General features: G+C 39.2%; 1 long non-coding RNA gene across 3 annotated transcripts; it reads left to right on the forward strand.

Moving 5' to 3' along the window:
* The first annotated feature begins 22,212 nt into the window (after window positions 1-22,212).
* Window positions 22,213-110,060, forward strand: LOC123859026 (uncharacterized). Of its 3 annotated transcripts, none has more exons than XR_010410681.1 (5): window positions 22,213-22,418; window positions 80,541-80,709; window positions 91,533-91,659; window positions 105,932-106,029; window positions 108,577-110,060. It is a non-coding gene; the product is annotated as an uncharacterized LOC123859026 (long non-coding RNA). The 3 variants fall into 3 exon arrangements; XR_010410683.1 differs by lacking the exon at window positions 22,213-22,418 and adding an exon at window positions 76,826-77,014; XR_010410682.1 differs by lacking the exon at window positions 22,213-22,418 and adding an exon at window positions 78,644-78,760.
* The last annotated feature ends 34,119 nt before the right edge of the window (window positions 110,061-144,179 follow it).

Consider the following 144,179-nt stretch of genomic DNA (forward strand, 5'->3'; position numbering starts at 1 on the left):
TGGAAGAGTAGAGTGGGGAGAGATCGTTAATGAGATAAGCCTGACAAGATGGGGAGACCTTGGACATGGAAGGAAGCTAAGGAATTTAGGTAATTCGTAGTGTCTTGATGAAGAGCACAGCGAAGACTTTGACGGCACCCAAAGGCCTGTGAGATGGCATTATGGCTCAGAGAGTGAAGTTGCCCCAACTAAAGCAAAGCACACAGAAAATACCTGTGGTATTTTCAGTGGTAATATGGATAATGTAAAGGCAAAGAGGCAAAGAGTGGAGAAAATATAATAAACTCAACAAACCTATAGTGATTGAGGAATAGAAGGGAAGGGATGGTTATGAAAATTTTGGTACAGAAGACATTGGCAAAATTTGGCAATTTAGTGGTGAGAGTGTGGGATAGAAGATTAATTCAGTGCTTCTCCAAGGTTCCTAGTTGGTAGGTTTTTTTTTTTTTTTTTTTTAAGATTTTATTTATTTATTTGAGAGAGAGAGACAGAGAGTGAGAGCCAGCAGGAAGGGGGGCAGAGGGAGAGGGAGAAGCAGACTCCCCGCTGAGTAGGGAGCCTGATGTGGGACTCCATCCCAGGACTTTGGACTTTGGGATCATAACCTGAGCTGAAGGCATATGCTTAACCACCTGAGCCACCCAGGCATCCCCTTAGTTTGTAGTTTTGAAAAGATGTTAGCAGTCTTTCCAATACTTGGAGATTAAAGCCAGGGAAGGGTCATTAGAGAAGAGTAAATAACATGTCTTTTGAGAAACATTGAACATAACAGATCTTGTAGAAAGAGCAGTAGGCAAAGTACATAAACTCAGAAGATGAAAATACAGGATCAAAGTAGATTGGGGGATTTACCAAGGTTAGGTGAAATAACAGGCAAAGAGCAAATTATCTTCTCTTATTGTAAGTAGAAAAAGGGAAGGATCACCAAGATGCCCTTAGATGATAAAAATCTCCAGGAGAGGAGAGAGAGAAAAGGCAAAGCTCTCCTGAAAGCCAGTTCAAACAGGACTCTGAGAAGTCAGTGGTGCCCTGTGATATCACAAGTTATATAGAGGTTTTAGGTGGGCTCTCTGAACCGTGGGAGATAAAAACCCAGCTGGCAAGGATGCCAACATATCTTCAAGGATGCCAGCATAACGGGAGATGGTGTTTTTCAGTCCGCCTAGGAACAAGTTTTGGACAGAACAGGAGAAGGGAAAGGTGCAAGCATAAATTAGGATGAGGGAAGGGACATCCATGAAGTTCATACTCACTTTTAAAAAATTATTATACAGAACCAGCTGATGAATAAAGCCCACCAGATGTTTAGTGTAACAGGGCATGCAATGGACATCACTGCTCTGTGGAAAATCATTTTACCTCCACAGAGAAAGGAACACCCCTCCTTCAATAACTGCTTGCCTAAAATTTATTTATTCATTCATTCAGCAGAAAGTACATAGGGCCCACTGGGTGTCTGTCGCTGAACTAGATTCTGAGGATACAAAGTTGAGCAAGGTATGAACCTTATCCTTAAGATATTTGGAGTTTAACTGGGGAGAAAGACATCAAATAATCAATAATCAGAATAAAAAAATCACTTGGAAGTCAGACAGACAACATGTAAACCCCTGCTTTACCACTTCCTTTCTTGTGTATGCTTGGGAAATTAATCTCTGATTCTCAACGTCCTTAGCTACAAAGCCGATATGATAATTTCTGCCTTGCATTTCAGGTGCAGGGGATCAACACACGCCAAGGCAGATGAGATGGTCACAATAGAACATGATCAATAAGACTTTTTCTTTTTTTATCAGTAAAAAGTTTGAGAAAATCAGATAAGGGCTTTTCTGAAAGAGACATTTGACCCTTTAAATCTGTGAAATATCAGTGAAAACACTGATATCTGCTAATTACATCATTGCCTATCATTCCTGGCCCTGGCTTTATAAGACCATTTTCATGTAATCTTTTTTTTTTTTTTTTTTAAGATTTTATTTATTTGACAGAGAAAGAGAGAGAGAGCGCACGCGTGAGCACGAGCCGGGGCGGGGTGGGGGTGGGGGGCGGGCAGGGGGAGAAGCAGGCTCCTGGTTGAGCAGGGAGCCCAACTTGGGGCTCGATCCCAGGACCCTGGGATCACGACCTGAGCCGAAGGCAGACACTTACCCGACTGAGCCTCCCAGGCGCCCTACATGTAATCTTCATTTCAGCCACACTGTTAATTACTGTTCCTTTACATACTCTGCTCACTCCAGCTTCTGAGCTTTTCACTGGGGTGTTCCCACCTTAGCATCTCCTTACAAATATCCCCTCTATCTTTGAAGCTCCTTTCAAATGCCACCTGATCCAGGGGACCTGTCCTCATCCCCAGCAGCCCGAGACCTCGTACCTCTGACCCCTCTCCCCCAGCACTCCTGCTTCGTGGACTTTGTCATCACTTGCACGCTTAGCCCCGGATGAGAAGTTTCTTGGGGTCAGGAATTAGGTATTATGCATATTTGTATCCTCTTGGGACTTAGCTCCATGTCTTACACATAGTGGATGACATCTAAATGTTTGTGAAGTTGAGTTTGGTGAGGCAAGCCATTTCTTGTCTTATAGAACAAGAGCTAATCTGTAGTTGTAAAGGGTTCTTGATCATTGAATGAAAGCTGCTCTTTCAGCAGATCATAATTGTGCAAAGCTGTTAAGTGTATACTTTTGAAGAACAGGTTTTGCTCTGTTACCGAGTTCATGTTGCCATGACAACCTTAACTTTTGGCACTTTCTGAATTTAGTGTCCTACTTAATTTCTTGTGTTTGGCTCTCAGAGACCATATTGTTCTGTCCCTTTTGCTTGCTTATACAAATCTTTGAACTGAAAATCATTTATAAATTTATTTTATTTGCCTTATTAGATCCTTAATAGGATCCTTAAGATTTGGGACTTGGTCTATTATCCTTAGGATCCCTGATAGCACTCAAGAGTGCCCTGTACTTTTTAAACAATGTGTGTGTCAATATATGTTTTAGATGAATTGAGAAATCATCGGTGCAATAGGCTGAACAATGTTTCTCCCCAAGGTGTTCAAATCCCAATCCTTGGAACCTGTGAATATGTCACCTTACAAAATAAAAAGGGCTTTGGAGAGGTGATTAAAGATTTTGAGACAGGGAGGTTATCCTGGATCATCCAGGTGTGCCAGTGTAATCACAAGGGCCTTTTTTATTTTTTTAAAGATTGATTTATTTATTAGAGAGAGAGGGTGTGCGTGTGCGCACACACACACACACAAGTTGTGGGGAGGGGCAGAGGGAGAAACGGACTCCTCACTGAGCAGGGAGCCTGACGCACAGGGCTTCATTTCAGGACCCTGGGATCAAGGCCTGAGCCAAATGCAGATGCTTAACTGCCTGAGCCACCCAGGTGCCCACATAAGGGCCTTTGTAAGAGGGAAGCAGGAGAATCAGGGACAGTGGCAGGAAACAGATGATGGAAGAAAGGGGGTCGGGTGATGTGAAGGAGCCACAAGCCAAGGGATGTGGCAGTTTCTAGAAGCTGAAAAAGCCAAGAAAGTAAGTTTTCTCCTGAAGTATCCAGAAGGAATGTAGCCCGGTGTACACCCTGATTTTAGACTCCTGACCTCCAGAACTGTAGGAGAATAAATATGTTGTTGTAAGCCACTTAGTTTGTGGGACTTTGCTCTAATAGCGATAGGAAACCAATACATTTGGGTTACTGCTTTTAACAAGTTTTCAAGACCACTTAGCAGAGTGAAGTGCAAGTCCAGTTGGAGATATTATTTGGCTAGATTCCAGACGATACTATTTCTAGTAGTACATAAGGGTGAAGTGGGAAGGAAGCATTGAGATTACCTTGTTAATGATAATGTAGTTATTGCCAGAACTCCAATACTATAGAAGATGGACATGGAGTTATCTATAACTAATCCACTAAGTTTAAAACTGCCATTCACTGGAAGAACTTGCATGGGGTGTCAGAGAGTTCTAGGCGTTGTGCTACGCGCTGGGCTCCAGGTCAGACCTCATAGGGTCTCAATAACAACCCTGGTAATTAGCAAGGCTTGGACTAGTGTATGTAGGGCCTCAGGGGGAACTGAATATGACTCAATTGATTGTAAAGTGGGAATTTATATGTCAAACTATATGTCAAAGTCCAGAAGGATGGTGTCTTCAGGATCCATGTAAACCTTCCACAATAGTTGTTCTCAGCATCGACTTGGCATCAGATCTTTTGGTGGAGCTTTTTACACATCCAGATGCCAGTGCTTCATCCTAGGAGATTTGGACTCAGTAGGTCTGGGGTAGGACCTGGGAATCTATGTTTTATTTTATTTTATTTTTTTTTTAAAGATTTTATGTTTTAAAGAGTCTTAAGTCTGTGGTGCCCCAAAATGTCGGACATGGCTTATGTGTTGGTTCTCAGTTGACAACACGGCCTGCTAGTGATCATACTGCGAGCAGCATTTCTAATGTGTCTTCCTAAGAACACATGTCCTCTTCCATGACATGCCCACACCAGTTTGATGAACTTTGCAAAACAAAGTACATTACTTTTCTGGGGGGGGCGGTCATGATGGACATTTGCACATTAAAAGCTCTAAATTATCCTAGATTAAAAGAATCTGTTTAACTCTTCCTCACTCGTATTCTCCAAACTTACTTGACCATTGAACTGCTCATTATGTAATTTTAATGAAATATGCGGTACCATGAATGCTCTCCAGGGCACACTTAAGATAACACCCATCTAGAAAAACGGAGGTAATGATGGCATTTGCCTTACTTAGAAAGTACCAGTTGGTGGGTGGGAATCATGTAATTATCATAAACACACATATGATGCATCAATGCACAGGAAAAACAATGGTCACAGGATTTTCCAACCTAGAGAGTCCATCAAAAGTGTATATTTTAAGTCACAGAATCATAAAACTTCCATCCAGATGGTCTTTCTCGTATCGATCATGGGTGGGAGGTTGACGTTCGCAGAGTGCTCGCGGCTTCCCACATACTCTGCATGCTTTGCGTTACTTCCATTTTATTGCTAGTCTGCATATTATCACTTCCATTGTCAAGATGAAAAAGCTGTGACAAAGCAGTTAAATGGCTTGACTGAAGTCAGATACTTGTTAAGTCCACACCTATTGTTTGCACAGTACTGTGTGTTTGACAGGCTGTGTCTCATTTAATCCTCCCACAGAACCTACAGGGTAGGCATTAATGTGAGTGAACTTGTCCAAAGTCCCGCAGTTCATATGGGACAAAGTAGGACTGTCTCTACAGACCATGTCCTCCCCACTGCAACAGGTTATCTTCCTAACTCCCAGGGCACCCCATTTTTGTCTCCTCAGGGTGTAGCTAAAGATGTAGACATTGACAAAGTATGAAATCAATGGATTGGTATAGAAGCAAAATGGCTGATTAAGGAAAAGAAGTTTAAGGAGTGAATGCCACCAGTAAGGAGAAGAATAGAGATATTAGAAATTGAGTCTTACTCAGGAACAAAGAGAAAAGTCATATCCCACTTAAAAAAGACATTATGCCAGGGGATTCAGTTATCTCTGTTTTAATTAAAGTCTTTCTATGTGTTAAAAACACTGCCTTTTTTGAAGGGTTCTCTCTCTGAGTCATAGTTTCTCAAATTCAGTTGTTAGAGTCAACGTATGAACAACTCATAAAACACAAGTGCTTGGTGACCACAGGGACAGCTGTCTGGAATCTTCCTGTGACAGTAGTATTGATTCAGAGCCATGGGAGCTGCCAGCAGATGAAGCAGATCGATAGGAAGGCTAGATTCCAAAGTGAAAGGAGATCTACATGAAGTCCCACAAATCCTCAAGTATTCTTTTAAGGAATCAGTGTATTTGTCATATAACTTTCCCCCACCACCGGTCATTCACAAGTGAAGTAATCACAAAAATCAGTAGCAGCGTTCAGTTAAGAAGGGGAATATTTAAGTTGGGACTGCTGGAGATTAGCAGAAGCGTCTTCTTTCTGTTTCTGAAATTATTCTGATGTGTTCTGGTCCTCACAACTTCCCAAATTCCTCCAATTGTTTTTGTTATAACTTTGGTAAAGAATCACTTGCAGATAAATGAACATAACATTTTCAGGGAGGCCTCTAAAGCTTCCCTTCACCTGTAACTCAGGCTCACAATTGGGAATGTTTGTTTTCTTTCTTTTTCTTCTTCTTTTTTTTTTTGGTCAGCGTTACTGCCAAAGAGAGGAAAGGGAACAAGGTTAGTATTTTTTGCTTTTGTAGTAAAATCACTGAAACTGTGAGATGGCTCCTTTCCTGATAAGAAGGGGTTTTCGTACTCCTTGAGATTGGTTCACTCGGGGTTTCTTCTCACATTTCACTTCTGAAAAATGCTGTCCTTAGGTGTTTCCTTAATGCAAGACTAAGAGAATCCAGCGTGCAGCCTCTTCATTGTTTTATGAATGACACAGTACAAAGGCGTGACCCTCATGCATCAGGCACTCTGGCGAGCAGACGACAGAGACAGCAAATGTGAATTCTCACTCTGCTGTGGGCTTTGTAGGGTGAGCAAGGCAGCTTTCCTGCTCTATCTCTACGTCAGCCTTTCTGTCTGTAAAATGAGGTCACACCATTAATCCAGTTCACAGAACAGTTGTGAGAGAAATGAATAAAAGCGATACTACTGTTGAGTCTTTATATGAAATGCCTGCGTCCTAGGTGTTTAGCAAGACTTATTAATATTGTTAGAAACAAATGTACATTAACAGACTACCAAGGCACCTCTCACTAAAAGTTGGTAGGGAAATGAAAAAATCTGTGTTTCTTTTTTTTTTTAGGATTTTATTTATTTATTTGAGAGATAGAATGAGAGAGAGAGTGCACATGAGAAGGGGGAGGGTCCGAGGGAGAAGCAGACTCCCTGCTGAGCAGGGAGCCCGATGCGGAACTCGATCCTGGGACTCCAGGATCATGACCTGAGCCAAAGGCAGTCGCTCAACCAACTGAGCCACCCAGGCGCCCCAAAAAAATCTGTGTTTCTATCAGTGGTGCTAAAACAACTGGGTATCCACATATAAAAAAATGAAATCTAGATACAGACCTTATATCTATCATAAAAATTAACTCAAAATGGATCACGGACCTAAATGTGAAATGCAAAACTGTAAAACTCCTAGAAGATAATACAGGAGGAAAATCTAGGTGACCTTGAGTGGTGACTTTAGAGATAAAGCACTGAAGGCGTGATCTATGAATGGAAGAAATGATAAGCTGGACTTCATTAAAACTAAAAATTTCTGCTCTGCAAAGACATTGTCAAGAAAGGAAAAAAAAAGCCACAGACTGAAAGAAAATATTTGCAATAGACATCTGATGAAAGACTGTTGTCCAAAATATACCAAGAACCCTTAAAACTCAACAATAAGAAAACAAATAACGCAATTAAAAAATTGGCCAAAGACCTTAATAAACACCTCACCAAAGAAGATATACAGATGGCAGTTAAGCATATGAAAAGATGCTCCAGATCATATGTCATCAGAGAAATGCATATTAATTCAACAACAATGAGATACCACTACACTATTAGAATATACCACTATTAGAATGGCCCGAATCCAGAACACTGACAACACCAAATGGTGGTGAGGACGTGGAGCGGTAGGAAGTCTCATTTATCACTGGTGGGAATGCAAAATGGTACAGACACTGTGGAAGACAGTTTGGTGGTTTCTTACAAAACTAAACGTACTCTTGGGGTGCCTGGGTGTCTCAGTCGTTAAGCGTCTGCCTTCGGCTCAGGTCATGATCCCAGGGTCCTGGGATTGAGCCCCGCATCGGGCTCCCTGCTCCGCGGGAAGCCTGCTTCTCCCTCTCCCACTCCCCTGCTTGTGTTCCCTCTCTCGCTGTGTCTCTCTCTGTCAAATAAATAAATAACATCTTTAAAAAAAAAAACCAAAAAACAAAAAACAAAAAACTAAACGTACTCTTATCATATGATCCACTTATTGTTCTTTTTGGTATTTACCCAGAGGAGTTGAAAACTCACATCTACACAAAAACCTGAACATGGATGTTTATAGCACTTGTATTCATAATTGTCAAAATTTGGACACAACCAAGCTGTCCTTCAGTAGGTGAATGAATAAATATACTGTGGTACAACCAGAGAGTGGATCTTGTTCAGCATTAAAAAGAAAGGAGCTATCAAACTACAAAAAGACGTGGAGGAAACTTGAACAAGCATATTACTAAGTGGAAGCAGTCAGTCTAAAGAAAGCTACGTATTGTATGGCGCCAACTCTGTGACATTCTGTAAAAGGCAAAACTTTTTTTGGGGGACAGTAAAAAGATCAGAGGTTGCCAGGGGTTCGGGGAGGAGGAATGATGAGCAGAACACAGGATTTTTAGGGCAGTGAAACTACATTTGTCCAAACCCGTAAAACATGTAATACCAAGAGTGGATAAACACTAATATAAACTATAGTCTTTGGGTGATAATGATGTGTCAATGTAGATTGATCAGTTATCACACATGTACCATGTTATAACCATCAGTTATAACACATGGTGGGCGATATTGGATAGTGGGAGAGGCTGTGCATGTGCAGGGGCAGGGGGTGTGTGGGAATTCTGTACCTTCTGCTTAGTTTTGCTGTGAATCCAAAACTGCTTTAAAAAATAAAGTCTGCTAAAAAAACCCACCATTTGTTAGTGATAGCTTCTCTTTCTTTCTTTCTTCTTTCTTCTTTCTCTCATTCTTTCTTTCTTTTCTTTAGTAAGCTCTAGGTCCAACGTGGGGCTTGAACTCATGACTCTGAGATCAAGAATCACATGCTCTACCAACTGAGCCAGCCAGGAGCCCCCATCCCTTTTTAAAAATCACATTATTCTTTAAAATAAGGACTCCAATATTCACATGTATTAAGTTGTACATAATCAGATAAAACTCTTGGTAAACGACAAAGCTACCTGTCTGTCATTTAATCTGTCAGTTCCCTAGTTGGTAGGAACAGTTCAAAATCACTCAATGAAAATTAAAAATAAATTAAATGATTGGTATAGGGGTTAGTGTGTAAACCAGGGAACATAAAACTTAGCTTATCCGACAATCTCAGATTTCTTAACCCACGTGTGTTGGACCATTTGCTGAGCTAGGAATCTGTTAGGCTCTGGCACTAAATCATTTTGTCCCATGTTAAATACATATCATAATCATCTATGTTGCCTATAAATTCATACTCAATTAGCTGAGTTATAAATGTAATTATTCATTACAGTTATCCATTCCCACATGTTGCTATCAGTTTTCCAGAAGGACTGGGTTTTAGTGGTTATAACAACTGTGTCCATTTCTATGTGACTTTCTTGTATCTTCTGTGTCTGATAATCTGCCTTATCCAAAACTCAGTTACTGTTCACCACTTGCTCTTAATATGTGAATAGTCTTTTCTTCAGTAGGATTCCTCCATTCAGCTTCACCTCCTTATAATCTTTCTTCACTGTTCCTGCCAGAATACTTTTCTCTGTTGATCACTTTGATTTGACAAATATATTTGTTATCTATTGCTGTGTAACAAACTATCACAAATGTAGAGGCTTCAAACAGCGCCGATTTATTAGCCTGCAGTTTTGTAGGTCAGAAGTCCAGCACCGTGGGGCTGGGTTCTCTGTTTGGGATGAACTCAAGGCCAGAATCAAAGTGTCAGCTGGATCAAGTTCTTGTCTGGAGACTGGGAAAAAATCAACTTCTGAGCTCATGCTTGTTGTTGGCAGAAGTCAGATATTTGCAGTTGTAGGACTATGATTTCTGCCTACTTGCTGGGTGTCAGCTCGCAAGTGCTTTTAGCATCTAGATCCCACCCATATGCCTTGCTATGTGGCCCCTCCATCTTCAGGCCAGCAATGATGAGTTGAATCCTTCTCATGCTCCAAATCTCCGAATTTCTCTTCTGCTGCCAGCCAGAGAAAACTCCAAGCTTTTAAAGTTTCTGGCTGTTAAGTTATGTACATCTTGATAATATTCCTTTCTTCAAGTCACCTGTGTCATATAATCTAATCATGGGAGTAAAAGCCATCCGATTCACAGTACTGTGGATTATACAGGGTGAGTGTGGGGCTGAGGGGAGGAGGCAGGACATCTTGGGGGCCAATTAGAGTCCTACCTACATAGCACTCCTCTCCTCCCTAAAACTATGATGAATCAAATCTGTGAGCTTTAAAAGCCTTCCGCGGGGTACCATGGACAGCCTACATTCCTTTTTTGTCCCAGGCTGACTCTGTCACATGTCATTGTTCTCCTATTTTCAACCCTCCCTCAAGACAGCATCTCATGGCGCAATTCCCAAGTGTTCCCAAATGCTCACTGAGCTCCATTACACCAGTCCTCCAAAGCTCCAGCTACTCAAAGCTCCATCCTTGGGGATCCTTGGCCTGTAAACAATCCATGTTGTCAGACACAGTGGGCACCCTGCTGGTTTCCTCTGAGGATGGGCTATGAATATTAAGATATGTTACAGTTATTAAGAACAAAACAAAACAACAACAAAACTGAAGACAGCACAATTCCCAAACAGTGTCTATAGCCGCTGACTGAATTACTTAAAATCTTAAGAGTTGACGGTCCTAAAATTTCTACCAAGAGACTGGAAATTAAGTTTTTACAGTCTGCCATCTGGGCCTTGAATGAAAGAGAAAATTGTATCTAATCCTCAGTTCCAGTTTTGTTCAGAGACAAAAAAAAAAGTAAGAAAATAAAAAATAAAAGAGGTCTTGGGTAGGCAGGGCCTGGGAAATTGTATGGTGTCTTGTTCTAATTTATCACACTTGCTCATTTGTCACAGCACCTGGGGGGCCCGGTGATGAGTATTGTATAAAATTATAGACCAAAATGTTTTAATTAGTTTTTGGCAAGGTACTTCTTGATTTAGATTTTTAATAGATGTAATTCAATTTTTTCAGTACTTTTTTATTTTTGCAAATAACTGAAAACCTGTCTAAATCCACCTTAAGATTAAAAAAGTTGATTTTTTTATCACTGAAAAACATAGAGTACGCCAGGCTTTGGGGCTTCATTTAGAGCCTAATAATGACATTAAGGACCAGTTTTCACCTTCTCTCCACTTTACCTTCTAAAGCGTGATCTTTATCCCAGGTCTGATGCCCCCTAGTGGTTGTAAGGTGACTTGCACTAACTCACCATGCAGTGTGCGGTTTCCGTTCACATCTAGCAGGAGAAAGCAGAGGTCTGGACTGATAATGCTGAATTTCATGTTTACTGGATGTGGTTAAGGCCCATGGCCACTCCTGAACAGTGACAGAGCCAGGGAAACAGAATGTGTTGGTGTGTTGTCGTCAACATGGGATACCTGGAGAAGAGTAAGATGCTTGGAAACAAATCCTGATCTTATATACAAGATACCAAATACTATGTGATACAATTGCTGTCTTTTTTTTTTTTTTTTAAGATTAATTTATTTAGCAGGCAGAGTGAGAAGGAGAAGCAGGCTCCCCGTTGAGCAGGGAGCCTGATGCAGGGCTCGATCCCAGAACCACAGGATCATGACCTGGGCCAAAGACAGATGCTTAATGACTGAGCCACCCAGGCGCCCCGTCCTTTCATACTTTTGAGTATTTTGGCAGATACATGGTCACTCCAGCTGTATTTGGATGAACCATTTATTGGCATTTGTATACTTTTTATGGTTTTTATCTAGTTTATAGCTAGTCTAATTCCCAAGGGTTGAGAGATACCAAAAGGTTGCTGGAATAATTTCACACTCCCTTAATAAATAACAGGTAGATGCTGCCTTCGGATAGTGCAGGAACATGTTCCTAAAGGCTTGAACTCCTTAAAGACATGGCAGGTGGAGAGTAGGGGCTTTAAGTCATTGGGAAGCAACAGGAGAAGACTGGAGAGGGAGCCATTTTTGTCTAAATTAAGGGTTGGGTTTTTCAAACTAATACAAATAGCAGTATTCTCAAAATGTCTCACTAAGTTAATGCTAGTTGCAGGGAATAACTTTTAATAGGCAGAAGAACTGTAATGTGTTATTGAATAAGCCAGTTCTCCAAATGGCAAAATTATCCCTTTCTTGATATAGAAATGGAAGATGAGATCCGTCTCTACTCTCAGGATTCTCATAGCTTGGAGATTTAAATACGGACATTGCTTGGAATGGATAATTCAACAAAAAAAGGTCAATACCTGAAATAGAGCGGGAATAACACATATGAAAAGGACCTTTCATGACAGCAGGTTTCTCTCTCTCTTTCTGATTTAGCGCAGATCCAGAAATCTTCATACTACTATTTGGTGACACCTGACAGTGAACAAGACCTTTCCTTCCTCTAAAACTTATCTGTCAATCCAAATGTTAAGAAAAAGGTCAAACTAGTCTAACCTATGCGCCTTACAAAGCCCCAATAATCAGGGACATTTCTCACCAAATACCTGAGCTTTGGTGTGGTTATAGTTTCCCCCGAAATGACATTAACCCCTTCATTCCTCTTCAGTGGCTCCAGTGGTTCCATCATGCTGCATGATGCCTGGGAAGCTTTGGCAGCTTCTGCAGAAAATTCCTGGCCAGCGAGGGCCACGGCCTCACACCCCGGGTTGATAAAACCGCACAGTCAAAGGTATGTATTCAATGTGGGAAGATGAGTTCTCAACATTTTGCCCTCAGCTCCTAGGACTTCCTCTTCAATACTTCTTGGAGGTCTTATAAAAGACTCCATCTCCCCTATTTCCTCCAGTGGGATATTTTACCTGGATTATTATCACAACTATTTTGCTACGTGCAATGAAATTAGTGGTGATTCCATTTGTTGAAATCATATGTAGATGGCAGTGCTCTCTGCCTTATTACCAAATGAGTACAGCGTGCCCTTCAATAATTCTTTAAACTCTCAAATGCCATGGAAATAATATGCTGGAATATTACTGAGCTGTGACTGAAGAACCATTTGTGCTAAATATGACAGCGCACAAATGATATTCCTCTATAAAAGTTCAAACTACATTAATCTTTTAGGGAGGTTCATTGACTGAGAAGATGGCTTAGATATAAAATAAAGACACTGAGGGCTCACTAAGGAGAGCTTTTCTGGTCAGGATTTCTAGGAACAAGTGTAAGGTAAGGCCCGTAAGTTAACCCTTTATGATTAGAATGTGAGCAAGAAAACGCAGTTCTGAAGGGGAGAGTTTCAAATGATAATGCACATATTTCAATACGAGGAAAAAACGGGCTTCCAGATCTGAGCAATACAAATTAAAGAACAGGGATTAAACAACCCAGACAAATACACAATATTATTGTTGCAGGAATCTGGAGGAGACAAATGTGCTAAGAATTCCCAGGTCGATGCTTATAGTCCCAGCCCTTATCCATTTGCTGTTTAAAAGAATGGGAGGCTCTTCCTATGCAGTCTCTCCAATGCCATTTCGTCTGTCATTTTCCCTTATCTTAGGGCTACACAAAGAGAAACAATCGCATGAACATCTTCTTCTTTTCCTGGTTTTCTAGAAATGGCAGTAAGTCAGTGGGGTAGGAGCACATATGAAGAGGTAAAAATGGGTTAGAGATTTAATTAGCTTTAAAAAAAGTAGTTTCAATGTAAATATGAGATACTATTAAATTTCTTGGTACTAGTTTTTCTAAAATGTATGGAACCTCTAAAGAACAATACTGCTATTTAAAAAAAAATTATAAATGTAATATATATTTATTCAACGTATAAAACATGTAACAGTATAGAAACACGCAAAGGGAAAGTCACCTATCACCACAGTGTCCAGAGAAAACCATCACTAACATGCTGGCATGTATCTTGTAGTCTCTATTCTGTACAGATAGAGACACAGTATCTTTTTATTTTTTTAAAGTTTTTATTTAAATTCCAGTTAGTTAACATACAGTGTAATATTGGTTTCAGGTGTACAATATAGTGATTCAACACTTCTATACCACACCTGGTGCTCATCACAAATGCCTCCTTAATCCCCATCACCTATTTCACCCATCCCCCTACCCACCTCCCCTCTGGTAACCATCAGTTTGTTCGCTATAGTTAAGAGTCTGGGGGCGCCTGGGTGGCTCAGTCATTAAGCGTCTGCCTTCGGCTCAGGTCATGGTCCCAGGGTCCTGGGATCGAGTCCCACATCGGGCTCCCTGCTCGGCGGGAAGCCTGCTTCTCCCTCTCCCACTCCCCCTGCTTGTGTTCCCTCTCTTGCTGTGTCCCTCTTTGTCAAGTAAATAAATAAAATCTTTAAAAAAAAAAAAAGAGTCTGTTTCTTGGTTTGCCTCTCTCTCTCTCTTTTTGTTACAGTATCATTTTATAAATTGACTTTTACTCAACAATGTATTCCCCTATGTCAGTAAATAAGTAGGGTAAGTCTCCTCACCTGCACCAAATGAAGGAGCTTACTATTAATATTTTTATTATAAAATTATCATATTATTTATTATAAATGTAATACATACTTTTCCAAAGAAAAAGTAAGCACTACAAAAATTTCTAAAAAGAAGTAAAGATCATTTGAAATCCCATCACCCAGTGATAACCCCAGTTAACATTTTGGAAAACATTCTTTGATATATCTTTATCATCCGAGTGATAAATGGGTCCTCCTCAATTTCCTAAGGTGACCAATCAGAGTCACTTCTGAGGCATTCCTGAAATTCACAGGAATGTAGTTGGAAAACCAGTAGATTGGAAGATAAGACCTACTTCAGTAATCTCTATAAGGAATGATGACAGGGCAAAATAAGTCAGAAGAGACATCAGAGGGATATTGCTGAGGGAAAAGCCCCAGGACACAATGATGGAGTGGATGGCCATGGGAGGAGGAGAGAAGTCTGTGGTAACTCTTACATTTCTGACTTGAGTCCTGCTGAGGAAAAGGGAAAAGCACCCATTCTCACTTCTACCACTCACTCACCCATTTTAGGCAACTAAGCCTTCTTACATTTCTGGCCATGAGCTCTTTTTTAAAAATTTTATTTATTTATTTGACAGAGAGAGACACAGCAAGAGAGAGAATACAAGCAGGGGGAGTGGGAGAGAGAGAAGCACGCTTCCTGCGGAGCAGGGAGCCCAATACGGGACTCGATCCCAGGACCCTCAGATCATGACCTGAGCTGAAGGCAGATGCTTAATGACTGAGCCAGGGAGGTGCCCCTGGTGATGAGCTCTTGATCTGGCTGTTTCCTCTGCCTGGAATGCTTTCCCCACAGATCCTGCTTCACCAGCTCCTCCTCCTCCACCAGCCACATCTTTGCTCAGACTTTACCTTCTCCACCAGGACTCCCCGACTGGATATCCTCTCTTACCTGCCATATTGATTCCGCCTTACCTTACTTAGTCTTGTCTTTTTTTTTTTTTTATAGCACTTAACGCCTGCTACCATTACTATATAACTTATTTACATATCGTGTTTCATGTTTTTGTGTTTACCTCAGTAGAATGTAAACTCCTTAAGGACAAGGAGTTTTGTCTGCTTGGTTCCCAAGTACCCAGAATAGTGCTTGCTCAATTACTGTATGTTGACTACATTAATTAAATAGCATTGGAGGGTGAAATCATGAGAGTGGGTAAGAAGAGAGGAGAGGAAAGATTGGAGAGCTCTTATATGGGTGGAATCCTTAAGACTTAGAGAAAAAAAATGAACCAGAGAGATCTATAAGATCCCATATGAAAGTGATTCCCTGCCTTTTCACTATTGAATTATCCTGTCAATTAGTTTTAAGTCTTTTCCCAATAACTTATAGCTTACTAATAGAGATTCATAGAACTGGGTCAAAAGAGTCTATTATTTTTAGGTTAAATATATATTGAATACTTGAAGCCAGAACCAATTGACCTATTGATTTGAGAGCCACGACAGAAAGTCCATTTACCTGCCAAGTTCTGATTTTCCCTGTCAGAAAGAAGCTCTGTGCTATTGATTAGCTGCTTCTGGGTGCCCTCAATATATTTTGCGACTGGATGTTTCTAAATAAGGATTAAGGTAGGGACAGTGATTTTTAGATACCCATTAATGAAATAACAGAGACCAGTATTGTAAATAAAGGTATTCTATTACATGAGGCACGGGACAGGATGTTGACTTTGCCGTTCAGCCTCACTTACTACAGGGAAGTCATTTAATTTTTCCCCCAAAACATTTCTGTTTGCCTCTGAGTCTTGCCTGTGGCACTAAGATGATAAAAAATATCCCTGCCTAGACTCTTCACTGTCAGTGATTTGTGGTGTAACAGTGCTAATAAGCTACTTGATGATGGGTAAATATTTTGTAATCTTTTTCCTGGCTTGCATATCAAAGAATCTACTCAGCTTCAGTCTGCAAGCTTTGCTCTCTCCCTGCCCACTGAAACCCCTAATACTTGCACTTGGATGCTAAAAAAGCCAATAGATCAAAGCCTGAAATATTCATGTCCATCTCAGAGTGGTGAGTTCCATAAATCTAAACACTAGTACAGCTCTAATAGTTGACACTCGACCTACCTTTTCTTACTTACATTTCCAGTAAAAAATACCCTAATAAGAAAGTTTTCCTAAAGAGCCTTGCTTTTCCCTTAAACTTCTATTCCCCCCACCAACTTTCCATGTCACAGTTAAGGGCATCACATATTCCCGATTACTTAAACCAGGAACATAGCAGTATCCATGATGCCATCATTATCCTCACCACCATATCCAGTCCAATCAGGAGCCCTATCTTCAGATGTTAACGTTAACCCCTTTACACATTCACCTTCCTGCCTTTGAAGGAATCTTTCCTCTTTAGCCTCTGGTCCCCTTTGACTCATTTGCTGTAGGACAGCAAAGTGACCTTCTTAAAACATAAACTAGATCAGCTCAATCTCAGTTTAAGCCCTTCCATGACTTTTTTGCATGTATCCCCTTTAGAATATGGGCCCAATCCGATAAGGAGCTGTCTTGTTCACCACTGTGTTTTCAGGGCTTTGGACCATGCCTGGTATGTAGCTTGTGCCCAGGAGGTACTTTCAGAATGAAGAAAGTTTGATGACCTAGACACGTTTCTAAAAAAATGCCAGCTTCTCATCCATCTTTTTTTTTGGAATCATAACAGTAAGAGTTGGAATGGACCTTAGAGATTATCTGGTTCAACCTCCTTTTGTATCTAATTTCACAGTGTGTGCTTGGCTTAGCGTTTTGGAGCTATTTTGTTGCTAGCTTCTGCTTCAGGTTCCTGTCTGATCAGTCTCTGGTCCTATGTACTCACTATCCACAGTGCCTCTTGGATTGGGTTCTTTTTCATTGCTTCTACAGCTAGACCACATGCTGTCTCTTATCACTTTGTGTTCAGATTATTGAGACATATGGTAGCTCAGTTTCTTTCTGATGTGTTTTCTTCCAGTTTTTAAGAGGATGCATTTCCTCAGAAAATTATCAGTCTGCTATTCTTCTACTTAAGAGCGTACCTGCCTGACCAAATCTAAATTCCTTTGCTTGAAACGAAGGGGCAGGAACCATCTTGTCTTCACTCTACCTATTCATGCCACTTCACAGACACAGCCTCTCTTTTCCTGGCAAGGCTTATGATAAACAGGTGCTGGTTCCTACTTTTGTTCAAGGTATTACAACACTTTCCTCATGATCAAGGTCACGACTTTGTCTCAAAGACCTAATTCCTAACTAATCCATTTCCCGTAAGTACTTAAAAAATAGGTCATAATACTTAACATGACTTATTATTTACTTGCATTTTTTAGAGATTTCTCATGCAACAAAGTAGCATGAGTGGGACCTAACTGGCAAGTGTACCTTAAAAAATCTGAGATAACTGTGTAAATACTAGAAAACTTATTTCCATAAGGAGCCTAAGTCTCCTGGAGGATGTGGTGGAGAGAGCTTTTGGATTTATTATTGGGCTTCTGAGATACTGGGATAAACATGTCTCTATAAAGAGGAGAAGCAAAGGTTATTTGAGTTTAAAAATTTTTATTGATTTATTTATTTGAGGGAGAGAAGTGGGGGCGATGCAGAGGGAGAGAGAATTGGAAGCATGGAGCCTGACTTGGGGCTCAATCTCATGACTGTGAGATCACAACCTAAGCTGAAACTAAGAGCCTGATGCTCAGCTGACTGAGTCAGCCGGGTGCCCCAAGACTTATTTGGTTTAAAAAAAAAATAGGGCACCTGGGTGGCTCAGTCAGTTAAGCGTCTGCCTTCAGCCCAGGTCATGATTCCAAGGTCCTGGAATGGAGCCCCTCATGGGGCTCCCTGCTCAGCAGGGAGTCTGCTTCCCCTCTCCTGCTGCCCCTCCCCCTCACTCATGCTCTTGCTCTCTCTCATGCTCTCTCTCTCTCAAATAAGTAAATAACAAATCTTTAAAAAAAATTTTAAAAAGCAGCTGTCCTGGTAAAAAAGGGAATTAAGGTAAGATGTGCTGTCAGAGGTTTGGTCTTGATTGACCTCAGGGTAATGTATTTGTTATATTTTCCCAAATAAGGAATAATTCAGGCAAATTTAGAGTATGTCATCATCTCTTTAAAAATTAAAAAAAATATATTTTATTTATTTAGTTGTCAGAGAAAGAGAGAGAGAGCATAAGCAGGGGGGAGTGGCAGGCAGAGGGAGAAGCAGGCTTCCCGCTGAGCAAGAAGCCTGATGTGGGACCTGATCCCAGGATGTGGGGACCATGATCAGAGCCGAAGGCAGATGCTTAACCCACTGAGCTGCCCAGGTGTCCCTCTCTTTTTTTTAAGATTTCATTTACTGGGGTGCCTGGGTGGCTCAGTCGGTTAAGCGGCTGCCTTCGGCTCAGGTCATGATCCCAGGGTCCTGGGATAAATAAATAAATTTACTTGACAGAGAGAGAGAGACATAGCGAGAGAGGAAACACAAGCAGGGGGAGTGGGAGAGGGAGAAGCAGGCTTTCCCCTGAGCAGGGAGCCCGATGTGGGGCTTGATCCCAGGACTCTGGGATTATGACCTGAGCTGAAGGCAGACGCCTAACGACTGAGCCACCTAGGTGCCCCACCAGGTGTCTCTCTTTAAAAAATTTTTATATAAATGTGTGTAATTAATAAACTATAATATTTGCATTAGCAGATTTAACTTTTTTTTTTCAAAAAAAAAAAAAAAGGCGGGACCAGAGCCCAACTTGGGGACTGGACCCACTACCCCAAGATCAAGACTTGAGCTGAGATCAAGAGTCAGAAGCTCAACTATGTGCAAGTAATTCCTCAACCTGTAGATTTGTTGATGTGTGAATGGGAGTCAAGGACATTGTGAAACTAATTTGGAGGTATCTGAGCTCTGAAAGAAAGACCTCAGTAAATATTTGCTATGTGAATGAATTGGCCTCACCCAAGGAGAAAATCTCTTGGAGTTATGAGTGTTGTTACTTTGTGAAAATATCCTTCAAACACTGTCCATTGCTAGTTCTGTGTTACTGTTCCTGAATGTTCTTAAGATTTGGAAGGTCACGGGACACATCCCTTAGGGACATCAGGCTCTACAGTTGATGGGTTTGGTGATTAGAGCTCACCATGCCTGCCAATCAGCCAGTGGAGACATTTTGGCTTAAAGAAAATTTGATACTTGGACTTTGTAAATATTTTGTCCTCATGGCCTTGGGACTTCCTGATCATACAGTCATTTTGAGGAACATACCTGTTAAAAGTCATGACAGTCCTCCAAAAAATGGAAATATGTTCTCCCTTCACCTTTCTTTTTAAAAGACCAATATTATGAGAATAAAAGAAGCAGCATATCCAAGAAGAGGCATATCCAGGAAGAATCTGAATCATTCTTTGTAATCAAACCCTTTTCTGATTTGATAACTCTATAATTCAGCTCTCACCATATAAATAGCAATATAAAATTCCTGGTTCATATATTGCAATTCTGGGTTGCCTCTTGAAATACTTCAAAATGGTCTTCTGCTGTTGTAAGACTGGCTTAAATTTTTCTAAACAGCATGAACTTATCCACCATATTTCACGGAAATGTATCTTAAAATGCCAGCATCTCAGCACATTTAGGTGAATCGGTCCACTGGCAGGGCAAAATAATCACTTTCTTTAATCTTTAAAACCAGCTGTTCACAGACATTAATTGCCATGTCACTTACACTCCTCGAAACAGTGTCATTTGACAAAGACACACATTTTAATTTGTTTGCTGCGTCTGGTCCTATTACACTTGATACCTAGCCATTGTCAGTGGCAAAAGATTCTCAGCAACTTTAGGTGGTTGGCATTGTTGTGCAAGATGTAATGATTCCAAATAGGACATTTGGAGAATAATTGCATTCATATAGCATTAGTTTGGAATATAAACCTTTTTTAGTTGAAAACATCAGAGTTTCAATTAGAGCACAAAATAACCCAGTGCTGACTTTTTTTTTGAGGATAGATGCATTCATTTTTGAAGTCAGGCAGTGATGTAGAAGGCTTTGTATCTTCATCTAACTAGCCCTCCTAATGCATTGACATTTTTCATAAGAAAATAAATAGTTGCATACTTAATGTCTGGGTCAGCATATTTTTCCACTTCTTTTTTTTCTTTCACTACAATTTTGAGAATCATCCAATAAAGCAAAGAAGCTATTTCTCATCAATTATTATCTTTAGGCACTTATACATAAAAATGAGTAATGTAGGTAAACCCATATCTCCTTAAGTTACAACAGAATTCTGCAGAACCTAATGACTGATTGACTTTTTTTTATGTATTTATTTAATATACATTTATAGAGGAGTTACTCTTTTCCAGGCAGTGTGCTAGATTCTAGTAATATAAATAAAAATGTAAGATTTCCGTGTACTCACAAGCTAGAAGGAGAGAAAAATTGTAAAGACGGAATTATAATACAGCAGTAGTGAGGCAGTGAAGTGTGGTTAAAGTAGGCGAACCCAGAATATCTAATGATTAGTTCCACCTGGAAAGCTCAAGGATTGACACAGTGATAACCTTAGCAGTCAGAGCTCAGTTTGCAACTTTTTCTGTCCTGTCTTGACCCTGAAGACAGAAAACAACTTAACACCAACAGTCTAATGACCTAGGTTGAAGGGTAGAGATTTTACGATCCTCTTGGCATGCCACAGCCAGGGAAGCTGGGCTACTGCAGAACACAGGTAACCTCACTGCCCCTGCTTATAGAGGAGCATTGATTTCCACTTCAAATCCCATCCCCCTCTGCATTCAGTGTCTGTTGGCATTCTCATCTCCTGTCATTTTACTGGCCTATTCCTATTCATTTGGGGTTTAAATATCTTCTTCAACAATACTTTCCCTGGCCCCTTAATCTAGTTACTCTCCTCTCAAAATGTTCATCAAACTCTTTTAACTTTCCTCCATAACCTTTCTAGCAGTTTATAATCACAGCTTTATTTGTGTGTCTATTGATTCATATGGCAAGGACTGCATCTACCTGTTACTGTGACATTTTCAGTACCTAGCATACATAATAAATCTTTGGAGAATGATTGAAGTGTTTGTGATTTACACTGCAACACAATCCTGGATGTAATGTACCTCAGAAAAGGAGACCACACCCTTCTGAAGAAGCCAGCATTGCTTCTTAATTCTTTAGCCTTTCTTATTTCTTGCCAGTGGGTTACTTGCCTTCGTAGTTGCTGTGAGCTGAATTAATATGGATCTAATCAATCATGAGGGCTCATACTGCAGGGACACCTGCCGAGCAGCCTTCCCTGTTCTTTACCGAACAGCTCCAGTCTTGGCTTGTGTGACTCATGACATCAGGACTGTTCGTCATCAGTCACTTTATTCTCTTGCAGGGTCGTATACGCTTCTGATCCTCTGAATGTTTGCCAAAGGTATTTTGGGCTATAAAGGTTCAAGGGGTGCGCTAGTTGGGCTGATGATACGAGGATTCTGGCATTTTATTTTCATTAGCAGTAGTGATTGTAACTAACATTTGGTAGCAACTGGTTATTTATAGGATATTGTCTGTCATAAATACCGGTTGCCCCAGGGAAAAGCTTTGGGGTGGGAGAGTCAGATGGGGGGAGTTGAAAGGATTAATGAGAGCATCAACACAGTAGTACCCCCTCTTCTGTGGTGTTGCTTTCCACGGTTTCAGCTCCCCATGGTCTGAAAATATTACATGGAAAATTCCGGAACTAAACGACTCGTAAGTTTTAAACTCCTCGAGCCGCTCTGAATAGCGCGATGAAATCTCGCGAGGTCCGCTCTGTCCTGCCCCGGAAGCGAATCAGCCCTTTCCCCGCGCATGCGCACTGCGTAGGCCGCTGCCCGCCGCGGTTGTCAGGGCTCCTGCCCCGGAATTGCAGGGCTGGTATTATTTTACTTAATAATGGTCCCAAAGCGCAAGGATAGTGAGGGTGGCAATTAGCATAAGCCAGAGAAAAGCCCCAAAATGCTTCCGTTAAGTGAAAAGGTGAAAGTTTTCAACCTGATAAGGAAAGAACATAGTACGCTGCGGCTGCAAAGATCTACGGTAAGAACAAATCTTCCCTGAAATTGTGAAGTCCGAAAGGGAAATTTGCGTTAGTTTTATTGTTAATCTCTTACGGTGCCTGATTTATAAATTAAACTTTCTCATAGGTATATATAAGGTTTGGTACTAGCTCCTGTTTCAGACATCCGATGTGGGGTCTTGGAATGTATCCCCTGCAGGAAAGGGGCAACTACTGTATCAGGAAGGAGCAAGGGTCCCCAGGGGGGAAAAAAAAGTCCTCGATAAAGATCAGATTAAAATGAAAGGATCAGGATTTGAAAATGAGAATCTGAGAGGAAAGTCAATGGTACAATAAGCTGATTCTTGTTTTTTTAAGGATTTATTTATTTGAGAGAGAGCGAGTGGCGAGGGAGAGAGCGCCAGCGCAGGGGAGGGGAGTGGGAGGGGCAGAGGGAGAGGGAGAGAGAAACCCAAGCCGACTCCACACTGCGGGCAGGGGCTCCATCTCACGACCTTGAGATCACCCCTGGAGCTGAAACCAAGAGTTGGCCACTCAACCGACTGCACCACCCAGGCACCCCACAGTAAGCCGATTCTTTTCTTTAACTCTTTTTGCCATCTCTTTGCAACCATGCGAAAGCGGCTTAAGGCAGCAATACTTTGTACTATGGTCAGAAGTAGGAAGTTCTTCTCCAGGCAGAATGGGCCCCTCCCTCCTTGTTGGGAATGGTACCTCCCTTGTTACATCAGGCAGGCGGTGCCTCTCACCAGCCCGCACTTTCCCAACTACATTTGTTACACGTTATTAAGAGCACAGGATGCAATGTCTGTTTTCCCTGCTAGACCCTGCGTTCTGTGAGAAGAAGGTTCATCTCTATATTCCCAAAGCCTAGACAGATTCAGACGAAAGGGTGATACACAACCTATGTGGCTAATGACTAAATATGGACAGAGTCCTTTCCAAGCCCTAAAACATGGACACTGATTATGGCACTTTGCAGGGAGATTCCCCCTCCAGTAAGTGGGGACAGAAAATGGTGAGTTACTTCTACACTCAGCATTTGGTGGGCCCCAGGGAGAACAAACTCTTCGCATAGGCCATGGCTCAGCTACTTAACTCTGGCAACGCGTCATCCAATCTGAACAGCCTTCTGCCCTCCGTCTGGTTCCCTGTCTCCACTCGAGTTCCTCATGGAAGACTAGCTTTCAGTCTCATCTCTGTAAGCTCAGAGCTTTGCATAATGGTCTAGTGTACTTCCAATTCACCTACAAGTCATGTGACCACCTCACGCTCCCCTGCCCTCCTGACTGCCGGGTAGCTGTCTGAGCTTGGGAAAGTTGCTTTACTCCTCTGAATTAAGTTCTTATCTCTAAAATGGGAACGATAGGATCCACTTCGTATCTTTTCTGTGAGGGTTAAATGAGTTAGTGTATGTAAATTATTTAGCACAAGGCTTGAGACTTAAAAAGATTCCAGGGACGCCTGGGGGGCGCAGTTAAGCATCTGCCTTCGCCTCAGATCTTGATCCCAGGGTTCTGGGATTGAGCCCCACATCCGGCGCCCTGCTTAGCAGGGAGTCTGCTTCTCCCATTCTCTCTGCCCTCCCAACCCCCCGACTGGTGCTCTCTCTCGCTCTCCCCCTCTCTTAAATAAATAAATAAATAAATAAATAAATAAATAAATAAACAAACAAAATCTTAAAAAAAAAAAAAGATTCCTGCAGACAGTATTAGCACTGTACCAGTAGCAGAGGCTTCTCAAGGATCTGGTAGGAGAAATGTTACAGTCCTTGTGCCCAGACTGGGTGAACCTGGCATTCTCTAAGCCTAAATCTGAACTGGATGTGGCACAGACTACTGATAATTGACCCCCATCCCATATCCATTCTTTCCTTCAGTTCTTCCTTCAGTTGAAGAATCCCCAAATTTCAGTGGGCACATGGCTATGCAACTAGGGACTACATTCCCCAACCTCTGGCGAAGGGGATAGGAGCAGAAGTCACATGTACTAGTCTACTTTCTCCTTCTTGCAGACTGGTGTGGTTAGTCAGCTCTAAAAATGGGGATGAAGGCAACACCCTTGGACATAGAGGGACAAGAATAGAGAAGGAATGTGGGTACCTGGATGATTTCATGGAGCAGAGTTATCAACCCCCAGAATTGTCTATCTCTTCAGGTTGTTATGAGAGCGAAAAAAATGTCTTCTATATTGTTGTATTTGGGAGTCTCTGTGGTAAACAGCTTACTACAATATTACTAATACACCAGCCTGGTGAGAAAATCTGAGAATGTGATTTGGTTGGACTCCAGGAGAAAGGAGAGGAAGCAGTGGGAAAGAACATGGGAAAGCAATTGATATATTGAGCATCTGTATTTTATTCTCTTTTTTCCTCTCGTAATTGTGTTGGTGGAAGTAGACAGCAAATACTAACACATTCATGTTATTTCTACGTAAATCAATGAGAAGTCCTGTAGTCTCTTGTGTGTAGAAAAGAACCATGATATACCTTGAGAGCCTTATGAGTTTTTATGATATATGTGAGAAACGTGCGAAAGAAAAGCAAAGTATGTGACGGGTTCTTTGAGGAGATAGCTTGGAATGCTCCCCCACCTGAGCAGCCCAGGCAGTCCGCTGGCTGAGATATTTTCTGAGAAGTGGGTATTCTGAGAGAGGTGGCAGTTCTTACTGCCTGAGAGGGAAATATGTCAGGATAGATAGAGGGGGGATAATTGACCTGAATGTGCCAGTTATAATTTTTAGCAGAAACACACCTCTAAAGTAATTCACCTCCAAAGTTAATGGAGTGTCAACCGAGGAAAACATCTTCGTGTTCTTGAGCATGGCTCCCACAAACCGAGTCACTGACTAAGGCAACTGGGAGGGAGTGAGAGGGAGAGCCCTTGAAAAGGACCCTGCAGGAAAACTCAGAGTGAGGACAGGTCTGGCCTCAAGGTTGATCTTAACAGAAAGAGAATGTCTCTAGCCTGGTTAAATTAATATAATCTTATGTAGGTTGAAGAGAAATAAGTGTTAGTGACAGAACTGATGTTCTGGAAGCTGTCAAAATCCTGTCCAGAGATGACAGGGAGCTTTTGTGACTGAGCCAGCAAGTGAGTGTAACTGACGGATAGGACAGTGTTTGGATATGAAAGACAGCTTTAAAGAAGCTGGCTAACTAGAGTCCAGAAGAATATACTTCACATAAAGTGCTTGCAATTTCCGTCTGCAATTGCCATGTTGACTATTTCTTGTTCCAGTAATGAATTTAATACTAAATTCCTTGTCAGTTTTAAAATAATGATTTAACTTTTGATGGTTGGTAGAATTCTGTTTCTTCTTTACAGTACCTCAGTACATCAACTTTATACAAACCTCAGTTGTTCACTTACAGCTAGCAAATTGATTGGCACCTGGAACAACCTAGTAGAACTTAGGTCTTGGTTAAGGTGCTGAGAGCTTAAAGAGGTTTCTGGGGAGAATAATTTTAAAAAAATTTTTTTATTGTTATGTTAATCACCATACATTACATCATAAGTTTTTGATGTAGTGTTCCATGATTCGTTGTTTGTGCATAACACCCAGTGCTCCATGCAGAACGTGCCCTCTTTAATACCCATTGCCAGGCTAACCCATCCCCCCACCCCCCTCCCCTCTAGAACCTTCAGTTTGTTTTTTAGAGTCCATCGTCTCTCATGGTTCGTCTCCCCCTCCGATTTCCCTCTGGGGAGAATAATTATAAAAGAGGTGAGGTGGAGGTTGGGAAAAGAAAGGGGAGGAAAAGGAGTGTCGCATAGGTCAGTGCAAACCTTGGGAAGAGAAAGGTCGCTGAGGCAAAGTGCATGTGTCCAGGCATTTGAATTGTCTTGCCTCCCCCTTGGGAGAGAGGACAGCCTCTGTGAGGCCCTCGGGCCAATGGGACTCCAGGGAGAGAGTTTGAAACCTCTCAGGAGCCCTGTAGGGCCAAGTCTACATGTTGTAAATATGCAGGGAATTTGAAACTAACTCGTAGATGTACTTTGGGAGTTATCCTCAACTATGGGAGTAATTTAAATGAAGTTTACCACCAATTTTTCATATTTTAAACATCTGCAGTACTCCATAGTCGCAATAACATTTTAAAGTGTGCTGTTCTTATGTTTGCATCTATTTGCTTCTACAGGCAGATAGATTTGTAAATAAGACAATGTTTTTGCTTGCATGTTTGGGGCTGATCCCAAAATCATCACAAGAGAAATAGCAATTGAAAGCACAATATATAGATAGGCATAACATTTATTAAAAAAAATTCAAGCTGGAGAGAATTTAATACCATGACATGGGTTATTTAGGCATCTTTCTGTGACTACTAATACAAAATCATGTTCTTTTTTAAATTATTTTTTAAAGACTTTATTTATTTGAGAGAGAGAGCGTGCAGGGGGGTGGGAAAGGGCAGAGGGAGAAGCAGACTCCCCGCTGAGCAGGATGCCCGATGCGGGACTCTATCCCAGGATGCTGGGATCATGACATGAGCCAAACGCAGATGCTTAACCGACTGAGCCACCCAGGCACCCCCCAAAATCATGTTCTATTACCGTATTTTTATATAGAACTTTTGTAGAATGATCTCCTCTGATTATCATGGGAACCTAGCAGTTGGTATTATTATTATTGCCAAAATCCCCACTATTTCTTGGAGGCTGGGTTGTGGCCTTCATGGCTGTGGGCATGAGAAGGAGCACGGACAGGGTGGGTGGCTGGAGCAGAAAGTCTACATCCAAGACAAGGGTGAAAGAGCTGTTGAAAATGAATGAATGAGCCAAGCCCAAACTCTGGAGGAATGCTAATGTCCAGAAATTGAACAGGGGGTCTTGAAGGGTCCTCAAAACCCAAGGAGGCTGGAGGAGCAGACAGCATCGGGAATGGAGGGTGCCCACATTGTCTCTGACTTTCTTGCTGTTAACTCACACTAGCTCTTCAGTTCCATGCTCCTCTCACCGGCCTCCTCTCCTCGGGCTCCTGCCCCTTTCCCAGCCCACAGCACTCTACCTGTGACCCAGCCCCTGCTTCTTCATTGCCCATATCACCACTGACAAAGTCCTGGGCACGACAGACTGTTAGGAAAATAGGGTAATCGCAGCTCAGAATAAGGAACAACTTCAACATCAGCAATGATTTTTTCACAAACCGTTTATTAACCACTTTCCATCCTGGATCACTTTTTACTGCCATAGCCTGCTTGTGGGTCTTAAACTGTTTAAATATTGTCTGCTTCTCTTCATAGCTGGAGAGCTCATCACTGCTCTTTTCCAAGTTTCCAGAGCTCCTGAAACCTTGGGGCTACCCAGGGACAACTCCCCAAATTCCTGCTCTTTTATTACATAATTTAGATTCATTTCAGTCTCCCCATGTGGTTGAGCTCCTGGCCTCACCTTTCATTGGGTTATTCTGTACAAAAGGAGAAATCCCTGGCCCTTAGGATATGTGATACAAAGAGCTGGTAAAAGCTTTGAATTCTTAGGCAGAGTTCCCCTCACCCCCACCAAAGTTCGTTAGTGAAGGAAAAACTTATCTTCAATTTAAAATTTATTTTCACCACTTCAGGAGTGATGATTCATCTTTGTTTTTGCTGCCATTGTTTTTCTTTCTGTTACGTGAAAATAATAGTAATAAGTGTTGCTTATCGTTACTCATTTAACGTTGTGGGAGGCACAGAACTTAGTGTCTTTTATTCATTTATTGCATTGAATCTTCACGAATGGCATGTGAAGCCAGGCCTGCTATTGCTCTGCATCTTACAGTGGCTGGAGCTGAAGCTCAGAGGTTCAGTGTCTCACCCAAGTTGTGCAGTTCCTGCGTGCAGAAACCCGCATGGGAACTAAGCCTGCGTGACTGCAAGTCTTCACTCTGAGGTGCTCTATTATCTGACATTCTGAGTAGAGGTGGACTGCACCATACATTTGTATCGTGCAGACGGTACTCTCTCCCAGGCGTCTTTTCCTGAACTTCTGTGTATGTATTTAAGAGATGATTTACAAATTAAAAAACTATTACAGGGAGAGGAAAAGGAATATGATTCAAGTGATAATACTCCTTGCCGGCAGACCAATGGAGATATAAAGAGTTTGGTTACAATGCCTCAGCTGCCTGGTTCCATTTATCTGGCATGCAGATACTAGGAACATAGAATCTTGTAGAGGACAACTTAAGTGGACAAGGATGAGAGGGGGAAACATCTATTGTGCAAAATTATTTGTTGTGAAGTACTCGTAACATACAGAGTTATAAAGTAAACTTGGGGTAATGAAAACAAACTTCATTGCACTGAAACTTTCTTGGTAATGATTTAAAATTACCGGAAGTTATCTTTAGATTTATTTGGAATAGGTTTTTTTTTTTTTTTTTCATTTGGAATAGTTTTAAAAATCGTTTGCCAAATTTGCTCTGACTATTTTTTGATGTTTGTCTGTGTTTTCTATTTCTCTCTAGTTTTCAGTAATATTTACATTGACCTTTTTGGTAATTATGCCCATTAAAATCTTGGGGTAACTTGAAAAAAACTAAGGGCAGCTTTGGCTCCCAGGAATTTGGGCGGGTTGCTATTGATGTAATTTTGTTACATAATGCAGAATATGAAAATCTTTCACCTACTCCTGAGACAGTTATTTGAAAAGGCTTATATAAGAAAGATGGTGATGATGGGGCACCTGGGTGGCTCAGTCCTTAAGTGTCTGCCTTTGGCTCAGGTCATGATTTCAGGGTCCTGAGATCGAGCCCTGCATCGGGCTCCCTGCTCCGCAGGAAGCCTGTTCTCCCTCTCCTACTCCCCCTGCTTGTGTTCCCTCTCTTGCTGTCTCTCTGTCAAATAAATAAAATCTTATAAAAAAAGAAAAAAAGAAAGATGGTGATGATTTTTCATGACAGTGTGGATACACTTAATGCCACTGACCTGTACACTTAAAAACGGTTAAAATGGGGCGCCTGGGTGGCTCAGATGGTTAAGCGTCTGCCTTCGGCTCAGGTCATGGTCCCAGGGTCCTGGGATCGAGTCCCGCATCGGGCTCCCCGCTCCTTGGGAGCCTGCTTCTCCCTCTGCCTCTCTCTCTCTGTCTCTCATGAATAAATAAATAAAATCTTTAAAAAAAAAAAAAAAAAAAAAAAAACGGTTAAAATGGTTAATTTTGTTATATGTGTGCTTCTACAATTAAAAAAAAATGGGGGGGGGTAGGGAAGAAAGAGAAGAAATGCATCCCTAATCTTGTAATTGTCATCTTCCCCTGTTATTCAGAGATACTTCTTCTGGGAGACCTCTAGTTGTGCCCAGGGCTCTGAGCATTGGTGAATCTTGACATTTTAAAACATCTTGATGTTCTGGTCTCCCCCATACCCAGCTAAAACAAACCAACCACACACAAAACTACATGAATTCTCGGTGGGGGGTGTTGGGTTATACAGAGAAGTAAAGGATGAGGGTCATGTTCTCAAAGAGATGACAGAGGGTTGGAGAAATAGTTGCAAGGTTAGCCACAAGCCCACATATGTAGCTAACGTACCATATAAGGCCTTTAAGTCGTAACTGATTACTGTTGAGTATGAGGGTTTAGGAGATGGGCAAGGAAGAGAATCCCAGAGTACTAGGACCATCAGAGAAGAATTCACGGAAAAGGTGAAACATGAATTGGTGCTTAAAAGATGAGGAAGAATTAGATTGCTGCAGAATTCATCACAGTGAGAGACAAATTATAATTGTATCTAAGAACAAATGGTCATTTTCTTCCTTATGTGAACTCCATTCTCTTTCTTCTTTGTTTTAATAATATCATCCGCCTACCTTCATTTATAACTCATTCAAGAATTCGTTTGTTAACACTGTGTGTCTTGCACATAGCCTGACTCTTATCCATGCATTGGGTTACACTGTGAACAAAATAGAATCTCTGCTCCCATGGAGCTTACATTCCAGGGAGGGAGACAGATGATGAAAAAGATACATGAATGAAATATAGTGATAACTGTAGGAAAAAAGTAAATTAGAGGAAAAGATATAAATTGTTAGGGGATATTGAAGTACGATGTATGGCCGAAGAAAGCCTCACTGAATATCTGAATTTTGAATAAAGATCTGAACACAGTGAGGGAGTTACGTAGGGGAAGAGCATGCTGGGCCGAGGGTCCAGCAAGCACAGAGATCATGATGTAGAAGTGTTCCTGATGTGTTCAAGGAACTGCAGGAAGGCCAGAGTGGCAGGAGTAAAGAGCAGGTGAGAATGTCAGAAGATGCAATATGTGAGGCAAATAGGGTCTTTCATGTCATAGTAAAGATGAGTTAGGTCATCTTTGCAGGCTTTGAGTACAGAAGTAACATAATCTGACTGGGTTTAGAGTAGACTCTTCTGAAAAGAACTGAAGGTGAGAAACTGCTTAGGAGGTCACTGAAGTAAGCTACAAGAGAGGTGCTCTTTGGTGAGATCAGTCAAGATGGTGAGAAGTGTTCAAATTCTTGATGTATTTTGAAAGTAATGCTGATAGGGTTTGTTGATAGACCAGATATAGGAGGTGAAGGAAAAGAGGAGTTAAAGTCCTCCTGCGTTGAGTGACTATAAGGATATAGTTACTTTGAATGAGACGTGGAAGATTTTAGGAGGAGTTGTTTTGGGGAAAATATAAGGAGCTTGTTTTGGACATGTTGACTTTGAGATACTTAATAGGCATTCATTGGCAGTATCAAACAGACAGTTGGATATATGGGTTTGGAGTTCAGGGGAAAGGTTCAGGTTATAGATATAAACTTGGGTGTAAGGATGTATTTAAGGTCATGTGATGAAATAGAGAATGGATGTGGATAGAGAGAAGGGGACCAATGACTGAGTTCTAGGGTTTTCCAACATTTTGAGATTGGGGAGAAAAGATATGAGCAAAAGAAACTTGGAATATGTAGAAAGTAGTGATATAACCTGGAGTGTGTGGTGTTGGGTCACTGGTGACTTTGAAAAGAGGAGTTTCAGTGACATGGTTGGTGAACTGATGTGTTCAAGAGAAAATGGGAGAGGAGAAATTGGAAGTCACTGAGTACCATTTCAAGGAGTTTTGCTGTAAAAAGAAGGAAAGAAAAACAGTAGTAGCTGGAGGAGAGAAGTGAGGTCAAGAGAAACTTAAAAAAAAAAGATCTGAGAGTAATACATGCATGTTTGTATGCTAATGGGAATAATTTAGTAGAGAGGGAAAAATTGAAAATGCAGGAAAGAATATAATTGCTGGGGAAATATCTTTGTAAAGCATGGAATTGGATTTAAGGAGTAATTATAAGAATTTGAAGTAACCTGAGAGAAGGTAGAGTATATGTACAAACTTGAAGGTAGGTGGGAAGATGAGAAAGTGGCAGTTTGCACATTTACTTCAACATGTTTTATGTTTATTTCTTTGAGTCCTTTATAAACCTCCTTGAAGACAAAGACTGCTATTGTATTTTTATGTGTGGTCCCGTCACTCAACAAATGTTTCTTGAATGAATGAATGAAAATGAAAAACTCAACATTTATGGCTTTGAATAACACATAAATGAAAAAGTAGTTTTAAGCATTGTAAGAAACAAAGTGGAACCTAATATTTTTAGTCTTCCTCCATGAAGGTTAGGAAGTTAGTGTTGGAAAGATATAATGAAATTTTTTTTTTTTAAAAGCATTTTAGGGCGCCTGGGTGGCTCAGTTGGTTAAGCGACTGCCTTCAGCTCAGGTCATGATCCTGGAGTCCCTGGATCGAGTCCCGCATCAGGTTCCCTGCTCAGCGGGGAATCTGCTTCTCCCTCTGACCCTCCCCCCTCTCATGTGCTCTCTCTCATTCTCTCTCAAATAAAAAGCATTTTATTTATTTTTATTTATTTGACAGAGAGAGACACAGTGAGAGAGGGAACACAAGCAGGGGGAGTGGGAGAGGGAGAAGCAGACTCCCCGCTGAGCAGGGAGCCCAATGCGGGACTCGATCCCGGGACTCCAGGATCATGACCTGAGCCGAAGGCAGTCGCTTAACCAACTGAGCCACCCAGGCGGCCAAATATGATCAATTTAAATCATACAAATTAGGTATGGGTGAAGTTCTTGTCATAATCCATCCCAGGGCAAATTTTGTCTTCATCTGTGGATCTATGAAACTAGAAAGCATATTATCTGCACACAAATACAGTGGTGGGACAGGCATAGCCCAAGAGTTACAGACATTCCTGTACAAAAGGGGAGGAAATGGAGTGAAAAAAGGAGGCACTGGTCCCAAGCAATTTTTCTAGCTGGAAAACTCCATTGGATTTCAAGTTCTGGGAATAATTCTCTGTAAATCTTGGCCGTACCCTCTGGGCACTCAGTTCCACCCTCAGAATTATCCTTTCTTTTTTTTTTTGTGAAAGGTAACGCATCTTTGTAACTGGGTTGACTCTTGCCTGGAGAATTTTGGGTGTCTAACAGCCTTCTTTCATTCTGTAGTCTCTTTGTCCTTTTGGGTCGAAGCTGGTCGTGTTTCTGCTAGTATTTAAAATTCTCAAGAACCTTTTGGGTCTCCTGTTTATGTCATGGGATTCGCTCCATATTGGTGAGGATCCTCCAAGATATTTCTTAGATAATCCCATCTTTATTTTGGGCCTCTGCTGAGACAGCTGAAGGGATTTATGCGTCACAAACTTAATCTTTTCAAAGGGCCTTTTATGTAATATGTGACTGAATATTCTGACCTTTTGATTGATCTGAGGTATTAGCAAAAGTTTATGGAGCCACACACTCTGCTTTTTCTCTCCTGACGGTACATCCCTAAAATTTTAGCGTCTTTGGGATAAAACTGAGAATTCCCCAGATCATCAAGTCCTGTTTCCTTTTTCGCTTAACTCTTTCTCCCCTCATTCTTCCAATAGTCTGTCAGCATGATTTAGGTACTCTGTAAGCTGATGCATGTTTTCCTTACCACGCTTCCTCACTGCCTTCTGAGGCAAATTTATTAGAAGTCTGACACAGATCTCACTGGGCTAAAATCAAGGTGCCAGCAGGGCTGACAGGGTTTATGGGAGAATACAATTGCTGGCTTTCTCCAGCTTCTAGAGGCTGCCTTAACTCTTTGGTCTTTGGCCTCTTCCTTCATCTTCAAAGCCAGAAACAGGGGTTTCAATCCTCCTCACATTGCATCCTCTGACATCCTTTTACTTTTATTTTCCATTTTAAGGACTCTTGTGATTAAATTGGGTCTACCAAGATAATCCAGGATAATCTCCCTATTTTAAGGTCATTTTATTAGAAACCTTAGTTCTTTGTGCAACCTTAAATCTCCTTTACCATGTAATCTAACATATTCACAGGTTTAGGGGATTAGGACATGGACATTCTTGGGTGCCATTATTGTGACTACCACACTCATATAATCTCTTTATTTGTTGTAGGTCTATTCAGATTTTCTATTTTTTTTGGAGTCAGTTTTGGTAGTTTGGGTCTCGCTAGAATTTGTCCATTGCATCTAGGTTGTCTAATTTATTGGCACCCATTTGTTCATACTATTCCCTTATATTCGTTTTTATTTCTGTGAGGTTGATAGTGATCTAATTTACTTTCATTCCTGGCCTTAGCAGTTTGAATCTTTTTTTTTGGCTTTGTCAGTGTATCTAAGTTTTGCCAATTAAAAAAAATTTTTTCAAAGAAATAACTTTTGATTTTGTTGCTTTTCTCTATTGTTTTTCCATTCTTTATTCCATCTATTTCCACTCCAGTCTTTATTATTTCCTATCTCTTGTTTGCTTCAAATTTAATTTTCTTTTCTTTTCCTAAAACTAGAGAAAGAAAAACAAAATAGCTTTTTTTTTTTTTTTTTAAAGATTTTATTTATTTGGGGCACCTGGGTGGCTCAGTTGTTAAGTGTCTGCCTCGGGTCCTGAGATCAAGCCCCGCATCGGGCTCCCTGCTCCATGGGAAGCCTGCTTCTCCCTCTCCCACTCCCCCTGCTTGTGTTCCCTCTCTGACTGTCTCTCTCTGTCAAAATAAATAAATAAAATCTTAAAAAAAAAGGTTTTATTTATTTGAGAGAGAGAGAGAGAGAGAGCACATGAGAGAGCGCAAGTGGAGGGAGGCAGATGGAGAGGGAGAAGCATACTCCCTGCTGAGCAGAACACCCAGTGTGGAGCTTGATCCAGGCAGATGCTTGATCCCAGGCAGACACTTAACCATCTGAGCCATCCAGGTGCCCCAAAACAAAATAGTTTCTTAAAGTGAAAGATTAGATTACTAATTTGAGATCATTTTTCTTTTAAAATATAGATGTTTATAGCTGTAAATTTCCCTCTAAGCATTGCCTTAGCCATATTCATACGTTTTGGAATATTGTATTTTGTCTTTAGTATTTAAAATATTTCCCAATTTCCTTTGTAACTTCTTCTTTGACCTGTTGGTTATTTAGGAGTATGTTGTTTAATTTCCACATATTTGTGAATGACCTAAGTTTCTTTCTGTTATTGATTTTGAATTTTATTCCGTTGTGATCAGAGAATATGCTTTGTATGATTTCAGTCTATTTCCATTTTTTTTTTTTAAAGATTTTATTTATTTATTTGACAGAGAGAGATAGCGAGAACAGGAACACAAGCAGGGGGAGGGGGAGAGGGAGAAGCAGGCTTCCTGACGAGCAGGGAGCCTGATGTGGGGCTCAATCCCAGGAGCCTGGGATCATGACCTGAGCTGAAGGCAGACGCTTAACAACTGAGCCACCCAGGCGCCCCTCTATTTCCATTTTTTGAGACTTGTCTTAATGACCTAACACATGGACTATCCTTGGGGTTTCGTGTACACTTGAGAAGAATGTGTATTCTGTTATTATTAAGTGGTGTGTTCTATAGATATATATTCTAGTTGGTTTATAGTATTCAAGTCTTCAGTTTCCTTGCTGATCTTCTGTTGGTTGTTCTATTCATTATTGAAAGTAGAATATTGTATTCTCCAGCTATTATTGTTTAACTTTCTATTTCTTTTTTTAGTTCTGCCCATGTTTGCTTTGTGGATTTTGGGGCTTTGTTGTTAGGTATATATGTTTACAATTGTTTTGTCTTCCTGACAGATTGATCTTTTTATAATTATAAAATGTCCTTCTTTCTCTCTTGTAACAATTTTTATCTTAAAGCCTATTTTGTCAGATACACATGTCGTTAACTTTCTTTTGGTTACTATTTGCATGGTATATCTTTTTCCATCCTTTACTTTTTAGTTATTTGTATCATATTTCTTACTCATTTGTATCTAAAATGAGTCTCTTGTAGATAGCATCTAATCAGATCATTTTAAAATTCACTCTGCCAATCTCTGTGTTTTGGTTATTGTGGATAGTCCATTACATTTAATGTAATTACTAGTAAGGTAGGATTTATGTCTGCCATTTTGCTGTTTGTTTTCTGTATATTCTGTTGTGTTAAGTAGATATTTCCTAGCATACCATTTTAATTCTGTTCTTGTTTTTTATTATGTGCTTTTGAGTTATTTTAGTAGTCGTTGTCCTGGGGATTACAATTAACACCTTAATTTAAAACAATCTAGTTAGATTAATACCAACTTAATTTTTATAGCATACAAAAATTTCGCTCCTGTGTAGCCCTATTCCCACTTCCATTTTTTGTACAATTCTTGTTATACAAATTACATCTTGATTTATTATAATACACCAACACAGTTTTATAATTAGGAGAAAAAAGGAATTACAAGCTAAAATACATTTATACTACTTTTTATATTTTCCTGTTTATCTTTAATGGTGCTCTGAATTTTTTCATGTGGATTTGAATTACTATCTAGTGTCCTTTTATTTCAGCCTGAAGAACTCCTTTTAGTATTTCTTGTGGGGTTTGTCTTCTTGTGACAAATTGTCTGGTTTTGAACATTTGGTGTTAAAGAGAAAAATTGTCCTGACAACTTGTTTAAATAGTAAGGAAAACTTTACTCAAGACTATTGCAATAGGGGAAGATTATTGCAATAGAAGAGAGATTGGGCTTAACTCTGAATACAACGAGGACAAATGGGGATATATGTAGCCAACAAGCAGAGAGAAGGTGCCAGTAGATGTAAAATTACTAAGAGTAGACATTAAGAGTAGAGAGATTCCTTGCTAAATTGACTTAGGATTCTTGCAAAAACCAGATCAAGGTTTAGGCCTAATTGAGAAGAGGGCTCAGAAGTTTGGTCAAGGAGAGAGTCTTTGTCACTGGGACTCTTGTAATTTAGCTTTCATTTTTGAAGGATAGTTTTGCTGGATATGGAATTCTTGGTTGACAGTCTTTCTTTTAGGACCTTGAAACATTCCCTTGCCTTCTGGCCTCCATGGTTTCTGATGAGAAGTCAAGTTTTTTATTTTTTTTATTTTTTTAAGATTTTTATTTATTTATTTGACAGAGAGAGACATAGCGACAGAGGGAACACAAGCAGGGGGAGTAGGAGAGGGAGAAGCAGGCTTCCCCACGGTGCAGGGAGCCTGATGTGGGGCTCGATCCCAGGACCCTGGGATCACGACCTGAGCCGAAGGCAGATGCTTAACGACTGAGCCACCCAGGCGCCCCGAGAAGTCAAGTTTTAATCTTTTTTTTTTTTTTTTTTTTTAAAGATTTTATTTATTTATTTTAGAGAGAGAGAGAATGAGAGACAGAGAGCATGAGAGGGAGGAGGGTCAGAGGGAGAAGCAGACTCCCCGCCGAGCAGGGAGCCCGATGCGGGACTCGATCCCGGGACTCCAGGATCATGACCTGAGCCGAAGGCAGTCTCTTAACCAACTGAGCCACCCTGGCGCCCTCAAGTTTTAATCTTATTAAGGATCCCATGTACATGATGAGTCATTTTTCTCTTGCTGTTTTCAAGATTCTTTCTTTGTCTTTGTCTTTTGCCAGTTTGATTATGATATGTTTAGGTGTGTATCTCTTTAAGTTGATCTTATTTGGAGTTCTTGAGCTTCTTAGACATGCAGATTAATATTTTTCATCAAATTTAGGAAGATTTTAGCCCTTATTTCTTAAAATATTCTTTCTGCACCTTTCTCTCCCTCCCTTTCTTCAGAGACTCATTATTTGGTATGTTGGTATGCTTGAAGGCATCCCATAGGTCTCTGAGTCTTTGTTCATTTTTCTTCATTCTTTTTTCTTACTGTTCCTCAGCCTGTATAACCTCAATCAATCTCTCTTCAAGTTTGTGATTCTTCTGCCAGATAAAATCTGTTGTTGAGTCTTTCTAGTGAACTTTTCATTTCCATTATTGTACTTTAAAACTCCAGAATATTTATTTGGTTCTTTTTTTCCCTCCTCTTCTTCTTCCTTCATCTTCTTTTTCCTCCTCTCCCTCCTTCTTTGTTCCCTTCCTTCCCTCCTCCTCTTCCTTATTCCTTATAATTTCTATGTATTACTGATGATCTCTATTTGGTGAGATATTATTCTTATAGTTTCCTTTAATTTATTACACATGGTTTCTTTTAGTTCTTTGAATGTATTTTTGATAGCTGCTTTAAAGTCTTTTCCTAGTAAGTTCAGCATTTGGGCTTCTTAAGGAAAGTGTCTATTACTGATGTTTTTCCTGTGTATGGGTCATACTTTACCTTTCTTTGCATATCTTGTTTTTTTTCTTTTCTTTCTTTTTTTGTTGTCATTATCTGGACACTTAATATAATATTATGTGGCAACTCTGGAAATCACATTCCTCTGTACTCCCCCATCCTGAGTTTTTTTTGGTTGCCTTTGTTTATTTAGTGACATTTGACCTATTCTGTAAAGTCTGTGTAAAGTCTGTAAAATTGTGTATAGCCTCTGATGTGTCTGCTTGGTTACCTTAGTGATCAGCTAATGAATGGACAGAGATTTCTTAAATGCCTTGAATCAGTAAGGCTTCCAGCCTTTACTAAACGGTGTGTGTGTGTGTGTGTGTGTGTGTGTGTGTGTGTGTTGGGCATACTTTCAATGCTATGGCAAGTCATTTACAACTCTGCCTTAGCCTTTACTTTTTGCCTGAGCAGGGTCTCAAGGTAAGCCATGGGTATGAGATTTTGGCCTTCTTAGGAATTTTCTGAGCATATGCACAGCCCTGGGTGTGCACACAGCCATGTTTATACACATGATCTTCTTGCTTGCCAGGAATATTTAAGAACTTTTCAAAGCCTGTATGGACATGTTATTCCCTGGTTTTTCATTTTAAGTATTTTTTTTTTTTTTAAGATTTTATTTATTTATTTGACAGAGAGAGACACGGCGAGAGAGGGAACACAAGCAGGGGGAGTGGGAGAGGGAGAACAGGCTTCCTGCTGAGCAGGGATCCCAATGCGGGGCTCGATCCCAGAATCCTGAGATCATGACCTGAGCTGAAGACAGACGCTTAATGACTGAGCCACCCATTTTAAGTATTTTAATCAGCCTTTTGTTAGCCCCAATTGGTAAAGCTGTCTCAGGCAGCAGCAATGTTAAACCAATTGCCATTGATTGTCTTTGACAAATGCCCTGTAGATAGGTCTGTTTGCACAGAGTGAGTTCTGAGTCATGTCAAATAAAGACAAGCCCTGAACAGAGCTTTTTGTAAGCAGCAAGACGGATCAAATGGTGACAGTTTTGTGGGGACAGATCTTTTGGGGAAGTTCCAAACCCATTCTGTTTCTTCCAGTGACTGCTAGACTGCCATTTTTTCACAGCTACCATAGAGCTTTTATTCTCATGGTTTCTATCTTGCAGCTTTCTTTAAGAACTAGACAGGAAATAAAAAGTGCAGTTGTCATTTATTATATTAAGGAAGAAAAAATAAAAGGAGGTATTATGTCTTTTTAAAAATGATGACTCTTATTTATTTATTTATTTATTTATTTATTTAATAGAGAGAGACAGTGAGAGAGGGAACACAAGCAGGGGGAGTGGGAGAGGGAGAAGCAGGCTTCCTGCCTAACAGGGAGCCCGATGCGGGGCTCGATCCCAGGACCCTGGGACCAGGACCTGAGCCGAAGGCAGACGCCTAACGACTGAGCCACCCAGGCGCCCCTTAAAAATGATGACTCTTAAGCATAGGAAACAAACTGAGGGTTGCTGGAGGGGAAAGGGATGGGGGGTCGGGGTAACTGGGTGATGGACATTAAGGAGGGCACATGATGTAATGAGCACTGGATATTATATAAGACTAATGAGTCACTGACCTCTACTTCTGAAACCAATAATACATTATATGTTAATTGAATTTAAATAAAAATAAATAAATTTTAAAAAATGATGATTAACCTGTTCACAAAGGATTTTATTAAAGAGAAGTTAAATGTCATCTGTCACTTCCATCCACCACCAAAAATGATATTGATTTCTCCCCAGTGCTGGGTAAAGGACTCTTCATGAATTGCAGAGAATCCTTGTTCAGAGAGATCCAACTCCCTCCATGTTGATTCAGGCATAGAAGAATCTAGAATCATACCATTTCATAGAAACACTTGAGTTTGTTCTATAATAGGTAAGTTAAATGCTTTCACCTGACACTAATTCCTGAATTCTGAGTATATAAAAGTATTCTGAGTATGTAAGAGGATCACAACAATTGAACTTCTGGCTTTATTGCCAAGTAAATTTGATTAGGCTAACATCTAAGTTCTAGACTATAAGGCAAAATTTCCAGTCAGCATCATCCTTGAATTTGCTCAACTCCATAGACAATGACAGCAACAACAAAACCTGCAAAAGACAAGCAAATATATAAACAAACAGCCACAAGCTTAAACATCTGAACTTTACTGGGATGAAGCCAGAATAACCAACAATTCATTTTATCCTGGTACTAATTTTATGGGGCTTGGAATTTAATTAAAAATTGTATGATTTGGGGAGCACCTGGCTGGCTCAGTTGATAGAGCATGGGACTCTTGATCAGTTGTGAGTTCGAGCCCCATGTTGGACATAGAGATTACTTGAAAATAAAATCTTAAAAAAATTATATGATTTGGCCTTCTATTTTTTTATTTAAGTGTGACTAGTCCACTCGAATAGAAGATGGTGTCATTGAGTGCCTAATATCTTGGGTTAACCTTTAATCAGTGACTAAATTTTTTAGTCAGTCAAATGAAGTTATTCATAATTTCAATATTCTTTTTGCCTCTTTTTTTTAAAGATTTTATTTATCTGACAGAGAAACACAGTGAGAGAGGGAACACAAGCAGGGGGAGTGGGACAGGGAGAAGCAGGCTTCCCGCTGAGCAGGGAGTCCGATGTGGGGCTCGATCCCAGGACCCTGGGACCATGACCTGAGCCGAAGGCAGACGCTTGACGACTGAGCCACCCAGGTGCCCTTTTTTTGCCTCTTTTAAACATGAGAAAAATAAGCTAGTTTTTTTCCTTCTTTTTTCCCTGCCTATTCCTTTGGTAGTATTTTAGATCTTTATAAGTCAAAGTCAGTATTAATAATAATTTTCCTTGATGGGAAAAGGAATAATTAAATGATGAATAATTAAATGGCAAAAAGTTTTTTTTTTTTTTTTTTTTGTAGGAAGGAGTTCACCACAAGCATTCTTATTCAATTTTCTAATCAGATCTGGGTCCTGGGTTCTAATCAAATCTGGATCCAGATATACTTTTTTGTCCTAGGGATCTTAGCAGACCAGAAGGTCAAGGTAGGTTTTCTCAAATTTGTTATTACACAGGGATTAGTCCCAGTGCAACTTGAGTTTCTTTCTCGTACTTGGTACGGCTTTGTACTTACTTATTACCAGATCTGGTAAATATTTATGTAAGTATTAAAGTGACCAACACTTTAAAAATATATAGACCCACTTGATTTACCTGTGAGAGTGTATTATCATCAGTGTTATTGGTGAATGATAGTTTTGGTTATACAGAAGACCTTTAATACCAGTTTCCCTCCCCAGCCTCTCCACAGAAACACATGAATGTGGCTGCTGGTTTATGGAGTGGAGAATATCCATTAGTCTCTGGTGGCTTGAGCCAACATAAATGATTCCTTAGAGCAGTGAGATGGAAAACTAGAAATCTAACTAGCTGTATGGCAGACAAGGACTAGACTTCCTCCTATAATTAACGTGTGAGATGGGAGCATTGCTCCTTGTGAGGCTTGATGGCCTCTCTGCGTCATGTAGCTCACTGGGTGTGAATGATGTCTGCTTGTTTATCTGGAAATCTGAAAGTTTGCCTTTGTCTTATCTTTACAGCTCATTGCTCCTCCATCTCCTTTTCAAATCTCATTTAAAAGGTATTTAGATATTTTTTCCTTGCCCATCTTTCTTAATTTTACTCTGCCTCTCTTGATGGCCTTGTGATTCCAATGCCTAACATTTTTTCCAGGGTGTTTGCCAATCTTCTTCTTCAACTCAAACCATGATATAAAATATCTGTAAATTTGGCCTATGAAACTCAACTAGTGCGTGGAAATATAGTTGTCTAAATTTTAGTTCAGGACAGTAAACTGTTTCTAAAATGTAAGTTGGTCACTTAGGACCTTGCATTAACTCAGCCACTAATAGTTTCATAAGTTAAATTATTAGTATGGTGTGCCAAGACATTTGTTATTCAGAAACTATTTATAGATTAGAATATGCAAATGTTCCGAGATGAAATTATCCTTTTAAGAGTGTGGCCCCTCTTTTTATAGTAAGGGATTATTCTAGCCAAAAGAGGTGGTGGGCACTAATGAGTTTGTGAGGTTATTAGGCAAGATGGTGCTATGGACAAGTGTGGAAAGGAGTTTGTAAAGTTCCTAGGATTTCCTGCCATTGAATTGAAGTAAAGTGCCTAGGATTTCCTGCCATTGAATTGAAGGGAATATACTTTAACAGTGCCTTCTAAAATTTAAATCTCTTGTAGCTTGTGTATACTTGTTTTTTCCCTGTTAAAAAGGCTAAGGGATAGAGGTCTGGGAAGGGGGACATGATAATCACCTGTGGTCACATCCCTACTCTCTTTAGTCTCAGGGCATTTGAAAGTCAGTGAGACAAACTTTGAGTTAGCTTTATCAAACGTGTGCATTCTACTGGATATAGATTGAGGTCAGTTAATTAGTTTTAGTGGACCTATTGGGAGCCCTTGTCCTTGGTGTGTAACTTCAGACACAAAATAGAATAGAGACAATGGCTGGATCTGATCCAGTATCATTGGGAGGTATTATTCTAAATAGAACCAGATTTTACCCAAATATCCAACTCTTGAGCACGAGCTGCTTTTTTTCCCAATGACTTATTATTTCTTTTTTTTAAAAAGATTTTATTTATTTATTTGAGAGAGAGAGAATGAGAGACAGAGAGCACGAGAGGGAAGAGGGCAGAGGGAGAAGCAGACCCCCTGCTGAGCAGGGAGCCCGATGCGGGACTCGATCCCAGGACTCCAGGATCATGACCTGAGCCGAAGGCAGTCGCTTAACCAACTGAGCCACCCAGGCGCCCTGACTTATTATTTCTTGAGCTAGTCTTTGTTTACTAGTAGTGGGCTAGCTAAATCTCTTAGGTATATGGTAGGTAATCCAGAAAAAGAAGTGAGGGTGCATGTCTTTTTCTGCTGTGAGTGGGCTGAACATCTCAGTTTCTGGGCTACTTTCAAAGTTTGTGAATGCCAACATGTTTGTCTGTATTATTCTTGGCAGTATTGGTTCTGGAGAGACTATTTCTTGGATGGATGCTGCACTGCAGGAAATAAGGGTTTCTGGCCAATGTGGTACCATTCCAAAGGAGCTCTGCCTTTCAGGGAGAGGCTTTCTGTGAAATGTACTGTGCCACTGCTTTGAGAGATGTCTGTCAGCATCTCAAGGAGGCCAATTGTGATCAGGTGGCGGGAAGCAGAGATTTAAGGGCAGGTGAGAAACCCCAATGGATTTTCCTCCACACCCATACCATTTGCAAAACAATTCAGAACTTAGGATCTGGGAGCTTGAGTATCAGTTTTTCCCAGAAAAGAAGCACAGCCTTAACTTACCCTTGCTCCAAAGTGTTATTTCTTTGATGCATAGGTCTTCTTTTTAATATCTCTGTGGGAGAAGTACGACATAGGATTTAATTTGCTTACTTGTATTGGGGTTGAGGAGAAACTTGGAAAAGTAAAGAATCTCCAATTGTTGCTTCTTTGTAGAAGAGCCTAAAGAAAGGCCAACCCATTGAAATGGAAGAGACAGATATATACCATGGTATGTTGACATGGTTTTCTAAATTCAATCAGTTGAGTTCTAGGATCCTATGAGGCCTCCCTGAAGGTTTCTTGAAGGAAGGTTGGCCGTGGCTGATATTTAATCTCTGCCTGTTATCTCCAGATTTTATCCTCATCAGTGTTTTCAGAGAAGAGATTTTACATCCTAACTCCCTATCTTTAGAATAATGAATTGAACTGCATGTATTTATCCCCTTATTCCATTTAAAAAAAATTATCTTCATTTTTATGAATCTTTCTTTTTTTTATTGCCTTATTCTTTTTGTCAACATCTATTGATGCCTATTGTGTGAAAATAGAAGTACGTGAATTTTCCTCTGCCTCAGTGATAGAGTGTTTTGTGCTTTTAGTAAGTCAGTCACCCACTGGTACCTGGTGCCTCTTCAGAAAGTGGAAGGTCACTTTCCTCAGAACAACAGCATGAGGGCTAATTTTTAAAAGAACAGGTTGCTAGGCCATAGGTTCTTTCTCATGCTGCTTCATCTGGGTGTTTTTTCTTGTTCAGGATAAGCTTTCATGAGTTAAAATGATTTCCCAATGGTCTGTCTTGTCTCCTCAGAATATCTTTCAGTTCAGTGCCCTCAGATGATGATGAGTATGCTGGATATGAAAGCTTTTGGCTGAGGCTGAATAAGCTCACTCTAAGACAGATGTTCAGTCTGTAGAAATATAATAGAAAATCCATTCAGTGTCTCATCAGCCCCAGGTTGATGATGTGATTCAACTTCAGGTGCTTTGTCTTCAGTGTAAACTTTTTCATCTATTGCCTTGAAGATGGAATGATGGTTTCAAATTGGATTTAGGATGCTGATGGAAACCAGTGCCTACCTCATTACTCCTGGTGGCCCACACAGTTGTCATTCTTGTCAGCCAGAGAAAAGGCCACTTTTTACCTCCTTAATCCCCCTTTTTTTTAAACATCTCCCTTCTAGTCAATATTGCTTCCCTTTCCTTAATGTCCACAGTGCTAACCCCTTTAGTTGCTGTGATAGGTTATAGTTATCCCTGGACTCATCCCCCTTCTTATTTTCCTTCCTTTCCCTCCCACCTGCTCCATTGTGTTCTGGTGGGAAGACCTCAGGTGCATTTGTTCAGCATCTACATTTTCAATGTAAGTCACCAGTCTCTTTTTGAAATGCTTCTTCTTTAGGTCTAGCCGAGTATGATAGATGTTCCTTATAGGTAGGAACAAGGCTCCTGTGAGTCAGTGCACACAGATAGACCTACACTAGTTGTTAAAATATTGAGATATGTCTGAGCCGGTCAGGAACTGGCCCCTTTCTTGAGACCCTGGATATTCCTCACATGCTTTGGCTTCCTTGGTCCCTCCTCTGGAATCATTCCTTGGAACTCTCCATTAAGGGGTATTTCGACCCTACTTCAGTGCAGTGGCATCCAGGAATTCATTCTGATTGGTTGGTGCCCATGCCAACCAGTTATAAATATTTTGAGCATTGCCCCTCATTATGAGTAAAATAGAATTTATTGGCAGAGCTTTCCAAACTTTAACGTATATACCTCTTCCGAGGAGTAAACTTTTTGTTAAGCTTGACTTCCAGGATTAGATACCAGTATCCTCCTGGGAATGGAGGTGAATGTCATATTAGAAAACAAACTATATTCATGTCAATCCAGTAGTACTTTTTTTTTTTTTTAAAGATTTTATTTATTTATTTGACAGAGAGAGAGACAGCGAGAGAGGGAACACAAGCAGGGGGAGTGGGAGAGGGAGAAGCAGGCTTCCCACCGAGCAGGGAGCCCAATGTAGGGCTCGATCCCAGGACCCTGGGATCATAACCTGAGCCGAAGGCAGACGCTTGACAACTGAGCCACCCAGATGCCCCAATCCAGTAGTAGTTTTAAAACAGTTTCTCAGACCTAGGCTAATGCCTTCATGGTTTTCTTGATAACATTCCAATGTCCCACCCCTCCCAAGACAGTATTTGGAACTAACTTGACTTTTGAAGTTTTGGGGCAATGGGAGATTACATATTTAAGAATAGTCAACTCCACATCATTGAGAAAATGTTCTGATCTTCCTGAGTGATTTTTGGAAAGCTGTTTAGTTATCACCTTTTTGTTTAGTGGTTTGGCAGGACTTAACCAGCTTCCAGGAATTAAGATTGTCTTTTCCAGTAAAAAACATTCACCCTTTGTTTGGCACTTAAAAAATGTGATTCAATTTGCACTGTACACATAAGCTCTAGAGTTACATTTCAGAAACCTGCAAACAAATGGAATGAACTTGCTTTTGTGTGTCAATATGTGGTTTTATGGATGGGAAGAGATGGGCACATGCCCATTGCAGGCCCATTCATTCCTCTCATGTTTGAAAGCTTCACTCTGAAATGCCTTTAATGGAAAATGTTTGTGTAATAGAGAGGTGGTTGTTCACTGTACCATCACTGATGTGCTGCATTTTGACCAAATGACTAACTTTGTAAATAGACTGTTTATGTCGAGTAGGAGAAAAGCTTCTCCACCAAAGTGCATTTTTAATGATCTACTTTAAGAGTAAGTGGGTTTAGAAGTAGCTGCCCAGGAATCCGATTGGCTGGCACCAATGCCACTTCCCATAATTACCCAATAAACCATAAGGGCTTTGTTGGCACATTTATTCATGCCTGTCATGTCAGACCAGCTGCCACCCAGCATCCTAAGTCCACTTCTAATATCCTCTTTAAAATCTTTGTGGAGAAATTTGGTGCCTACAAACCTTTGAAAAATCTTTGTGGAGAAATTTGGTATTGAAGTGCTACAAATTTCATGATGAAATGTTGTGTTGTTTTAAAAACAAGTTAATGTTTTTTTCTAAATAGCTAAAATTATGAAAATTATGATCTAGGCTAAGCTGTTATATTGGTTTTAAAAATGTTTCATTTTAGTACATTTAGGGTATGTACTAAAAAATGTAGATGTAATTTAACCTAAAAAATGCAAATTGTAAATTCCTTTTGGAAACCAATTCTTGAAACTTGTGGAAACAATATATTAAAAAATTAAAGGAATAGAAAGACGTTTAAATTGTATCCTGGAGATAGGAAGTAAAAAAAAAAAACCCCAAAGAAACTGTAATGTAAGAAATCAGAAGAGCATCCTGAACACTAAATTAAAGTATTTTCTGATTTCTATATGAAGTATTTCAGTTGCATGGTAGACCAAGGATATTATAAATGATTTTTTGAGGACTAACTGGAAAATATTGAAACTATAGTAAATACGGTACATTTGGGGGAAAAACATTTCATTTTCTGGGAGTAGAGTGATTTTGGATCTTTCACTTATGCCTTCAGATCTTTCTACTAAGGTCTCAGTTGCGTTTTTATTGACTGGCGGGTAAGTAAATGGCAGTCTGTGGGCTTTGCCATTCGTTGTTGACATCTAGAGTAATTCAACCTATTTTCTCAGACTACTGTGGCACTCTCTACATTATCACATTATTAAGTGGGACATGGGAACAGTGACATACTGAATAAAGAACATGGACAGACACTGAAAGAGTAAAAGAAACCAGCTCTTACAATGGCCGTGTAGGCCTTCCAGAAAAGAACAGTTTCATTTTCTTTCTTTTTTTTTTTTTTTAAGATTTTATTTGACAGAGACATAGTGAGAGAGGGAACACAGGCAGGGGGAATGGGAGAGGGAGAAGCAGGCTTCCCGCTGAGCAGGGAGCCTGATGCGGGGCTCGATCCCAGGACCCTGGGATCATGACCTGAGCCGAAGGCAGATGCCTAATGACTGAGCCACCCAGGCGCCCCGAACAGTTTCATTTTCAAGAAACTATCACAGAGTGACTCTGTATCAATGCATAGTGAAAATCCAGTATTTCCCCGGCAGAATATCGGGTCTATGGGGATGAGGATATTGGCAATGCACTAACATGAAATAGAAGAAATTAAGTGCACTTGACAATAATTGGCTGAAGAAAATTCAGGAGATGTGCAGTAGCAGCAGAGCACAACAAAATAACACAATTAGGGACACATTAGCCATATGTCTCTATTCCATTGAGAACACAGCACTATAAATGACCAGGTGATGACCTTCACCCCAAACTGGAAGGTGGATGAGAAAGTCCATGTTGGTTTGGAAACCTAAAGGTGGAAGAAAAAGATGAAAAATTAAAAGACACAGGAATGGCAGTGGTCTGCAGCTTGGAGCTGTTGAGGATTATGAATAAAGTTCGGTAAAGGTTCAATACTGGAAAAAATTATCTTGGTAGGTGCTATGGATTAAATGAAATTAAAAATAGTTTTTGTTAGATCTCACCATGACCTCTTGTAATTCGTACTTTGTCAGCAAATATTTATATGTAGCACATGTTAATACATCAGAATAAGTCTGCCCTTAGTATTCAAGGATGAATAACCTTCTGTAGCCACTGCATCCTATGCATGCTACAGTTAAAACCCTGATCAAATGGTCCTATAATTGTTTGTTTACACATTTCTCTTCTGACCAGCCTCTGGTCTTCCATTAGGTTGGCACAGTGTCCTCAGAATCTAGCCTAGTCCTGAGCACACTGTGGTCACTGAGTAAAGTCACTGAATGAATGGTTTTAAGGTGACTTTAGTTACCTTAGTTATGAGACTTGGTGTATCTGCAAAGACAGTTGACTGGCTCTTTTGGAACCTGTCTCTATCTCACATGCATTTTGTTTCTTTTTATGGGTTTATTTTAAGGGAGGGCTTGGTCATAATACTATGTGGTTTTCTCATATTCATTCTATGGTTGTTGCCAAACTGTCCACACAGCTAAAGTAAATATATGATAAAGAGGTAAAGGAAGGAGGAAAGGATAAATTAATGAAACAGTTTAAAGATATGAAATCCCAAAAATGTTTTATGAGTAGTGGCAGGGTGAAGAATTTAATTATAAATATATTTATAAATATGTTTATAGAGTTATAGGTTAGATAAGTTCTGCAGAAAAATTTAAGAATATATACATGTATGTACAATACCTAGTATTTACAGATATAAACAAATACCTAATTTAACATGATTGGAAATAGAATCATAGATCTGTCCTTGTTCCCACATACTCTGTCTCAATTTTAATATGAACACTGGTTGTACAAGTATCCCAGAGGTGGGTACAATTTCGTGTTTTATCTTACTGTCCATTTCTATAATTTCTGTTTTGTTTGCAAAAGGAATAAAGGTTTTTGTTTTTGTTTTTTTTTTTAGATTTTATTTATTTATTTGACAGAGAGAGACACAGCGAGAGAGGGAGCACAAGCGGGGGGAGTGGGAGAGGGAGAAGCAGGCTTCCCGCGGAGCAGGGAGCCCGATGCGGGGCTCGATCCCAGGACCCTGGGATCATGACCTGAGCTGAAGGTAGACGCTTAACGACTGAGCCACCCAGGCGCCCCAGGAATAAAGGTTTTTATTGAACTTTTAATAGGTGCCTGGTGTAGCTTCAAAATATTTGGTTTCTGAGTATATATTGGGTTCTAGGTAAAAATTTTTTCATGCTTGTGTTTTGTGTTTGTTTTCTTTATAGAAAAGGGTATTCAAGTTTGCATCGATATAGTTTACTGGAATACCAGTTTCAGATTTTGTAACTTGGCTCAGTAACTGCTGGGGCAACCATAAGCCAGAGGGGAGGAAACAGTTTTTTGAGGCAGATGAGTCTTTATGTAGGTTTGAGCTCTTCCCCTTACTACTTGAGTAATCACAAGCAAGCTTCTTAGCACTTCAAAGCCTCAGTTTTCTCCTTTGTAAAGACAAGATGATATATTCCTCGTTGGGTTGTTGTGATGAATAAATAAAATAATATAAAATACCATGGAAGTAGTCAGTTGATAATCGATCTTAGTGGAGAACACTTTTCTTCCTTTTAGTATTTGTCTTCCTAGTTATTGATGGGAGTGCTATCTTTTTACCTCTTGTTACCTTATTTTCTCTGTGACAATGTTAATACTATAATATTACTAGATCATACTGTTTATTACATTGATTCATTATATGCTAGGACTTCCTTAGGCCCAAGTGCAATGGAATGCATTTAAAGTTAATGAATTCTGATTCTGTCAGAGTGAGGCTCCTGTTTTTGTTGATTTTTAAAATCTGATTTGTAAGCAGAATGGGAGCACTAACAAAGAAAGTGATTTGAACTCTTTGAACATCAGAGTTATATTAAAATATATTATCATTATCACAAAAGTGTCAACCGATTGAATATTATTATGTGCCCAGGGGAGTACTATATACTTTATTCAAGTTTAACTTTGGAATAACCCAAGAACATAAGTAGGTATCATCATCCCCATTTTACAGATAACAAAACTGTGGAACAGGTAGTCTAAACTTTTCCAGGGTTAGAGCTAGATACAAACTGAGGTCAGTGTCACTCCAATACCTATCTTCTAAACCATCGAATGGCTGCTGTTGTTGTTGTTATTATTATTTTTAAATTTATATCATTTTTATGTCTCCTAAGAGTATTTAAACCATTATCATAGAGCCTTAGACTTCTAGAACTCCAAGAAATTTCCTGGGATGAGCTTACTCTCTTTTCCTATATATCACAAGCTATTTCATGGTGTGTGTGTGTGTTTTAAATTTTTTTTTAAAAAAAGGTTTTACTAAAGGAATTTGCAAACAGGAAACCAGTCCTACAAGAAATATTGAAAGGGGTCCTCTAAGCAAAGAGAGAGCCTAAAAGTAACATAGACCAGAAAGGAACACAGGCAATATACAGTAACAGTCGCCTTACAGGCAATACAATGGCACTAAATTCATATCTTTCAGTAGTTACCCTGAATGTAAATGGGCTAAATGCCCCAATCAAAAGACACAGGGTATCAGATTGGATAAAAAAACAAGACCCATCGATATGCTGTCTGCAAGAGACTCATTTTAGACCCAAAGACACCCCCAGATTGAAAGTGAGGGGGTGGAAAACCATTTACCATGCTAATGGACACCAAAAGAAAGCTGGGGTGGCAATCCTTATATCAGACAAATTAGATTATAAACCACAGACTATAATAAGAGATGAGGAAGGACACTATATCCTACTTAAAGGGTCTGTCCAACAAGAAGATCTAACAATTGTAAATATTTATGCCCCTAACATGGGAGCAGCCAATTATATAAGCCACTTAATAACAAAAGCAAAGAAACACATCAACAATGATACAATAATAGTGGGGGACTTTAACACCCCTCTTACTGAAATGGACAGATCATCTAAGCAAAAGATCAACAAGGAAATAAAGGCTTTAAATGACACACTGGACCAAATGGACTTCACAGATATATTCAGAACATTCCATCCCAAAGCAACAGAATACACATTCTTCTCTAGTGCCCATGGAACATTCTCCAGAATAGATCACATCCTAGGTCACAAATCAGGTCTCAACCGGTACCAAAAGACTGGGATCACTCCCTGCCTATTTTCAGACCACAATGCTTTGAAACTAGAACTCAATCACAAGAGGAAAGTCGGAAAGAACTCAAATACATGGAGGCTAAAGAGCATCCTATTAAAGAATGAATGGTTCAACCAGGAAATAAAAGAAGAATTAAAAAAATTCATGGAAACAAATGAAAAGGAAAATACAACTGTTCAAAATCTTTGGGATGCAGCAAAGGCAGTCCTAAGAGGAAAGTATATAGCAATACAGGCCTTTCTCAAGAAACAAGAAAGGTCTCAAATACACAACCTAACCCTACATGTAAAGGAGCTGGAGAAAGAACAGCAAATCAAGCCTAAACCCAGCAGGAGAAGAGAAATAATAAAGATCAGAGCAGAAATCAATGAAATAGAAACCAAAAGAATAGTAGAACAGATCAACGAAACTAGGAGCTGGTTCTTTGAGAGAATTAACAAGATTGATAAAGCCCTGGCCAGACTTATCAAAAAGAAAAGAGAAATGACCCAAATAAATAAAATCATGAATGAAAGAGGAGAGATCACAACCAACACCAAAGAAATGCAAACAATTATAAGAACATATTATGAACAACTATATGCCAGTAAATTAGATAATCTGGAAGAAATGGATGCATTCCTAGAGATGTGTCAACTACCAAAACTGAACCAGGAAGAAATAGAAAACCTGAACAGACCTATAAACACTAAGGAAATTGAAGCAGTCATCAAAAATCTCCCAACAAACAAAAGCCCAGGGCCAGATGGCTTCCCAGGGGAATTCTACTAAACATTTAAAGAATTAATACCTATTCTTCTGAAACTGTTCCAAAAAATAGAAATGGAAGGAAAACTTCCAAACTCGTTTTATGAGGCCACCATTACCTTGATCCCCAAACCTGACAAAGACCCCATCAAAAAGAATTACAGGTCAATATCCTTGATGAACATGAATGCAAAAATTCTCACCAAAATGCTAACCGATAGGATCCAACAGTACATTAAAAGGATTATTCACCATGACCAAGTGGGATTTATCCCTGGGCTGCAGGGTTGGTTCAACATCCGCAAATCAATCAATGTGATACAATACATTAATAAAAGAAAGAACAAGAACCATATGATCCTCTCAATAGATGCAGAAAAAGCATTTGACAAAGTACAGCATCCTTTCTTGATCAAAACTCTTCAGAGTATAGGCATAGAGGGTACATACCTCAATATCATAAAAGCCATCTATGAAAAACCCACAGGGAATATCATTCTCAATGGGGAAAAACTGAGAGCTTTCCCGCTAAGGTCAGGAACACGGCAGGGATGTCCACTATCACCACTGCTATTCAACATAGTATTAGAAGTCCTAGCCACAGCAATCAGACAACAAAAAGAAATAAAAGGCATCCAAATCGGCAAAGAAGAAGTCAAACTCTCACTGTTTGCAGAAGATATGATACTTTATGTGGAAAAACCAAAAGACTCCACCCCCAAACTGCTAGAACTCATACAGGAATTCAGTAAAGTGGCAGGTTATAAAATCAGTGCACAGAAATCAGTGGCTTTCCTATATACCAACAACAAGACAGGAGAAAGAGAAATTAAGGAGTCAATCCCATTTATGATTGCACCCAAAACCATAAGATACCTAGGCATAAATCTAACCAAAGAGACAAAGAATCTGTACTCAGAAAACTATAAAATACTCATGAAAGAAATTGAGGAAGACACAAAGAGATGGAAAAATGTTCCATACTCATGGATTGAAGTACAAATATTGTGAAGATGTCAATGCTACCTAGAGCAATCTACACATTTAATGCAATCCCTATCAAAATACCATCCACTTTTTTCAAAGAAATGGAGCAAATAATCCTGAAATTTGTATGGAACCAGAAAAGACCCCGCATAGCCAGAGGAATGTTGAAAAAGAAAAGCAAAGCCGGTGGTATCAATACTCTGGACTTCAAGCTCTACTACAAAGCTGTCATCATCAAGACAGTATGGTACTGGCACAAAAATAGACACATAGATCAGTGGAACAGAATAGAGAGCCCAGAAATGGACCCTCAACTCTATGGTCAACTCATCTTTGACAAAGCAGGGAAGAATGTCCAATGGAAAAAAGATGGTCTCTTCAGCAAATGATGTTGGGAAAATTGGACAGCCACATGCAGAAGAATGAAACTGGACTATTTCCTACACCACACATAAAAATAGACTAAAAAATGGTTGAAAGACCTAAATGTGAGACAGGAGTCCATCAAAATCCTAAAGGAGAACAAAGGCACCAACCTCTTTGACCTCAGCTGCAGCAACTTCTTCCTAGAAACATCACCAAAGGCAAGGGAAGCAAGGGCAAAAATGAACTATTGGGACTTCATCAAGATAAAAAGCTTTTGCACAGCCAAAGAAACAGTCAACAAAACCAAAAGACAACCGACAGAATGGGGAGAAGGTATTTGCAAATGACATATCAGATAAAGGGCTGGTATCCAAAATCTATAAAGAACTTATTAAATTCAAAACCCAAAGAAGAAATGATCCAATCAAGAAATGGGCAGAAGACATGAACAGACATTTTCCCGAAGAAGACATCCAAATGGCCAACAGACACATGAAAAAGTGCTCAACATCGCTCAGCATCAGGGAGATCCAAATCAAAACCTCAATGAGATACCACCTCACACCAGTCAGAATGGCTAAAATTAACAAGTCAGGAAATGACAGATGTTGGCGGGGATGTGGCGAAAGGGGAACCCTCCTACACTGTTGGTGGGAATGTAAGTTGGTGCAGCCACTCTGGAAAAGAATATGGAGGTTCCTCAAAAAGTTGAAAATAGAGCTACCCTACGACCCAGCAATTGCACTACTGGGTATTTATCCCAAAGGTGCAAATGTAGTGATCCGAAGGGGTACGTGCACCCCAATGTTTATAGCAGCAGTGTCCACAATAGCCAAACTATGGAAAGAGCCCAGATGTCCATCGACAGATGAATGGATAAAGAAGAAGTGGTATATATATACAATGGAATATTATGCAGCCATCAAAAGGAATGAAATCTTGCCATTTGCAATGACGTGGATGGGACTGGAGGGTATTATGCTGAGCGAAATAAATCAGAGAAAGACATGTATCATATGACCTCACTGATATGAGGAATTCTTAATCTCAGGAAACAAACTGAGGGTTGTTGGAGTGGTGGGGGGTGGGAGGTATGGGGTGGCTGGGTGATAGACATTGGGGAGGGTATGTGCTCTGGTAAGCGCTGTGAATTGTGTAAGACTGTTGAATCACAGACCTGTACCTCTGAAACAAATAATGCATTATATGTTAAAAAAAAAAAAAAGAAGAAGATAGCAGGAAGGGAAAAATGAAAGGGGGGGAAATCGGAGGGGGAGACGAACCATGAGAGACGATGGACTCTGAGAAACAAACAGGGTTCTGGAGGGGAGGGGGGTGGGGGGATGGGTTAGCCTGGTAATGGGTATTAAAGAGGGCACGTACTGCATGGAGCACTGGGTATTATACGCAAAAAATGAATCATGGAACACTAAATCAAAAACTAATGATGTAATGTATGGTGATTAACATAACAATAAAAGATTTTATTCATTTATTTGAGAGAGAGAGTGTGCTTGCACTTGCGTGCATGAGTTTGGAGGGGGAGTGGCAGAGGGAGAGGGAGAGGGAGAAGCAGACTTCCTGCTGAGCCAGGAGCCTGATGCAGGGCTGAATCCCAGGACCCTGAGATCATGACCTGAGCCAAAGGCAGATGCTTAACCGGTTGAGCCACCCAGGCGCCCCGGGTATGTGTTTTACCTTAATTGATGCTGCTTATAGTCTATCAATTTAGACTCTTTTGCTTTAGCTCATCCATCCCTTGAATGTTGTCCTGGATGACAGAAGGGAAGTTTCTAGGTCATCCATTTGAAATGGGATTCTGGTTTAGGATTCTACTCTGGATGTAACTACCTTATGAGGACTGTGTCTCAGATGTTCCTCATCCTAATGGCTTTCCTGACTTCAGCCAAGCTCAGCCCTTGGTACTTGGCAATATTTAGCCTGGCAGTTCATGTTTGTCATATTCCCTAATCCAGTCTTCCAGGTCCCCAGCCCCAGCCTGATCCTCCTCTTCACTTCTTATCTTCCGGTCATGATTTTGGCATCTTTCTCATGAATTACTGTATTGGCTTCTGATTTCTTAGCATGGTAAGTTCTTACTCCTCTGCTCATATCAGAATAATCACCAGCTAAACTTGGCCTCTGCTGCCAGGTCCTGGTCCTGGTGCTGTCACCATCATCATCGTCGTCATTGTCAATGTCATTATTTTTATTCCTCCTTTTCTCCTTCTTGTTTTCCTCTTTTCTTTTAAAGACAAAAGCACTCCCTAAGTCCTATTAAGGAAAAAATACAGAAGCTTCCTCCCAGTTTCTTCACCCAGGTAAATATACAAGAGGAAGGGCTAGAGAAGGGAATGGAACCACTTGGAACTTCTCTATTTCAAGAGAAAGAAGTGCCTTTGAATGATTTTATTGTCCATCGGGCTGTTTAGGATCTTTCCACTGTCTAGCTGTACTATTAATATTTACTTCCAGTAGCATATATCAGTTTCTGTTTCATGTATAGGTCTAGAGCACTTCTGGGTGGGCTCATTGTTTTGGACTTTAGTCTCTAAATTCAGGTTAAAATGAATATTGGAGGGTGCCTGGGTGGCTCAGTCAGGTAAGCATCTGCCTTCGGCTCAGGTCATGATCTCAGGGTCCTGGGGTAGAGCCCCTCATCGGGCTCCCTGCTCAGCAGAGAGTCCGCGTTTCCCTCTCTCTCTGACCCTCCTCCCCACTTGTGCTCTCTCTCTTTCTTTCTCAAATAAAAAAATGAATATTGGAGATAGTTTTGGGAGACAAAAAGGCAATTTTCCTTGCCCATTCCTTTCAGACAACTTTAAGTGCTTAGAGGCTAGGGAGTAAGGGTGAGTTAAAAAAAAAACCCTACAGTTCTCCTCATGTGTCTTTCTCCTTTACTTTCACTTGGAATACTTCACTTCTGATGAGTCTGGTTACTAAATGTGTGAATTGTTTTTCCCACACCAAGCAATTCTGTAACACCAGGTAGAATTAAAAAATTTTTTTAAGGAAGGGCTCAAACTCATGACCCTGAGATTGAGACCTGAGCTGAGATCAAGAGTTGGACACTTAACCGACTGAGCCACCCAGGTGCCCCTAGAATTTAACAATTTAGTTCAATTTATTCTCAATTCTGGAGATCATGTCAGATCCCACAGGTTAAGGGCTCAGTCCCATGAGACTGCTACCCACTTCAGATGCCATTCACAAGTAGGAAGTTCCCAGGTTACCCACAACTTTCTGACATGGCTATAAATTGTAAGTTCCCATGACCTCCTCCCCCTTGGATTCAATTATTTGCTAGAATATATTAGGTCACAGAACTCAGGGAAACACTTACTTACATTTACCAGTTTATTAAAGTGTTCAGCTGAATAGCCAGATGATGAGATACATAGGGTGAGGTCTGGGAGGGTCCTGTCCATGCAGAGTTGAAGTGTGTCACCCTCCCAGAATGTCGATGTGTTCACCAGCCTGGATGTTCTCTGAACTCCATACTTTCAGGATTTTACAAAGGCTTCATCATGTCAGCATGATCAATTATTAACTCCATTTCCAGCCCCTCTCTCCTCTCCGGAGAAATAGGGGTAGGGTGGGGCTGAAAATTCTAAGCTTCTAATCATGGCTTGATATTTCTGGTGACCAGCCGCCATGTGGGAACTCATGCAGAATTGCGTCCTTAGAACAAAAGATATTCCTTATGCTCTTATCAGTTAGGAAATTACAAGGGTTTTAGGAGCCCTGGAACAGGAACTGGGGATAAGGACCCTGATAAAGGAACTGGGGAAAAATGCTTTTTCTTATCTCACAGTGGGTTATGGGAAAAAGCAATAGTAAATCTACATGATTTGTTCTAGTTGGAGTGTGGCTGAGGGTTTTGGGCTGTGGTGTACTGTTCAGCCGAGTGGGCGGAAAAGCTGATCACTTGCTTCACATTGAAGACCAGAGTGAGGTGATTACATCTGAGTGTCTGTAATCTTGGGACACGATCTGTCAGTCATATGAAGCTGGAAAGGGATCTGGTGTGCATTTGTCTCAGCTCTTACCCATTTACACAAAATATTTTTTCTAACTGAATTAAGTCTGAGTTAATGAATGGAAATTGAGTCTAGTTTCAGGGTTAAGGTAAGAAATTGGAAGTAGAATTTCATATATGGCAGAGGAGTTTAATTTTCCTACTAAGTTACACTTCATATGAATGTATATTTTCTTGCCTCTGAAAGATTTCAAGCCATACTGGGACACTCTGATGCTCAGAATTTATCCATTAGATTAGGTGGAAGGGTCATAAAACATTCTGTAGAAGCGGGCACTGATATATCACTCTTGAAAGGTGTTAATTTGGTTCTCCAGCTCTGATTTGTTTAGTAGAACATATTAATTGCTTGGTGGACAGAACTAAACCTTTTTAGGCTTCAAAAAATTGGAAGCTTTCAAAAATAAATAGCTTGATCATTGTAGAACATTCATTCTGATTACAGCAGCTTATTATAATGATCAAAGACAGTATAAGTTTATTCTCAGAATTTTTAACAATTGCTTTTAAAATGGGATTTGATACTGATACAGTCCAAATGAAATACATCTTCCTTCAACAGCTAAATCAAAATGGTAAGAATAAAATATTGTCACTCTCCCCTTGAGGGCATTATCACTTGAATGTGAGCAGTCAGGAAGAAGGAAGATGTTTTGGCCCAGGCTGAACATCAAATGAATATTACAATGATGAATTCTTAATATTGATACTGCCATTTATTGAGTTTTTACCTATTATAGGCCTGTCCAGCACCTTGTGAGTCCTTACATGCCTTAACTCATTTAATCTCCCAAAGACTCACCTATAAATAGAATTCTCATAACACAAGTGAAGGGACTGTAGGCTAGGGAGGTAGGCCTTGCCAAATGTCAGATATAGCAAGTGGCAGGTATTTCTGATTCCCAAACCTGTGCTTTCAACCCCATGACTTCACCATCTTTAAATTATTCCACCTCCCTTGTAGAATCTCCAACTCACTGTTGAACATAAGAATACCATTTCTGCCATCTAACAAATTTAGACAAAATTTTAAAATAACTAAGAATGTTGGGATGTGGGAAATGCTCTGTATCTTTTTTTTAGCTTTACTGAGGTATAATTGACAAAATTGTTGTATATTTCAAGTGTACAATGTGATACTTTGATATACATATACATTGTGAAAGGACTCCCACCATCAAGTTAATTAGTACATCCATCAGCTCACATATTAATTTTTGTTTTTTGGTGAGAACACTTAAGTTCTACTCTCTTAGAAAATTTCAATTAAATAATACAATATTATCAACTATAGTCACTATGTCATACATTAGATCCTCAGATCTTTTTCATCTTATAACTGAACTCTCTTATCAGCCTCTATTCCCCCTATTCCCAACCCCTGATAACCACCATTTTCCTCTCTATTTCTGTGAGTTTGATTTTTTTTTTTTTTATATTCCACATATAAATGTTACCATGCAGTACTTGTCTTTCTTTATCTGGATTACTTCACATAGCATAATGCCGTCTAGATGTATCCACATTGCAAATGGTAGGCTTTATCCTTCTTCTTTAAGACTGAAAAATATTCCTTTGCATATCTATCTATCTATCTATCTATCTATCTATCTATCTATCTATCTATCTATCATCTATCACATTTTCCTTATCCATTCATCTATCCACAGATACTTAGGTTATATTCATACCTTGGTTATTGTAAATAATACTGCAGTGAATGTAGGAGTACAGATACCTCTTTGAGATAGTAATTTTGTTTCCTTTGGGTATATTCCCAGAAATGGAATTGCTGGATCATACAATTAGTTCTATTTTTAATTTCTTTTTTTTTTTTTAGATTTTATTTATTTATTTGACAGAGAGAGAGAGAAAGCACAAGTAGGCAGAGAGGCAGGCAGAGGGAGAGGGAGAAGCAGGCTCTCCACTGAGCAGGGAGCCCGATGTGGGGCTCGATCCCAGGACTCTGGGATCACGACCCGAGCTGAAGGCAGCTGCTCAACCAACTGAGCCACCCAGGCGCCCCTCTATTTTTAATTTCTTGAGGTAACTCAATATTGCTTTCCATAGTGGCTATACCAGTTTACATTCCCACCAACAATGTGTAAGTGATCTTTTTTCTCCACATCCTTGCCAGTATTTGTTATCTCTTATCTTTTTGACAGTAGACATCCTAGTAGGTTTGAGGTGATACCTCATTGTGGTTTTGATTTGTATTTCCCTGATGATTGGTGGTATTGAGCTTTTCATTTACCTGTTGGCCATCTGTATGTTGTCTTTGGAAAAATGTCTATTCAAGTCCTTTGCCCATTTTTAAACTTGGTTATTTTATTTCTTTTTCTATTTTTTGCTATTGAGTTGTATGAATTACTGGTATATTTTGGATATTAATCCCTTACTGGATATGTGGTTTGTAGATATTTTATCCTATTCCATAGGTTGTTTTTTTATTTTGTAGATGGTTTCTTTTGTTGTACAGAAGCCTTTTAGTTTGATGTAGTCCTACTTGTTTAGTTTTTATTTAGCTGCCTTTGATTTTGGTGTCAAATACAAAAAAAGATTGTTAAGACTAATGTCAAGGAACTTACTCCTTATATTTTCCTATAGGAGTTTGACAGTTTCGGATATTATGTTCAAATCTTTAATCCATTTTGAGGTGATTTTTGTTTATGGTATAACATAGGGATCTAGTTTCATTCTATTGCAATCCAGTTTTCCCAGTACCATTTACTGAAGAGACTGTCCTTTCCCTATCTTATAGTAGAGTATCTTGGTTGGCAGCTTCTTGTTTGTTGTTTTTTTAAATTTCGGCACTTAATATATCATTCCACTCCCTTATTACTTGTAAAGTTTCTGTCGAAAAATCCAAGGATTTTATGGGGGTTCCCTTTGTGTGTAACAAGTTGCTTTTTTCTTGCAACTTTTAAGATTCTCCCTTTGTCTTTGATTGTAATGTGTCTTGGTGGGTCTCTTTAAATTCACCTTTTTTTGGTACTCCTTGGCCTTCCTGAACCTGGGTATCTGTTTCTTTCTCCAGGTTAGGAAGTTTTTAGCCATTATTTCTTTCAATAAGCTCCCTGCCCTTTTCTCTCTTTTCTCCTTCTGGGGCTTCTATAATGTTTATGTTGGTCTGCTTGATAATATTCCGTAAGTTCTTTCAGCTATCTTCACTTTTTTTCATTCTTTTTAATTTTTGCTCCTTCAATGGATGAAATCCACTGTTTTGTCTTTGAGTTCACTGATCCTTTCTTCTGCTCGACTTAGTCTGCTATTGAACCCCTCTATTAAAATTTTCAGTTCAATTATTCTATTGTACAGCTTTTTTTTGGTATTTCTTAATATTTTCTATCTCTTTGTTGAAATTCTCATTTTATTCATATATTGCTCTCCTAACCTCAGTGAGCATCTTTAAGACTGTTATTTCAACTTTCTATCTGGTAAATCACTTATCTCTGTTTCATTAAGATTAGTTTCTAGAGGGGCGCCTGGGTGGCTCAGTTGGTTAAGCATCTGCCTTCAGCTCGGGTCATGATACCAGAGCCCCAGGATCGAGCCCCACATTGGGCTCCCTGCTCAACGGGGAGTCTGCTTCTCCCTCTCCCTCTCTTCCTCCCCCGCTCATGCTCTCTCTCTCTCTCGTTCACTCTCTCTCAAATAAAATCTTTAACAAAAAGATTAGTTTCTAGAGATGTATTTTATTCTTTTGTTTGGAACATATTCCCCTGTTTATTTTCTATGACTCTGTTTGTTGGCTTATGCCCGTTAGGTAAAGTGGCTACTTCCCCCAGTCTTAACAGACTGGTTTTGTGTAGATGAACCTCATCAATCAGCCTGGCCTGAGCTGGTTGTCTTCCAAATCTTTGTGATTGTCTACATTGCTGTCTTTGTTCTTAGTGGCTCCCGGTAGTTGTAGTGGCTCCCGGTAGTTGAGGGTATGCTAAGACCCATCAGTATCCTAAAGGGGAGGATCACAGTCAGCACCTATTTGCAGGCTGATTAAAAACTGGACCCTCAGGCAGCAGCTAGGAAAGTAGTTAAAAACCCCTTCCCTGGAAAAACTGGGAGGTAGGCATTTTGCCTGCTCCCTCTGCACTGAACCTGAGTGTATGGCCTCTGGGTGGGTGCTTCTGTGACAGTTTAAAAACTGCTTCGTTGTTTGCTATAGTCCTGTGAGATTCATGAATGCAAGCCCACTGGCTCTCAAAGCTAGGTGATTTGGAGTCCCAGCCTTTAGGTGATAGCCAGAAGATTCCACTTAGTAAGTGGATAAACTTCTTCCAAGGAGACACTGGTGACTTTGTTTGATTGTTGGGGTGAGCCAGAGGGAGAAGGCAAGGAAAGTGCTAATTAGAAGTTAGACCCTCAGGCCACAGCTTATAAAGTATATAGTCAAATCCCTCCCAGTGAAAGACTGGGAGATGGGTGTTCTGTGTACTACTTCTGCACTGGGCCCTGCGGGGGATAGCCATAGGGAATGCTCACGTGTCTGTTAAGAACTGCTCCTTTTTTGGTACTTGTGGATCAAGCCCCACTGGCTTTCAGAGCTCTTTGTTTTTTGGGGTTTGTTCCTTCACTCTTCAGGGAGAAGCTTACAGTTGGGAGGTTTGCTTCTGATTGTATGGTGCTGTGCTGGGGTGGAGTTTATGGTGAGAGTGTGTTTCAGACTTTCCTACTTCCATTTGCTAACGTGTAGAAGTCACTCAGTTTCTGGTTTTGTTTCAGAGAGAATTGCTCCGTATGTAGCTGTACATTTGGTGTGTCCACGGGAAGAGGAACATTCAGGGGCCTCCTACATTTACATTTGGGTCCCTTCCTGCCAAATGATTTATATCTTGATCTGGATGTGGTTCCTTGCATATGGAATTGTATAAAACTGCACTGAGCTGTACACTTTGAACTCGTATGTTTTACTGTATATGAGTTGTACCTCAGTAAAAATTAAAAAACAAATTACTACTAATTTGATGTGTTTAGTATATTACTTATTTAACATTGATTAGGTATACACCCTGTGTTGACAAGCCATGGCCTGTAGTGAGATATTTCTCAAAGCCTGACCATCTAAAGAATGAAATTGTCCACTTTGAGAACTAGAGGGGAGAGTTAAATTCAGGAAGTTACAGCCCTGGTGTGTTCTTGCTGACTTATGGCTAGGCTTCATCACATTCCTGCTGCTTTTCTCTTGGAAATAGGTTGATATGAGACTCATATTCAGAGTGACTCTTCATTCTTTATTTATGTAGTGCCCTTTCTCAAGAAACAAGATACAGTTTCTGTTAAGAGAGAAATTAAAAGGAATATGTTCCTTTTGTAGTTTCTTCATCCTAACCTCAGTAATCTGTGCTCAGTCTGATAAGCTCAAGGACTTGCCTTTCATGGCAAGGGAAAAGGAGAGCTAGGTGGAGTGGAGTGTTATTCAGCATTTCTTCTTTTCTACTATGAGAAAAGTCAGACATAACAATTTGAAATTACAAAATTGTCATGATCATGCACTTTACAAAATTATTTACTTTAAGGTTCTATAAATATTTGGATCTCTAGAGATAATTGCATATTTGATTGATTATAAATCCCTTGACAGACTGGTGGCTGAAAAGTTGTAAAGTTGCAGATTTAGTTACTGTTAATTGAAATTTAGTTAAACATGAAGACAATAAAGTATCTCTGAATGAAAATGTCCTTAAATGGGAAGTATGACTTATTTTATAAATATTTCAATTTATACCCAATTTTTGGGAATCTGTTCTTTTAAGGGAGATATAAATGTATTGTGAAACATAATTAGAAGAAAGAACCAAGTATTCTTTCTTTAAATTGTAATTTCTATTGTTATAAATTAATCTTATAAATATCTAATTAATATAATAAATACCATTTATTGAACACATACTATAGGTCAGGCTGTGCTGAAGCATTTCATCTAAGTTTTCTCAATCCTCTGAAGTCTCTTGAGGTACACTTTATTGTTATTCCATTTTATGGTTGCTGATCCTGAAGTTCTTCAAAGTATTGGTATTTTCTGAATCACTAAAGAAAAGTGAAATTAGTTACAGTTCTACTGCTATGTGATTTTCATATTGTGACTTAGAAAATTATTGAAGAATTGCATGAAATAATTCTTTGTTAGGCTTAATACTGGATTAACATGAGAGGAAGTATGGAGTACAGTGGGACTCCAGGACCAGTGCCATGGTCTGAGTCCTGGATTGCCACAGGACAAGATAAGTAACCTCTGTGTGCTGTAGTTCCTTGTTAGTCGAGGGTAATGTTCACCTTCTCTACTTCACAATGGTGTTCTGATGGTACAGTAAATTACTATGTCTACAGCTCTTAGAACAGTGCCTGCACAAAGTCATCTCAATAAATACTAGTTATTATTGTTATTCCATTACCTGAAAATACCAGTTGATGTACTTTGTTAATGCCTGGGATATTATCTGTTCTTTAAAGGGGGACTGAGAATTTGAGGATAGTATAAGGACACATGAATGATATAAAGATATGAACCAGAAAAATATTTATTTACATTTTGATTTGTTAAACATCAGGTTTCTCTTGATGGCTGGATCTGTTGGTATGTTTTCTTCTTTCCTTCCTTCCTTTTGTAGGAAGTAGGGGAAAGGCGGGAGGGAACTCTAGAATGTTGGACTCCATAGCTGTAATACAACTATAAAATGAAAAAAAAATGATTTGGAGTCCAGACCAGATTTTACTATTTATTGTCTTACAATAGTAGACAAACTTGGTACCCATAAATTTGCCTCTATGAACCTCATTTGTAATTGGGATAATGATAATTTTAAAGCCATTTAGGATTTTGTCAAAATAGTGAATAGTTCATGTTTGTGATGTGCTTAGAGGATCATGAATGCCTTTGCCTAAAAAAAGCAAAAATGTAGAATTCTACTAAGTATAAAAAGTCCCATTTATTTATAAATTAATCACTTTTATGTATCCCTTTTGGTCCTCTAAAGACTCAAAGAGTAGTATTTTCTCTCTTGGTTTGGCACAATAGAAGAATGTATTATTCAAAATTCTAGTTGTTTAAGTAGGTAGAAAAAGTGACATTTATCATTTAATTAGTTCTTTTGACTCAGGATCCAAAATTACAGTCCAAGTTTCCTAATAAGCTCAAGAATGTGAGCAAATGATGACATCTTAATAATAATAATAATAATAATAATAATAATAATAATAATAATAATAAATAATAATAAAACCTAAGGGATACCAGCAGCTTGTGTTCTGATTTAATTGTTAGTAGGATATTTTTCTCATATGTTTATATTAATATACAGTAGCCTCTCTGATGCTTCATTATTTTATTTAGGGTATAGAAGATTCTGGTGGGTAAGAACAGACTAAAGCTATAGATTCAGAAACTATTTTAAAAAATTTAGCTGTTGGGTGCCTGGGTAGCTCAGTTGGTTAAGCGACTGCCTTCGGCTCAGGTCATGATCCTGGAGTCCCGGGATCGAGTCCCGCATCGGGCTCCCTGCTCAGCGGGGAGTCTGCTTCTCCCTCTGACCCTACCCCCTCTTGTGCTCTCTCTCTCTCACTCTCTCTCTCAAGTAAATAAAATTTAAAAAAAGAAACAAAAAAACCTCAGCATTTAAAAAAAATTTGACTATTTCTTTGTCCAACTTTTTTTGGGGGGGACAAATGTTAGTCTCTAAGTCTCCTTTAAGATTAAAAAAATCATGATTCTATGATTCTATTGCTTATGTGCAAGGTATCTGTTTAAAGTAGGAGAGAGGATGAATTAAATGGTGTGAGGCTGGTGATTGGTATTTGGGTAAATTATTTCAGAAGGAATATAAAGTCAAGAGATTATTAAGGATTCTTGTCTAGATGCTATTTTGGAAAATATAAATAAAATTAAATAAATAAAAAATACCTCTGTAGGATTAGTTGAATTCCAAGAATTTTTAATTAAAAAGATTTGAGAGCTTTTTTGTTTGTTTTCTTTTTGGTCACAGTTCATGTGGTGCTTTTAGGATAAGGCAGAGTGAGAGAGAGAGTCCCTGTGTGTACTTTGGTGCCAATATAAGCCATGTGAAACAGCAGGAAATGCTGGTAGAATTTTGAAGAATAACCTAGTGCCTAGCCACATTGGTAGTACTTGGTTTAATAATCTCTATCTTACTTTTCAGGGTGTTTTAACCACAAAATATTTTTTTCCTTTTTGAGTTTTATTTAAGTAATCTCTATTCTCCACATGGGGCTTGAACTCACAACTCTGAGATCAAGAGTCACATGCTCTTTCGACTAAGCCAGCCAGACACTCTTCCAGTAGTACTTGGCTTAAGACTCAATTCCCTGAACTTTAAATTGCTTCCTCTTTTTGATATCTGGCTTTGTAGCTAACTCTTAATTCTGCATTGCCCCATGGGGCTTCCTGTATGAGTACACATGGATGACCCTGCTCCCTATCCATAATATAGTCATGAGGTTCTCATATAAGGCTTGATAGACATCTCTTACTTCTTTTGGGGACTTGACATTCCCTGCACCATTTCTGCTAAGTGCAGAGAAATAAGACTTAAGTTAGATATTTAGACACCATGGATTATAGGCCAAGTGTATAACATAGGCATTGGTAGGGGTGACAAAGATCCCCCAAACCTTAGTAGATTAAATCAGAAAAAAAAAAAAAAAAAGAAAGAAAGCTTACTCATGGGTTGCAGGGGCTCTACTCTTACTTTCATTCCACTTATGATTCCACCGATCAGCATGATGCTTCAAAATTTACTATGGCAGAGAAAGTGTAGAGATGAAAGTGTCACTCTAGCAATTAAATGCCCAAGCTCAGAAATGACAAATTCCCATAGTTCATTGGCTAGAACTATTTGCATTGCCCCATGTAAGTACAGTGGTGGTAGGGAAGTGTAATTCTCCCATATTCCAAAAGCAGAGCGGAGCTGGGTTTGAGTGAATCTTGGATGTCTCTACCTCACCATTCTTAATTTTTAATAATATTATAAATTCACAACAGTACATTTTATACATTGTGTAGGAATTATTCAGAATATCTGTAATGTAAACATTTGCCATGACATATCTATGCCCAAAACATATACATGGTTATGTGTTACTGACCCATGTTTGATATAGCAGATACTTTAAATGGATTTTGTATTGGAGCTGGATTTGCATTGATCCAATTACATTCTATAAATTTACAGTTTATTATATCAGTTCTGATCATGGGTAAATCTGCGAGGTGAGCAACTTCATGGAATAGACAACAGCCTGAAGAAATGAACCAGTTCTTGGTTTCATTTGGATTATATTCTAATGAAATGCACCCACCCTTTGCCCTAGCCCAGTCTCAGCAATCTCAGGATGACCTGTGAACATGAGTTGAGTTCCCCAATCTTCCTTCTTCTTTCCGAAGTGAGGAGGTAGGAACAGGTTTCTAGACTTTTCACGTAAGGAGACTGAGGTAGACTGATGGCTAGGAGATGAGGTCTGGCTGTCCAGAGAATGGTATGAGCTTTTACTCCTGTGTCTGAAGCCACAATATGGAATTTGTAAATTGGAGAGAATCTTGCTGGCGAATGGAAGTTTTGCTCTTCTAATTTTTTATAACTTTTGGGGTATAATAAAGGTCATCCAATTTTTCAGATTCATCCATCTAAACTTTTTTGGTCCATCTGTTTTTGTCCTGGCACGCAGAGTAGTAAATTCTTCATTTCAGAGCTGCTTCACTGCTCTTCCAGATCAGAGAAAAGAGAGCACTCAGAATTATTATTAATTTCTAAATAAAATGGGCCAGGTCTTATGCTCTCCTAAAAATGGAAACAGTTTTTTTTTTTTTTTTCCCCCACAAACCATACAGGGGGTAAGATTTTAGTGTGGTTTGTGGGAGAGTGGCTGTCAAACTCTTTGTATGAAAAGGCAATTAACTGTTTTTAAGCTGGCAGTGGGGCCCTGGAGAAGGGGGAGGAGTGGGAGATGAGAGGGTCAGGTTCTGATTCCCTTCGGCAGTCCATGTGGCTCTTTCCTGGCAGAGCGCCCCTTGATGTCAAAGTGAACTGTGTGCGCCAGGAATGAGGCAGTGTGAGCAGAATTAGATACCAGGTCTGAGAGGTTTGCATTTTTCTTTCTTTTCCTATGCGCCCCCCCCCCCCCCGCCCTGGTTTTTTGTACAATGACAGTTTACAAAATAAAGGAACTTGGCTTTCTGCACAGAGTACATCTTACAAAATTATTTTGGAATGCTGCATTAAGCCCTAGGGGACAGTATTTTTGGGTATGGAGCTGGGTGCAAAGTTGAAGTTGAGAAGGGACAAATTGAACTAGGGTTTCTATTATTAAAACTTGGCTGAGTTGGAGCCTTATCCTTAAATTCGGTAAGTTTAGCTGGTCATTTGGAATCAGCAGGGGAAGCAAGGTCAGTGACTCTCTAGATACTTGTTTTTGTCTCTGCCATCAACCTGCTTGATGTCCTTGGAGTTGGAGGAGACCCTTCAAATCAAGTTCCTCATTTACAAAGTCAGAGTGGGTAGGGGTACAAAAGTAGCCTGGAAAAATGCAATTTTTAATCAAGCCTTTATAATGCTTTGGTTACGTGGTATACATTGTACTGTGCCTAATAAATGATTTTTAATCAGGAGGATGCTTATGAAAGGGCTGAGGAAATATGGTAATTAGCACTGTGGGACCAGACATAATTAAGTACAAATGGTGCCTCAAGGTCATCTGGTCCTAACGTTTGCTTCATGGCAGGAGCAATTCCAACCATCATATTGAGTCCTTTCATTTGATTCTGCTGATCATACTGTCTTGCCAGTGGGATGAGGAATGTGTGTGTTTGTGATTTAATATTGTGATATACTGTAGTATATATAGCTGTATTTTTAAGGTCTTACCCTGTACCAGGCATTGTGCAATAAATGCTTTGTAGGTATTAACTCATTTGATTGTCACAATAGCTTTATGAGTAGAATTTAAAAATAGACACATATTTACTGTTCTCATAATAAATAATTGATTATAATAAAAAACTGCAGTAATTTCACACTTACAGAAAAGTTGCAAACCATTTGAGGGCAAGTTGCTGACACGATGCTCCATAATCCTGGATGCCATGTGTTATTACCTGACTTCCATTGGCATGAATGGTACACTATAGCCATGGAACTCACAGACCCATTCAAGTCTGCCATCCTTTATAGTGAAGGGATTCATTCCCGGGACCGAATGTTGTACTTGGTGGTCATGTTTTTATAGATTCCTTTAATCTGGAACAGTTCTTCATTATTTTCTTGAGTTTTGTGATCTTGACACTTGTAAAGACTTTAGGCTACGTATTTTGTGGGATGCCCATTAGTTTGTGTTTGTTTGGTAATTGCTCATGATTAGATTCAAACTCTACTTTTTTTACAAGGAATATCACAGAATTGATGCTGTGTTCTTACTGTATTCTGTCAGATGGTACACAATTTAATTTGTCTCATTGCCAGTAATAACCTTGATCCCTTGATTAAAATACTGCCAGATCCATCATAGAGTTACTCTGTATCCCCTTCATAATCAATAAGTATTTTGTAGGGAGGTACTTTGAGACTATGTAAATATTCCATTCCTCATCGAACTTTCACCCACTAGTTTTAACATTCTTGGGTTTCTTGGGTGAATTAATAATTACTCTCATGATTACCAAATGATGATTTTCTGATTCTATAATTCCTCCCACATTCATCAGATGGCATTCCATTGTAATGAAAAGCTATCTCATCTATGTATGTATGTATGTATGTATTATGCATGTCAGTATAGACTCATGGATTCTTTTCTTATTTAATCTTATAATCTATTGCTATCATTATTGCTTATAATCTATTGCTATCATTATTTATTTTGACACTCACATGATCCCAAATTGGCCAATGGGAACCTCTTTAAGCTGGCTTCTGTGTCCTTTTGATGTATGCCCATCACTCTGTAAGCACTTCTTTACCATCTGAGACAAGATGCTGCAGGCTCATCTTGTATTTTCCCTGCCTCAGCCCTGGAATCAGTCATTTCTGCAAGGAACCCTGGGTTCTTTTTAGTGGAGAAAAATATGTAGTGATCAGGATCTGGGTGCTAGGGATGCTCATTACTATTGAGGTGTCAGGCTTTTTTTTTTTTTTTTTAAGATTTTATTTATTTGAGAGAGAGAGTGAGAGAGAGAGAGAGCACAAGAGGGGGGAGCGGGAGAGGGAGAAGCAGGCTCCCTGCCAAGCAGGGAGCCCGATGCGGGACTCGATCCAGGGACTCCAGGATCATGACCTGAGCCGAAGGCAGTCGCTTAACCAACTGAGCCACCCAGGCGCCCGAGGTGTCAGGCTTTTCAACCCTGTCAGTTCACAGAGCTAGGGAGTATGTGTATATATGTACATACACACAGCTACTAGACTTGTTTCTATAAGTATTTATCTATATTTAAAATCTTGAGTTCACATTAACACTTAAAATTCAAATTCATCTATATAGCACTCATTGTAGTTTTCCTTCTGGCTCACATCATCCTCTATATGTTTACATATTTGACCAGTCTCCCCTATATGTACAAATCTTGCCAATCACCCTCTCCTTCCCATCCCTCAGATTTCGACTTTACTCTTTTCAATCTAACATCTTTTAAGTTATTTTATTTTATTTTGTTTTACTTTATTTTTTTGAGGGAGAGAGAGAGAGTGTATGCATGAGCAGTGGGGAGGGGCAGAGGGAGAGGGAGAGGGAGAAAATCTTAAGCAGGCTCCACACTAAGCATGGAACCTGATGCAGGCCTCAACCTCATGACCCCTGAGATCATGACCTGAGCTGAAATCAAGAGTGGGATGCTTAACCAGCTGAGCCACCCAGGCATCCCCCAATCTAATGCCTTTTAGATTGAATTATTTGGAAAGGGAGAGAGGGAAGGAAAGAAGGAAGAAAAAATTGCTTATTTTTTATTTAAAGCTGATGCTGGTAGAACTTGTTACTAATTCTTTCTTTGGTTTTCATTGAAAAGAGATCTCTATCATGTATGAGAAATAAGTTATATTTCCTCCTAGCACATATTCATGTTAGTGTAAGCAGGTTACTCTAATTAGGATGCTTGTCTCTATGTAGCAGAGACCCCAAATAATGGTGGTTTGGATAAGACAGAATTTTTTTCCAACTGTTTTTTTTTTTAAAGATTTTATTTATTTATTTGACAGAGAGAGCACAAGCGGGGGAAGCAGCAGGCAGAGGGAGAGGGAGAAGCAGGCTCCCCGCTGAACAGAGAGCCTGATGTGGGGCTTGATCCAAGGACCCTGGGATCATGACCCAAGCCGAAGGCAGCCACTTAACCAACTGAGCCACCCAGGTGCCCCCCAACTTAGTTTTTTAAAGTAACACTAAACATTTATTGGTTAGGCACTGTTATAAGTGCCCTATAAAAGCGCATTGTCTTGGTAATGCTAGCTTTTTAAACAAATTCAAACACAAGTGTTATCTACTTTAAACACCAAAACTGTTTTTCAGGGTTTGCTTATATGCTTTATATAAATTATGGCTCATTTTGGCTCAGTAGTCCTAAATGCACTTAAATTGATATTCTAAAAAGATAAAAGACAAACATATTCATCAAATGTTAATTTTGCACAACAGCTACATTTTACATAATTTAGCCTGACAAAACTGTGGACTGTGAATTTCCTGTGTCAAATAGCATTTTGTGTGTGTGTGTGTGTGTGTGTGTGTTTGTAGTTCATCAAACTGTAGTTTAAGATGGACAATCATATAGCAACAGGAACCCAAACTGAGAAAAGGGTGGGGCAGTTCTGTGGAGGCCAAACTCAGAGGAAAAAACTCCTGACTCCAAACATATTGCTGCAAATGTTTATGTATGCTATGTAAAATGACTTTATTAATTGAGACCACATCATGTGCCTGTATGCTTATTGTGACATAACCAAATCACCTGAAAGAATTCTTTCCTAACATAAGACGCTTTCAGACTTATGGAAATATGAACTCTGGCTTGATAGTCAACTGACTTTGATGCTAGTCTTGAAATTTTTGTCAATGAGAATTTCCTTTGATTTTTTGTGCTTGTTTCCATCTTGCAAGATGGAAGCAACAGGACCAACTTACATTTTTTGCTCAAGTATGTTATTAACTTAAGAGGGATTTGTGACAGATGCAAGGGATACCAGAGATTTTGTAGCCTATGGTTTTGTAGCTTTTTGAAAGCAGTAGGTCTCTTTTTTCTAAAGAATCCATGCATGAGAGCCTTTTTAATAGGTATAGCTAAAAGGTTAGGGCGAATCTATTTTGCTAACAGCGCGCTCAGGGTGGGGGCTTGAGCCCTGGCAGATTTGACCTCACCTTTCCTTCAGGATAGTTTGAAACCCCCTGAGCTCTTCCACTTCACCCCCATTTTATAGTTGAGAAAAATCCAGACCCACATGCAAAGTGACTTATCAGAAGTTGGACAGAGAATTTGCATTGGAGCTGAGATTCAGTCTCAGGTCTTTTGGCTCCCAATCAAGTATTCCTTCCATTAAACTAAGTTTTATTGTTATTCTCCATTTTTATTCTTTTTGGAAAGCTCTGAAATTTGATTATTATTTGTATGTAGATGACATCATGATTTTTAATCTATCATTCTTTTTTTAAATTAAGATTTATTTATTTATTTGAGAGGGAGAATGAGCATGTGCCGGAGTGTGGGGAGGGGCAGGGGGAGAGAATCTTCAAGTAGACTCCCTGCTGAGTATGAACCCCCCCCCCACCAATGGGGCTTGATCCTACCACCCATGAGATCATGACCCCAGCCAAAACCAAGAGTCAGATGCTTAACTGAATGAGCCACCCAGGCACTCCTCTATCATTCTTTTCTATTCTCTTTGCTGAAGTACATATCCATTTATTTTATTTTATTTTATTTTATTTAAAGATTTTATTTATTTATTTGAGAGAGAGAATGAGATACAGAGAGCATGAGAGAGGGGAGGGCCAGAGGGAGAAGCAAACTCCCCGCTGAGCAGGGAGCCCGATGTGGGACTCGATCCCGGGACTCCAGGATCATGACCTGAGCCGAAGGCAGTCGCTTAACCAACTGAGCCACCCAGGTGCCCCTACATATCCATTTATTGTCACAAGAATGCTCATTCTTGGTTGAATTGCTGCCACTCAAAAAAACATGGCAAAGAGCTTTGTAGTTATAGCGGCTCAGTACCAAGCTTCCTAGTTCAAAACACTATTCTCATTCTGTTTTCTGTTACTAATATTTTGGGTGATATTTGGTGCCTCCTTTTCCTTACCTTACTATCTACTCATTTATAAAATCTAAGTCACCATAAATTATTTCAGATGAACAAATTAGATGTGCTTTTCTCTAACAACAAACTAAAACTGAATGTCAGCTACATGCCGTTGCGGCTTGCGTTGCACACTGAGAATACAGATGAATAAGACATAAGATTCAGGTAATCTTCCTTCCTCCTTTCTCTCCTCTCTGCCCCTAGTTGTCCTCTTGAGGAGTTCACAAACTAGTGGGAAAGTGAGGTCCCAATGATAGAGCCAAACTCAGCTGGACAATGAAATCTTTCTCACATATGAGTCTTTTATTCCTGATTTTACTCATTCAATTATTTGTGTGTTTCAGTTAGAACGGTTCACCAACCAATATTCTCACATTATATTCTTTGTCAGTCTCTTTCGCTCTTATGATCCAGTGAATCAAAAACCAAGTACAGATGTGAGTGCTTAGAGACCTTCCATTATGTTTCTGCCATCCCTCCCATGCCAATAAGAGCATGTACCTTCTGTCCCCTTCTTCCTTCCTTCTGTCCCTTTGCCAGACTCCTATCAAGTTCTGCTTTCTTAAAGGAAATTTTTTAGTCATTCCCACCTCTTGGATCAGTGGTTCTCATATATTTTCCATCATGTTTTGTTTGGAAACATTGGTTTGCGTATCTACCACCCTGAATCCATTATGACCTTCACAAAATCAATTATGCAGAAAGCTTTTATTAATCCAGTTCCAACCTACCTCCACAAATAAAAGCATCGTAATCTTGGCATTGCCCAAGAGTTTCCACAGACACATTAGGAAATAATATGACCTTTTATTTTGACATTTCTCCTGTTGAGTCTTTAACATTTTTTTATATTGATGGAAGTTGAAATAAATAGCCCTGTGAAATTATTGTATTTTGTATAATGATATTGATTGGGGCATTGTTCACAATATTATAGTCATAAACTTTGTGAATTGTATGACTGATCATGTTTCTCTTTTTGCACTGGTTGCCAGGAAGCTCAGAGCAAAATGTGTGGCGAATCAGAAAGTGGTTAGAACCCTCACAGTATTGCTACTTTTTTCAGCCTTACCTAGTGGCTTTACCTTTATTTTTCTTCCCTATTACCCTTTGCTTCCTAATTTCCTCTGCATTTTTAAGAAAGATTTTATTTATTCGAGAGAGAGAGAGAGAGAGAGATATTGGGGGGGTCAGGGAGAGGGAGAAGCAGGCTCCCTGCTGAGCAGGGAGCCCAATGTGGGGACTTGATCCTAGGACCCTGGGATCATGACCTGAGCTGGAGGCAGACGCTCAACTGACTGAGCCACCTAGGCGCCCCTTCCTTTGTATTTTTGTTTAATCTCACCACAAATAATTTTTTGTACATTTGAACCACCTTAATTCACTTTTGGAAAAAGGTGTAACAAAACAAAATATGATTGCTTATTAAGCTATAGATTTAAGTAGTTAGCTAACTGGAAAGTAAGCCTGTAATTCTTGACATTCTGTGTGACTTCAACTCAAGTATGGGATTCTAGTGTGCACTTAGATATGTTGGCCAAAGAGCCAAAGAGAAGACATTTCAAATGCAAAGTAATATTATTTATTTGAGAAGATTTTTGAGAATTTTTGGAAACTGTGTAAGAAGGCTGCTTGTGTCTATTTGGAGCTTTGATTTTTTATGTTTCTTTCTTTCTTTCTTTCTTTCTTTCTTTCTTTCTTTCTTTCTTTCTTTCTTTCTTTCTTTTTCTTTCTTCTTTCTTTCTTTTTAAAGATTTTATTTATTTATTTGACAGGGAGAGACACAGCGAGAGAGGGAACACAAGCAGGGGGAGTGGGAGAGGGAGAAGCAGGCTTCCCGCCAAGCAGGGAGCCCAAATGCGGGGCTCGATTCCAGGACCCTGGGATCATGACCTGACCCGAAGGCAGACGCTTAAGGACTGAGCCACCCAGGTGCCCCTGTTTTTTTCTTTCAAAATCTGCTTTAAATGATACCTTTCCTCTGGAAGAACTAGTTATATAATTAGAGAGTTTTATTGGATGATCAATATGCAAATTTGCTTTTGAAATTGGTTTATATATATGCATTATCTAAAACCTGCTTACCAGTGCTATAGTCTATGCTGTTGTAAATTCAAGTGTGCTGTCTCATGATGTTGAGGAAACTGCAGTTGGAAAAGTGGATGTGTTCTGTTGATGCTAATCAAAGTGACAAATAGTGTTTCACTGAAAAAAGCAGCTGGTAAGCAAAAATTTTAGGAAACTTGAGACTGAAAAAAAAAACAAAACAAACCTCAACCCTCGGTCAGTCAACAAGCACTTATGGAGCGTGCATGGTATGTAAGGAGTTTCTTGATACACATGTGATTTATAGCAAATACGTTATATCAGATGGTATCTCCAAGAGGCTTTTCTACATTTGCATGCCCAAGAGCAACTGGAAATAATGACTTTAATTATTCAGTAAATGATAGGCATTAGAAAGTCTAACCTTATCCAATGAAAACTGTTCAGAGCCAGAAAAAAATTATCAATATCCCACAAGCTCTGCTGTTAGACTGCATGGGTCAGATATTGGGTCTTGGAAGTATGCTGCCCAGTGAGCACTGCCAAAAAATTATTTTTGGAACCCTGGGTGCTGTTTTAAGGGATATAGAAAATTTTTCAGTTAATATGTGACTTGGAGATCATGATGATGGTAACATAAAGTGACCACCATTTCAATAGTCTTATTCTGTGCCAAACAGTGTGCTTAGCACTGTATATTTGTTACCTCATTTAATCCTAGCAATAACCCTATGAGGTGGGTTTTATTATTTTCATTTTTACAGATGAGGAAATAAAAAATTAGGGGGTTTAACTGACAGGGTGGGCTAATACCTTAAAATTGTGTTGTTGTATAACACAATCAAGGTCTATTTCTCTTCAATAAATTGAGGGTCCGGGAGAGGACTGCTCTGCTCCATGCAGCCTTTTGAGTGCAGGCTCTTTCCATCCAGTAGCTGTGCCATCCTAAGGGTTCCAGGGTCCACCCCTGGATCCTCTGTACCTGGCTGGGAGCTGAGATTAGTGAATGTGTGGAGGAGGAGTGCTCCTTTTTAATTGCTGCATCTGGGGGTGACACACATCACTTTCATTCATATTTCCTGGGCAAGAACTACACCTAATGTCAAGGGAACCTGGTATTTATGTGGTTCCAGGAAGAAGAGGAAACAGGCATGATGAGCATCTGGCCGGGGTTTGTCACAAAAGATTGAACCGAGGTCAAATAGCCGCTAAGGGGTAGAGCTGAGATGCAGACTCAGTGCCTTCCCCATTCAGGAAAACATGCTACAGAACCATAAAGCAAATATCCTTCTAGTCAAGGAACAAAATTACATCATTGAGCTTAAGATTTATGTTATAATTTGAACTAAGAAAAGGGACCTAAATCTATAGGTTAAATTTACTGCTGCTAAGATGAGAACTGTGAAATGGGCTTGAAAAGGTCAAACAGCATTTCAAGAAGGGCTTCTTAGCGTCACCAAGAATCTAACAGGCTACAGTCTGCCTGAGATAGACTTTCTGCCTTACGCAATGAACTCTAAGACCCCCTGCTATATTCATGGCAAGAAGGCATTTTACAGAGAGCATTTGGCTGGGTTCATTCACAAGGAGACACATGTCTCCAATGATAATTCACTCACAAATGTTAAGAGAAATGGGTAGATTTTGTTAACAAAAAAATTTTATGCAGTCACAAATAGTAAAATAAATGGGTAGATTTTGTTAACAAAACCACAAAATAGTTATGTCTGTGTATTAAATAAGTACATGTGTGTATGAGATTGAACCAAATGGAAAGGCCAATACTTGATTATTTTTGACCTACAGAAAGGCCATTTCACATGGTTCAACCTCATACCTAGGGGAAATGAGTGTCTACATTAACTGGTAATCTATAAATACATTATTTCATCATGTGAGCTCAGTGCTTATCAAGTCGTCTTATTTTGCCCACAAGAAATTCCAAGTTAAAATGACCCCCACATATCCTAAGTAGGCAGACTGCCCAGGCTCTGCCGGGCCCTGGGTGATTAGGATCATTTTTCATGAACGGCTGGAGCAGGACCTCTTGAGGTGGGAGTGTGCTCGCCCCTCCTTTCATTGCTACGGGGAAGTTTTCTTACTCTTCCAAAAATGCCCTACTTCATTCACTTTAGTCAGTTTGGTTGTTTTGAAAGCAGCTTTTTTTTTTTTTTAAAGATTTTATTTATTTATTTGAGAGAGAGAGAATGAGAGAGAGCACATGAGAGTGGGGAGGGTCAGAGGGAGAAGCAGACTCCCTGCCGAGCAGGGAGCCCGATGCGGGACTCGATCCCGGGACTCCAGGATCATGACCTGAGCGGAAGGCAGTCACTTAACCAACTGAGCCACCCAGGCGCCCTGAAAGCAGCTTTTAAGTGCAAATGTTTCAAAGAGAAATCCTCCAGCGAATTACTATCAGATAATAGCACCTTTGTTTGCTGGCAGAGTGAAAGGCTGTGATGTCCTCAGACAGAAAAGAGAGAAGTTTTGACGAAGAGGAGTGGTGTGTTAGAGGTCTGGGGCTTCAGAAGTACTAGGCAGTGGTCAGTTTGAGGATGCTGTGTACTGCTGTGATCGAAGATTCGGAGTCACTGGATGGAAGAAGGGATAGAGAAAGGGAACTGGAGTGATGTTGGAGGTAAGTTCAGCTTGGCAGTTTTGCACAGGGCTGATTTTACAATGACTGTGGTTTCCACAGAAGGAGAACTTATTTTCTGTCTCTTCTGTACCTGCTGATTCTGAAAATCTCCTATGTGTTCTAAAAAATGTTTGTGAAGTGTGGTGTACACATCCTAAATAGCTAAAATGGCATCTACTTCTAACTCCAAGAAAATAAAAGAGCTGTGTGGAAAGAGGGAAAGTATCTGGCAAGGAGTGGTTAGAAAGGTAAATAATTATTGGCCACATTTCCTGTGTTTTCCTGATTTCATATATTCTCTCCTGTTGACCTCAGATTGTGCTCTTATTGCCCGCTACTCAGCTTTTCCTTTTATCGCTCCAAAATCAATACATATGAATGATATTGGGACCTCTTAATGTTTGAGTGCTCAGTCCTTGACATCTTTTATTCCTCTATTTTTGTTCCCATGGGAATCTCATTAAGTCTCATGGCTTTAAATATAAACTATTAACTTACGAGTCTCAAGTTTATATATCCGTTTCAGATTTCTCACCTTTATCTCCTGACTGGAATATCCAACATGGGTGTCTATCTCCATTGTCAAGTAGCCACGTCAAATGCAACACAAACTGCATTTCTAACTTTCCACTAGGCTGTTGCCTTCCCCTTTTCAGAAGATGGCAATTCCATCTTTCTGGTTGCTCAGAAAAAAACCCCAAAAATCTTGGAAAATATACTTGTAATCTTCTTTTTTTTCTCATACTCCACATCTAATTTGTCAAAATGTCATTGATGTCACCTTGAAAATACATCCAGAGTTATATTGAGACAGTATAATCTGTTTTCTGTGTTCCTGCAGTGTGCTCCTATCTGGTCTCCAGTTCTTTCCACCCATTCCCAGAACCCCAGCCAGAATGGTAAAACCCCTTCTCTCCCTAGTGCAGTGCTCACTATGGCACTCAGCATGAAAGCTGAAGTTCTCACAATGGCCCCAAGGCCCTGTGGCCAGCTCTACCTCACTCACCTCCATGATCTCTCATAACTCATCCTTTCCTCGTCATCCTTCTTTCGCTCCACTCTAGCCATATGGCTTTCCTGACGTTCCATGATCAGGATGGACATAATCCTAGCCTAGGGTCTTCCTGCTGGCTGTTCTCTCTGCCCCCAGATATACACATGGGTGACTTCCTCACTTCAAGTTATTGCTAAAATTTCATCTTTTCAATGAATCCTAGTCTGGCTACTTTGAAGAAAGTTGTAACTCTTCTCCCTGTCCTGACTCTACAGATCTACCCAGCTTTACTCTTTTCCATAATATGTGCCACCTCCAATATGATATACTAATATATTACATGCCATGTAATTTACCTCTTTATATATTTAAGCTTTTGTAATCTGTCTCTTGTCATTAGAATATAAGCACTGTAAGGATGAGGAGGTTCTTTGTTTCTTTCACTGATGCACCTAAAATAAGACTGGCACATCACATCGTACATGCTCAAAAAATATTTGTTGACTGATTATTATTATTTATTATATGGAGGTGAGTTATTTAATATACATCTGAATAGAATCATCATATAATTTGTATGAAACTCATTGAATACTTTCTTTTGGAATTAGATATAAGTAAAGAAAACAATGACATATATATGTTGTCCAGTGGGAAACTTCAAAAGGAAAATGATATATGCTACCTTCAACTGGAGTTTAAAACTTGAACTGTAATTGGAATTCTGACCCCTTTAATGGTGGATGGACTAGGTAATTTGGACCAACACTCCTGTTGACATTAACTGAAAAAGCTTGACAAAATATTTAAAAATCTTCTAAAATCACCTAAGAACTGACAAAAGAGTAAAGAATTACCTTGCCAAGACCTGCGAGAAGACAGTAATACAGAACACGTGCCTGGCATTTGGGATCACTTTTGCATGGTAGGGAACATTTGCCAACCCAGAACGGGTGGCTGAAGGGATGAGCACTGTTTGTGAAAGCCTCAGAGAACAGGGGGTACCTAAACTAGAGTTCAGTGATACCAAGAGTGAAGGGTCCATGGGAACACCGATTGTGGATGGAGCACCAAAAGTCTGCACCCTAGCAGTGAGACATAAAGCAACTCTTAACATGGATTCCAGGCAGCCTTCCAGTTATCCATGGGCCCCAAAACTTCCAACCTTGAAGTCTGATCAAATGGAGCCTAGATTGCCAGTGCAACCTGAGCTCCTAGCAGAAGCAAATGAAAGTCTTCTCTTAGAGGAGGACAAAGGTCATTCTCAGCCTCAAATTATAACTCTAAGGTTCCCCCCCCCCACTATGATGTCCACTACACTGTTAAAGATAAGAAAGAGAGACAAGAAAACATGACTGAGAATAGAACACTGAAACAGATCCATGGGACATCTGCAGGGTAGAATTACCAGAGGCAGACCAACATAAACCATGTTTATTATGCTTAGGGAGAGAAAACTCAGTCTTAAATATTTCATGAACAAACTGGAAACTATAAAAAGTGATTATTTTCAAATTTGAAAGAGAGTGAACTAGAAATTCTAAAATTGTCAAACTGGAAGTGTTTTTCTCCCCCACTATTATTCTCTAACAATGAGATATTCTCTATTGAAATGATGCAGTGCTGGTGAATATTTCTATTTTATTTTCACTTTTTCTACTTATGCTTTTATCTAACCTTGGATTTTTCCAGCTTATCAAGTTTAAGGTGAGATATAAAGCAATTGTTCAATAGGATTATATTTTCATTCTCAGTGTTACATTTTTCATTCTCAATGCTCCTTTGTGACAGTTTAGTGATAGTTGTTTAGGATACTTATGTTTTGTTTTTGGTTTTAGAACTGTTCTGCAGTTGCTCCTTTTATATGTAGATGTAAGAGGATTTTTATTTTTGCCTTTTCTTATTGCAGTATTTCCTGTTAGATAACCAAATTTAAACATCCATGAGCCCTACACATAGTACTTTTGGAACAAGGTTTTCTTCTTACATTTTCTCCTTTGATAATTGGTTAACTTAGCTATGAGAATTTCAAGAATAACAGGATTGTAGAGTGAGAAGAGGAGCTGAGGCCAAAATTTAAGCCCCTTACTCCTCATTTTAGAGAATCCTGTGGCTTTGGAGATGCTGAACATTCCAGACTGGTCTAATTGTTGATAACAGACTGACAGCTGACTCATGTTACTGATATCAGAAGGCTCAACAAAGCAATTCTCTTGTCCTTTGAAGGCATTTGTTTTACTGTGGTATTGGTTATTACATTTTCAGAGAGTTTTATAACCCTGAGATTGCATATTTGAAAGAGACTGTACTGGAAGAAGACACACCAGATGGCATAAAGGGGGAAAAAGCCAATCTAATCTAAAATGTGGTAATAAATGAATTTTTATTTAATTAGTATGCTAATGATTAATAGGAAAGTCAATACAACTGACACCAAAGATATATTAGACATGTATTATAATAAACACTCTGATTTGTGCTGCTATAGTCTGTCAGATTGACATATCCCTGCTTATGTTTTATGTGACACAGGAGTAAAGAAAGAAAAGTTATCTATTGTCGCCAGACATACACTGAATGGTAGCTTTATTTGAACAATTCCCATCCTTCCTTCCCGAGGAGCAGCATTGTAGTCGCCAAGTGTCCTGAAGGATCTGATAGAACAGCAAGAATTTCCAGGTAGAGCCAGTGATTGAGCCAGGTGAGTGGCACCTTTGTGGTTGTAGGTGTTGTGTATGTTTGCAGATCACATTCCCAACCAGTGGCTGAGGCTTAAAGAGCAGAGTCATGCTCCCAGCGGAGAGGGATTTGAAACAAAATAAATCAGAGTTTCAGGGGTCCAGATGAGTGGGCTGGGATTCAGATGAGGGTGCCTGCTTACAGTGGGAGGAAGAGGGAGCCTAAGGGCAAATCAGAAAGGCAGAAGCACAGTCACACAGATGAGAAAAACACACCTGGGGCTTCCAGGGGGAGCTTCCACCAGAGGTCTCCAAGCTGGGAACATTCAGCCTGGGGGCTGTGCACATGATCCATGGGAGCAAAGAAGAGAAACACTAGCACTGTCATGTTTATTTTCACCTCATTCTTTAAAACATTACACTTCTATGTATGTCTTATGATGTATATAATATAGTACTACAATAGAACGTGTGTGTAATTTACATGTAAATAGAGGCACATATATAGGGATGCATGCTCAGTCATTTTTGCTAGTGGGGTGTTACCATCTCTGCCTAGGTACAGGGCGATTAGTCCACTGGCTAATCCAGCTTTGTACAGGGTTGGCTTAAAAAACCCAGTGGGACTGAACATACAGGTGACAGGGCTGCTCAGTCATTACTAAGAGGTCAGCAGAACAAGGACTGGCAAACTCTGAGAATTGTGTGCAGGTTTATTGACGTAGGCCCGCCTGTCCTTCCTTTTCTCCCTCCTCCTTCCCTCCTTTCCTCCTTTCTCCCTTTCCTCACTCCCTTCCTCCTTCTTTTTACAAGTACTTGGTCCTGACAGGATCTAGTTCTTCAATTCTTTACCTTTCTTTTTTTAAAGATTACTTATTTATTTATTTATTTGAAAATTGAGAGAGTGAGCATGAGCAGCGGGGAAGGGGCAGAGGGAGAAGCAGACTCTTCTCCGGCTGAGCAGGGAGCTCGATGCGGGACTTGATCCCAGGACCCTGGGATCATGACCTGAGCCAAAGGCAGATGATTGACTGACTGAGCCACCCAGGAGCCCTATTTCTTTACTTTTCTATAAGAATTTTAACAACTAGCAAAATATCATTTATACACTTGGTAGTATGATCTTTTATTCTTTTGGATTTTAGCAGCTTATCAGAAATACACAAAGCTCTTTAGATGTCTTTTCTTTCAGAAAGTGCATTTTAATCTTTTTCTAGATTATTAGCACAAAATAAATAGTCACATTGTAATTATCCTAAAAAAACTCACAATGACCATTTTTCCAGTTTTATTAAGAAAAAATTGACATACATCACTGGATAAATTTTAGGCATACAGCATGATGGTTTGATTTACATATGTCATGAAACGATGGCCTCAGTAGGTTCAGCTAACATCCATCTTCTCATACAGATACAATAAAAAGAAAAGAAAGAAAAAAAGAAAATATTTTCTTGTGATGAAAACTCAGGATTTACTCTTTAATAACTTTCCTGTGTATCATGCAGCAGTGGTAATTATAGTCATCATGCTGTACATTACACCCCTAATAGTTACTTACCTTATAAGTGGAAGTTTGTACCTTTTGACCATACTTCCTCCAATTCCCTTTCTACCCTCCACCTCTGGTAACCACAAGTCTTTTTCCATGATTTTTTTTTTTAAGATTCCACATATAAGTGAGGTCATATAGTATTTGTCTTCCTCTGTCTGTCTTATTTCACCTAGTATAAGGCCTTCAGGGTCCATCCATGTTGTTGCAAATAGTAGAATTTCCTTGCTTTTTATGGCTGAATAATGTTCCACTAGTTATATACTACATCTTCTTTATCCATTCGTGCATTGATGGACACTTAGGTTGTTTCCATGTCTCGGCTATTGTAAATAATCCTGCTATGAACGTGGGGGTGCAGGTATCTTATCCAGTTAGTGTTTTCATTTCCTTTGGATATATTCTCAGAAGTAGAATTGCAGGATCATATGGTAGTTCTATTTTTAGTTATTTGAGGATCCTCCATACTGTTTTCCATACTGGCTGCATGAATTTACATCCCACCGACAGTGCACAAGTGTCCCCTTTTCTCCACATCCTTAGCAGAATTTTTCCTCTCTTTTTGATCTTGGCCATTTTAACAGGCATGGGGTGATACCTCATTGTGGTTTTATTTTATATCTCTAATGAGTAGAGATGTTGAGCATCTTTTCATGCACTTGTTGGCCTTTCATGTATTGTCTGGAAAAATGTCTATTCCAGTCTTTTGCCCATTTTTAAACTGGGTTATTTGTTTTTGTTTTTCTGCCATTGAGTTGTATGAATTTTTTAAATTGTTTTTCATGCATTATTTTATTTATTTATTTTTTAAATTTTATTTTATTATGTTATGTTAGTCACCATACAATACATCATTAGTTTTGATGTCGTGATCCAGTATGAATTTTAACCTATTTTGGGTATTAGCATCTTATCAGATATACAGTTTGCAAATATTTTTTCTATTCTATAGGTTATCTTTTCATTTTGTTGATGGTTTCTTTTACTGTTCAGAGCTTTTTAGTTGGATGTAGTCCCATTTTTGTTGTTGTTGTTGTTGTTGCTTGTGCTTTAGGTGTCATATCCAAAAATCATTACCAAGACCCATGTCAAAGAGATTTGTTCCTATGTTTTCTTTTAGGTGTTTCATGGTTCCGGTCTTATATGTAAGTCTTTAATCCATTTCAAGTTAATTTTTGTGAGTGGTGTAAGCTTTGGGTCCAGTTTCTTTACATGTGAATATCCCGTTATCTCCGCCACATATTTTGAAACAACTGTCTTTTCTCCATTGAATATTTTGGCTCCCTTGTCAAATATTAGTTGACTATATGCTTGGCTTTATTTCTAGGCTCTCAGTTTGGTTTCATTGGTTTATTTGTTTTTATGTAAGTACAATGCTGTTTTGAGAACTATAGCTTTATAGTATAGCTTGAAATCTGGAAGTGTGATGCCTCCTGCTTTGTTCTTCTTTCTCAGAATTGCTTTGGCTTTTCAGGGTCTTTTGTGGTTTCATATACATTTTAAGAGTTTTTTTTTTAAACTTCTGTAAAAAATGTCGTTGAAATCTTGATGGGATGGCATTAAATCTGTAGATGGCTTTTGGCAGTATTGACATTTCAACAGTATTAATATTTCTCATCCATGAACACAGGATACCTCTCCATTTATTTGTGTCTTCTTTGATTTTTTTTTTTTAATCAACGCCTTGTAGTTTTCAGAATAGAGATCTTTCACCTTTTAAGTTAAACTTATTCCTAAGTATTTTATTGTTTTTGATGCTCTGTAAGTGGGATTGATGTCTTTATTTCTTTATCAGAAAATTTGTCATTAGTGACAATGACTATTTTTAACTTATTGTTATTTTAACCATTGTTACAACTGCCAGTCTAATTTAGACTTTTATACCTTGAGCGCCGAGCCAGCAACTTTTATCTTTTCTTTATCTAGCTTTAAGTCTGGTGTGTGCAATCTAGATAATGAAATAACACCATTCTGGCAATCAGAGACTGGAACTTCAGGATGGAGACTGGGTAAGGCTCAGGGAGATAAAATTAGCCTTTATTTACAGTACATGAGAAAAAACAAGTCGGTCAGAATATAGCAACACTGTGTCATGCTACATTCTGAGTACCTCTTACAGGCTAGGCACTGAGCCAGCTGCTGCAGAAGTTGAGGGGGAAGATACAGGGCAATGTAAGGTATGTTACTAGAGCTAAAGAAGTTTATAATGTGGTTAACCATGCATATATATAAGTGTGGATAAACCATACACATATATAAAGGTAAGTAACAGTTATAAGTGCCAAATATGTATTACAGACAATAAGACTTTAAGAGCTCAGGAGAAACATAAGGTTTTACTTTCCCTTTTGTTTTCTTCCTTTAATCTCCCTGCACTTTTTCAAATCTGTTCATATTTGCTTAGATGATTTGATGTGGATGATTATAATGCTTATACAAAACGACAGGTAAATTTAACTATAGACAAACCTAATTACTGTATTTGGTTCCTTTCATCCATCCATTCAATCTTCCATCATCCATCCATCATCCAACATTTATAAAATCCTTATTATGTACCAGGCAACATGCTAAGTGGTAGAATTACAAAGTGCATTACAAAGGATACAAAGGTATCCTCAATTCATATTTGCTGATGAGAAGTCTACTTTGACCATAAATGAATGACTCTGGGATACTAATAAATGATAGATTCAGCTCGAGGATCATGTTCATTCATTCATTCACTCACTGACTTATGCATACATAAAGTGTTTATTCTTATATACCAGGCACCATGTTCAGTGATGGGGATTTAGTTTTAAAAAGGCAAAACGTGGACCAAGCCTGTACAGTAAAACTGGTTCTAGTTTTCATAGTTCTTTTTTTTTTTTTTTTAATTTTTTTATTCTTATGTTAATCCCCTTACATTACAACATTAGTTTTAGATGAAGTGTTCCATGATTCATTGTTTGTGCACAACACCCAGTGCTCCATGCAGAATGTGCCCTCCTAAATACCCACCACCAGGCTAACCCATCCTCCCACCCCCCTCCCCTCTAGAACCCTGTTTGTTTTTCAGAGTCCATCGTCTCTCATGGTTCGTCTACCCCTCCGATTTCCCCCGCTTCATTCTTCCCCTCCCGCTACCTTCTTCTTCTTCTTCTTTTTTTTTTTTTCTTAACATATATTGCATTATTTGTTTCAGAGGTACAGATCTGAGATTCAACAGTCTTGCACAATTCACAGCGCTTACCAGAGCACATACACTCCCCAGTGTCTATCACCCAGTCCCCCCATCCCTCCCACCCCACCCCCCACTCCAACAACACTCAGTTTCCTGCGATTAAGAATTCCTCATATCAGTGAGATCATATGATACATGTCTTTCTCTGTTTGACTTATTTCACTCAACATAATACCCTCCAGTTCCATCCACGTCGTTGCAAATGGCAAGATCTCATTCCTTTTGATGGCTGCATAATATTCCATTGTATATATATACCACATCTTCTTTATCCATTCATCTGTCGATGGACATCTTGGCTCTTTCCACAGTTTGGCTATTGTGGACATTGCTGCTATAAACATCGGGGTGCACGTAGCCCTTCGGATCCCTACTTTTGTATCTTTGGGGTAAATACCCAGTAGTGCAATTGCTGGATCATATGGTAGCTCTATTTTCAACTTTTTGAGGAACCTCCATACAGTTTTCCAGAGTGGCTGCACCAGCTTGCATTCCCACCAACAGTGTAGGAGGGTTCCCCTTTCTCCGCATCCCCGCCAACATCTGTCGTTTCCTGACTTGTTAATTTTAGCCATTCTGACTGGTGTGAGGTGATATCTCATTGAGGTTTTGATTTGGATTTCCCTGATGCCGAGCGATATTGAGCACTTTTTCATGTGTCTGTTGGCCATTTGGATGTCTTCTTTGGAAAAATGTCTGTTCATGTCTTCTGCCCATTTCTTAATTGGATTCTTTGTTCTTTGGGTGTTGAGTTTGATGAGTTCTTTATAGATTTTGGATACTAGCCCTTTATCTGATATGTCATTTGCAAATATCTTCTCCCATTCTGTCGGTTGTCTTTTGGTTCTGTTAACTGTTTCCTTTGCTTTGCAAAAGCTTCTTATCTTGATGAAGTCCCAATAGTTCATTTTTGCCCTTGCTTCCCTTGCCTTTGGCGATGTTTCTAGGAAGAAGTTGCTTCGGCTGAGGTCAAAGAGGTTGTTGCCTGTGTTCTCCTTTAGGATTTTGATGGACTCCTGTCTCACATTGAGGTCTTTCAACCATTTGGAGTCTATTTTTGTGTGTGGTGTAAGGAAGTGGTCCAGTTTCATTCTTCTGCATGTGTCTATCCAATTTTCCCAACACCATTTGTTGAAGAGACTGTCTTTGTTCCATTGGACATTCTTTCCCGCTCTGTCGAAGATTAGTTGACCATAGAGTTGAGGGTCCATTTCTGGGCTCTCTATTCTGTTCCATTGATCGATGTGTCTGTTTTTGTGCCAGTACCATGCTGTCTTGATGATGACAGCTTTGTAATAGAGCTTGAAGTCCGGAATTGTGATGCCACCGGCTTTGCTTTTCTTTTTCAATATTCCTCTGGCTATGCGGGGTCTTTTCTGGTTCCATACAAATTTTAGGATTATTTGTTCCATTTCTTTGAAAAAAGTGGATGGTATTTTGATGGGGATTGCATTGAATGTGTAGATTGCTCTAGGTAGCATTGACATCTTCACAATATTTGTTCTTCCAATCCATGAGCATGGAACGTTTTTCCATTTCTTTGTGTCTTCCTCAATTTCTTTCATGAGTATTTTATAGTTTTCTGAGTACAGATCCTTTGTCTCTTTGGTTAGATTTATTCCTAGGTATCTTATGGTTTTGGGTGCAATTGTAAATGGGATCGACTCCTTAATTTCTCTTTCTTCTGTCTTGTTGTTGGTGTATAGGAATGCCACTGACTTCTGTGCATTGATTTTATATCCTGCCACTTTACTGAATTCCTGTATGAGTTCTAGCAGTTTTGGGGTGGAGTCTTTTGGGTTTTCCACATAAAGTATCATATCATCTGCAAAGAGTGAGAGTTTGACTTCTTCTTTGCCAATTTGGATGCCTTTGATTTCTTTTTGTTGTCTGATTGCTGTGGCTAGGACTTCCAATACTATGTTGAATAGCAGTGGTGATAGTGGACATCCCTGCCGCGTTCCTGACCTTAGGGGGAAAGCTCTCAGTTTTTCCCCATTGAGAATAATATTTGCTGTAGGTTTTTCATAGATGGCTTTTATGATATTGAGGTATGTACCCTCTATCCCTATACTCTGAAGAGTTTTGATCAAGAAAGGATGCTGTACTTTGTCAAAAGCTTTTTCGGCATCTATCGAGAGGATCATATGATTCTTGTTCTTTCCTTTGTTAATGTACTGTATCACATTGATTGATTTGCGGATGTTGAACCAACCTTGCAGCCCAGGGATAAATCCCACTTGGTCATGGTGAATAATCCTTTTAATGTACTGTTGGATCCTATTGGCTAGTATTTTGGTGAGAATTTTTGCATCCATGTTCATCAGGGATATTGGTCTGTAATTCTCCTTTTTGATGGGGTCTTTGTCTGGTTTGGGGATCAAGGTAATGCTGGCCTCATAAAATGAGTTTGGAAGTTTTCCTTCCGTTTCAATTTTTTGGAACAGTTTCAGAAGAATAGGTATTAATTCTTCTTGAAAGGTTTGGTAGAATTCCCCTGGGAAGCCATCTGGCCCTGGGCTTTTGTTTTTTGGGAGATTTTTGATGACTGCTTCGATTTCCTTAGTGGTTATAGGTCTGTTCAGGTTTTCTATTTCATCCTGGTTCAGTTTGGGTAGTTGATACATCTCTAGGAATGCATCCATCTCTTCCAGGTTATCTAATTTGCTGGCATAGAGTTGCTCATAATATGTTCTTATAATTGTTTGTATTTCTTTGGTGTTGGTTGTGATCTCTCCTCTTTCATTCATGATTTTGTTGATTTGGGTCATTTCTCTTCTCTTTTTGATAAGTCTGGCCAGGGGTTTATCAATCTTGTTAATTCTTTCAAAGAACCAGCTCCTAGTTTCGTTGATCTGTTCTACTGTTCTTTTAGTTTCTATTTCATTGATTTCTGCTCTGATCTTTATGATTTCTCTTCTCCTGCTGGGTTTAGGCTTTATTTGCTGTTCTTTCTCCAGCTCCTTTAGGTGTAGGGTTAGGTTGTGTACTTGAGACCTTTCTTGTTTCTTGAGAAAGGCTTGTATTGCTATATACTTTCCTCTTAGGACTGCCTTTGCTGCATCCCAAAGATTTTGAACAGTTGTGTTTTCATTTTCATTAGTTTCCATGTATTTTTTTAATTCTTCTTTAATTTCCTGGTTGACCCATTCATTCTTCAGTAGGATGCTCTTTAGCCTCCATGTATTTGAGTTCTTTCCGACTTTCCTCTTGGGATTGAGTTCTAGTTTCAAAGCATTGTGGTCTGAAAATAGGCAGGGAATGATCCCAATCTTTTGGTACCGGTTGAGACCTGATTTATGACCTAGGATGTGGTCGATTCTGGAGAATGTTCCATGGGCAGTAGAGAAGAATGTGTATTCCGTTGCTTTGGGGTGGAATGTTCTGAATATGTCTGTGAAGTCCATTTGGTCCAGTGTGTCATTTAAAGTCTTTATTTCCTTGTTGATCTTTTGCTTAGATGATCTGTCCATTTCAGTGAGGGGGATGTTAAAGTCCCCCACTATTATTGTATTGTTGTTGATGTGTTTCTTTGCTTTTGTTATTAATTGCCTTATATAATTGGCTGCTCCCATGTTAGGGGCATAGATATTTACAATTGTTAGATCTTCTTGTTGGATAGATCCTTTAAGTATGATATAGTGTCCTTCCTCATCTCTTATTACAGTCTTTGGTTTAAAATCTAATTTGTCTGATATAAGGATTGCCACCCCAGCTTTCTTTTGGTGTCCATTAGCATGGTAAATGGTTTTCCACCCCCTCACTTTCAATCTGGGGGTGTCTTTGGGTCTAAAATGAGTCTCTTGCAGACAGCATATCGATGGATCTTGTTTTTTAATCCAGTCTGTTAGCCTGTGTCTTTTGATTGGGGCATTTAGCCCATTTACATTCAAGGTAACTATTGAAAGATAGGAATTTAGTGCCATTGTATTGCCTGTAAGGTGACTGTTACCATATATTGTCTGTGTTCCTTTCTGGTCTATGTTGCTTTTAGGGTCTCTCTTTGCTTAGAGGACCCCTTTCAAGATTTCCTGTAGGGCTGGTTTTGTGTTTGCAAATTCCTTTAGTTTTTTTTTGTCCTGGAAACTTTTTATCTCTCCTTCAATTTTCAATGACAGCCTAGCTGGATAGAGTATTCTTGGCTGCATATTTTTCTCATTTAGTGCTCTGAATATATCCTGCCAGTCCTTTCTGGCCTGCCAGGTCTCTGTGGATAGGTCTGTTGCCAATCTAATGTTTCTACCATTGTAGGTTACATATCTCTTCTCCCGAGCTGCTTTCAGGATTTTCTCTTTGTCTGTGAGACTTGTAAGTTTTACTATTAGATGTCGGGGAGTTGACCTATTTTTATTGATTTTGAGAGGGGTTCTCTGTGCTTCCTGGATTTTCATGCCTGTTTCTTTCCCCAAATTAGGGAAGTTCTCTGCTATAATTTGCTCCATTATACCTTCTGCCCCCCTCTCTCTTTCTTCTTCTTCTGGGATCCCAATTATTCTAATGTTGTTTCGTCTTATGGTATCACTTATCTCTCGAATTCTGCCCTCATGATCCAGTAGTTGTTTATCTCTCTTTTTCTCAGCTTCTTTATTTTCCAGCATTTCATCTTCTATATTACTGATTCTCTCTTCTGCCTCATTTATTCTAGCAGTTAGTGCCCCCATTTTTGATTGCACCTCATTAATAGCCTTTTTGATTTCTACTTGGTTGGATTTTAGCTCTTTTACTTCTCCAGAAAGAGTTTCTCTAATAACTTCCATATTTTTTTCAAGCCCAGCTAGTATCTTTAAAGTGATGATTCTGAACTCTAGATCTGACATCGTACTAATGTCCGTATTGAGTAGGTCCCTGGCAGTCGGTACTGCCTCTTGTTCTTTTTGTTGAGGTGATTTTTTCCGTCTCGTCATTTTGTGCAGAGGAGAATAGATTAATGAGAGAACAAAATGCTAGCAGAGTAACCATGTCCCCAGAAAATATACTCTAAACAAATCAGAAAAGACCTGAAGCAGTGGGATAAGAAGGGGAAAGAGAGAAAAAAAAAAAAGAAAAAAAAAGAAAAAGATAAAGATAAAAACAACAACAAACAAAACAAAAGAACAACAACAAAAGAAAAACCAGAATGTGATCAAATATGATCTATATGGTATATAGATCAGTGCCACACACTAGATTTGGGGTGTGTTTTGGTCTTTTAGAAGAAAGTGTCTCCCAAAATTTTAAAGAAAGAAAAACTTATATATGTACAAAAATAAGGGTTGATATGATGAAGGGATGGAAAATGACTGTAAAAATGGAAATTATAAAAAATTTTATAAAAGGAATTGATAAGAAGTTGTTTGAAAAAAGAAAGAGGATTTAAAAAAAGAAAAAAGAAAAAGAAAAAAAAAAGGGAGAGGATGTGATCAGGCAGGGGAATAGAGAACACCATATACTAGAGATTTAGGGTATATTTTAATCTGTTAGAAGAAACTATCTCAAAATTTTAAAGAGAGAACAACTTATATATATAAGCCAAAAATATGGGTAACTACTATGAAGGGATAGAATATGACTCTAAAAATGAAAAATAAAAATGTTTTTTTTAAAAAAAGGGATTGATAAGATGTTGTTTGAAAAAGGGAAAAAGAAAAATTCAAAAAGAAATAAAAAGACAAAAAGACAGTTAAAAAAAAAATTAACTTTAAAAGACTAAGGAATCATGGTAAAAAAGCCGTGAATTCTATGTGCAGTAGTCCCTTAGCGCTGGAGTTCTGCTGTTCTCATTGATCGGTAAACTTGGTCTTGGCTGGCTGTTCTCGCTGATCTTCTGGGGAGGGGCCTGTTGCCGTGGTTTCCAAATGTCTCTGCCGGAGGCGGAATAGCCCCGCCCTTGCCCCCTCCCGGCTAAGTAATCTGCTCGGGTTTGCTCTCCGGGGCTTTTGTTCCCTGCGAGCTTTCCGTACAGCTTTGGAGGCGGAGAGTGAAAATGGCGGCCTCCCAATCTCCGCCCCGGAGGAGCCGAGAACTCGGGCCGCTCCTCAGTGAGCCCCCAGAGAAAAGCCGTCAGTCACTCCCGTCTCCCCGGTCTGCAGCTGCACTCCGTGCTCAACCGGCCTGTGACCACGCGTTTCTATCTCTGGCACCGGACCCGGTCTGGAGTCTCCAAACCCAGCAGATCCCTGCGGTGCACTCCCGCGCGGCTCCTCCCGGGGGAGGAAGGTGAGTCTCCCCGGATCGGCCGCTTGTTGGGTCCCTGCTGGAGGAGCAGGGGCCTGACTGGGCCGCGGATCGCGGTTAATGGCAACCCCAGCTGAGAGCCCGCGCCTGGGCTCCGCCTCTGCAGCCGGCTTCCCTGCTGCGTTACCTGGGAGCTCTGCTGCCCTCAGGCACCCCCGGTCTTTCTGTGACCCCGAGGGTCCTGAGACCACACTGTCCCGGAGGGTTCCACCCCCCGCTGAGCCACCAGAGTGACGTCCCTCGGCGGAGCTGACTTTTAAAAGTTCCGATTTTGTGCTCCGCGGCTCTATCACTTGCCAGAAGCGGCCGACGGAGGCCCCTCCCCCGCCGTCTATCCTCCCGAATATCGCCTCGGATTCACTTCTCCGCACGTCCTACCTTCCAGAAAGTGGTCGCTTTTCTGCTGAGACAGTTGTTGCTCTTCTTTTCTTCGATCTCCTGTTGAGTTTGTAGGTGTTCAGAATGGTTTGATCCCTATCCAGCTGAATTCCTGAGAGGAGACGAAATCCAGGTCTCCTACTCCTCCGCCATCTTGCTCCGCCCCCCTAGTTTTCATAGTTCTTAATAATTTTTTTTTTTAGTCCTTACAATTTAACAGAAGAACCAGACATTAAACAAATACAGACAAATACAGTTGGTCCTTGCACAACACGGGTTTGAACCACACAGGCCCAATTAAATGTAGATTTTTTTCCCATAAATACAATATAGTACTGTAAATATATTTTCTCTGCCTTATGATTTTCTTAATAATTTCTTTTCTCTAGCTTACTTTATTGTAAGAATATGATATATAACACATATAATATACAAAATATGTGTTAATCAACTATGTTATCAATAAGGCTCCTGGCTAATAGTAGGCTATTAGTATTTAAGTTTTTGGGAGTCAAAAGGTATACATGGATTTTTGACTTTGTGTGGGGGCATCAGTGCCCTTAACTTCCATGTTGTTGAAGGGTCAACTCTAATTATTGAATCATAATTGTGAAAAATGCTATGTAAGAGCAACACCAGGGCTATGGGAGCATATAAAAGGGAGGACTAATCTCTCTCCAACAGATGGTGTTGGGAAAACTGGACAGCAGCATGCAAAAGAATGAAACTGGACCACTTTCTTACACCATACACACACAAAAAAATTCAAAATGGATTAAAGACCTAAATGTGAGACCTGAAACCATAAAAATCCCAGATGAGAACGCAGGCAGTAATTTCTCTGACATCAGCTGTAACAACTTTTTTCTAGATAGGTTCCCAGACACATGGGAAAGAAAAGCAAAAATAAACGGGAAAATGTCAAAATAAAAAGCTTCTGTACAGCGAAGGAAATAATCAATCAAACTAAAAGGCAACATCCGGAATGGGAGAAGATATTTGCAAATGACATATCAGGGTTAGTATTGAAAATATATAAAGACATTATAAAACTCAACACCCAAAAACCAAATAATCCAATTTAAAAATGGGCAGAAGACGTGAACAAACATTTCTCTAAAGAAGACATCTGAATGGCCAACAGACACATGAAAAGATGTTCATCATCACTTATCATCAGGGAAATGCATATCAAAACCACAATGAGATGTCACCTCACACTTATCAGAATGACTAAAATCAAACACAAGAAACAACAGGTGTTGATTTCATTCTTTTTTATGACTGAGTAATATTCCATCACACACACACACACACACACACACACTCTCACCACATCTTCTTTATCCACTCATCAATCAGTGAACACTTGGGCTGCTTCCCTATCTTGGCTATTGTAGATAATGCTGCTATAAACATCAGGGTGCATGTATCCATTTGAATTTGTGTTTTTATATACTTTGAGTAAATATCCAGTAGTGTGATTGCTGGATTTATTTTTAACTTTTTGAGGAAACTCCACACTGTTTTCCACAGTGGCTGCACCAGTTTGCCTTCCTACCAACAGTGCACAAGACTTGCTTTTTGTCTACATCCTCATTTGCCATTTGCAGTGACATGAAAATGTCAGAAAAAACACATTTTCAAGTTCCTTGCATCTCTACTGGTGTTAGGAGATTTAGAAAATAGTTCGATAGCACTGATGTTGTAATAGGTAGAAAGCCTCTTGTGTCCAGGACTTAGAATTGTGTGTGGCACGTGGTAGGTGCACAACATTGGTAAGTGACCCAATGATGATAGAATTTCTGCATCGCACCCAGGCACATTATAGGTAATGGAAAAATACTGGTTGAATTCAATGGAATCTCTTGGAAACTGGAGAAGAATATTAAATTGATGACTTAGAATAAATGTGTTAATATTATGCATATTTAACACTTAATATTGAATGTTTCCATAGAGCCAAATTAAATGTAAAACTCTTGACATGTTTTTATCTGTTTCACTTAGTTTTTCTACACCTCAAAAAATGTTTTTGTTTGTTTGTTTGAAACTAAACCCAATGGATTAAACCATCTGCCTGCTGTTTTCAAAATGAAGAAATTATTTTCTCCCAAATGAATGAGCTATCCTAGAATGTAAACCCTTAGAGGGCAAGAATTAATATTTTCCTGTTATTTAATATTCTTCAAAGGCAAATGCAAACCCATGCACTCAGGGGACACTAATAAACACCAACTAATTATGATCAAGCCTCTTGAAACCAGGCTTAAAATAGTTCTTTTTCAGTTTGTCAAAATATTATCTATATTTAGCAACACAAAATTTTTAAAAAAGCAGATAGTTCTTTGTTTTCCAGATTGTCAAAATATTCTCTGTATTTAACACAAAATTAAACAGAAATCCAAACATCTTCTAAATATTTTTTTAGTGTAGGTAAAAATCAAAGTTTCTTAATCTCTGGGATTTCACAGTTGTTTCCAGTGGTTTTGTCTTATCTTTAGTTTATTTATAATCTCAGTCATAATCAGACTTAATTTCTAGTTTCTTAAGGAATTTCAAAATAAATGTAAAGTTGCTTGTAGTATAAATCTCATTCAACAGAAAACTGCTCTAAGTGCTCATGAAGCATTTTTGAAGAAATAGAATAATCAGAGGCAATAAGAATAGGAATTTAATTGGCTTCCCTGATGTATTAATGATCCTTCTATAATAATCTCAGATTATAGCTTTTGGCCAACTCTAAACATGCTCACAGCATTGGGATATAGGACTGCATTTCCACTGCAAAGAGAATGGCTGGGGAAGGCAACAACTTTTCTAAAGCATCTGCTAAGAGTTGGGTGCTTTGTATATTGGCTCATTTAACCCTCAGAACAACTCCATGATAATCTCTCCCATAGCAAGGAGAGATTGCGCCAGGTTCCCAAGGACACACAGATGGTAAGTGGAGGAGTGTGAGGTAGCACGAAGGCCGTGTACTCCCAGCACACTGAGCTGGCTCTCTTGATGTTATCCACTAGAACGCTCAGAGCAGTTCTGGCCATTATGCCATGACTACTTGAGACATCAATGGGCAAGGAGATTATTTCATCATGAAAAATTCTATAAAAGGAGAGAACAGTCTGTAGAAGAATTTTGTGTGACCTCTAATACCAGAACAATCCTTAAACTGTGGCACATGAATGGGGTTCTGACTTAGAACAGAATATAGTTTAATGCCATTTATCATTATTAGCTCCTTTCCAGTATTCTTGACAGATTACCAAAGAATTGCAAACAGTTCCTTTCTCCCATCTAAACTCATTGTTATGTTCTCTCTAGGTCTAATCTCTCCACAACTACCAATAACCTTCATCGGGAAGCTGTAAAATGTAACCATAAAATGTTTTTAAGTGTAAAATGTTTGAGGCAAAGGATATAAAGAAAGAATATTATCAAGAACACAATTTGCAATAACTCCCTATGGATGAGTCTGCTACTATTCTCTACCTCCTTCCAATTTTTTAAATGATCTAAAACTCAGAAGCCAGATGATTAACGGAGTTTTGGCAAAATCAGTTTTGAAAAAGTCACATAAAGATATATTCTAATAAAATCATAAAACATCTTAAATATAAAGAATGAAGCTGATGGATTTTTTTTTTTTTAAGGATTTTATTTATTTGACAGAGATAACAGCGAGAGAAGGAACACAAGCAGGGGGAGTGGGAGAGGGAGAAGCAGGCTTCCCGTGGAGCAGGGAGTCCGACGCGGGGCTTGATCCCAGGACCCTGGGATCATGACCTGAGCTGAAGGCAGATGCTTAACAACTGAGCCACCCAGGCACCCCGAAGCTGATGGATTAATAATGCTTTATCTCACACTAGTGATGGTTGTCATAACGTCTCCCTATTTCAGTGGGGTAGTTTTCATTAATACTCAATAGATAATAATGTGTGTGTGTGTGTGTGTGTGTGTGTGTATATATATATATATATATATGAAATTCCTTTGGGGAAGATGGGCTGAGATACACACACACACACACACACGGAATAGAAGGTGTATACACCCCAGAACCCCAGATTCCCCAAAGGACCTTCACTGTCAACTTTGAAATCCCTACTAGCCTCTTCCCAATCAGAGGTTCTCATTGTCATGAATTTTCTGGTTAGCATTTCATTGCTTTTATTTATATCTTCTCACATTTGTTTATATCCCTTAATAAGATATTGCTTAGTTTTAAATATTTTTGAGCTTTATGGGAATGGAATCATATTTTTGTATTCTTCTTCAATTTGTTCTTTCCACTTAACACTATGCTCTTGAGATTCAATTTTGTTATTGCATGTGCTGGCAATTCATTAATTTTCATACATACATATACTGATATATATATGTTACAGTTATATATATATAACATATATATATATATATTACAGTTAATTTGTCAATACCACAATTGATTTGTTCATTCTACTGTTGTTGGACTTTTGGGCTACTTCTTTTTTTTTTCTTTTCTATAGTCACAGTGCTCCTGTGAACATTCTTATATCTATGTATAAAAACTTCTCTAGGGCATGTGAATAGGAAGGGAATGTTAGGTCATAGATTATGCTCATCTTCAATTTTATTCGATAATGTCAGTGTTTTCTATAGCAGCACCACTAATTCAGACTCCATATCCTTGTTAACTTGATATTGTCAAACTTTTAAACTTTTGCCCATCTGGTGAGTGTAAAATGGTTTTTCATTGTGCTTTCAATTTGTATTTGAACCGTATCTAAAGAGTTTGAGCATCTTTTCATTTGTTTATTGGCTATTCAGGTTAGTACAGTGATGTTTCTCTTCAAGTTATTGGCTATTTCTTTATTGGGTTGTTTGGCTTTTACTAATTGATTTTTTAGGAGTTAAAAAATATATACTGCATACAAATATTCACTTCATTTTGCTTAAAGAGTGCAGAAGTTCCTAAACTTAGTGAAGTTGAATTTACAATTTTAAAAATTTATGTATTGTGCTTTATGTATCTCAAGAAATCATTCTCTCAGAGTAATAAAGAGTCTCCTAGTTTTTTCCAAAAAGTTTAATCATTTTGCCTTTTATATTCAGATCTTCAATCCACCTCAAATCTATCTCCACCTTCTTTCCTTCTTTTTGGTAGGGTATAAGGTAGATATTTATTTTTTTTCCCCAGAATACCTAACCAGTTAGCATAGCACCATTTATTGGAAATCTATTCCCCACCAATCTGCACAGCCAGCTCTAAACCATATATATGTAGATTTCCTTCTAGCCTTTCTATTCTTTTCTACTGATCAGATCTGCCTATTCCTTGTCTATCTCTTCATTAATACTACCTGGTCTTAATGTTTAAGTTTTGATATCTGTTAAGGCAAATCCTCCTCCCTTATTGTTCCTTTTAAGGAGTACTTTGGGCCCTTAATCTTTCATATAGATTTTGCAATTGCCTTATCAATTTTCAGTTATATACATGAACACCAAAACATGCTGAAATTTTGACTGGAATTGTATTAAATCTATATATCAATTTAGGCAATTAAGAAGATTTGACTTGTATATGATATTAAGGTTTTCAGTCTTTGAATATGGCATATTTCTCCATTTATTTAGCTTTTTATTTATTTTTTTTATTATTTTTTTAATGATGCTCACTCCACTGGCTTTTTTTTTTTTTTTTTTAAGACAGAGAGATAACGAGAGCAGGAACGCAGGAACACAAGAAGCAGTGGGAGTGGGAGAGGGAGAAGCAGCCTTCCCATGGAGCAGAGAGCCCAATGTGGGGCTCGATCCCAGGACACTGGGATCATGAGCTGAAGGCAGATGCTTAATGACTGAGCCACCCAGGCACCCCTCCATTTATTTAGCTTTTTAAAAATATATTTCAGTAAAGGTTTATGATTTTCACCATAAAAGTCTTATTCATTGTTGTGAAAGCTTAGTAACTTTCAAGCAGGGAATATTTCCCAATTCCTAGTTCAGATGTGACTATGAAGAACAGTGGTCATGGAGGCACCTTTCAGAAGGAGGAACTGCTAAGATCAAGGAAAAATTCCCAAGGGAACTCTTTTGTGAGCACAGAAGAGTTCAATCAAGGATCTTCCATTTTCCATCCCCTGCCCACCTCAGGGTATAGAACTTATATGGATTCTGCAGCAGGATTTAATGATTGGTGATTTCTGATGTTTCTTATTCTTCCCCTTTCTAAATGGAGTTTTTACCGTAGTCATCCTGATTCAACTCCACTGTTGTATTTTGCATGTTAGGAATGTAGATGACCTGTGTTCTTCATTCACAAACCACTGAGCCTGTGACCACTGTATGTGATCTTAAAGTCAGAAATGAATAAAACAATAAAAAAAAGCTGTGTTATGTCCCTTTTGGGGAAGCAGTGAATGTATCCTATGTGTGAAAAGAGTAAAAAGGTTATCAGATTCCTGCCTCAAACTATATACAATTTTTAACTCAAAATGGATCACAGACTTAAATATAAGAGAACAATAAAACTATTAGAAGAAAATATAGGTGTAAATCCTTGTGACCTTGGATTAGGCAATGGTTTCTTTGATATGAGTTGAAAAGCACATGTAGCAAAAGAAAAAAGGCAATTAGACTTCAAAAATAAAAAAAAACTACCAAGTATGCAAAACTGATTTAACATTTGGAAATCAGTGAATGTAATCATCACATCAACATACTAGAGAAGAAAAATTACATGATCATATAAATAGATGCAGAAAAAGCATTTGATAAATTACAACACCTATTCATTATAAAAATTCCCAGTAACTAGGAAGAGTGGGGAATTTTCTCAACTCAGTAATCTAAAAAATCTATAGCTAGCATCATATGTAATGGTGAGAAGCTCAAAGCTATCCCATCAAGATCAGGAACAAGGCAAGAATGAACCCTCTCATCACTGCTTTTCTTTCTTTTTTAAATTCATATTCTTTTTTTTTTTAGATTTATTTATTTGTCAGAGAGAGAGAGAGAAAGCTCAAGCAGGAGGAGCAGCAGGTAGAGGGAGAAGCAGGCTCCCCACTGAGCAGGGAGCCCCATGCGGAACTCGATCCCAGGACCCTGAGATCATGACCTTAGCCGAAGGCAGATGCTTAACTGACTGAGCCACCCAGGCGCCCCTTGTCACTGCTTTTCAACATCATAGTGGAAATTCTAGCCATTGCAATAGTACAAGAAAAGAAAATAAAAGGTATAGACTGGGAAGGAAGAAATAAAGCTGTCTTTGTTTGCAGATGACATGATTATCTATGTAGAAAATCTGAAAGAATCCACAAAAAACTGCTGGAACTAATAAGTGATTATAACAAGATTGTAGGATACAAGGTCTATATATAAAAGTCAGTTATTTCCTCTATACCAAAAAACGAAAAAGTAGAATTTGAAATACAAAAATTTACATTAGCACTCCCCAAAATGAAATACTTAAGTATAAATCTAACAAAATATACATAAGATCTATATATATACAATGAAATATCATCACACACCTTTATGATGAAGATTATAAAACTCTGATGAAAGATGTCGAAGAAGAAGTAAACAAATGGAGAGATACCCCATATTCATGGACAAGAACTCAGTATTGTCAAGATATTAGTTCTTCCAACTTCATCTATAAATTCAGTGCCATCCCAATCAAAATACGAGCAAGTTATTTTGTTGCTATCAACAAGCTGATTTTAAAGTTCATGTGGAGAGGCAAAAGACCCAGAATAGCTAATATTAAATATTGAAGAACAAATTTGGTGGGCTAACATTACCTGACGTCAGGACTTATTCTAAAGATATAGTAATTAATGACAGTATGGTATTGGTGAAAGAACAGACAAATAAATAGAACAGAATAGAGAACCCAGAAATAAATCCATATAAATATATTCAGTGATCTTTGACAAAGGAACAAAGACAATACATTGGAGCAAATACAGTCTTTGCAACAAGTGCTGCACAACTGAACATCCACATGCAAAAAAAAAAAAAAAAATCTAAACACAGACCTTACACCCTTCACAAAAATTAACTCAAAATGGATCATAGGCTTAATTGTAAAATGCAAAACTATGAAACTATTAAAAGATAACATAGAGAACTTAAATGACCTTGGTTATGGTGACAATTTTTTAGATAAAGCACGAAAGGCATGATCCATGAAAGAAATAATTGATAATCTGGACTTTATTAAAATTAAAAACTTCTCTGCAAAGACAAAAGAGTGAGAAGATAAGCCACAGACTGGGAGAAAAAATTGGCAAAAGAAATATCTGATAAAGGACTGTTAACCAAAATACAAAAGAGCTCTTAAAACTCAACAATAAGAAAACAACCCATCTAAAAAATTGACCAAAGATCTTTAATAGATACCTCCCAACAATATACATATGATAAACATGAAAAGATGCTTCACCTCATTTGTCATCAGAAAAATGCACATTAACACAACAATAAAATATCACTGCCCACCTATTAGAATGGTCAAAATCCAGGACATTGAAAACACCAAACGCAGGGATTTGGATTTTACCAATACCACACTGTCTTTTTTTTTAAAGATTTATTTATTTGATAGAGACACAGCGAGAGAGGGAGCACAAGCAGGGGGAGTGGGAGAGGGAGAAACAGGCTTGCTGCAGAGCAGGGAGCCTGATGCGGGACTCAATCCCACGACCCTGGGATCATGACCTGAGACGAAGGCAGACGCTTAACTGACTGAGCCACCCAGGCGCCCCAATACCACACTGTCTTAATAACTGTATCTTTATAGTAAGTTGAAGTCAAGGAATGTTCTCTAACTTCTCCTTCAGTATTAAATAATGAATGAATAGGGGAACTGTCATTCATTGCTAGTGGGAACACAGAATGATACAGCTACTTTGGAAGATATTTGTCAATTTCCTACAAAAGTAAACATACTCTTACCATATAAGCTAGTGATCATGCTTACTGGTATTTAAACAAAGGAGTTGGAAACTTACATCCACAGAAAAATCTGAACATGGATGTTTATAGCAGCTGTATTCATAATTGTCAAAACTTGAAGCAATCAAGATGCCCTTCAGTAAGTGAATAGGTAAATAAATTGTGGTACAGCCAAACAGTGGATTGTTATTCAACACTAAAAAGAAATGAGTTATCAAGCCATGAAAAAACATGAAGGAAACTTAAATGCATGCTACTAAGTGAAAGAAGCCAGTCTGGAAATACTATATATTGTATGATTCCAACTATATGATGTTCTGGAAAAGGGAAAACTATGGAGACGGTAAAAAGAGCAGTGGTTGCCAGGATTTAAGGGGAAGGAAAGATGAACAGTTGGAACACTGAGGATTTTTTAGGGTAGCAAAATTACTCTGTATGATACTATAATGGTGAATATGTTATTATGCATTTGTCCAAACCAGTAGACCGTACAACACCAAGAGTGAACTGTAATGTAAACTATGGCTTTCGGGTGATGATGGTGTCATTGTAAGTTCATCAGTTTTAACAAATGTACCACTTTGATGGGGGGATGTTAATAATGGAGGAGGCCATGTATAAGTGGGGGCAGGATGGGAAATCTCTGTAGCTTCTACTTAGTTTTCCTGCAAACCTAAAATTGCTCTAAAAAGTAAAATCTATTTAAAATTCAAAAACTTTTGGGCCTCAACAGACATTATAAAAAAAGTGAAGATATAATCCACAAAATGGAAGAAAATGTGTAAATAATACATTTGACTAGAAACTTGTGTTCAGAATATATAAAGAACTTTTACAAATGAACAACAAAACCAGCACATATAGTCCAATTTAAAAATGGGCCAATGATTTGAGTAGATATTATCCATAGGAGATATACAAATGGCCAATAAGCACATTAAAAGGTGCTCCATATCATTACTCATTAGAGAAAAGATAAAACCACAGTGCCATACCACTTCACACCCACTAGGATTGCTAAAACAAGGTAGACAATAACAAATGTTGCCAAGGATGTGGAGAAATTGACAGTTACATGCATTGCTGGTGGGAATGTAAAATTTTGTAGCCACTTTGAAAAACGGTTTGGCAGTTCCTCAAAATAGGATACATAGAGTTACCATTGTGACCCTTGATTGACAGTATAGAGGCTGTATCTCTTAAGGGAGATTTTATGTTTGGTTCTTTTAGGTGTTTTAGAGGAGTATTACAAGTTAGGAACTACTTTTTATGTTGATATCTCAAATTTCTGGACCATGATACAGGCCTGTATTTCCATATTCTCCAACAGTAGAGCTGGTATTTTTTTTTTTTAATTTAAATTCAATTAATTAACATAGAGTGTATTATTAGTTTCAGAGGTAGAGTTCAGTGATTCATCAGTCTTATATAATACCCAGTGCTTATTACATCACGTGCCCTCTAGAGCTGGTATTTTTTAAATTTCTTTTTTATTTTTTTAAGATTTATTTATTTGAGAGAGAGAGAACGTGAGCATGTGGGGGGACTGGCAGAGGGAGAGAATCCTTTAAGCAGACTCCCTGCTGAGTACAGAGCTCAATGCAGGGCTTGATCCCTGAACCAAAACTAAGAGTTGGTCGCTCAACCTACTGAGCCACCCAGGTGCCCCTATTTTTTTTTTTTAAAGATTTATTTGAGAGGGAGAGAAAGGGGGAGAAGCAAAGAGGGAAAGAGAATCTCAAGCAGACTCCCCGCTGAGCATGGAGCCCACTGCAGGGCTGGATCCCAAGACCCTGACCTGAGCTGAAATCAAGAGTCGGTCACTTAACTGACTGAGCCACCCAGGCGCCTCTGTTTTTTGTTTTTTAAACCTGAGGTATAGACTGGGATTGAAAATAGATAATATATGATTAAGAGTTGGAGATTTGGTATTTTTTTAGCTTCCTCTTTCTCTGAAAAACTTTTTTTTTTTTTTTTTAAAGAAAGGCAGACTGCCACATGCAGAGCCTCATTTGGTTGTGTCTGGAGTCTTGGAAGCTTGACTACCCTATGTTCTCCTACAAATGGACCTTGAGAGTTTGTTTGGAGGTTCTAACAGGGGAGTGCAGCTATTTGTATACCTTTGACCCAAGAGTGGTTCTTCTCAATCGGGGAAGGTCGTTCTCTTTGACCCAGTCTCAGCTTGGGGAGTAATGCACATGGAGCAGTGAGGGAGGACAGGGACACTCGCCTAGTGAGCCAGATCTGCTGAATCAACCCTGGCAGTCATTGAGGTGACAGATGTTGTAGCAAGATCGCCGTCACAGGGCGCCTGAGTGGCTTAGTCTGTTGGGCATCTGCCTTCGGCTCAGGTCATGATCCCAGAGTCCTGGGATTGACTCCCGCATTGGGTTCCCTGCTCATTGGGGAGTCTGCTTCTCCCTCTGCCCCTTCCCCCTGCTCACACATGCTGTCTCTCAAATAAAGGAATAAGATCTTTTTTTTTAAAAAAAAGATCGCCCTCACATCCTCTTTCTCGGAAATTTTTGAAAATTTCTGATTATAGGGGAACTCCATTATAACTACCTACATTTAGGCCCAAAGCCATGTGTTCTGTCCTTATTTGGCCTTATTAAAACACAGCCTAGCTTTTGGTGAATAATGGATGTTTTCAATGCAGTAAAAAGCTCAGAGATGGCTCACCACTCGGGTTTTCAGTTTCCTCTTTATTTTTGGCCCCCAGAGATTTTGCTTACTTTTTTTGGATCATACATTCATTTAAAAGAATTTAAAAAATGATCCATATTTCTAGGTGTTTTATAGTGGCGGGTTTTCTTAGGAAATGTAAGTAAGCCACTATCCTGATAGAGAAGGAAGTTAAGTTAGCATTCTGTATGAGATGCCACATCACCAGGGGATATCTATGATAGTCCATCAATGGATATCTGGTAAATACTATCTAATAGGTCTAAATCTTCACTACAGTATTATTTTGGCCCTGTTTATCTAGATTTCTAATTTTAACATAAAGTTGAATGGATTATATAATCCTGGGTTTGAAAAAGAAAAGTTAAAAATGGGTAAGACATAGCATGAGATGAGAACTATGTACATTTTACTGAAAAGTTATATTAAATAAAATTATGTACACTGTATTATCCTATATGGGTACCATATTATGTACTAGATATTATATATCTAATATGTATATTATGATAACACACACAGTAATGCTGGTTTAATATGCCAGTTTCTCCTCATCCAGGAACTGGTGAAAACACTTCACCAAATATAAGTAAGTGAATAGTCTTTGTTCAAACTCAGCTAGGGGCTCCCCTTCTTCCATTGTCCTAAGTTTTCCCCTTCATTTATCCTTTAGGCCCTTCTGTGCTGTGAGATTCCTTCTTATACCAGGGACCCGAAGGCACCAGAAAATACACAGATCTTTTTTGTACTTGTTCAAAGTTCTCTATAAAATGCTTTTTATCCATTGTACTCTGCACTGTGCTCTGTACAATCTGGTGTTGATTACTTGATAATCTAGGAATACATTCCTTCTATATTTGCTTATCTCTGAAGCTTTTTTGTCTTTTTCAAATCTTTGCGAGGTGTGATCTCTGTCCAACTGTCTCTCACCTTGTTGGTAGGAGGGGTATCTGAAACACCTTATCTTTGACAGGTGGAGACACTCCTTGACCAGGGTCTGACCTAAAATTACATTTTCTTTCTGGCACAATGAGGGACATACAGGCCCTTCTTTTATAGAACAAGTTAACATTCTCCTTATTTGCAGAGGCTCAGAGGAGTGCTGGATAACCCATTTTATTATCCTCACTCAGCGGGCAACACAAGCTCTCAGCCTGTAGGTTCTGATGACTCATTCAGGTCCCAGGAGCCCGGTTATTCACCCAAGAGGGAATTGATATGTTTTCTGTTGTTAATGTTTGAGAAAATCAATGCTCTGTAGCATATATACCTACCTTAAAAAGCACAGTGAACTGAATATCTTTGCTACTAGGTTTGACCACAGGAGAAGTAAGTATTAGTCCTGGTATGACTTTAAGCAACAATGTTTCTCCTGTAATAGAGGGAGGACGGCAGTGGAATTTACATTTCAACCAAAAGCAAAAAGAGCAGTATTTAGTCTCAGCTAACAGACTTTTCTGAAGCCCTATTGTAACTTAAGCACACTGGTGGCAGCTTTTTACTCATAAAAATACTTGTTACAGAGCACATACCACCAAATGAACCAAATGTACAAAATGGGGTTTTCTGTTTAAATAAATAAGCACGATTTGACATCTGGTGAAAATATCTCCTCAGCACCCTTTGTTCTCTTTAGCTTACATTGACGAGGTTTTAAAGTTGAGAAACTGCCCTGTTAGGAAAGGAAGCACATGAAGAAACATGACTATTAGTTTTCCTTCACTGCGAATGCCTGAAAATTTCACATCTAGAGTCTGTAGTTATTATGGGGTTTGGCGTGTGGGTGGCTGAAAATATGGTACTTGGCCTTTTGGTGCCAAACTTTCACGTAGCTTCAGCTGTCTGTATACAAAAGACATGGCAGAACGTGTTGCTTTACTTTTAATATTCGGAATTGTTCGCCTTGCCAGTGGAATAGTGAATATGTGGATGGTACTGTTGATCTTGGAGCCTGCCAGTCTCATAGAATCTTAATTGATGAAGATGCTGTTAGGAACCGAGTGAGCATGTGGGTGGGGGGTGGCTTAGGGAAAGTCTGCACATTAGAAAACGCTGCCCTGGACGCCATTTCCTCTTGTATCCCCTCTTTACCCTCCACATACCCAACTTTCTGTGTTTCCCGTTTCCTGCCTCAAATTAATGTCTTGGATTTACTCTGGCCCCTAATCCTAATGTAGGTAGAAAGTATATGACAGAGTTCAAAGATACTAAATGGCCATTCTTTGGTTGATATTTCTTTATATTTTCTTAGGTTCTGGGAAATGAAAATAAATGATCTGGAAGCCTCAGCTACTGGACAACTTTCTCTGGAAGTTGGAGATCGTAAAGGCCTTGCACCTGAAGTGAGCTGTGAGTCATGAGCCGTGATCCACAGTGGCTGTTTTTCTTTCTGTCTGCATGTCTGTCTTCCTTGCTTAGCTTTCTCTTTCCTTTCCTCATGATTTTCTTCCAGCTCTGTTCCCTTTCTCTGTATTTCTGTCTTGTTAAATGGAGAGCTATGAAAGCCTTATGTCCCAGGGAAATTGTGAAGAATAATGGAGTGGCTAAGTTGTGTTATCTAGGGAAGCTGTGAAAATCACATCTCGGGAGAGTTTAAAAAAACAGTGTCAATATGAGATGAACCTCTGCAAGGTTCTGTCTTAAAGAGGCTGGAGCTTGGGATATAACCACTAGAGCTCAGGCTGCAACACACAGCCCATTTCTCACATCAGAGGTGAATTCCACGTATGGATTCCAGTCTAGGAAAGACTAAGGGACACTGTGTCTTCTTTATTCTTGGTCACATCCATAAACCTTCCTTTTCCTCCAAGAAGCCTGTCCTTCCTGTGTTTGCAGGCTTTTTTTCTGGAGTGGGATTGATATACGATCATTAAGAAGGAATACTTAGTACTGTGAAAACAAGGGCTTCGTATAGTTTCCATCATTGTTTGTGCAGCAAATATTTATTGACTCTCTCCGTGGACTTGCCTATCAAGCACTGGCGATGTAAAGAAAAGTAAGATGGATTTCTTTCCCCTGAGATGCTTACTGTCTGGGGGAGGTAAGACCAACTACATAATTTGCGACTTTGCAGGATTTGTGGGGTCCAAAATGAAAACTTGGAGCTCTTTGCTGAGAAGTTATTAAGAAATTCACTATTTGACAGTAGAGCATTAAGCCAAGCACCCTTCTGAGCATGGGGCTCTGCAAGCCTGCAGGTAGAATGCCATGAGGCTGGCTGGGAGTGGGGGAGAGAAATGATGCATATTGATACCGTGCTGGGTGAAAGGGCCCAGGGGAGCTCTGTACAAAGTCTTCTGGTGGCACTGGGGAGGGAGGGGTCTCCCCAACTCAAGGAGGAGTGAGACTTCCTAGACTTCCCTCTCAGAGGTTTCCCTTCTTATCTCAGTGTCACTAATGGACTTCAGAAATAATGTATTTCTCACTCTTTCTCTGGGACACAATCACCAACAGCTTTGTCTTGCCAGACTGAGCGTACTTTAATATGGAAATCCTTCCTTGTTCTGCCAAAAAAAAAATTTAAGTCATCGTACTATAAAAACTAACACACAACAATAAAATAATATTTTAAAAGAGTCAGTGAAGAAAATAAAGCAAAGATAACGTAAGCGTAGGAAGAATAAATAAAGGCAGTAATGAGATAAGTATGCATTCTATGGGATGCTTTACATTTGCTAGAGATTGGCTACAAAGTTAATTTTTTTAAAAACTGTGGTAAAATAAACATACCATAAAATTTACCATTTTACCTATTTTAAAGTGTGTAGTTCAGTGACACTAGGACATTCACATTGTTCTGCAACCATCGCCTCCATCCATGTCCAGAACTTTTTCATCATCCCAAACTGAAACTACCTATTAAACAATAACTTCTCGTTTCTCTCTCTCCAGCCCCTGATAATTACCATTTTACTTCTCTCTATGAATCTGAGTGCTTTAGATATCTTATGGAAGTGAAATCATATAGTACTTGTGCCCTTCTGTGACTGGCTTCACTTAGCATATGTAGTCAAGGTTCATCCATGTTGTAGCCTGTGTGAGAATTTCACTACTTTTCAAAGCTGAATAATATTCTATTGTATGTATATGCCACCCTTTGTTTATTCATTCATCCATCAGTGGACACTTAGGTTACTTCCACCTCTTGGCTGTTGTGAATAATACTGCTGTCAACATGGGTGAACAAATACCTGTTTGAATCCTTGCTCTCAATTCTTTTGGATGTTTACCCAGAGTGGAGTTGCTGGATCATATGGTAGTTCTATGTTTAATATTTTGGGGAATAACAAATTTAGTGTTGAGGTTTCTAGCCATCTTCTCAAGAAAGGAAGCATAATAAATTATATGATTCCCAGTGCTCTCAAGGTAAACAGGGACCAGTTAGTTGTTTGTGAGACTAGAAAAAACTTTCTCCCATGGGTACTTATGAAGAAGGTGCTCTGTGTTTCGATGAGCGACAGGATCCATAGTCGCCTCAGAGTAAAGATAACAGTGTGTTTCCGGGGGCTGTTCAGTGCAGACGATGGCACAGGGCCAGAGCACAGGTCGGTGATGCAGACCATGCGGTCAGGCTTGGAGTGGGGCTGGATCCTCTTCGGATGGCAATTCAGAAGAAGAAAATGGTCAGCAGGGGAGAGAGAAATTAAGAAACGCATCTAAGGGAAAAGGGAATTTTCTTTAAGAAAACGTTCTGAGCACATTGCAATTTAGAAAGGAGCATTTTTTTCCCCCCAGGATAAACTGTTCTTTATTTCCCTCTGTGGCAAACCGTTTTGCTGATTAACCACTGCTTTCATAAACTGTAAGTGGGCCATTCAAGCTGCCTCACCGCCGCTTAATGTCCTGTACTGAGCTTGCTCTTCCCGCATTCCCCACCTAGTGTTTTGCTTTTATTAGAAATTCACCTCGCCTTGTCTACTGAGGGGAAGGAAAAGGGAAGTCACACCCCAGAGCTCGGCGAGCCCATAAAATGGCAGAGCTTCCTGGAGAAGGCTGCCCTGAACCCCAAGGCCCTGGCTGCCGGCGCTGTAATGAAATGCATGACTACGGAAGACAATAATAATTGCAGCAACGGCTCGTTCCAGCTCCCGGATGATTTGGTGCTGTCAGGAGTGCGCTGTCCTCTGACATCCCAGGAGGCGAACGGCACCAGTGACTGCAGGCCCTGATTGGGGCAGTGAAATATTGCTGGCAAAAATTAAAAGGTCCCCGTGTCAAAATAATTCATGATATGCATATCTTCCATTCTGATGAAACGGCTGATATCCGGATTAGCAAGATAATAAAACTGATCAGGCTACAGTTAAACAATTTAAGTTGGAGAGCTGTTCATTTTGTAGGTGTCACTTGTCAGATCAAGGGGTCAAAGCAGAATGAAAGGCTCTCCCCGGTAACCTTCCGATGATGTGGATCTGGAATGTTCTTCATGATTTGTCCAAAGTTTTCATCATCGGGCTGCCGACTAGCATTACTGCGGCAGGCTGTGTTCTGACATTCAAATCCTCGGAATGACAGGTTATTAGGAGAGGAGAACAGGCTCTACATACATTAAGCGCCATATCTCTGACCTGTAATGTGAACTGATAGTGATATTGTAATTGAGTGCGTCTGAAAAAAAGGAGGGGGGAGTCTTTATTAAAACATGGGAATAGAAAGGAAAGCATTTATATTTCTGATGATTTGTGGGTTTGTAAAATAAGCTTTTTGGTGATGATTTATTTTCCATTTCTAGAAGGCTGAGTGGTGTGCATAGTGTTTATCTGGTGTAACAGTTATTAAACTAAGATAACACGAATTCTCTCAGCCTCTCTTCACATGCTGAGCAGGCACAGATCAAAAGAGATTTGTTCTATTAAAGGCAGTAGCTTTAAAATGAACAAAATGGGCCCAAGTACAACCCAAGGCCAGGACGACTCCTCAGGATGTTTGCCTTAGAGCTCTGGCTTCATGCGCTGCTCTGCCTGAGGCTGAGCTCTCTCTCCTCCACGAGCCCAGCCAAGGAGGCTGGGCGGCCTCCCTTATTGGTGTCAGCGACTCCATTGTGGGGTGGTGTCATGCACTGGGAAACTAATTTAATGTGCATTAACGGGGTCTTAGGTGATACCTTTCAGCTTTCTCATGAAATACCCTAGTCTTAGGGAGTGAGGCAGGCAAATCACTGAATTCAGTGGTGGCTGTGGGTCCCCAGAAAGAGCCTGACTCTTTGGTGACCATAAAGAGACTCAGTGGGTAGGGGCACCCGGTTGGCTCGGTCGGTTGAGCGTCCCAACTCTTGGTTTCAGCTCAGGTCATGATCTCGGTCAGGGTCATGGGATTGAGCCCCACATCGGGCTCTGTGCTCGGTGGGGAGTGTTCTTGGGATCCTCTCTCTCCCTCTCCCTTTGCCCCTCCCCGCCCCCTAAAATAAATAAATAAATCTTTAAAAAATAAAAAAGAAACTCCGTGTGTGTGTACATGTGTGCATGTATGTGTGTGCACACACGTGTACGTAGGTGCGTGTGTGTGTGTGTGAGAATGTGTACATGTTTGGGATCTTCTACTGATTTCATAGGGTAAGGATTGCCCAGAGAAAGTTCTAATAATATTAGCGCCGTACCAGGCATTGGGAAACGGAGGTTCTGGGTTGAATTTTAGCAATGACGCACTAAGTGACCTTGGGCAAGTTAACCAGCACCTCCATCTGTAAAATGCAGTAATAGTTGTCATGATGCTGTGGTAAGGGAGAAATGACATGATGGGCATGAAAGCCATTATAAACTACGGTACGGACATACAATATTATCGTTAAACTAAGAATAGGACTGACACATGTTTAGCCCCATGCAGGTGTTAGGGGTTATCACATCTACATTTTTTGGATATAATTGTAGGAGCCTTAATGCAGATGCTTCAATATTTGAAGTATATTCTATAAAAATACCCCCCCAATGAAATATGGTAACTTAGAATATTTTGGACACAGTTATCTTCAGTCTCTGTTTAGTTCTCAGTATTACAATAATCACCTATTTTTCACTTTATGAATTTTTTGTGTGTATGTGTGTAAAAGTTTCACTGCAGAAGAGGCATCAAAGCCTTCCCCAAAATCGAAGCTAGTGAATATTGCTCTTCTCGTTTTACAGATGGTGGTATAACAAGGTGTTCAGAAATGCCAGTAGTGAGTCAGCAAGAGAGAGAGTAGAGGCAAGGATGATCCAGGATTTCTGGCTTAAGAAACTGGGTGAATGATGGTGACATTTTTAGCGATAATGAATGCTGGGAGAGGGACAGTTTCTGGGAATAAAAAATAGGAGTTCCGTTTAGGACAGATCAAGTTTGAAATGCCTATGATGTTATGTGTTTTCCTGCTATAAGTTGAAGGATAGTATCCCTGAATGATTACTTTTATATTCACATAGGAGAAATGTTATAAATTAATTAACTTACAAATGTTATAAATGAATTTTAGTTAAGTAGATAAATTACAAAAAATAAATCAAGGAGTTGCTTCAATCCAATAAACACATCGATGTATAAGGCCCTGTGTCTAAAGAATACATAAGCAGCTTCTCCATGTGAGAAAAAAATACAATAGTAGAGAGTAGTGGTCATTGTGGGTGAGGGTAATTGAAGAACGCTTCCTGGAGGAGGTTAGTTTAGAAGGAGACCAAGGAAGATGGGTTGATGGATGGGAAATACAAGGGCATTTCAGAGGAGAAGACATCATCAATAACTACTTCAAATATGCATCTGGATGGAGGCCTATCAAAACATGAATTTCTCATTTAACAAGTAGAGTAAATGGTTAAGTAGAGACAGAAGCAAAATTGAAATAATGGAAGAGCAAGAAGAGCTAGTATTTTAGGAATAGCTGTGTGGAGTGATGTCTGTGTGAATTCATGTATACTGGATACTTTTTCAAGGTCTGTCAGGAACTGTGAGTCAAGGACAGGTGAATGAAGCCATGTTACAAATTCAATGAGCAAACTTAACTCTTACACACATATACAAACTGATCAAATATAAATTACCAATGGATTTCTGGATGGAAAATAATCCCAGGTACTGGGATCTTGGATAGCCAGAGGCCAACTCTCTACACCTGTTTATGATGTGTATGCACGGCTCATGTTTGGCCACCAGGGTGCCTCCCAGTCTGGTGATATAGGAGAGACAGGAGAATTGAGAGTGAAAGTGTTTGGATAAACACTGCTAGTAAATAAAATATTTTGTGCCAGTCCATTTACAAATTTGTCTAAGGCTACTGAGTAGCTGGAAGTAGTTTTGCTATGTCCTAGGCTAATTCACACATTGGGAAGATCTGGCTCAGTCTAAGCTACTTACATCAGTGTAGATATTTTGATTTATTAAGCCAAAGGACTTGTTAGTAGCAGGTATGAGAGGGTCAGTCTGTTACCTTGTTCCCAGTTTAGGGGGCATTTTAGACAGATGTTAATTTAAGGTTAAGGGCTGGCTGGCCTTACATGAGATGTCCAATGAGTATGATTCCACTATACTTGTAATTTGAAAAATAATATATGAGAATTGGTTTTTATATGTTCAGGAAGGGTTGTCAATGTCTATTGTGCAGGACATTGTAAGAGAGAGTGAAAGAAGGGAGGGACATATGACTGATGGTATCACCTAGTCTTGCTGCGGCTGAGATCTTCCATAGGAGGACCCATTCTATTATTGGATATCCAGTTGGTGTTTTTCAAAAGAAGTAGTTAATCTTGTTACCACCTGTAACAGATGAGTTGAGACAGAAATCTTCCTGAAGTGATATACTCCAGTACTTATTTACAGATGATCATAATTCCATAAAAGGTAAAAGCGAAGTTGAAAATAAAATTAAATTTGGTCAACTCTCTGTTTATGTTGGAAGTATACGTAAAAGAAAACTTCAACTTAAATGTCTTGCCAGGACCAGCACAGATAACATTGTCTTATACAGGATCTGTAGTGTTATTTGCATACTTGCATGCTGAAATTATTTTTCATTTTCAATCAGATGTGAAATATTTAATCAGATGTTCATTGTTGATCAGAAACTTTTAGGTTATATTGATAAAATGTTTACAAACTCCCATACCATAGATCTAAAATGTTTCAGGATTTCCCAGTATGGGAAGTCAAAGTGGAGAGCATCCTGGGAAGACCTAATTTAGTTCTAAGGAATTCCCTTAAACCAGACCTTTGGGCTTCTTTTTTCACCTTCCATCTTTTGTTGACACAGTATTCTTGGCCTTTATTTTTAAAATATCTTTACCTTTATTATCATTATTTTATTTAGTCCCATAATAGATAGAAGGGAACACTTCTTTTTTTTTTTTTTTTAAAGATTTTATTTATTTATTTGAGAGAGAGAGACAGAGAGAGAGCATGAGAGGGGGGAGGGTCGGGAGGGTCAGAGGGAGAAGCAGACTCCCTGCCGAGCAGGGAGCCCGATGCGGGACTCGATTCCGGGACTCCAGGATCATGACCTGAGCCGAAGGCAGTCGCTTAACCAACTGAGCCACCCAGGCACCCCTAGAAGGGAACACTTCTAAGTATGTATCCTCCACTTATCAGAAAGAGAGTAACTAGGAGAGAGAGCTGGGGCTGTTTAGGATTGTAGTTCACAACAGTCTGAGGGACGATATGGTCTAACTTAATTTCAAAGGGATCATCTTTATACTTATATTTCTTTATTGAAGAATTTGTAACATTTCAAACAAAATAAATGAGATACCTCTGCTGCCTTCCTAATGGGAGGCATTACAGTTTGGTGGAATGAAGCACGTGCTCTGAACCCAAATCTCTGTACCATAGCTGTGTGATTTTTGGATGGGATACTTACATCTCACGGTGCTTCAATTTCTCCATCTGTGAAATGAGGAACAGTAATAAATGGTAAATCATCTCATAGGGTTAGTGCAAGGGTTAAATTAGTTATTTAATGCACAGCACTGACTAGTGTTGGCTAGTACTATTATTTTTCACCATTTTCCACTGTGAGCTCATTATCCTCACTGGCTCTTGGTGAGATAGGACTTCACTTTTTTCTCTCATTCCTTTGAAATTTAGGGGCCCATGCCAACTATTATTTTTATTGTGTGTTTGGAGCTTTATAATTTAATCCATTATTTAGCAGCACTGCTAAACATCTCCTTAAGGCACTAAAATAGAAGTTTTCCTATTGATCAAACTCTAGGAGGGGTAGGTGAGATGGTGAGGACTGGGAAGGAAGATGGCCCCCAAGGGGAAGAGAAAGCCCGTAGGAGAGCTAGGGGCTGGAAACAAACTTCAAAGGAAGCTACCCTCTTGCTGTGCTCTGCTAGGCATCTGTCCCCACATGCTCAGATCTGGCCGAGTTGCTCACTGGGTCCTTCCTTCTCCAGGAGCAAGTGGACAGTATATGCATGTGATTCTGCGTCTCGCCTACAGGGGGCAACACCGCAGCTCTGGTCATTTGTCTGTATCCTCATGTCCCCTCCTATTTCCTTTCTGAAATACATTGTTTTTACAGCCCATCTAATTTGGCTGTAAGCTCTGCCAGCCTCGTTGTCATTTTAATATATATTATTTCAGTTTTTCACACAATCTGTAATTTATTTTATTGACTTTCTAATAAATAGGGGGGCAAAGCTCTTATTTCCATATGGACTGTGCATTTTGGAGAAGCTTCTCATGGCTCGATACTAGAGCAAATCCACTCTAGCTCATTTTCATCCCTCCCATTTGAGGTTTATGTGTCTCTCCTCTCCTAATTTTTCATTAGAATATAGTAATAGTCTGAGGAAAGGGTGATCTGATAATGTGATATATTTCATTATGTTTTTATGGTAAGGGCAGCGTCTACAGTGGGAGAGCACCACTAAGTTTTCGGCACGGTAATTTATTCCGCAGCATTTAAATGCTGTAATTTTCACACGGAGGCACATGCTGCCACATCTATCTTCCCCTGGACCAGTCTGTCTTGCTCTTTCCTTTTCATCTGTTTTGTTTTTGCATATTTTTTTCATAAATTCGACAGATGGCCTCTTGATGAATCCTTGATAATACTGTCATGTAAAGCAGCTAAGACTAGAAATCATCTCGCAACAATTTTTCATTGCAAAGGGAAAATTGAACAGAGACAAACATCGCTAAGTCCATAACAACAGCCACAAAATATCCACTTCGTGTAAATAAAGAGGACAGGCTTGCCCCCTTGTGCTTCCACACAAATGCTAGCGTCCTTTGAAAGTCCTCTGAATATTTCATGTTGTGTTTCGATCCCCCTTCAAGCCTCAGGTTGGTTGAGGTTTGTGGGTTTTCATATTCTGAACATTCGCACAGCCTCATGTCCTCTCTTCTCCCTGAGCCCCTCCTCCCAGGGCTTGGTAATTGTGGATCAGGTGAAGTTTGCATCCCCTCATTTCAAGGTCATGCACCAGTAGGACCATTTTCCTGACTCAGAGGGCACGTAATTTCACAGCCGTGTACTCCTCATTAATCCCCCCGAGTGGGGGCTTGGGAAGTTCCAGATCACAGGTTTGTTTTTGTCTTGTTCTCTGACTCAATGCTTCACAAAGGGATTAGATTAACCCCTTTGATTGTATTTGTGTCTCACTGCCTCCTGTTCGAAATAAAGTGATTTCTGCCACCTTCTCTCCTGCCCCCATAGCCCACTCCTTCCCATTTCCTGTCCTCATATTTTTTCCCTCTCATTTAATGAATAGGTTGCAGTTCATTAAAGAGAGATTTGTGGCAAATACAGGGAATTGTTCATTTATGGTAGTAATTACAGCTTTCTTTTCAGATAGACATATATATGTATGTATATATTTTTCCATTCTCTTTCAGAAGCCCATTGATATAGTCTCCAGGATTACCACAAAGATGAAAATGTGTTGTCCAGTGGGTGTGAATTGAAGTCCCTCTGGGTTTGAATTCTTATAGTTCCTAAAAATTAGAATGTCCTGAAACTAGAACATTATTAATTTGTTTCTCTGCGCTGTTGGCTTCTAGGATGAGTAGGCACACGATCTCAAGCAAGATCTTGCCTCATTTAAAAATGGCTCCTTTGTATGGACTCTGAGAAACAAACTGAGGGTTCCAGAGGGGAGGGCGGTGGGGGGATGGGTTAGCCTGGTGATGGGTATTAAAGAGGGCACGTACTGAATGGAGCACTGGGTGTTATACGCAAACAACGAATCATGGAACACTACATCAAAAACTAATGATGTAATGTATGGTGATTAACATAATATAATAAAAAAAATTTTTTAAAAATGGCTCCTTTCTTCTTCCCTTTCCCGTCTCATTCCTGATCCTGATGGCTTCTGTGACTCTCAGCAACCACAAAAAGGACCCTTCTGGGCCTTTTACAGTTTCTCAGGGTGTGTGAGCCATTGCAAGCCCTCTTTGCAGGTACTGAGATTTCCCACTTTCCATGATGGTAGCAGTAACAGCTGTCCTATAGCCAATGTTTTCATGCACTGGGCACTTCCCCCTCCAGCCCCACTGAGGTAGGCGTTGCTGAGCCCATTTTATGGGCTAGGAAGCCAAGTGTAGGAGGGGTTAAGCAACTCACCTAAAGTCCACACTATTAGAAGGTTGTAGCCAGACTGAATTTAGCTCTCCTAGATTTCATAGTCCACACTGTTTCCTTCCTCTGTTCCATCCTGCTTTCTCATCTGAGCTGTTCTAGGCTCCAAATTTAATTAATTAATTAATTAATTTGAGAGCGAGAGAGTGTGCCCGTGTGCACAGAGGGGAAGGGCAGAGGAAGAAGGAGAGAGAATCTTAAGCAGGCTTCACGTTCAATGTGGAGCCCAATGTGGGGCTTAATCACAAGACCCTGAGATCATGACCTGAGCTGAAGTCAAGAGTTGGATGCTTAACCGACTGAGCCACCGAGGTGCCCCTAAACTCTAGATTTAAAACCAGTAGGCCTGTTTTCAAGTTTATATGTTTGCAAATGCAATGTGAAGCTGTACTCCATTCGAAGGGATGATGCATTCCCTTTTTCTCTTTCTCATCCCTTCAACAATAAACACGAGCTCAGAAATAATCAAACAGAATTAGAGTGTGCTGGGCTCCATTCCAACTTAAGAGACAGGATATCAAGCCTGCCTAGACAACTGCCTGCCCTCTCTTCAGGGAAGCAGGGGAATGCAGGGATGGAGAGCATCAGCTGTCAGACAGACTGGGTTTAAATTCTGACTTCTCTGCTTCCTAACGTTATTTTATTTTCTCTAGTCTGGAACACAGATTGTTGTGAGGATTAAAAGTTAACACGTGTATAGCAACTTTAGAAGGTCTCTGGCTCAGAGCAGACACTCAATAAGTTAGAGCTGTTGGTTTCGTTGTTGTTAGGAACACCATGGTCCACAGTGGGGTGCCTGGCTGGCTCAGTCAGTAGAGCATGAGACTCTTGACCTCAGGGTTGTGAGTTCAAGCCCCACGTTGGGCATGGAGCCTACTTAAAAAACAAAACAACAACAAAAACACATACTCTATGGTCCACCAGACAGAGAACACCAGGAACACACCTGGAGCCAAACCAAAGTTAGGTTTGCTTATTTGCTGCCGCCCGGATGGTGCCCCTCAGGGATCTCTAAGGCAAGTTGCTAAGAGCCATTCGGAGGGGCTTATTGTAGGATCCGGGCTTGTGCCCAGTAATTCTAAGGAGCATTTAAAGAAGCAGAGACCAGTGTTGGATGGGTGCTGGTAGTCTGATGACTGGATAACCTGATAGTGTTTTATCCAGGAAGCAGGGGGATTAAAATGGGACCATCGCTGTCACTGGTAAAGCAGCAGAAGGTACTCCTTTAGTCACGGGATGAGGGATGTTTCGTATCCTTGTCTCTGTCTCATGTCACACATGGGCTTGGACAGACTTTGTCTCGGCCTCGTTCCCCCGCATCTACAGAATGACTTTGATATTTGTTTATTCTTGTGAGAATTGTGTATGTGCAGTTGTGAACGTTGTGGCTTAGGAGGCAACTGCCAAGACTTTTTTTTTTTTTTTTTTACCACTTTCTCATTGATCAGAAGCCTTCTCTGACATTTTTTTAAAAAGACAGATACTTAATAGAACTTACCAAATGCCTTCTCCTAAATGTCTTAAAAGATAACCCTCACTTTATCCTCATAAGAACCCTGTGAGGGAAGTACTATTACCTCGATTTTAAGATGAGGAACTTGAGACAGAGAGCAGTTCAGTAACTTGCCCAGGGTCACAGCTAGTAAGTGACCTGTGATTACTATTCTCTGACGTGTTCCATTTTCTCATGGAAGGAAAACTCACCTCAGGCATTTGGCATTCCCTTTAGATTCAGAGAATTCTGATAACCTCTCTTGTGACTGAGGCGAAATTAAAGATAGGAGTTCCTTTCTCCTCTTTGCTATATTGCATTTATTTAAGTGTGCAGATGGATTCTGGGTGAGGAAACATTAATTTGTGGACTTGGGTCAAGAGGTTGGGAGGACTCAGATGCTCTTGGAGCTTTTATGGGGCTGGTTGCATAATGTGGTAGGAACTCAAGGAGGTGGGTTGTTAAGGCGAAAAGAGTTGAGAGACAAATAGGGAGACAGCTGGACAAAATATTTTATTACAGACAGTTTCGTGATATTGGCGAGACAATAAAGTTTTATAAAATACTGAAGTCAGTTAGGGTCTGGATTTTCTATTTCATCACAGAGAGGCCATAATTGCTATGACGGAAGAGGGCCCTGGTAGTGAAAATGAAATTCAGAAAGGTAATATAAACACGTAATAGGGAAAGAACTTGAAAAATTCTTATTTTAAAAGCTAATATTTGGTCATATAACAAATATTCCTTGAAAATGTAATATATGCATGGCATTGTGTTAAGTCCTGGGAATACAGTATATTACAGGGAAGACAGGGTCCTGACCAAATTCCTCCCTTTTTAAATTCCATTCAGCAAATACTGAGCACCTAACATGTGGTAGGCACCACACACACCAGAAAAACTAAACCAAACGGACCAACCAACAAAAATAAAAACAAGCCCCAAACCAAAATTCAAATAAAAAACAGACACATACTCCAATGAAATGAAATGAAATGAAATGAAATGAAATGAATTAAAAGTAGCCTTTGCCTTCAAGTTACTCATTCTTTGCTGGCCAGCAAATGAGGAAGACTTTTTCTTGGCGACAATATTTTGAGATAAAGAGGACTCTTATTCAAAGCTGCTGCTCAGACTGCTCTGCTGTCTGCAAAATACATTTCTTTTTGGCCCCCAGATTAATGTTCAGCTCACTCTTATGGAGTGCAGGCACGAGGCACGGACTTTCGCCATGGCCTTTTCTCTCCCCGCAAGAATGTGGGCATTTTTCATTCCGCCATACGGTGAGGTGCTGAGGCACAGAGTGGGCAAGTGAGGTGCCAGGCTTCACACGGCTGGAAATGATAGAGATAGGATTTACACTCAGGTCTCCTGTCTTCACGGAAAGTGGGAACTTCAGGCAGTTGCCGAATCTTTACACTCTTGTTTTTTCACTTGCTTCATCCCTCAAACAAAGTCCTCACTAATTTTTACATTTACTAACTCCACGGAGCTACTCTCTTTCAGAAGACAAATGAAGGCTTCCTTTTCTTTTTTTTGTTAGATAGGCAGTGTTTATATGTAATTATGTACTTCATCTATGGCGATGAGATAATAAAGAGAAAAAGGCAAGCGTGAATGACAAGCTTTGTCTTTGGGGGGTCTCAGGCGCATGTGCCTTTTTATAAGTTTGGGTCTAGAATTCTATTTTCTCATCAAGCTCTTCACCATCAAATATGAGGAAATGTTTTGCTTATGTTCCGTGGCCTCAACCTGGGAATTTTGATGAACTCAAGCGTTTCTGTTTTTATTAAGGCAAGTCTTTCAAACTTTTTTTGGATATGATAAAAGCATAGGTATTTGATCAGCTATTTCTGTGAGAAATAACTACGAAACCTTTTGGAGGGGAGTTTGCAGACACACATGGCAAGGACCACAAGCTCTCCTGTTGGACATGACGCTGCCCTCCGCTCTGTGACCCATGTGGGGATTTGTTGGAATAAGACCTGAGATCTTGATGGTACTACAGCCAGTCTTCTTCATTTGTGGATTCACATCTGGGGATGTCTATTTGGAGAAGTTATCTTTTGTAACAGCCTTTGTGATTTTTTTCTTTTCTTTTGCTTGGAGTGAGCTGGGGGGAATGGAGCTTGTTTTCGTAGTCCTTGTCGTTGAACCGTATTATCCTGGTATGGTGTGCATATTAAAATTCACATCTTTCCATTAGCAGGAACTTATTCTGCATTTTCTCTATTCCTTAGGGGCTGGGTTATCCCATTTATAATTATTATTATTATTTTTTTTACAATTTATTGCTCAGATGCAGTTTTGTCTTATAGAAAAGCATCTCACTAACCTCTTGCCCTTTCCACCCATATACTCCTGCACTGTGTTTTAAACCTCAAGAAGCCCCCACTTCCCAAGTGCAATGCCTGGAGATTTTTCCAATAGGAAACTAGAAAAATTCCCACATTCTGCAGCAGTTTCAGTACCAGCAGAAGCATCAGCTGTTTGCTGCTGTCCCTTTGGGACCACAAAATCAAACAGTAATATTCCTGATATGGACAGAGCCTGGGCTTCAATTATTCAGCAAGAATCACAGTTGTGCAGGGGAAAGCGGCATGCCAAAGTGGACCCACACAGGCCTGGGAGTGGAAACTCCACATTTTAATTTAGATTCTGCCCTGATGCATTGCACTCCTGGGCGAGTCTCTGCACCTTTCTGTGTCAAGGCCTTCAGGTGCTAGATCCATTGCCTGCAGCTCTCCATCACGTTGTGGTGAGAGAACAATATCTCTCCCGGGTGCCTTTCCCTATGTCTTCTTTCAAGCCTTTCAACTGTTAGGCGTGGAAAGCTCATCGTCCCTGGGGGCAGGCAAACCCTGATCCTTCTCATCTTGGTGGAGGGTCAAAAATGTCACTTTTTCTTCAAAGCCACCCAGCCTTTGGAATCGGCAGTACCCATCAGTCTGCCCGTAATACAGAGGATACAAACTCTGGTTTCTGTCTGACTTCAGCGAGGTGGGAGCCAGCTTTGCACTGAGCTGAAAGGAGGAACAGACCAATGTTCAAGTCCTGGCTCCACCACTTGTCTTTTTTTCACCAATTTGAAGACACATTTTTAACTTGTCTGAAATTGAGACGTATTCTAAAATCAAGAACATTTTTGCATATTGTCATAGTTTAACTTCCAGCATTTTTTCTTTCTTAGGGGGACATAAAATAATGGTGAGTGATCAAAGTCGACTTAGAATCAGTAAAATGCTAAACAGTTGTGTGGCTACATGCAGGTCATGTAGCATCTCTAAACCTCTTCTGTTTATAGAATGGGATGATAATGGCAATGATGCTGCAGGTTTGTTGTGAAGATAAGACAGGATATATTATTGAACTTATCAGAGAATTGGACAGTAGACACCATTCAATGGAGGTTCCTTGATAGAATCTTTAGATCCAGAAGATACGGGGGTAAATGGAAGTCACTGTTTAATATTTCTCTTCTCTTTTGTCATATAGAGTTGGGCCTGCTCTCTTCTAAATGATGTCTGTGTTGACACAGGCCAGCTTTTATTACTAAACTATGGCAACCTTTTCTCCTCTTCTCTCCCCTTCCAATGCCTTCTCCAATCCCATTTCTGACTGTGTGAAAAAGATAGGGGAAGAAGAGTCATTTAAAATTTGAAGCCTAAAATACCACAATATTAGTTCTGACCTCTTTTTATTTGCTTTTTATATAATCATGTGTTTTGTAATTCTTATGAGAATGTATTCTTATCCTTCACATGCCTTCAAAAATACTAGTTTTAGAATGCAACTGGCTTATGGCAGTAGCAGGTAGATTGGGCAGAGGCTGGAAGGATTAAGTTTTAGCTAAAAATAGACCAACAGACTGAAATTCTATGGTAAGTGTGTAGTAATGTAACATGTCTAATTAATATAGCAGACAAGGAATATGATATTTAAGTTGACCGCAAGCTAAACATAAATCAGTGATATAGTGCGTTGGATAAAGAAACAAAGAAGCAAACCAAGTATATGTAATACATTCATTTCATTCATTCAGAAAATATTTTTGGGGTGTCTGCTAGTGCTTGGCACTATGCTATGCACTGGGGAGACAAAAATAAGTAAACCTAGTTTCTGGCCTCCAGAATGTCATGGTCCGATAGGAGAGAAGACAGAAAGGAAATTAACTGGACTGTGACACATGACACTAAAATTATATGGCAAGTAAAAAGGTGGGAAGAAGACCCAAGAAAATGATTGGGAAGGAAGGGGAGACAGGAAAGGTTTCCCTGAAGATATCACATATGAGCTAGATTTCAAAAATTTAAATATTAACTCCATCAGTTAACAGTAGTGTATCAGTTTTTTAACTAATTTATTTAAAAATTGACGTATGATTTGACATATAATACTGTATTAGTTTTAGGTGTCCAACACAGTGATTTGGTATTTTTATATATTGTAAAATGATCACCACAATGAATCTAGTTACTACCACACATACTTAGAAATTTTTTTCTTGTGATGAGAACTTTTAAGATCTATTCTGTTAGCAACTTTCAAATATACATATATATATTACATGTATGTAATATACAATATTAGTGTATCAAGTTTAAATTTCCTGAATTTGATAATTATACTGTGGATATGTAGGAAAATTTCCTTGTTTTTTAGGAGATAGAAACTGAGATATTTAGGGGTAAATAGTGATGATGTCTGTAATTCTCAAAAGGCTCAGCAAAGTAACAATTGCTACATGTGCGTGCACGTGTGTGTGTGTGTGTGTGTGTGTAGGGAGAGAGAATATACAGCAAATGTGGCAAATGTTAGAAATTGAAGAATCAGTTTGAAGTGTTTCCTTGTTTCATTCATGCAACTTTTCTGTAGGTTTCCTGTCATTTGAAATTTTTCAAAATAAAAAAATAAAAACTCTCTTCTCACAAGTTTAAACATTCTAAAATTTCCAAGAAAAAAATAGAAACTTTTTGTAATTAAAGTTGGATTTGCTTTGGGGAAAGACTGTTTAGCAATCATGTAGATTACCTTTGAAGCATTGATATTGGATTATAAAATTGGACTCAAATATCTGTACCAGTAGTTTACTTTGAACTAACACCATGTCGGCCTCTGTGTACTTTACAGTTAGCTAAATATGAAAAAAATTTTCTTGTTTTGATGAAGTAATTAAAATCTGTAAATGGTCACCATGGGATAGAGAACTTCCTCCAAATTCTTACTCTGTATAAGTCTGTTGTTTGAACATAGTGTAAATTCTATTGATATAATACCTTATCTTAATAAAGGAGATTTTTTTTTTAAAGCAAATCACGTAATACTTGGTTTCAGCTCATATTGTGCCTTCATGGAAAGAACTTTTAATGTCTATTCTGTGGACCAGTAATTGGCACAGTTGTGAACTAGCCACATCCCCCTTTATACATCTTCAGATGAGCTTTCATCCTGGTTCCTCAGGAAACTGGTAATTACACTCACAATCATATTAATTACAGCTTCTACCACCAGTTCCTTTTCAGGGACACCATATGCCAGGCATCATGCTAAGCATTTTATATATAAGGTATATCTGTCTGTAAACACATAGTTAAAAAAAATCCATTTTGACACTGTTTTAATTGGCATATTTTGTCCATTTGTATTTGATGTAATTGCTGAAATACTTGGGTTTATAGCTACCATCTTATTATTTGTTTTCTGTTTGACCCACCTGTTAGATGTGTGCTTTTCTCCTATTTATTGCCTTCCTTTGGATTAATCAAATATTTTTTATTATAGCATGTTTTCCCTGTATTGTTAGTTATACGTCCTATCATTTTTTAAAAGTAGTTACTACAGAAATTATAGCATGTATTCTTATCCAGTCTAATACAAAGATTAATTTTATCACTTCTGTAATAATCCTAGGATCTTAAAACACTTTAAATCCATTTACCTCTTACTTTGTACTATTGTTGTCATGCATTTTAATTCTGAACACATTTTTGACCCCCATAAGACATTATTAATTTGTTTTGAACAGTCAATATTCATTAGACTTACCCATTGTCTTAGCTCAAGCTGCTCTAACAAAATGTCATAGATTGGGTGGCTTAAACAACAGGAATATATTTATTTAAAGATTTTATTTTTTAAGTAATCTCTGTACCTGATGTGGAGCTTGAATTTTTAACCTCAAGATCAAGAGTTGCATGCTTTACCAACTGAACCAGCCAGGCACCCCAACAGGAATTTATTTTATCCCAGTTCAGGAGGCTGGAAGTTCAAGATCAAGGATTGGTTTCCTGTGAGGCTTCTCTGGTTGGTCTGCAAATAGTCACTCTCTTGCTGCCTCTTCACAGGGCTGTATCTCTGTGTACATGTGTCCTTGATGTCTCTCTGCAAGTCCTAATCTTTTCTTCTTATAAAGACATTGGTCAGGGCCCACCCTAATAGCTGCATTTTAATTACCTTTTTAAAGGCCTGTCTCCAATACAGTCACATTCTGGGGTACAATATTATATAGCCTTTCTAGTTCAACTTACAGTCTTCTGTTACTTTCTCACTGTCAGATGCTCTCATTTTACACCATATCCAGGTCTTTTATTTCTAGGGAGATTCCTCATCTAGAAAGCCAACAGATCTCAGGTGATTGTAAAAAGAGAAGTAGTTGGGTTAGTTCATTTATATTAAGTTGTGAGTGATTCTATAGCCAGATGTTTTATCATTTCCAGAAATATTTATTTTTATAGAGTTGTATATTGCCTTAAATAAATGTGCCTTACTTTGTCTGGGGTTGGAATCTGCCTAGGATTCTTTCTCTCTTCCTCTGCCCCTTCCCCCCACTAAAAAAAAAAAAAGAAAGAAAGAAATGTGCCTTCAACATAAAATTTTGAGGCAATCCTCTGTACCAGTTGTTCTTCTCTATCCTTTTTAAACTCGATAATACCTTATTTTATTATGTTGTGTGTGTGTGAGTATCACCTGTATAACTTTATATAGTTATATGGAACTTTATATACCTAGCTATAGTTTTCTATATTTCTTTCTAGGTGGTAAGGTTTTAAGAGAGAGATTCCTTGTCTTTTCATTTTTGTATACTCCCTTACAACCTTGTATACAAGTACCTGATTCTTAATAGGTCCTAAATTAACATTTGTGGAACTTAAGTTAAATATAGTTTTGATGAGGTGGGGATGACTTCTTAGAATTTTAAAAATAATATCACACAGGTAGTTTTTGATATGAAATGTATTTGATTTTGAACATCAAAAGAAGAAAAGGGAGGTATGAGATATATTAGAGTCTTATAGCCTGACCAAGGAGAAGAGCCATGGGAAAAGAATCTATTAGAGTATGCGTGTTCCATTTTTCATACTTCCTGATGAGCGTTGTTCTTTCTCATAATAAGAGAAATTCACAGGGCACCTGGGTGGCTCAGTCGGTTAAGCTTCTGCCTTCGGCTCAGGTCATGATCTCAGAGCCCTGTGATCGAGCCCCACATTGGGCTCCCTGCTCAGTGGGGAGTCTGCTGCTCCCTCTCCTTCTGCCCCTCCCCCGCTTGTGCTTTCTTTCGCTCTCTTTCAAATAAATAAGTAAAAATAACAACAACAACAAAGAGAAATTCACGTATAGACTATATGGAAAAACCATTTATCACCTATCAAACTGGCAAAAATACAGACACTGATAATGTACTTTGTTGGTGACTCTGTAGAGAAATAGGCAGTCACACATGGCTGATGTAAATGCTAATCAGGAAAACTTTCAGGAGGGAAATTTGGTAATATTCAGCAACATTATATATACCTTTACCCTCTGACCCAGCAATACCATTCCTAAAAACTTACCACAAACATTTCTGGCAAAAATATAAAAAGGTCATTTGGAAGCCTATTAAAAGTACTATTGCAATAGCAAAACATTAGAAAGATCCCACCTTATGATCAAAAGAGAACTAGTTGAGTGAACTAAGGTGTATGTACAAACTGGAGTGCTGTGCAGCTGTAGAAAGGTAGAAGGAATGTCTTTATATACTATTAGGAGTAATCTTCGGGATACATATTTTAGGTTAAAAAAACCAACAAGATTGAGAAAAATGTGTGTAATATGGTACCACTCACCTAAGGGCATGGGGGGTGTGGATGTGTCTGTTTCCTAGGTCTACCATACAAAGTACCACCAGTAAGTAAGACTGGGCGGCTTGAACAACAGAAATTTATTTTCACAGTTCTGGAGGCTAGAAGTCCAATCAAGGTGCTGGCAGGGCCGTGCTCCTCTGGAGGCTCTATGGAAGAATCCTTACTTGTCCCTTCCTAGCTCTGGCGGTGCTGGCTATCCTTGGTATTCCTTGGCTTATAGTTGCTTCACTACAATCTCTGCTTCCATATTCACATAACCATCTCCTTGTGTGTGTTTATGTCTCTGATTCCAAATCTCCCTCCTGTCCTCTTATAAATATATTGGGCACTGAATTAGGATCCATTCTAATCCAGTATGTCCTCATCTTAACTAGCTTACACCTACAAAGATCCTATTTCCAAATAAGGTCATATTCACAGGTACCGAAGTTAGGACTTTTAACATATCTTTTTTGGGGGACACAATTCAACCCACAACAGAGCGTATACAAATGGGCGTTTGTGTGTGTGTGTGTGTGTGTGTGTGTGTGTGTGTGTGATGGAGGAGACAAGGATAGAAATGTATGTTTCTCTGAATAAACATTGTTTTGTAGATTTGATTTTGGAATAATGTAAATATTCACATAATTATAAAGCAAAATTAAATTGAAATTCTAGAAATTAAAAGCAAAATGAAATAAATGAATCACCAAGTGTTGAATTTGTGGCACAACCATATAGAAAGAAACTATTTTAAGTGACTTTGCAACATGCTACCTTGACCATATTTCCAGAGTGGAATGTGCCCTACAGAAAATAGAACTGGGGCACCTGGGTGGCTCAGTCGTTAAGCGTCTGCCTTTGGCCCAGGTCATGATCCCAGGGTCCTGGGATGGAGCCCCGCATTGGGTTCCCTGCTCGACGGGAAGCCTGCTTCTCCCTCTCCCACTCCCCCTGCTTGTGTTCCTGCTCTTGCTATCTCCCTCTGTCAAATAAATAAATAAAATCTTTAAAAAAAAAAAAAAAGATCATGGGATCATGACCTGGGCCGAAGGCAGACGCTTAACGACTGAGCCACCCAGGCGCCCCCTGAAAACAAATCTTAAACTCTCCCCAAGGATCATATTGTAGGTGGTAGTGTCAGCATTTTAATTTGAAGACTGTTGAATGTGTATTGTGTGGATGAAGTGAATAGTTATGTTTATATTATTGGGAAACAGGATTTTGGGTTAGGAGAAAGGACAAAAGAGGTAACATAAATGAGGCAAGATAAAAACTCTGTAGTCCTAAATTTACATTAGAAATATAAATTTGAGGGTTGCCTGGGTGGCTAAGTCGGTTAAGCGTCTGCCTTTGGCTCAGGTCAGCATCCCAGGGTCCTGGGATCGAGTCCCGCATCAGGCTTCTTGCTCAGCAGGAAGCCTGTTTCTCCCTCTGCCTGCCGCTCCCCCTGCTTTTGCTCTCTCTCTCTGACAAATAAATAAATCTTAACAAAAAAAATATATAAATTTGAATTCATGATATATCTTACCTTAAAATGACAACAAAATAACAACAAATTTCTAGCCCTATTCACTGAAAAGGCCTGAAAGCAAGGGCCAACTCAGTAATAATTAACAAACTTCATGCCAGAGTACTGGTCTGTTAGCATCATTTCCTTACGGAAGGAATCGGGATTCCTCAGAAAAATGGCAGCTCTAGGGCAGAAAATGTTCAAGATGAACCTGTAACATTTCATCATACTGCAGGGCACAGAAAGATTCCCAGGAATGTGTCCAAAGGGCTCAAGGGTGAACTTGAAAAGGCCTCCTTTGGCAAAAAATGTGACAATTTTATTAGTAAGGATAATAGCTACAATAGACTAAACATTTCAAGTATGTTCTAATCTATGATTTTATAATGATTCAGAAGAAAAAATACCCTCAGCAATCACCTGTGGAGAGTGCTGGGGAACCAACTCATTATTCTGAAAATCACCCATTTATCCTGCCTTTCTTATGTATCAGATCTCAGAGGAATCAAACAGTTGGTAGGGGAAGTTTCCTTTACTGGAATGTTCAAGGAGTTGGACAAAAAAGAACGAAAATTACCACTTTGGAATTAATGAAAAAATGGAAGAAAGACAGAATGAATGAAGAAAAAATATTAGAAATTACTGCTTTTGAATTAATGAGATGGAACGAGGCAATGATCACAAATGACTGCTAACATATTAAAAAAAAGCAACAGGACAACGGTGTCCCCTGATAGAAGTATATATTCCAGCTATGAAGAACTTGTGCCAAAAATGGAATCAGAATCTGATAAAGCCTCAAGCCATAACTACCAATTTACAGGAAATATAGGGGACAGAGGAATGTGTTAAATGACATCACAGGGATGCAAATAGTAAGACCTAAGCAGTGGGAATCTCTGCAGGAGAAATTACTTGGTTTCTTCAACATATAAATTTCAAAGAACACCTCCCTGTTCCTCCCAAAAGGGAGAGAGATGAAGATGGAACCTATAGATTAAAAAGATTTAAGAAATAAATCAAGTAATTGCAATGTGTAGATTTTTTTTGAAATCTGTTCCAAATAAACTGAAAAAATTTCTTAAGCAAATTCTTTGGGAAACGTAAGCACTGTTTGGATACTTAATCATGTTTTTAAGCATGGTGATGGTGTTGTGGTTATGTTTTTTTTAGAAAGAATCCATACTAAAAAATTAAGAATGAAATGGCATGAAGTTTGAAATTTGTTTTAAAATAGTCTGGATAAAGTATACATGAAACTATGAGATTGACCATGAGTTGATAATTGTTGAATCTGGGTGGTAGGGACATATGAGTTTATTATATTATTTTTATATATATTTGAAGCTTTTTAATAATAAAAACTTTCTTTAGAGAGTGATATTTAGAGAAGCTTGAACAGGTTACTACAGCAGGTAAGGCCAAATCAATTCTATATTCCATAAATTTTTTTAAAAAATTCTGTATTAAATTTTATCAGCAAATGCTCCAGAAATCATTGGCAGTTTAGTTGGTAATAAATGTAATGATGATAAGAAAAGCAATAATTAACATTTATTGGGTGTTTATTATGTTCTCGTTGCTTTATATATATTAATCCTCCTAAAAAACCTTGAGGTAGTAACTGTGAAATACCCATTTGATAGTTGGTGCCATTGAGACCCAGGGAAATGGCACACCTTGCCCAGGAGATTTGAACTCTAGAACTCTGGTGGAACTTTCTCTTCTTTTTTGATTTTTTCTCACTTCTATTCTCGTCTATTTTCTTCTCTTCTCTTCTATTCTATGCTATTTACTTATAGCATTTTAAAATATCCATTATTAGTTATACAGCGTTATATTAGTTGCAGGTGTACAATGTAGTGATTCAACAGTTCTGTATGTTATTCACTGCTCATCAAGATAAGTGCACTCTTTAATCCCCTTCACCTATTTCCACCCCCTCCCCACCACCCGTCTGGTAACCATCAGTTTGTTCACTATAGTTAAGAGTGTTTTTTGGTTTGTCTCTTTCTTTCTCTTTCTTTCTTTCTTTCTTTCTTTCTTTCTTTCTTTCTTTCTTTCTTTCTTTCTTTCTTTCTTTCTTTCTTTCTTTCTTTCTTTCTTTCTTTCTTCTTTCCTCTTTCTTTCTTTCTTTCTTTCTTTCTTTCTTTCTTTCTTTCTTTCTTTCTTTCTTTCTTTTTCTTTTCTTTCTTTCTTTCATTCCACCTATGATTGAAATCATTTGGTATTTGTCTTTCCCTGACCAACTTCTTTCACTTAGTGTTAGACTCTCTAGATCTATCCATGTTGTTGCAAATGGCAAGATTTCATTCTTTCTTATGGCTGAGTAATATTTTACTGTGTATGTATGTATGTGTCTATATATATAAGTGTGTATATATAGTATAAATACTACTTCTTTGTTATAAATTTGTTATAGATTAGTTATAAATCTCATATATATATATAATATATATATGTATACACAGTACTTCTTTATTCATTCATTTATCGATGGGCACTTGGGTTGCTTCCATAATTTGACTATTGTAAATAATGCTGCAATAAACATAGGGGTGCATATATTTTTTCAAATTAGTGTTTTCATATTCTCTGGGTAAATACCCATAGTGGAATTACTGGATCACCTGGTAGTTCTATTTTTAATTTTTTGGGGGAACCTCCATACTCTTCTCCACAGTGATTGCCCCAGTTTTATTCCCAGGAGCCGTGCACAAGGGTTCCTTTTTCTCCACATTCTTGCCAACATTTGTTGTTTCTTGTGTTTTTGATTTTAGCCATTCTGACAGTGTGAGGTGATGTCTTATTGTGGTTTTGATTTGTATTTCCCTGATGATGAGTGATGTTGAGTCTCTTTTCGTGTGTCTGTTTGCCATCTGTATGTCTTTTGGAGAGATGTCTGTTCATGTCTTCTGCCCATTTTAAAATTGGATTATTTGTTTTATTGGTGTTGAGTTGTATAAGTTCTTTATATATTTTTGGGTACTAACCATTTATTAGATATATCATTGCAGATATGTTCTTCCATTCAGTGGGTTGTCTTTCACTTTTGTTGATGGTTTCCTTTGCTGTGGAGAAGCTTTTTATTTTGATGTAGTCCTAATAGTTTATTTTTGCTTTTGTTTCCCTTGTCTCAGGAGTCATGTCTAGAAAAATGTTGCCATGGCTGATGTCAAAGAAATTACTGCCTGTGCTCTCTTCCAGGATTTTTATGGTTTCAGGTCTCACAATTCAGGTCCTTAATCCATTTTGAGTTTATTCTTGTGTATGGTGTAAGAAAGTGGTCTAGTTCCATTCTTTTGCATGTAGCTGTCCGGTTTTCTCATCACCGTTTGTAGAAGAGAGTGTCTTTTTCCCATTGCATATTCTTGCCTCTTCAGTTGAAGGTTAACTGATCATATAATCATGAGTTTATTTCTGGGCTCTATTCTGTTCCATTGATCTATGTGTCTATCTTTGTGCCAGTACAATACTGTTTTGATGACTATAGCTTTGTAGTATATCTTGAAATCTGGAATTGTGATACCTCCAGTTTTTTCTTCTTTTTCAAGACTGTTGTGGCTGCTTGAGGTCTTTGTGGTTCCACTCAAATTTTATAGGATTATTTGTTCTAGTTCTGTGAAAACTGCAGTTGGTATTTTGAAAGGATTGCATTAAATCTGTAGATTGCTTTAGATAATATGGACATTTTAATATTTCTTCTCCCAGTCCATGAGCATGGAGTATCTTTCTGTTTATCTCATCTTCAATTTCTTTCATCAGTGTTTTAAAGTTTTCAGAGTACAGATCTTTCACCTCCTCGGTTAAGTTTCTTCCTAAGCATTTTATTATTTTTGGTGCAATTGTAAATGGGACTGTTTTTTAAATTTCTCTTTCTGCTACTTCATTATTAGTGTATGGAAATGCAACGGATTTTCATATATTGATTTTGTATATTGATTCTGTATCCTGAATTCATTTATCAGTTCTACGAGATTTTTTGATGGAGTCTTTAGGGTTTTCTGTATATAATATCATGTCATCTGCAAATAGTGAAAATTTTACTTCTTCCTTACCAATTAGGATGCCTTTTATTTCTTTTTCTTGTCTGATTGCTGTGGATAGAACTTCTAGTACTATGTTGAATAAAAGTGATGAGAGTGGACACCCTTGTCTTGTTCCTGATCTTAGGGGAAAAGCTTCCAGTTTTTCACCATTGAGTATGATGTTAGCTGTGGGTTTTTCATTTATGGCCCTTATTATGTTGAGGTATGTTCCCTCTAAATCTGCTTTGTTTAGGGTTTTGATCATGAATAGATATTTTACATTATAAAATGCTTTTTCTGCATCTGTTGAAATGATCATATTATTTTTATCCTTTCCCTTGTTGATATGATGATCATGTTGATTGATTTGCAAATATTGAACCACACTTGCAACCCAGGAATAAATCCCACTTGATCATGGTGGATGATTTTTTTAAAGTATTATTGGATTTGGTTTGCTAATACCTTGTTGAGGATTTTTGCATCTATGTGCATCAGAGATATTGGCCTGTAGTTCTCTTTTTTTGTGGCATCTCTCTGGTTTTGGTATCAGGGTAATTCTGGCCTCATGGAATGAATTTGGAAGCTTTCCTTCCTCTTCTATTTTTTTGAATACTTTGAAGAGAATAGTATTAGCTCTTCTTTCAATGTTTGGTATAGTTCACCTGTGAAACTGTCTGGTCCTGGACTTTTGTTGGGAGTTTTTTGATTACTGATTCAATTTCATTGATGGTAACTGTGTTCTGTTCAAATTTTCTATTTCTTCCTGATTCAGTTTGGGAGGGTATATGTTTCTAGGTATTTATTAATTTCTTCTGGGTTGTCCAATTTGTTGGCATGTAATTTTTCATAATATTCTTATAATCCTTTGTATTTCTGATTTTGCTTATTTGAGTCCTCTCTCTCTGATGAGTCTGGCTGAAGGTTTATCAAATTTGTTGATCTTTTTAGAGAACCAGCTCCTGGTTTCATTGATCTGTTTTGTTTTATTATTTTTTAGTTTCTATTTTATTTCTAATCTTTATCATTTCCTTCCTTCTAGTGGTTTTAGGTTTTGTTTGTTCTTTTTATAGCTCCTGTAGATGTAAAGTTAAGTTGCTTGTTTGAGATTTTTCTTGCTTCTTGAGGTAGGCCTGTATTGCTATAAACTTCCCCCTTAGAAGAGCTTTTGCTGCATCTCAAAGATTTTGGGCTGTTGTGTTTTCGTTTTCATTGTCTCCATGTATTTTTTGATTTCTTGGTTGACCCATTCATTGTTTAGTAGCATGTTATTTAACCGCCATGTATTTGTACTCTTTCTAGATTTTTTCTTGTGGTTCATTTCTAGTTTCATAGTGTTGTCTTCAGAAAAGATGCAAGGTATGACTTCAGTCTTTTTGAATTTGTTGACACTTGTTTTGTGGCCTAATATGTGATCTATTCTAGAGAATGTTCCATGTGCATTTGAAAAAATAATATGTATTCTGCTGTTTTAGGATGGGATGTTCTGGGAATATAACTGTTAGATCCCTCTGGTCCAAAATGTCATTGAAAGACACTGTTTCTTTGTTGATTTTCTGTTTGGGTTATCTGTCCATTGATGTAAGTGGGGTGTTAAAGTCCCCTACTATTATTGTATTGCTATTGATTACTTCCTTTATGTTTGTCATTAACTGCTTTATGTATTTGGGTGCTTTCACATTGGGTGCATATTTACAATTGTTATATCTTCTTGTTGTATTGTTCCCTTTATAATTATATAGTGTCCTTCTTTGTCTCTTGTTACAGTCTTTCTTTTAAAGTCTATTTGTACAATATAAGTATTGCTACACCAGCTTTCTTTTGACATCCATTTGCATGATAAATGCTTCTACATCCCTTCACTTTCAATCTGCATGTGTCTTTAGTTCTGAAATGAGTCTCTTGTGGACAGCATATAGATGGGTCTTGCTTTTTTATCTATTCCATAACCCTCTGTCTTTTGATTGGAGAATTTAGTCCATTTACATTCAAAGTAATTATTGATGGGTATGTACTTATTGCTATTTTGTTATTCCTTTTATGGTTGTTTTGTAGTTCTCTGTTCCTTTATTCTCTTGCTGTCTTCTCTTATGGTTAGTTGGTTTTCCTTAGTGATATATTTGGATTCCTTTCTCTTTATTTTTTTGCAGATCTATTACTGGGTTTTGATTTGTAGTTACCATTCAATTTGCGTGTAACATCTTCTGTATATAGCAGTCTATATGAAGTTGATGGTCACTTAAATTTGAGCCCATTCTTTACTCCTCTCCTCCCCACATTTTAGGTATATGGTGTCATATTTTACATCTTTATTTTGCAAGTCCCTTGACTGATTTTTATAGATATACTTATTTTTACTGCTTTGTGCTTCCTACTTTTCTTACTCTTACTTTTCCACTCAAAGAGTCCCCTTTAACATTTCTTGTAGGTATGGTTTAGTGATCAATTCCTTTGAACTTTTGTTTGTCTGAGAAACTCTCTCTCTTCTATTCTAAATGGTAGCCTTGCTGGATAGTGTATTCGTGGTTGCAGATTTTTTCTTCCAGCACTTTGAATATATCATGCCACTCACTTTTGGACTGCAAAGTTTTTGCTGAATGATCAGCTGATAGACTTATGGGGTTTCCCTTATATGTAACTGTTTTCCTTTCTGTTACTGCTTTTAAAATTCTCTCTTTATCACTACTTTTTGCCGTTTTAATAATTATGTGTCTTGGTGTGGATCTCCTTGGGTTGATTTTGTTGGTGGCTCCTGGATCTGATTTCTTTCTTTTCTTTTTTTTTTTTTGCAAGATTTGGGAAGTTTTCAGCTATTATTTCTTCAAGTAAATCTTCTGCTTCCTTTTCTTTCTCTTCTCTTTCTGAGATCCCTAGAATGCAAATGTTATTATGCTTAATGGTGTCACAGAGTTCCCTAACTCTATTTTCATTTTTTTTTTTCTTTCACCAGTTCAGCTTGATTGCTTTCAATTACTCGTCCTCCAGGTCACTGATCCATTCTTCTGCTTCCACTAGTCTACTATTCATTCCATCTAGTGTATTTTTAATTTCATTTATTGAGTTCTTCATCTCGGATTGGTTCTTTCTTATTTTTTTCTATCTCTCTGTTAAGGGTCTTACTGATGTCCTCCACTCTTAAGTCCTGTGAGTATCTTTATGACTGTTACTTTAGATTCTCTATCAGGCATGTTACTTATCTCTGTTTCACTTAGGTCTCTTGCTATGATTTTCTCCTCTTCTTTCATTTGGGACATATTCCTCTATATCCTTGTTTTGTCTAACTCTCTGTGTCTGTGTCTCTGTGTTAGGAAAGTCAGCTACATCTCCTGCTCTTGAGAGTAGTGGCCTTATGAAGAAGAGGTCCTGTAGTGCCCTGTAGTATGATGTTTCCTGTTCATCAGAACTTGGCACTTCAGGGGTGTCTCCTATGTGTATTGCGTATACCCTGCTATTATGGCTGAGTCACTTTTTCCTTCAGTCCAGTCATCTGCAATGGCTCTCTTTCCCTGTTGTCGGTTGGGTTTGGTCCTTGTGTTGCCAGTGGGGCAGTCTGAGGCTGCCTTGGGCTTGAACTGAGTCAGACCAGGCATTTACCAGAGATGCAGTAGCACCAAACTGCAGGGAACTTTTCCTGTTTTGTCCCCTGAGAGGCTTTTGTTGGTGGGTAGGGCCTGCAGTTGCTAGGGCCACAGTCTGATTATTGTGTGTGGTTATCCTTCCCTCCTCCTGGAGCAGGAGTCCCTTTGGAGTGGTACTAGTACCTGTCAGGGCTGCTTGCACACTGTTAGGCTTGTGGCACCACTCTGGTTGTGCTCTGGCCAAGATCATATTGGAGGGGATGGATCCACAGAAGTGCAGGGGTGGGGGTGTGCCTGTTGTTAGCAAGGTTTGAGCAGGTCTGCTGTTGGAGGGGACCTGGAGTTGAGGCCTGGCTGGATGGGGTGTGTCCACAGGGGAACATGGGTGTGGGATGCACTTGTTAGCAAGTTAGGTAGTGAATGTTGGCACCTGGTTCTTCTGTGGAAATTTCTTATATTGTGTTGCAAGATTTCTCTTGTAAAACAGCTGCATGGGCTATGATTTTTCCTCTGGCTTCTTCCACCTTGTTATTATTCCCTCTTTTCTCTTCCTTATCCATCCTTGTCCATTTTTGAACACCCGGATCATACCAGCTTAATGAAATATTGTCCTACAACCCCAGCTATCACGATTTTTTTTCTCTTCTGGATTCTTATTTTACTACTAATTAAGGTGGAAGTTAATTATGTGCTGACCTATGACATCTTTCATAGTATTGTCTTGAAATGCTATTAAAATACTTAATTGTTTAATTTTACTTGTTCAAGTCTGGTATCTCCAACTAGAATTTTAAATATCCTGAAGGCATAAACATAGTGTCTTACTTTGTATCCCTCACCAATATTGACATAGTGCCTTGTGTAATAAATTTGTGCTAATTAATGGAAATTGGAGACTTGATAATTAATGGTGAGCACAATAGCTTCCTTTATGCCAATTCCAGAGAGTACATCTATATGTAAGGAGAGAATTGGCAAATTCAATGTATTAAATCCTCCATATAAAAGCCCGTGTTAAGGGGAAACACGTATTTCCACTCCTCTTGTTGCCTTGTGAAGTGGCATCCTACCACTTCTTGCATCTCCTCCTGTTCTTACTTGCTTGTTCTGGAGGGAGGAGAGGTGAGCAGAGCAAGAGGAGTTTGACAGATGAGTCTGAGAAGAAGGAATAGGGCATGCTCATTTCTTAATCTCAGTCTCAGTTTCCCCAACTTTGCAGCAAACATGTACTTGTCTATAGTAACTTAGCAGGACTGGTTCTGTCTAGTGTCTGGGGTGGGGTAGGGGGAGGCATCTGATTGTAGCACTGCAGTACTTCCTTGACATAGTGCATAATTTTAATTCTGTCACACATTGTTAACAAGCCCATTGTGCCCTTCTGTCTGAGGCAAACTCTTCAACAGCTTTTTTAGGAACAACGGTGATATTTTATTTTCATTTTCCTGGCTCTTTGTGTCAATTCTGAACTTGGTTGGTGGAAAGAAGTGTGTTATTTATAAACCTTTCAATCCTTAGACATGTAAAGAAAGTGTATTTTAGAATTAGTTCTATTAATAGCAGCAATTAACTTTGGAAAAAGTCAGGAGTTCTTAAGAGCTAGATCTGGTAAGTCAATTTTATCCAAAACAGAAACTTCGGATGGGTTTCTGAAACCTCCATGGCAACTGTTCACTCTGCTGATCTGATTCTGTGATGATTGAGGCTGGTGATGGATGGAAAAGAAGATGATTAGAGCTTGAAGGACATGACTTCCCTTTAGACATCCACCACTAGTGGGAGGAATAAAAAGAAAGTGGGCAAGTCAAATAGGGAATAAACCCATGTAAACAAAGTTATGGGAATAAAGAACAGTATTAATGGAGTGAGAAAAGGAGGAGGGATATCAAATATCACTGTCAAAGGACAGTTAAGAAAAATTAAGTTCATGGGAGAAAGTGGGAAGTGGAGTTGAAGTAAGACTTGAATCTAGAGATACCATCCATATTAGGTTGGGATCATTCTTTTGAGCAACTCAGTTTGGAATCAAGACTTTTATAATGCAAATAAGAAAAGTGAGGTCCCAAAAGATACTTTTTCAAGGTCACAGTTCTTTTCAGACTCATTTTGTCAAAGTTGAGAAGTTCTATCCCTGGACACTGCGTGGGGATTGGGAGAGTCAGAGTTAAGGTTGGAGAGGCCAGGTGAGTGAGACTACACACACACCACAAATGCACACATACTTGCATACATACGAGCACGCATGTATACATACCACACATGCACACGCAGACCACACCAAATACACCACACACACACCATGCACATGTACACATGAACACCGCACACATGCACATACATGTTCACACATGCATATTTGCCAGACACATGCAAATATACAACACACGTAGGACACACACAACAGTACACACACATGCATACACACATGTACACATACATTTACACACACAATTAATTCAAGCAATTCTACTCTTATGTTTTTTACAGGCTAGACTTCTGAGTAAAATGTCTTGGAATGAATCGTTCCTTGCACTAAACTAAATTTAGAAAACTATTGCACCGCAGTGTGGTAGCCCTTATTTTGGTATCTGGTTGACAGCCAGATGTAAAACTTAATAATACTACACTAAGGGCAAAGAAGATTTTTGCTTATCTTGTGAAATCTGATGCCTTTTCCACATTTTTTCTCCCGCGATGTATCATCTCCAGAGGGGCTGATGAGGGCTTATCTAACAAATAGAGCTTTGTCATTTAAAGGATGGTCCACAGACCAACTCCATCAACATGATCTGAGAGCTTGTTAGAAATGGAGAATCTCAGGACCCACTCCAGGACCCTAGATTTAGAATCTGTATTTTAACAAGATCAGGTTGATAAATTCCCATCCAGTTGATCTGTATGATCTTTCCAATTTCTGAAATGTTATGAATTTTGAATATTTAACTGTAACATATTCTTTTTATAATTCTATAATCAAGGGAGTAATTACAGATTTGGAAGTTAACTGTGATGTCTTCACTCTTATGAATCCATCCATTACACATCCATTACACACTGCCTGCACACATGAAGATAGTGGTTATTGCATTATCATGAGTGTTAACATCATTTCCTATCAAGAAACTGATTAAACTTAAAATCTACCATCAATTTGTTTTTGCTTAAAAACGTATTTTCAAAAAAAATGAATTGAAACTGAATGGGAGAAACAATTTAAGACAGGTCATTATAGCTCCTCAGTGTGTCATGATGCACATGTTTGGATTTTGTGGAACAGTGTCATGTGGAGGGGAAGAAACCCTTACTTAATTAGCTCATTAGCTCTGATTTTACTTTTACAGTGTAAACAATCTTTTGCAAAAGTCATAATTACTTATAGATGCTAATGCTGACTGTACTTTAAAATCTAAAAATTGCTGTCATTGGAGTTGTGTCTTGAAAATATGTTTATCTATCCTTGTGCAAATGCTTTCTAGAATCCTGGAAAGCACTTAAAATTTTTTTTTTTGAGGCACTTAAGCTCAACAGCTAATGGAAGATCATGTATTTAAATAATTTACACTTCCATCTGGTTTGAAGAACACCAGGTGGAAGTGGCTGATCAGGATGAGTCTGTTACGTGGAAGAAAATGTTTGCTCAAAATAAATGAAAGGCAAACATTTACATGAGCCCCATCTTTTTGTCTGTGTGGGTAGACTCCTGTTTCCTGCTGTAATATTCTCTGGTCCTGGATTCTGTCTTTTACATTCACTGTGTATTGATGAGGTTCCAGAAGGAGCATGATGAACTCAGTGATTTCCACTGTTTTATTTTCTTCTTCACAATCTTTTGATCATAAGCAATTATTGTCTCTTTTTCTTGTCCTTTCTGCATGCCAACCTGAAATCAAAAGGGGCTGTCCCCTTGCTGTAGGAGAGAGAAAGCTGAGCTTCCTGGATGTGCTTCTCCTTGTTGCTGGGCCAACTGGCAAATTTTATGTTTCCCACTGAGCATCACAGTGTGTTGTCAAAAGCTTGTTTTTGTGAGTTGACTTTTGATAGGCACTTACTGTATCTTACCTGTCAACGCCGCAGTGGACTTCCTCATTTACAGCATGTGGCTTGCAAGCACAGACCAAACCCTTCAAGCCAAGAAGAGTCCTACAGAGCACATGGCTCCACTTTCCAGCTTTCTTCTGCTCATTGTGCTTGTCAGACACATTCTCCCATGCGTGGACTTTTTTGGTGTGTATCAGTGTATGTGTGTCTGTGTGTGTCATTTTAGGGTAGATAAAAGGATCAGAACCATTCCTGCTGTTAATGCTACAAAGACAAAAATGGAACTTTTTGTTCTGGCATCATAAGGAGGAATTACTGGCTATGGAGGGCAATTGTTCCCAGGGTTAAAAACCAAGTCACCTCACAGTTTCTCAGCTTACATGGGAGAGTATGAAATGATTACCACAAACTGAGTTAGCACTGAGAAATGCAGCCTTTTTAATCCACTTTTTGAAATATCATGGCCTCCATACTCTACCAGTAGGACACTAAAGTTTACTTCCCTAGCCTCTAAGACTCCCCAGGGAAAAAGATCACAAAATCTGCAGCAGCTTCAAATTCATCTTTTCCAGAGCCAAATGAAATACAAATTCCAAATGTTTCGAGTTTTATTCTAGGTTTAGAAATAACACTTTTTCAAGTCAGTTCTAAATTTGACAACATCCCCTCTCTCATTGCTAGAAACAAGGCTGGGCTGGGCTGGGCTAGGGATAGGGTACCCTGAGTATTACCCGGAATGACTGCTTCTCCAGCCATCACAAGTATATGGGAATTTCTGAGGGAGGGGCCCTTTCACTTATTGTAAAATAAATTGGTAACGGGGTCCATAAAAACTGTTTGATGGAAAATTGTTTGATGGAATTGCTTTGGGGCATTCTTAGATCTTGTTAGCCACTCCATTTTTAAATGAGCAGTAGTCATTTCTGTCATCACTTCCCTTGTTTAGCTCTTGGCTACACGTTTGGGTGTGGACTGGAAAGGAGGCTCAGTAGGAAACATGGGCATTGAGACATCACTGTGGCCTCCTCTCCCTTTTTCCAGGATTGCCTAGAAGTCTCAGGGGTGGTTGAGGCTAGTATATGTAGAACTGGGGGGCTCTCCATAGTCTCCGTGTTCCCTTCAACTGGTGCTAGTCCTGGTGTCACTGTGGGCACCAGGTGCTCCTGCCTTTCCAAGGGTGGAAAGCATATGGCAGAACCAATTTAGCAAGCTTGGCAAGGGTGCTCTGTCTCTGCAGGGCCAGAGTTAGAGATGGTATAGAAGAGGGGAGAGAGACAGGAAGGTCTCACTGTTGGCCTGGGTGCTCCCAAATCCAGGGAGATTGGTAACACTACATTTCTCTTGTAGGACACACACACACACACACACTCAAAATCGCTGGGAATTTCTTACCGGCTACTGTATCTCCCCTGGTTGGTCACATATATGGTCCTCAGCCCTGGGAATTCAGCAGTTCACACCCTGATGGGGTCTCTTCAACTATTTAGGTAGGTCCTATGTTAGTATTGTGCTGGTTTTCTCATATAAGAAGCCACATCTGGGGATGCTCAGGAACCCTTTGCCCCAACAAACCCTGGGGGCATATGCAGGCCATGACAACAGTCTCAGAACAGCTGGTCATCATCTTCTTCCCTTTGGAAATCCCAGAGTCAGACACCAGTCCATGGTGTCTCCCAGTTGTAGAGGATGTATGTCAGGCTTTCAGAGGGATCCCACTGAAGTCCTTTCCTTAAACTTGAAGGGAGGGGCATGCACTGACTTATACTCCAAGTTCCTTAATCTTGGGGAGGGTTGGCACTCACAGCACATAGCAGAGCAGCTCTGCAAAAGTCCTCTAATAATCAAACTCCTTTTTCAGTATCCCCAACCCTTCCTAGGCTGAGGATGAGTAGTGAGCAAAGTGTTGAATAACAGTGTTTAACGAAGTTCCATGGATGTTCTGACTGGTGGCCTTGTGTCTCACTTTGAAATATGATATTTATTGTCTTGGGGCCTCTGCTGAAATTAAAGTCAAAATGGCTTATTAACATCTGGTTACATTAAATCAGAGTTTGAGTTTGAAAATCCAGGTATTATGTTCGTATGGATGTGTGAATATCTATGCATCCTCAGTTGAACAACTTAAAATTTAAAGTTTCTCTTCTGCTTCCTCTTTAATTACATGTGCATTTGAATGAAGAGCTCACAGGGGAAACAAAATCTTTCCAAAGTAGAGAAGTTCTATTGCTCATTTCTAACTAAACGATATTGTGAGGAAACCCTTAAATAGTTTTACGATGTAGACAGAAGAATTATTGAATAGTTTTGACCCCTTTTCTAACAGCACGATCTTCTTCAGCAGCAAGGTGAAATAGTATTCAAAATGAAAGAGGTGATACCAACAACACAAGCAATAATTAGACAGCTAGCACTTATGGAACATGCATGCTGTTTCAGATGTTAGGCTATGCTCTTTGAGGAGTTTGGTCCTCACACCCTCACAACAGCCCTATATGAGGTAGATGCTGTTATTCTCCTTTGATGGAGTTTTAGTGACTTGCCGAAGTTTGGATTAAGTCATATAGACTTCAGTCCAGGAAATCTAACTTCATAGCATATTTTCTTAGAAAGATTGAAAAGAGAATTAGGAGTGATTGGGAGTTCTGAAAAGAAACTTCTTGTAAAACAGGGGATTCTAGAATTTTATATGCTGTCATATTCCCTTGATGTCACTTAATTTCAGCCATTTCATTGAATTTATTTTAAATAATCTTGCCCACTGAACATGGTCTGTTTCTGTGGGCATGGGAGTACCAGGACAAAGGGCAAGTTTTTTTTTTTTAAACTACTTTATTGATGTATGATTGACATATAAAAAGCTGTCTATATTAAATGTATACAGTTCGATGAATTTGTGGTAAGTATACATCTCTGAAACCATCACCACCACCAATGCCATAGATGTATTTATCATCTCCTAAAGTTTTCTCCAGGCCCCCTTGTTATTTATTTATTTTTTTGTGGTAAGAACACAACATCTGTTGGCAAATTTTAAGTATACAATATAGTGTTAGCTACAGGAACTGTGTGTTTGGTAGAACTTACTTATTTTGCATAACTGAAACTTCATCTGACCATCAGCTCCACATTTCCCTCTCCCCCCAGCCAAAGGAGCAAGTTTTATAAGAACAGTGCTAAGGATTCTCCTATGAACTTTTTTTGCCCCTTTTATCAGTGTTTAAGTAACATCCATTTAGTGCATTTCTTTTAATGAAAAGTATTGGCGGCCATTTGTCATTGCTACTTCCTGACTGGTCTGATTGTTATTTTCCTGAAGTCAAGGATTTCTTTACTTAAAGTGGTATTTAAGACCTGGAATGGGCAATGTAGTAATCATGTTTTGTTGATTCCCTAAGTAAAGAGAAAGGCCATGGAAAACTCAAGTGTACCAATACCCAGTGCACATTAATGACTTTTTCTTCACAGGCCTGTGAATGGAATAGCTTTGAATTAGCCTGTGCCCCTTTCCTTCCTGGTGAGGGAAGACCTGTGTTTAAGTCAGACTGTATCTTTCACAGTGATTCTTTTTTTTTTTTTAATTTCTTTCTTTCTTTTTTTTTTATGTCATGTTAATCACCATACATTACATCATTAGTTTTTGATGTAGTGTTCCATGATTCATTGTTTGTGCATAACACCCAGTGATCCATGCAGAACGTGCCCTCTTTAATACCCATCACCGGGCTAACCCATCCTCGCATCCCCCTCCCCTCTAGAACCCTCAGTTTGTTTTTCAGAGTCCATTGTCTCTCATGGTTCATCTACCCCTCCGATTTCCCCCCCTTCATTCTTCCTCTCCTGCTATATTCTTCTTCTTCTTCTTTTTTTTTTTAACATATAATGTATTATTTGCTTCAGAGGTACAGATCTGTGATTCAACAGTCTTGCACACTTCACAGCGCTCACCATAGCACATACCCTCCCCAGTGTCCATCACCCAGTCACCCTATCCCTCCCACCCCACCCCCCACTCCAGCAACCCTCAGTTTGTTTCCTGAGATTAAGAATTTCTCATATCAGTGAGGTCATATGATACATGTCTTTCTCTGATTGACTTATTTCACTCAGCATAATACCCTCCAGTTCCATCCACGTCATTGCAAATGGCAAGATTTCATTCTTTTTGATGGCTGCATAATATTCCATTGTATATATATACCGCATCTTCTTTATCCATTCATCTGTCGATGGACATCGTGGCTCTTTCCATAGTTTGGCTATTGTGGACATCGTTGCTATAAACATTGGGGTGCACGTACCCCTTCAGATCCCTACATTTGTATCTTTGGGGTAAATACCCAGTAGTGCAATCACAGTGATTCTTAACCTGCTGGCTGATTGTGTGCATGAGTTTCAGGAACCGTAGTGAAACAGTAGACTGAGTAATCAAAGGACACGTGAGTGGAAAGGTTGGGACAGTGTGAATATGGAGCCAGCAGCATCCCTTTTGTCATTTTGAGCAACTTTGCTCTCAGAGTACCCTGGCTTATTATGAATTTCCTGAAATGAGAATGATTTTAAACTAGACCAAGATAGGCTTTCCAGATTGGTGGTGGGATTTTCTCCCTTTCTGCCCTCAGCCATCTAAAATTTTAAATTTTAATTTTCTCAAAGCTTATGCATCTTACGACCAGTGTGAATAAAAGGAAAGATCTCTGGAAAACCATGCCATTTTATTGTTGTGTTGAACGTAATCCACGTGAAAACAGTGTGTCGGATTCAGGAAAAGTCCTCCAGACCTCCTATGGACATATTGCTTCCCTTAAGAATTTCTGTATAGGGGCGCCTGGGTGGCTCAGTCGGTTAAGTGTCTGCCTTCTGCTCGGGTCATGATCCCAGGCTCCTGGGATCGAGCCCTGCATTGGGCTCCCTGCTCAGCAGGAAGTCTGCTTCTCCCTCTCCCTCTGCTGCTCCCCCTGCTTGTGTGCTCTAACTCTCTCTCTCTGTCAAATAAAATAAACAAAATCTTAAAAGAATTTATATAGAATGATTTATTTTTTCCTTTGTTCAATAAAAATTTGTTGAGCACCTGCTATGTCTCATTTGCTGTTCTAGGTTCGAGGGTACAGAGAACAAAATGAGACAAAATCCCTGCTTTAGTTGAACTTAATAGTCTCATGAGTGGAGACAGATAGTGAGCAAAAAAATTAGTAACATATATA

This window comes from Mirounga angustirostris, unplaced genomic scaffold (assembly GCF_029215605.1).
Source record: "Mirounga angustirostris isolate CCGP_5_RB_7025 unplaced genomic scaffold, mMirAng1.0.hap1 SCAF_4, whole genome shotgun sequence".
Lineage (NCBI taxonomy): Eukaryota > Metazoa > Chordata > Mammalia > Carnivora > Phocidae > Mirounga > Mirounga angustirostris.